Source organism: Vigna umbellata, chromosome 8, assembly GCF_029865625.1.
Source record: "Vigna umbellata cultivar VRB3 chromosome 8, Vumbellata_1.0, whole genome shotgun sequence".
NCBI classification, from domain to species: Eukaryota; Viridiplantae; Streptophyta; class Magnoliopsida; order Fabales; family Fabaceae; genus Vigna; species Vigna umbellata.
This window is the reverse complement of record NC_142172.1, coordinates 36217210-36360004: the sequence shown is the minus strand read 5'-3', so window position 1 is coordinate 36360004 and position 142795 is coordinate 36217210. Positions and strand designations below refer to the sequence as shown.

The following is a 142795-nucleotide window of genomic DNA, read 5'->3' as shown; positions in this document are numbered from 1 at the left end:
TGTCAATGCTCACTTTTTCTAATCTTTGCTTCATTTGGGGATTTGAAGGCAATAACACTGCATTTACCAAAGTATTCTTGTCAAATCCCACTCTCATTTTACATGTATGCACCACTGTTGTGTGTTTCGTTTTGGCTTTGTTTTTTCAGCTACAACCCTGAGTGAGATTCCTAATGATGCATCATTTGAATGTGAAGGTGGTTGGTCGAGCTAGTTAGTGCAGTTTATTATAAAAGTGAGAGATGGAGAACCTGACTGAAATGTTGTGCCTTTACTGGTGGAGATAGTGGTGTGTGATTGACGTTTTGAGGTGAGATAAAAATAAGTTGGTGTGATGTGTGTTTGGGATGCATGGTTGATGGTGAAAATGTGTAGAAAGTGTTTTCATGATGTTGTAAACGTCCATGGTGGTCAAGAGAATGCATTTGCATTTAGAATTGATTCTCTGTGGATGGAACCTATTATAAGTATTAGATTTAATTTATTCTTAGTTTATATATATACACACACTTATGTTCATATATTTATATTATGTTTTTATATTTGTATTTCGTTTTTATATTGTTTTAAACAACTATATATATTAATTGTACATTTTCTTTATTATTAAATAAGATACACGATTTTCATCATTTCTTTTTTCATAACATGGTATCAGAAGAAAATTAATTCTTGATCACATTCTTCCGCAATCAATTTTGTTACTGTCAAGATCTTCATCTTCTATCTTTTATTCTTGGTTTTCCTACAATTTATTCTCTTTCTATGACTACTCCCTCTGTTACTCTCGCATCGTTATGTTTTATGTTTTGACTTTGCTTTTTAGGGTTTTCAATAAGAAACAATTGTGTGCTTTAATCACTTGTAGCCCTTAATTGATTTTTGAGGAATCTGGAAGAATTTTCGGAGATTCGGGTTGTGAAATTTTTGTCCAATTTGAGGTTGTGAAATTCAATAGCATCTGCAGTTGTTCCTTCCTCTAATAATTCTCAGGCGCAGTCACATTCCTCAACTCTAGGACTTTCTCAAGAGCAAATTCATGGTCTATTGACACTTCTTCCTCAATCTAATCCCACAACCACACATTGTACCGATCTAGTGAGTTCTCATAATGTTTCCACTTCTTCTCAGGATCAAGATAATATCTATTCTAAATGGATTCTAGACATAGATACTACTGATCATATATTCAATTATGTGTCTCATTTTATTTCTTATCATAGAATCTCATTAAAGTGAACTAGATTGTGTTGTAAGAATCTGAATAAGAATTTAACTGGATTGAACCAGTTTCTCAAAATCAAGTTTAATATATCATGAAACAAGGCTGCGGGTTCAACACACTCTGAAAAAGAAAAGGCTTTGTAACCATGATAACATAATTTTTGGAGTATGTTTTCTTTTATAAAATATTTAATTCCATTTATACATTTGAAAGAAAAATTTTATAAGATTACTTTTTACGAGTATTATTTAGTTATTATTTAATTTATCTACTATTTATTTGTCATTTTTAATCATATTTGCCAGTTAATAAATTCACATATGCATATAGAAAGACACCAAATTTTTTTTAAAACAATTGTACTGACCAAATATGAATTAATTTATATAAAATAAATAAAAGTAAATATTTAACCAATCAAGAAGATTAAAATTGGGTTTAACCTAAAATAGAAAATAGTTATAACTTATTAATGGTGAGATAGGAGTTATATATTGAAAATTGAGGGACAAATGAGTAAAACAAATTGGTAGATAAAATATATTATGACCCTCTTTTTTCCTCACACATAGTATTATTCCTCTTTCCTCTCGCATTCGTACTCCCAAACTCCCAAATCACAATTCCTCTCTTTTCTTTCTGGTGTCTCACTCATCTATATAATTTCTCTCACTCCGTCGCATGCGGTGGTGATTCCTCAAACCCCACAAGATCTGTGCTCGTTTTTTCACCCAACGCCGATCCCTGGTTTCCTTCTTCCACAACCCTAACCCACTCTTTTTCGCCTAATTTTTTAAATTATTATTGTTATTAATTTTTTTTGTTACCGTTGTTATTGCTGTTTTTAATTGCATGTTGGAACGCCTTAGTTGTGGGTCCGGTCTGTGCTTCCTTCACTAACGACAAAACTTAAGATTTCGCAAATTTGCCCTTCCAAATCAAAAGTAGTGTCCTCTACGCTTCGTACAATACGATAATGAGTCAGCATCCGCGGAGAAATTTTCCAGGTGGCAACTCAAGAAAGGGGAAGCTTGCTGAAGTTGATAAATCGGCTGCGCCAAAAGCCGCCGAGCCACCACCATCAAATGGGCTTCTAGCCGGGTATCTAGCCCACGAGTTCTTGACCAAAGGAACTCTTTTGGGTCGGAGGGTTGAACTAGACTCAGCCCGACCCGACTTATCTGGTTGTACCTCAGTAGAACAGAAGAGAAGCCGGTTGAATTCGCAGACTGGGGAGGTGAAATCCAGTGCGGTGAAGGAGCATGGTAGTTACGAGGAGGTAGCAAACCTTTTGAAGATAAAGGGAACCTGCATAAAGGGAATTGTGAACCCCACTCAACTTTCCAACTGGATTAACAAGTGACAATGTATTTTTTCTTTTCTTTTCTTTTGGCTATTCCTACAGTCATGTTTCTGCCTGCAAATAACACCATTCCTATTTTGCAAACTTCCACAGGTTAGTTTTAATTTCATTCAACCAAAATGCAACTTTTCTGTTTCAGAATGTGCAGATCATCATCAGCCATGTCTTTCTCTGTTGCTTCTTGCATCTTCCATATGTTGATTATGAAAATAATTTATTTCTTCTATAGACCCAAATTATCCAAAAAAATAAACATAAATTAACTAAAATAGTAGGTTACTTATTAGAACGGTCTCTGTTAATATTTCATTTATTTGATAAATATCGATTTATTAATATCGCTCTTTTATATTAATACATGTCTTTTAACGACTATATATATTTATTCATTTCGATTGAAAATTGACTTATTGAATATCATCAGCGTGCATTATTATATCATTCACATGGATTTATAACATCGGCACTAGTAGTTTCATTTTTTAAATAAAAATTGTATAAACAACTGACTATGAATAATCTTTTTTGATAGCGTATGTGTTTTTTTATAGATAAAATTGCAGTTGCTGAAGTATTATTATGGATTGATGATTCGATGTGTTTTTATTTTTTAAAAGTAAACCTTAAGCTTTGAAATGGTAGAATTGCTTTTGGATACACCTTTTTTTATATGTTCAGCAATACAAATTTAATGTTCACATTGAGTTGTTTATTATGTATCACGTATCGTCTCAAATTATTTTATATTTCATACTTTTGTGTATCCTTTGTATTTGATATATTCAAGCTAGATGTCTGACATTATATGCTTAGAGTATACTTAACGTTTTTTTCCATAAATATTTATATCAAAGAAAACTTAAAATTAAAAATTCATAAATTTAAAATAGATATACATTAATTAATATTTAGGAGCTTTTTTGTTTGTTTTTAATCTGTGCATCTATTATTTTTGCTTATACAATTTTTCATTTTTTTTTCTTTCCTAAAAAGTACTTCTGCAGAAGTTTCTTCACATAGATTGTCACTTTAGAATTAATCACTACTAATCATTTATATGTTATTAAGGGATAAAAATCAAGGTAGTTTGTTTATAGTTGGATAATTATACAAACAAATATATACTGATTATGAGAATTGTAAGTCATCTCTCATAATAAATAATATAATACTTTTATAAATTGGATAAAATTTATTGTCACAGGTGTAATTTGAATCGACATAATTTGAATTGACATAACAAACACACCTATTACGATAGCTAAAATGTTAATCAACATATAGAGTAAGTATTTACTATATTGATTCAACTGAAATTGTCACGGTAAAAGTTAGTGCAACAATACTTTTTTTCTCATTCTAATTTACATGAAACTCACTTGATCCTTGATTCATTAATCATCTTCGTATATTTATTTAATAATTATAATATATTAAAGATAAGAAAGAAAGAAACATCCTTCGTTTTGTTCTTTCTCAAAAGCTTTGAAGATCATTTATTAATTTTAAATAAGTTTATTTAGATTACTGTTATTATTGACATGAGTATCTGATTCACGGTAAACAGAATTAAAACTTATTATGTTAGTAATCTTAAATAAAATTTTAAATTTTTTATGTAGGTTGGATTTATATGAATTGCAAAATTGAGCTAGTAAATCTAAAATAACTATAAAAATTGTTCTTTAAGAATATCCGGTGTACAAATTATGCTCATATCAATATCTAGTATATATTTGTTTATCAAATAAAATATAATTTGTAATGTAGTTTCAAAATTTTAGTCTTAGGAACACAGATGTGGTATCATAAGTTAAATTTTGTTTAAATCTACAATCGAAAGGATGTTTTTTTTCTCAAATTTTCACCGTAAAATTTTGGATAGTACGAATTACTTTTCATCATAACATAGGCCTTTTCCTATCTAGATCAAGTACAACTTAGATATTTCATGGGATATCTATTGGATTTGTGCTCTTTTCGTCTCTCAAATGAAATAAAGTTAAATTTAGTTTTTTAAAATGCATTTTAAATCAACATAATAAAATTTCGTTATCTTTATTTCAGGTATCATATTTAGATGTTGAAGGCTCCCCACCTAAAGTAATTAATCCAAATCACCTCTTTCTCTCTTAAATGCTAAATTAGACATCATTCTTAGAAAAATAAAGATGATAAATATTCTTAGTCATAAAATCAGTTTTACTTTTTAAAATCAGTTCAAGTCACCATAAAATTAATTTTATAAACGCAAAAACCAAACAAATATATTTCCGAATTAATGCTATCAAGCAAAAATATATTTAAAAAATGGGCTTGGAGTAGATGGTTTTTTAAAATCATATTATGATTATAATTGATGTCGATAAGAAGTAACACCACATTCATCAATAGTGCGACTGAAAGCTCAACTCAACTGTGATGACAGCCAGCGGAAATTAAAAAGAATAGTCTAATGTGGCAAACAAACTTCCGTGAATGCTCCCATGGTAGATTTTTCATCCCACTTTACATTGGAAGCAGGCAGAAAATTACCCAAAAGTCTGAAATTTGTCCTACGCATTCTTAATTGCAACAGACCTTGCTTTCAGATTCAGAAAGATTCCCCTGATGTAAGAAAGTCAACCAGAGGCCCATTAATTGCCAATAAATTCATGGAAGCTATGACAATAATTGATTTATCAAACTTAGAGCATGGAAGAAACTATTATGCACTTCAACCTTGTGCTAAAATCTAAAATCTTAGTGACTTGGTAACATACTGACATAACTTAGTCCGTTTCAAGGCATCTGAAAGAAAATAGTTTAATCAACACACACAAAGAATCAAACTGCAACAATATATTATACTTGGTTTCATTTACTAGGTATTCGAATTTGTTGAATTACATCGTTAGAGTCAATCACCTCTTATCCAAAATATTGTCCGTTTTAGAATATGTGATGTTAGTCAATGTCTAAAGAGAATGATTGTTCTCGTTATCAGTCCACAGTGAAAGTTAATGTTCTGATCCAAAGTTTGTGGACTGACATTGTTAGGATCAATTACCCTCATATAAGTTATTGTCCGTTTTTGCTATATATATTATTAATATATGAATATTTGTACCAACAAATATATCTCGAATATCTTCTATGTTAGGTTAGTGAAGTATTATGAACCTTGTTGGGCCATTTTATTCAGCATATCTATTAGGTCGTGTATGTACATTAGACATAAGACTTTAGCTAAGATGGTAGGTTTTGCAAATTACGAAGTCACAGTATGATGGTTGATGGCAGAATTCACACAATAGGTATTTTGTCCGCTTGAAATATACCCTCTCCTATGACCTTAAAAAGTCAAAACTGGACCTGCTTCTAAGAGTAAAATATAATTTCATTGATTTCACATCACTTTACAGGAAACTTCTGTAGTTTACAATGCCACGCATACCTTTCATAGTATAATCAACTCATGATGCTGATTCATTAATTTTTAGAACAAATGAGAGATGCCATGTAAATAATAAGTTAAAAGATGTAGCTCACCAGCAAGCAGCAACAAAGCTGTGAAATACAACACGGAGCTGCAGAGGCATATACTGGTAATTCACCCAACCAACTACAGGCCAAAACTGCAAGTAAAACCATATAACTTCAAAAAACTAACTCTTCAAACCCATGAGCTGAATAGAAGACTGTTTTCATTGCCATACCTTCCATGCAGTCAATTGAACAGAAGGATAATCCTTTTTAACTTTGTTTGTGACTGTACTCCAAGGTCTTCCTGAAAACCAGTTAATTACAATGCAATGCAGATAAATCTGTCAGGATACTTTATTCACAGGTTGTCATTCTTAAGTCAGGTCTTCAAAATGTATTAGAACACTTAACAATAACTGAAAAGCTGCCTACATTTTAGGTTTAGTACATGAAGAAAATCAAAGAAATATGAGGTGTATTTCAGAAAAGCTTAAATGTTATCTATCACTCAATGTATAAAATCTCTTAAATCTTGAAATTTTGTTTGTGTTTTCTTCTTCATTGCAACTTTCCAGACTCTCCACCCTCTTGGTTTGATCAAGTCTTTTCTGTGGGAGTTCTATGTGATTCACATAGTTGAGAACAAGTACTTGTTGTAGATCGAAACTCAGACACATGCAAGTAGCCCTATATTGAACTCCTCCAAGTTATCCAACACAAAAATTCGTATAGGCGGGATAGTTTAGGAAAATAAAAACTTCGTTGTTAGACTCCTTTGTATGCTCCAAAGGTAGGAACATCAAAAACACTGTTAGACCTTATTTTATTTATTTACTTATTTTTCTAATTATAGTTCACCGATTTCATATTAGTCAAGGGATGTTTGATAAAACTGAAAAGTTTTGCACTGAATTTGTTTCCTTTGAAATGCTAAAACTGCATCAAAAGAAATTACTAACATTCTTGTCAAGAAAAACACCCGACATCATTTATCATGTAAAGAATTAAATGACTAAACAACTGTTGCAGAACACATTTAGCATTTTCCATGTGTTGAAATTCAGTGAGGAGACTCATTTTAAAGTACCACATTCCAGTGCAATACACCATATTGACATACAAATACTAACTTCGGCACTACATCAGTGACAGGATCAAAGTTAAGAATTAAGCAACGACAAGCGACCAATTTCTTGCACTGGCATAATAATCATGATAAACACAAGAAAGCAGGTATTTACGGAAGAGCGAAACAATTGAATGGTTTCTGTTTTGAGTGGGGAGGTGAGATGCAGAGCAGACAAGACATTAACAGCAAAAGTTGGCATTAAGGATTAATGTAAATGTTTCAAAAAATTAATTTGTGTAAACTGAGGTATAACAAAAAAATGAGAACGTATTTTATCAATGAGCATACCTTCTATAACCAAGCCATAGTACATCATGAAAAAGAAGTTGTTCCATGGGGAACTGGTTATCTGTTCAAGGATCACCTATTCATAAAGGAATTTCATTCACTAGAGAATTAGTTAAAGCCTTGTAGCAGGACTATAAACATTATAGAACCTAACACAATACAAAATAATGTCCCTACAAGTGAAAGGATCAGAGAAGAGACCAAGGGATAACAACACAGGGCTCACAATACCTTCTTAGCAACGGTGTCATTGCCTTTCTGCCCCTTAAAAATTTTATCCATCAATTTGTGGAGAAAATGTCCAAAGGGTCCCGAGTAGGCAAAACCATAGAGCTGCAAAAAAAAATTGATTTCAGATATGCTCAGTCCTTAAAAATTTCTCTACAAACTTTAATTTCTGCCTCATCTTCGGTGACACAGGGTGTTTTATTTTTTTATATGATCACTGAATGAAAGTTCTGAAAAGGTTGATGGTAAAGACGATATTCTAGTTAGCTCCATGGAAAATACGAACGATTTTCAGAAAAACTGATACAGACACAGATACTGTACAAATTGAAAATGAAATTGAAACAGTGATTTAGGAGAAACATGGTTAAGGAAAATGGACATACCATGAAAAGAAGCAGCCTTCTCAACTGAAGTTTCTTGGCCCCAGATATCTTCTGTGCAACTGCATCACTAAAACCAGCCAAAACTGCTGCGGTAATTGCCTAACAACCGACAAGGTTTTTTTTAGCAACCCCATTAGTCTCTTAAAACCCATAAGGAAAAATAAATGAGAAAACAATTTTTTTGAATCAAACCCAATTGTTTATTCTCTTTTAAATGAAAATGAGAAAAACGAGAAGAGTGTGAAAAGAGAGATTTGAAACCTTGGTTCTGAGGGGATGGTGCTGAAGCTGGTGAAGATATTTCTTGAAAACATGGTTGACTTTGTCAGACATGGTGGTTGATCAAGCCCGGATCTTGTGTATTTTTACTTTGTGATAGTTACTCGTATCCTTTGAAAGATGGAAGAAGATGAAGAGTGACCAGAAACATAGAAAATATAGAAAGGGTAATGAAAGTATCAGAGGTTAGGTGGCAAAAGCAAATGGAGGTACTACACATGAATCACACGATTCACACGAAGCATGGCATTGCAGAAGGGTGTTAACGTATTCATGACAAAACTAGACCAAAATCGAATTTGATCCCTTCCCAGAAATTCTTAGATATTAATTAGCCATTAATTAATTAATTAATACCTACCCTAAACATTTCGAAGTAGTAGCAGAAAAGAACGAAAGATTAAGGAATCTCTTGGTTCCATTGGAGAGGCATTTAGCCATGTTTATGGTAATTTTGCCCGCGTGGAAGCCTGTCTTGATTGGATCCAATTGATCCCGTAGATTTAATAACCCAAATCATACTAATTCGATTTGTATTCATATGATTAATTACTTTTTCAAAAAAAAAGAAGGGATACTGTGAAATATGACTCGGTGAGTAATCCGATTGAGTTGAGGAATTAATGATTAGAAATTGGATAGTTTGACGAACTCAAAATTTTAAATAAAATTCCAAAATATATAATTGTATAGTAAAAATATATAAATGTAATTCATAACAAATTTACCAGTAGTAAATATTGATAATGTTTTAAAAACCATCTATATATATAGTATAATTAAAAATAAAATATTTTTATATTTTTTTTTACTCACTTCAGTACATTTTCAAAAAAGCTATGTTTACATTTTTCTATTTAGATCCTTAGTCTTCTCATAAAAAGATTCTATATATGGAATAATGAATAATTTTTATCCGAAATAATTAGTTGATTTTCTATTTGAAACTATACTTGTATGTCTTGTTTGAATGTTTATCATACTACTTGTAGGACAACGATTACTAATTTATCTCATTTATATTTAAGTTGTATTTTTTATATATATAAACAGAATATTTGGATTGTTCATTAGGTTTATTTCACTTTCAAAAAATAATTTAATTCATATAAAAAAAATGTCTAATTCGAATCAAGTGATTGCTTCACTTGCTTGTATTAAACTGAGTCTGGTCACTCGAGTTAATGTGATTCGTGTAAATGATTGATTTTCTTTTAATTTAACCTAATATAATCAGAAACTTCAACAACAATTGTCTAAACCTAACCCAAATTTAGTGAAAAATATATAATTATAAAACTCTGGGAGTTAAATTTTCCAAGTGCAACACATGTCTAAGTTATAGATTATTTATTTCTTACACAAGTTTGAAAAAACTTTCACAATAATTTTTAAAATAGAAAAATAAGAAGATAACCCAGTTTCTTTAAAACTCACTGATATATAAATTAAAAGCAATACTTTAGAAAAGTTATATAAGACAACTTTTGACGAATTAATTTATAAGATTTTTTTTTTCTAAAAATATTTTATACGGAAAAGTCTCATACATAGCATTATAGTAATGATAAATCTTTATAATAATTATAACATTTTTATCCCATTTATTAGTGGAGTTGATCTTTATATTTAGAAATAAATCTTTCACAACGACAAGAAAATGCCTAAGGACTTTAGAAATAAGGCGTATTGTAATGAGTTATTTCAAAAAGTGCAAAAGATGCTTTAGTGACCTTTTTTTTCTCCCGTTTAACTTCTAAAAGTTAATTTTTTGAAATGTTTTAAAGTTTAACACTTTTGTAAAACACTTTGTAAAATATTGTGAAATTTTAATTCATTTTGAAAGTTAGTATATGAAAAAAAAAAATCTTTAAGAAACATTTGTATATAAAGAGTAATTTTCAAATAATCCACTACTAGTAATTACATATATTGTACTATTGTGTTTAATTTATTTTCATTATATTTTTCAGCGTATCATTTATATAATATTTCTAAATGATTTAATTTGATCACGTCTTTAAGTAGAAAAATTAATCATACGTCTAAAATTGTAATTTAGACAAATTTATATATTTTTAAATTAAATAATCTTTAAAATATAAAATAATGTTAGGATTCAATTGTTTTTCATTCCTATAATTATAAAAAAATATGTTATGTTCCTACTAAATTATATTAAGTAAAATAAATATAAAACATTATTTTCAATCCAAATTTGTATATAATAAACAATATTTCATTTAAATATGTTTTTATTCCTTATATTTCAGTAAAAATTAAAATTAATTTCTTTTTCGAAATTCTAGTTTAATTTAGTCTATGAACTTTAGAAATGTCTAAATTTAATTATTTTAACCAAATTTTTTTAAAATTTATTTTATGATTTTACTTAATTAACATTAAAATAATAAACTTAATAAAATTTATTGAAATGACTAAATTTACGCAACTCTAAAAATAAAAGACTAAATTAGTTCAAAATTTTAAACATATATTAATTTCAAGTATTTAACCTTAAACTAAATATAATTTACACATGTTATTTATTGAAAATAATGTTTTATGCTGATTTTCATAAAATGACTTAACTAAATATTTTAAAATTTGATTCAATAATTATTTATATATTTAGAATTCATTCTGATTGAGTGGTTTGGTTTGTCAATATTAAGGATAACAAAAATATTTGCAATGGTAGATATATGTAGATAAAATTTGTGACAGATTATTGATATCCGCAAATATTTATTACCCGCTCGGATAACAGATATTTTAATACTCACTTATAAACAATTGGGAGTGAATATTATACTACTCAATTCGCAGGTATCCGTTACTTGCAAAAAATAAAAATAAAAATAATAATTTAATTTATATTTTATTTAATTAAATTTAATTTAAAATAAAGTTAATTTATATTTTTTAGATTAAACTTAATTAAAATTAAATTTTAATTTATATTTTTTTCATTTATATTAAATTTTATATAATTTTTACAACTTTATTTAAATTATTTTTAAAATGTATAATTTTTAACATTTACGTATATCTACCGTAAATTTTTAAATTATTTTCATTTACGTATATTACATAGAATTTTAAGTTACTTTGGACACTTTAAAAAAATTAAATGTTTTTTATTGTTCATTGGTACCTACATTTTAATCACATTACGTATATTTTATGAAATTTGGTAAATTACACTGTTGTGTGATTTTTAGAAATATATTTGATTATAAAATATTGTCAAAATTTTGTAAAAAGTAATATTTATTAAAATTTACATAGTAATAAAATATAAAAGAGATTTTGATTTATTTAAGTAAATGTTAATGTTCAAATCTAGTTTTTGTACCAATTAGCTAAAACCAATATTTTTTGTACTATAGTATAATTGGTTAAATTTATTTGTTATTACAAGTTGGAATACAAACTGGTCTTTTAAAAAGAAGGTACAAGACGTTACATTGATTATGATCAAAATGTATAAAATATGTGCCCTTACAAGCATATTAAAACTTTATTGAAAGACATATTACGTCAATTCTTGGAAATAGTCATGGTAATACGTGATACAGTTACATCGATTACCCCAAAAAATTGATCCAATATATCCTTGAATAAGACTTTAATTATTTTTCAAAAACACAAATTATATTAAGTTTAATCATAATCATCTTAATATTATTTTTATTTTAGATTGATTTAATAACCAATATAAAAACCATCAAACTTGTTACATCGATTTTTATATTAAATTTAAAAGTGATATAACCTTGATGATAAGTATGGTTTAAAATAGACGAAAACGCTTAATAATACAAGATTATTCAACTTGCATGTGATAATATTGATGAAAATATTCTTGCTCCTTCACGTTTTGTTTTTAATGTTCATGTATTTAACCATTTGCATAAGATTGGGGTCTATTATTACTTCAATGCACATCAGTGTTGATGATAAGAAATTTGATGAACAGAGATTGGGTAGATGGATCATCTAGACATGGACGGTGGCATTTGAGGAGGTGCATTTGGTGGCCCAATCCAACCTGCTTATAATTTGCTTAATAAACCCTCAATTTTCAAAGTCTTCTAATTATAGGAATAACTTAATGAAAGATAATAAAAGAAATACATAACAAATACCTTTGGAAGGGTCAAAACCTCTTGCTTTTAGCTCAGCATGTTCTTGGCATAAGGCACATGGATCGCAGCAGCAAGTAACACAGCAATCGCAACAAGGTTCTGCTGGCAACCCAAACTTTGCTCTCAGTTTCTCTCTGTAAAGGCACGAGTACACCCAGTTGCATGCTACCACCATAAGTAACCCATACGCACACCCTTGTCCAACGCAAGCTATTCATTCTCACGTTCAAAAACACACACTGTATTACATTTTGATATCACAAATAATCAATATACCATTCATATATATGTAGTAAAATAGCAATGATCTTACAACTTCGTCCTTCATCCACAATTTCTGCAATTTGGCCAAAGGTGATGCACGGTAGACAGCAAGTTACAAAACCTGCATAATCAATTACGGAGCAATGTAAGAAATCAGTGTTTGTAAGAAAAAAGAAATTAAGATGATGTTACATGTTAGAGGCTGTTCTCCACAGGCACAGAATTCAGCTGACCATTTGGAAGGGGTAGAATGATGACCTATCATGTTAGAAGTTCAAACAAAAATGTCTGAGGCTGCAGATATTTGTGGGTCAGTTTTTGTTTATATAAATACCCAAGAGTCCAAGGTCGAAAATCTGTTTTGGGAAACGTCGACTTCATCAAATGGTTCATGCAGTTGTCTTTAGGCATAAACATGAAATTAATTATTACATGCCGGACTCCTTCAGACAGACCAATGCCAACTTATTTCCTCTTAATCATTTCTCTTGTCGGTTTTAAAAACTTCATTCTGCCGTCTTATCAGTCACCATTTTGATACAGTCAATTTTGAACATCCTATTTTTCTTTTTTTTTCACATTTCTGTTACTGAATTACACTGTCACCATTTAATCGTAATTTATTTCAATATTTTAAAATGTTCATTTTCTTGTATATTTTTATTTATTTATTTATTGGCAGATTAATATACCTTTTTTTGGGTAAATATTACACAAAAGTTAGGGCCATATAACAGGACTAAGGCAATTTCTTTTTGCACTCATTTTTTTCCCTTAATAAATATTGACATTTTATCTTTATCTGAGTTTAAAGTTCATTTCGGAACGTGGAACAGGAAAATCTTTGTGATGGTGAAATATAAATCCTAAAAAAAGTATACGAATTATGCAATCTGTAATAGTAATTTGAAAGATATAATCTAAAAATAATATTATATTCTTCATTAGATAATTTAATAATTTTTCTTGCAAAAATGAATTTTGGATTTAGAAGTGATTTTCGGATTATATAACTCTGAAGTTACCTTTTACATAAAAAAAAGTTTTCAATTTGTAAAATCCAAAAAAAAAATATCAGATTTTACAATAAAAAGTAACTATTTTTCATAAAAAAACCGTTTAAATTACTGTAGGGAGCAGGGAGCGGGGGCGGCAACGAGGGAATATGGTAGCTTTTGTCTTTTACACACTCAATGCGGAGGAAACATGGAAATGCAACACGAAATAGCCCACAACTAAAGGAACTCAATAGCCCAGCACATATCTTCTTATATTAGGGCAGTTCATGGGTGTTGTTCGTCCACTTTCCCACTATTTTTTTTTATTCTAAAAATATTCTATATTTTCTCACTATTTTCTTTTATTCTAAAAATATCTTACACTTTTCTATTATCCTCAATAATCTTTCTCTCTCTGCAATAATGGAACATTCATATAGCTCAGATTTGAACTTGGGATATATTGCTAAATATAAAATTAAGAGAAACTTCAATATTAGTGCTTCTACCACTTCCACTTTATAAACTTAAAAGTTAGATGCAGATACAAAATAATAAACATAATAATATTAATAGTAAATAATATATTATTATTATTATTATATACTAACTTTATAATAACGAAATAACTAAATAAATTCCAAATCTTTAACAAATGACTTTTTTTTATATTTTAAGTATTTAATAATATTTTTATATTATTTATCTAATAAATTAAATACTTTATTCAAGTTATTTGAGTCATGTAAATAATATTCAAGTTATTTTACATTTTGCAATATATCACAAGTTCAAATCTGAACCATGTAAATGCTCCATTAATGCAGAAAGAGAAAGAGAAAGATTGTTGAGAATATAAATGTTTCATTAATGCAGAAGAGAAAGAGAAAGATTGTTGAGGATAATGGAGAGGTGTAGGGTATTTTTAGAATAAAAGAAAATAATGGGGAGATGTAGAGTATTTTTAGAATAAATAAAAATAGTGAGGAGGTGCAGGAGCACTTGGGGTGGTGGAGGGAGCAACACGCGCAATTTATTCATGCTCTTCCATTATTTTTTTTTCCTTATTTTGTCTAGTTTTAATTGTAGAATTAAAACTTAAAAATATTTTCAAATTATACAATTTGGAAGCTATTTTTTTTAATAAAAAAATTCAAATTACATGATTTACGTCAAAAATAATTTTCAAATTTCACAATTTGGAAGTCAAATACCTTCCCAATTGTTATCCCAGTTTGGAAGTCAAATAACCCATCATCTATTTTTTTTTAAAAAGAAAAAGACTTTTAAACTGTGTAATTAATAAATTATTATTTTTTAATTGTACAGTCTATAAAGGTTTGCATTGGACATTTGTTGTTTGTTAATATATCATTAAGAGTCAAGTACGTAAAGTTTACAAAAAATTTCTTTACTTCAAAGAAAATAATGTGTATAATTTGATAACAACTAATCAATTATATAATGCAAGGTACACTTATAAACGAATTACTAAGAGGTTCCTGAATTACAGTAGCTAATGATGTTGTTAGAACATGATAAATACATCCATTAAAGTATATGTGTAGACATATCTAAAGTGGTGAGTGACCTTTTTGTGATACATTTTGATACAGTAAAAATGTTGAATGCATTTAATATTGATTTCTTAATGGATAACACTTGTAAAACCAACAAGTATAGGTTGTCATTACTTGAGATAGTTCAAAATAGTTAAATTTCTCAATTGGCCTTCTATTCTTATTGAAGGTGGTCCTAAAGTCATTGTTAGATAGAGACATAGTCTTGATGAATGTAATTAACATTGTATTTCCTAAACGTTACATTTTCTCTATCATTTTCACATTAAAAAAATAATGTGCAAGCCAAGTACAAAATGTTAGTGAATTTTGTTGAGGTATAAGATGTTATCATGGAAGTATGAGAAAATGTCATGGCTCATGGACTTTTGCATATGAGTCAAGCTTTAGTAGAGGGGTGTTGCTCCCTCCACCTCCACAGCCTTCTCCCTCCACCTCCCCAATTATCTTTAATTCCAATTATATCCTTAAAGTTAAAATTTTTTATTTTTATTATTTTATTATTTTAATATTTTAATATTTAAATATAAACTAATATAAATATACATTATTAAAATACATTAAAAAGATATTCAAAAATAATAAATCAAAATATTAAAATATCTAATAAAATAATAACAGAAACATAAAATTAAAACAAAGCTTAAACGGATGACATCCTTCAACGGATGTCAACATCCGTTGAAGGATGTCATCCGTTTAGGCTTCGTTTTCATTTTACGTTTTAGGGTTAAAGGATTATTGGAAAGATTATTGGAAGGATTATTGGAAGGGTTTAGGGTTTAGGGTTTAGGATTATTGGAAGGATTATGACTACGTACCTGGAGAGGAACCACGACAAGCACATTACACCACAAACGCACTGCACCACATACTGCACCGAAAGCAAGAGGAAGATTGCTTGATAATTCTTTTCACGATCACTGAGCTTTGCAGAAAAATATTTTACTCATACAAGGAACTACGTAGGTTATCAGTGAAATATGTTATAAATGAGTATAATTAAAAAACAATAATTCTAAAAATAAAATTTTACTGAGGGGCAAAATAGTAAAGGGGAGGTGGAGGGAGAAGGCTGTGGTGGTGGAGGGAGCAACACCCTTAGTAGAGGTGTCATTTGAGCTTCTGGCCCATGGATTGACCCTGACCCCTTCTAAAATCAAGCCCCAATTTTCTAGCTCACTTAATAAGGGGCTTTTTAAAAGCCCCAATCCCCAAAACTCCACATAAAGTGGGTTGGGGTTAGGTTAGGATCGACTAGCTCCCAAACTAAATTAATTCACTTTTAATGTTTTTTTAGTTATTTCTTTTATTTATTTTACAAGTTCAATAGTTCCCAAATTTTTCATGATATTTAATATCTTTTTAATTAAATATATATATATATATATTGATTTTATAAAAAAATATTTAAAATAACTTTTTAATTATAAGTATATTTTAAATATATAATTTTATTATTTTGGAAAATTAAATAAGAAAATTTTTATTATTATTTTTATTTAATAGAAAATGAAAAAAATTTCAAAAAAGAAATTATAAAAGTAACATAGTTCAAAATTCGATTTTTCAATAATCGAATTCTGATATCTATATAAATATTTGAAATATTAATTATGGATAGATTTTAAATTCAAATTTACTATTTGGATGAATTTTTAATATCAGTGTAAAATTTGTATTTTTCATAATTTTTCATATAAAATTCTTTTGTTGAATGTTTTATATATATATATACATTAAAAAATTAAACCACAAAATTTTTAAATATTAAAACTAATTTCACTTAATAAAAGAACTAACTTTTTAGTGAAAATCCTTGTTAGGCAAAACTGTTATAAATATAATATAGGTTAGTATACAAGATTTAGAAGTAATCCTAGCCAATAAAAAATCAGATGTTTTTTTCTAACCTTTTAGATTAAATTAATATTTTAAAATCAGACCTATCTTTATCCAGCAGAGATCGTTTTTATGGAATTATTTATCATAATTGAGCCGTAATGAAAAATAATTAATATTTTTAAATAAATATAAAGTTATAATTTATAACACTAAAATTAAAATTATATTGTATTTAATTATTAACATATAAAATAATTACAAATTATAATAATTATAATAATAAATAAATTACATTAATGTCTCTTAATAAGAAACTAATAAAAAAGACAAATGAATATAATATAAAATGTATGAAAAGACATAAAAAATATATAAATTGATGTAAATGACTAAATTATACGTTTCATAACAAAAATTCTAAAAGAATTATATAACTTTATAAATAAATATTAATTTTATTAAATTTGAAAAATTAAAAAAGTTAAAAGTTATTAAGTCAAAATTTTAACATGTTCACACCAATTTAAAAAAAAATGTAATTTTGATCCCAAATCTTAATTGAATGATATTGATTTAAATTAGTGACAAAATAGATTACCATCTATAAATAAATCCGTTAGTCCATCAAAATTTTACAAATTAAATTAAATTTTTTAACTTTCAAACCTATGTTATGTTGATATCTCTCGACCGTCAAATTTACAAACCAAAATTAAGATGAAAAAATTATCAAAACAGAATTTGGAAATTAAGGAATAATTGTATAAAAACATTATTATTAAACTAATTAATATAGAAATAGTTATGAAGTAGAAAATTAATTTTATTGTCAAAAAATATAATTATACATGAATCAATTATGGTTATAAGTTATTACTAACAAAGATAACATGAAAGCTGGATAAAAAATATGAGAAATATTTCAAAATAAATATGTGACTCACTACATCTTTGTATTTAAAATGAATATTTTTTTTTAAAGAAAAGCCATGGGTTGGCCCTGACCCATGGGGCTTTTATAGATATTTTGGCCCCGTGTGCTTTTTCTATAAAGGACTTTGGGTGTTGCTCCCTCCACCACCACACCTTTCTCCTTCCACCTCCCTATTTTTTTTAATTCCAATTATATCCTCAGATTAAAATTTTTTATTTTTACTGTTTTAATTTATTTCAAACCTAGTTCTCATACTTTACTCCCTGCACTCAATCTTTCCATCTCTCATTTTCGTTTAACAATTTGTCTTCCGTTTTACTCTGCAACTCCATTTGTTTTACTTCTCCTCCGTTTCTTTCTTCTTTATTTTTCTTACATTATTAAAATACATTAAAAATATATTCAAAAATAATAAATCAAAACATTTAAATTAAATTATTAAAATATTTCCAAAATAAAGAATAAACTAATAAAACAAACCCTAAAATAAAAAACGTAACCTTAGAGGTGACATCCTTCAACAGATGTCAACATCCGTTTAAGGAAAAGTATTTTACTCATGTACGGGGGACTATAATAGGTTATTAGTAAAATAGGTTGTGAATGACTAAAATTAAAAAATAATAACCCTAAAAATAAAACTTTACTTAGGGGCAAAATAGTAAATGGAAGGTGGAGGGAGAGAGATGTGGTGGTAGAGGGAGCAACACCCAAGGACTTTTTGGCTCTATTGATTTTTTTTAACCCCAAACCAAGGCCAAACCATATAAGAGGGCCAAAGTGACAACTCTAAGCTTTAGTAACTGTGTTGATCACCTTTATTATATTATGTTTGTAATTCATAACCTTTGTTATTTGAATATGGTGAATCATTTATTGTAAAAAATACTTTGTGAAAGCATGGATACATGAAGTAATATATTTAAGAAATAAAACATTAAACATGTGCTTATTGGAGTTGCAGGAAGAAATTTGTGGATGCAGGAAAAAGCCCCCTTTTCCAAAGACGATGGATAAACACTGAGCCCAACACAACCCAGTATTAAAATTTAAGTAACTATTTATCAAAATTTAATTGTAATTGTAGAATTTTGAAGATGGCATGATGTGTTCGACGTCATGGTAGCATCAGGAACGGTGACTTTTGTAAATCAGAATTATAGATGAATGTACTACATAATATGACACTAGAATTTTATCAATTAAATTACAATAACTCTTGTTCATGTCCTTTTATTGCTCTAAAATGAACGATTAAATATTCATTCTTGATTGGAAAGTAACAATTAATGCCAATTTTAGTGCTCTCACGCTGAATTCCATAATGGCCTTTATGATACTTATTATTGGAAAACCAATATCATTCCAAATCATGGATTCATATCTTTCACCCTTGAAAAATATCTTTACTCTTCTTTTAGACTGTAAATGTTTTTTGTGAAAGATAATCTTCTTAAGTTATATATATAGAACTATACTTCAGATAAACCTTTTTCTGTGTATTTAATGTAATTGATTAATTATTATTTAATTTGAATTCACCGATTAGCTGTAACAATAAAAGCATGACAAAAAGTTTAATATAAATGAGAGGAGATTACATTTTTTTATTAAGAAAAACATCAAATAAAATGAAAGAAGAACAACAGGAGTCAGGAGAAATTTATTTTATTTTGTCAAGTTAATGCCTGGAGGGATGATGAATTGGAAATGTGAGTTAGGTTAAGAAGATTTGATCTGATTTATGATACTGGCACCAAATAAGAATATGCCAAACAACTATGCTGTGCATTTCACTTCGTAGCATTCCTTTTTTTTTCCCTTTCTTTATCAATTGGCATGTTGATCTGACTTAGAGGTAATGTCTCTGTCCCTATTATATATATACATTCTCCACTCAAAAAGATGAGTGGTCTTGCCCTTTTCGTATTAGTCTAAAACATTGAAGAAATTCAATGTTCCAATCCCCACCACAGCCCTTCAACATGTTATGTAATCAACAACTGAATGTGTAATCTTCGTCTATATATAAGGTGTGAAGGCTCTGATTTCCTTTTCCCAACCTAAATCACAATTTTTAGAATTAATCCGTTGTATTTAAGTTTATGTTTTTCTATGAAAAGAAAGCAATAGTTGCAGATCTGCCTGTCCATATAAACTTGATAGAGATTAATTTAAAGCACGAAAGTACTAAAAAATTGGTGGACCAAATGAACTGCTTTAAGGGCGTTGAAAGACATTCCACAGTGACAAGGGCAACAAATTTTAGGAGTTAAATCTTTTAGCAGTCAGTGTTTGAAAAGGAAACAGCAAGGGAAAAGAAAATAGACAGAAAAGCTTATAGATTTGCAAAGAAATAGATTCAATTGACATGGATCTGATTTATTTTTTCATGTGTCCCATGATGATGGGACAGGTTGACCAAAAAGTAGTATAAGTACAATAACTTGCACACTTGAATTGCGGACGGGGAATGTAATGGTGTAATGTTACATGTCTTTTTCATTGGAGAGAAGAAATCCCAATATTGTGTAAATGTAATAATCAATGGTCAGATATGGTTTTTGGTTACAGTTCAACATTCATGCTAAAACTATATTCTTCAAGGACAACCAACCTCTACTCAGACGCTGTTATTTATTACTGATAATGACAAAAGTAACCAATCCTTTTGTTTCATTCTTCCTTTTCCATTTTTTTAGCACTCCTTGGTGGGAGGGTGATGTGTAGAAAATGAATGAATACAGTTGTGAGTGGCCTCTTCACTTTCTTACTGCAAGGTTAATTATTTTAGAAAAATAACAGAAAGTGATGGCCAAAGAGTTGCCACTACGTCACAATTCTATTTTTATTACCATAAAGCATGCATGCCAGGTTATATACTATAATAAATCATAATGGTAGGGTCACTTATAAGTTTCATTGATTGATGGTAGCTTAATTACATATTTTATGTGACTGATGAAATAAGAAGACAAAATGTGTCACTACAAGTGCTTTCTGCAATAAAAGAAAAACACCTATCTATCACATTGTCAAATGGATATATAACTAATTTCATCATGAAAAAAAGATATGATGACATATCTTGCATTTTGATAAACATTTGATTGTGTCAATTGTTAATTACTTACCTTGTGACGAAATCCATATTCATATCACACTAAGAGGGATATAAAAAATGTCTTTCAAAACATGAACTGATACAGAGCAGTCACCCAAATGGATACCTAACAAATCACGATGAGTCATAGATAAAACATAGATTTGGAACTTGAGTGCGGTTACAATGTTGCAAAAATGCACATGATGCAGTTCATACTTGCACCAAAGTCATCAAACCCTCATGAATCACGACTCTATCAAGATTAAAAAAAAGTATTAGCTTATACTAGCACGATAGGAATGTAAAGCAATTGCATGTGTATGGCGAGCAGATTTAGGAAGTTTATGAAGAGGATCCGTACTTAATTGTTGATTTTTAACTAATAAAAGATTGAGGATAAAGAGGGGACATTGATTATGGTACCTCATGTAGAGCATTTTCCTTGACTATTTTAAACACTGTTTCTGCTACGTGCATATGAAGTTATGCTTGCCACGGTATGTTGCAGTATGACTCTATCTAGTCAATGCCCATGCGGATAATGGATTACACACCCCTAATTCTCGCATGCCAAAGAATTACTCAATTTAATACCAAACCATAGATTCTCAAGCAGCAACGTTTAAACTTGCAAGAAAAAGGTGGAAAGGAGAATCAGTGGCCCACTGTAAAATGCACTGTATGGTTTTAATTACATTAAACTGTGCACTTCATTCAAAACCAACCAATTCAAATGACTCGGTAATGCTATACAGATCAACATTGATCTTAAGAGAGTAATTCTGATTTTAAATTTGGATAATTAGGATAGACCATAGCTGTGTCCTGACCCTTGTGAAAGAATAAGATCATTTGGCTGAATTTTTTTCTGTTATGCACTATTACGGTTTATTACTTAAGTTTATAGATATGTGTTTTACTTTATCAATTAATTTAAAGTGACTCTTCAGGTAAATGTTGAAACAAAATTAATAAACTTATCATAGTTAGGTTTAAATTATAAATATCATGCAGAAAATAAGAGTAATATACTAGTTTATACAAAGGAGGACTGTGTGACGTGTGCTTTCTGGGACCATGTATTTTTGAAGCACAGAAGACAGCCCCAAGAGACTAATGTTGTTGTGTGGCCACGAGATATGCAAGGCCCAGGTGTGCCTAAAAATGTAAAAAACTGCACAGTATAGTATAGTGTGTCCCAACCTAAAAGGATGAATTTTCCAGCAGTAACCCACCCACAAAAGTAATTTTCAACCTCCCATAATGGCCAATTTTCTGTCTTTAAATTTGGTATTCACCAAAAGACCCATTAAGAAACTTAAAGAAATGTATTTGGGGAAATACTGTCTTGGTGGGAGCAACATAGTCATACATAGTCATAGTGTAGCATCCTTCCAACGTCATCCACACTCAAAAAGCTTGCCTCTCAAGTTCCTTTGTCTCTTCCACTGCACATAACAACTCCCTAACAGTTGGTTCTATAGACTCTCCAAATTCATTACTTTCACTCTGTCATGGAATCTTTACACGTGCTTCTCCATGCATTCTAAGATGTATGTACTCACCCCTAATGGTTACCAGATTATTTACCTAAAATATTCTCTTTGGTTTCCTTAATCACTTCTACTTCTTTATAATTTTTTTAAGTTTTTCTTAATGGCTCACATAAAAAACAAAATAAATGTGTCTTGCTACTAATAATATTAAAATAAATTGGTGTTGTTGTTACCTGCTGATATAAGAAACAAGCAAGTCTAGATTGTCTGTGGAAACTTTTTAAGAAATATTTTTAATGAGATAAAAAAAGAATTAAATATATTTTTTATAAAATAAAATTAATTTATATATGATCTAAAAAGTAAATTTAGATAAATTAATTTAAAATAGTTTTTATAATTTGATTTTTATATAAATAATTTTAACTTATAAAGAAATTTATTTTATTTTATTTTTGAAACTATTTATACGGATTGTAAAATCGGAAGGAAGACACTAGCTTACCAAAAAGTTCAACTTAATTTGATAAGATAAATTAATCTTAGACATTTCATGATAGATTTATGGCTACATACGACTTTCTTAGGAATATCCCAAATACACGGCATTGGTATTAATTACAATTAGTTCAAGTTAGACCAAATTAATAAATGTAATAATAATAATAATAATAATAATAATAATAATAATAATAATAATAATAATAATAATAACTAAATATTATGTAGATTATTATAAAAAATATAATATCATAATTTAATCAAATTAAAATTAATAATAACACATTTGTATAGGTTTTAACATTCAAAACACACATAAAGAATTAAATCAAATATATACTAATATTTAGTTTAAGTTTGAATAATATATAATAAGATTAATTAACAATAACAAGTTTGAATTTAGAAAAAAAAATCAAGTAGGAGAACAAATAAAATGTACGTTACCTTAAACATTATTACTACTTTAAGTAGGATTTATTACACGTAATAATATAGATGGTAGATTTTACTTTATACAAAAAAAATACATATTATATATATATATATATATATATATATATATAAAGTTTTATTTTAATTCAAATCCATTTAGCAAAGAGTGCAACAAAAACTATCTTAGTTTTTTAATTGAGTTTGTAAATTTTGTTTTAATTGAAACTGTTTCAACCGAGTGAATAAGGAATGTAGCTGAAAAATAAAGAATTGTGGTGTTGTATCTAACAATACAACTGAAAATTTTAGTTATATTAACATTTAATTAGGTATAATTTTTTTTGAATTGAAGTCATTCATCCAAGATGGTGAGCATGTGGTGCAACGAGTAATTTATATAAAAACAACATCCATGTGATTATATGATTTTGTTTGAAAATTTATCTTATCTTACAACTTTACAAATTAAATCTCAATCTTGGTTACAAGGCTTATAGATATATTAGCTTCAAATTAAGAAAAATAAATTACTAGATTATTTATCAAACATGATTAGATGATAATTTTGATTACTATGTATGTGAACTATATTATATAAAATGTATAATTGTAATGATTGAAGTTATTGCAACTAATTATACATAAAGGATTTATCTATTATACTTTTTAATTCAAGTCCCCTTCCTTTTGTTTCTCTCCAATTTCTTTCTTTCTTTCTGTTTTCTTTTCTTCCTCAATTTTTTATTTGTATTTTGATTAATTCGGTAGCATTTTAAAAAAAAGTTGATTTTCAGTTGAAATTTACATCAAAAGTTCAGATTTTTTTTACATTTAAGTCTCACTTTTGGTTAACCTTGGATCAATGTCAAGTTTCTAAGGCTTTGAAACAGTCCAAATCTAACTGAAAACAAGTTTCAAATTGATATTCTAGCAAAGTTCAACTTTAAAAGAGTAAGAAATTACTTTATATCAACATATTTACCTTAAGATTCTCTTAATGAATACATTTCTAACTCTTCTATTAATTTCAAAGTTGTTGAAAAGTTAAAAACATGTTATACCATCAACATTTTGAAGAATTGAGTTAGATATAAAATCAACTTTTTAACTGTCATCAACTTTATCACTTTATGTTTTAGTATTGATGTTTGCCACATTTATATAGATTATCTTTGCATTCATTTTTACATAACCTTACATGAATTTTTGTAACCACCAACGGATTTTAACTTACAAAAACAAATTTATCAGTAAAACCAAATATACAACAGAAATAAATTCTTAAGTAAATTTTATTTTACTAACAAATTTTAGAATTTAAATTACCAATGGGTTTTTGTCAATAATTTATCCATCAATAGATTAGAATTTGTATTACCACCATATATTTTTGTCAATAAATTTTGTCGATAAATTTTTATTACAAGGAGTTCTTTCATCAGTAAATACATGAATAAAATGAGCAACAAATTTCTCATCAATTTTAATGAATTTGTTTTATATACATTAAAGAGATATGTGTGAGAAGAAGAATAAAAAAAAAGAAAGAAGACGAAGAGGTGGAGAAAAAAGAGGAAAAGCAAGAGCAAGAGGAGAAGGCACAACGACAGCGGGGTTGAGTCAATCATGGTAGTACAACGATGACAACGATTCAATGACACTGGGAACCAAAGTTGCAGGAGAAGGAGGAAGAGGAGGTTCGACAATAGTGAAGGCGCTTTGGTGGTTATGGTGTAATGATGATAATGACTCAATAATGGTGGCGGTTAAAGTTGGAGGAGAAGGAGGAAAAAAAGAGACGGAGGAAGAGAGAGAAGAAGAGGAAGAAAGGAAGGAAGAGGAAGAGGAAGAAGAGAAAGAAAGAGAAGCAAAAGAGGAGCTAGAGGCAACGACATCAGTTGCGATGGTAATGACAATAATGTTGAAAGGATTGTGAGGAAGAGGGGAGGAAGAAAAAAAAAAGTGGGAGGAAGAAGAAAATCTGACATTTATTAATAAACTTTATTGATAATCAAAATTTGTAAATAATTACCAATAATTATTTATCAAAAGATATATATCAAAATATTTGCGATCGTTAATAATAACCGATAGATTTCACAATCTTTCAGAAAAATTTATCACTTTATTGATAAATACTTTATAGTTGATAATTTTTCGATAAACTTAAATTATTAAAAAGTTTTTGTTATTGAGAAATATAGTTTGTCAAAAATACAATGTTCTCTCTTAATACAAGTTTTATTATAAAATTAAATAAATTTAAATTTTCTATATCACTTATATTTTACTATAATAATATTATAACACCAAAATGTTCATATCTTTAAAAAGAGATAATGATGAAGATCTAATTTTTTTTTATTAATCTAAAAATGATCTAGAAACATTAATTGAAAAAAGGGTTAAATATGTTTTTAGTCCTTCAACTATCAAGCGATTTTGTTTTTCGTCCCTATTTCAAACTTTGTACGTTTTGATCCCTCTCCTTAAGGAAACCATAATTTTTGGTCCTCTAAAATAAACGACGTTAAAAATCAGATGACATGGCTAACGTTTGGTCACGGCGCTCGAAACTTTGAAACTCTCTCTCTACAACATTTAATATTTTTTAATATGCAAGCCCTCTTCTCCTTCTCTCCTCCTCCACCACCACCTTCCCCTTCAACTTCGTCCTCACGCAAGCCCACCACCACCAACCTCTCGCGCAAGCCGCCGTCGCCAACCATGAGGCAGCGAACGCTGGTCCCGCCGGCACCATGAAATTTGCAACAAAAAACGCTACCGTGTTTGGGTCCTAGGAAATTCATACTCTAGTTCAGTGCACGCCAGATCTATCAAGCGAAGATTGCAGTGAGTGTTTGGGTGATATTATGAAAGATATTTCTTTGTGTTGTCTCGGAAGGATCGGTGGAATGATTCTATATCCTAGCTGCACTTTGATGTTTGGGTCCAGACATTTCTACTGAGATGTTACCGTTGTTTCTAATGCCACACAAGAATCAAAACCTTCAGGTAAAGTCTCATGCCAAATGTTTCCAGAAACCTATTCTTGAAAAAAAAAAGATATTCTTTATAATTTAAAACTAGTTTACGCAAAGTGGAGATCACTCACCTTGTTGACAAAAAGATGGTCATCAATGCTCTTAACTTTGGAGCTAAAGCCTTTATGGTCAGTACATCTACATTCTACACTACTATGCCTCTGACTTAAACCAAAGTTGTTAATCCATATTTAAGTTGAGAGTTTAGACATAACAAAGAATATTATAAAACTTTGTTACACTTCCATCTCAAATCTAAAACTTTTATTTAAAACGTGTCTCTTCCTCAGTACTTCAAAAACCTTTATGTCTTTCTTTACTTTCCCTTAACCCCCTGGCAATAAATTTCCCTTTTTTTCAGATTTTCTCCCTCAGGTATGATAAAGATCACCTTAAAAACCGAGGCAGTAACGAGGATGAGAGGCTTTTCGGAGAGGTGGCGGAGGGCAGCGGAGGTCGCCGAAGGGCGGTGGAGGGCGACGGGGCTGAGGTGAAAGACCGAGGCAGAGGTGGTGGTGCCGGGGGTGGAGGTCGAGAGAGGGAGGAGGGTCGTTAGCCAGCTCAGACTATTTTTACAGATTTTCAATTTTTACCATGACAGAACGTGGCATACCGTTAGCCACGTCAGATTAAATTTAACGGCGTTAGTTTTTGAGGACCAAAAATTATTATTTCCTTAAGGAGAGGGATCAAAAAGTACAAAGTTTGAAATAGGGACGAAAAACAAAATCGCTTGATAGTAGAGGGACTAAAAACATATTTAACATTTGAAAAAACAACTTACCAAAAAAATAAAAACTAAAACATTTTTTTAAGTGATGACAAAGATCAAGAACATAAAAGAAATTAAGAAATACTTTGTGCTTGGGTAGAAAGAAAGAATTTGTTTTTACTTGTGAGTCTAGACTTAAGTTATAAATAAGGATTTGGAGGACAACTTATGCAACAATTTAGAGATTTTTAATTATTTTTGTAGCCTTAAAATACTTTGAATTTCTCCATGAGAGAAAAAATTGAAGAATTTTTTCTACTCTTTTCCGTAGACACCTTGGATATTCAAATTCAATACTTGTAATTTTTTTATGAGTGGGTAAAAGTTGATACATCAAAATAAGTAAACATAAAATACAATTTAAAGATATAGAAATTGACATTTCAGAAGTAGTAATGATATAAAATTAATGAGATTCGACTATTTTAATATAAAAGTTTTTTATGAACGAGTTTTATTATTTTAAAAGACATGGTTCTTCTAGAAATCATTTTTCTAGGAGTTCTCACCCTTTGTTTCTTTGATTGAAAACATAGACCGTAGGAGTAATCCTTATGGCGATCTCTTCAACTTGAACCGATCTGTTTCTCCTTTTAAGTATGCTGAGTTTCAACTTTTTTCTTTGGTCTTTTCTTATATTTGTTGCTTGTGGGCCTTGATCAGCTTGCATGTTTCTTTTGAGTCATCAATTTAAGTATTTGTTTATTAATGGTTCTAACGATGTACCCTGATCGTGTTTATGTTGTTTGTACAAGCAAATAGAGCTTCATGTGTTTGTAGAGCTATTTTAGATTTTCTAGACGATTTGATCTTTTGTTAGATAAGAGAATTTAGCTAATACTTTTTAATTTATTTTTTATGTTTATAATTTGTGTTATATGTTTGAAATGTTGTGAAATTTGGTGGTTTGATGTGGTGAATTTTTGTTATGAATTGTTGACTGAATGTTATTGGTTTTGGATAATTTATGATGGTTATGAATGATTGTTTAATTAATTTGAATTGTTCTAAAATGTTGTTGTGATACACTATAAATACTTGATTGTTGGGTTTAAAATCTCTTGGTTTGGTATGAGTAAGTTATGTGGTGGTGGTTTGCTAATAACTGGTATATAAAAGAGTAAAAGGTTAGGATATTTTGGAGTTAGGAATTTAAGTTGTGTTATTTAAGACTTGGTTAGCTTATTTTCTTGTTGTGTGTAAGTATGTTAAGTTGATAGTTGGATTGTGGTGAGTGGGAGATTGATCTAATGATTGAGTCATTGACCATTTGAGCAAATTGATATCTAAACCAAGGTTTAAACATGTTTTCAAACAATTTCAAGTATTAGGATATCAATTTGATAATTTGAAAATAGCTTGATACACATAGATCAAGAATCATAACTGCTAGTTTATAGTAAAACACTCAGTGACCAGTTTGAGCACTAAGCGACCAGTTTAGGCGTTGAGTGTTCTAAAAATAATTAGTTCTTTGTGTTCTGGGTGCTGAAGGGACACTCTAGACAACTGGGCATTATGCTCTCTGTTTGGTGGGCGTTGAGTGGTAAGGAGTGGAGCGTTACTTCTCTACTGGTTTGAGATTTTATTTTCAATAAGTGTTAGTCTAATATGAGATATCTATTTTAGATTTTTCTTTTAAGTTTTCTCTATTTTCAAAAGTTGATTTGTTTATAATGTTTTATACATATGAATCAAATTTGATGTAAATATTATATACATTGATAATCGATGAATACAATGATTTATACGATGTTATTCAAATTGATAATAATTTTATTAGATTTCTACTATGACTTTTATTATTCAACAAGTGAGAAAAGCTTTAAATGTTTCAAAATGTGTTATTTCAAAATTTTATTTTTTTATGATTTTTATTTAAATAAGTTATACATATAAAAGTATTTTAATTTTTACTTGCTACTGTTTACACAGGGAAATATTTTGTAGCTACCGAAGGGTGACACACAATAAGACATAGTTAGATAAGGAGTAAAGTTCTGTCTTTTTCAACATCTTTTGTTGTAATTATCTCTTTTCTATTTGATTTTATTATTCATGTTAGAAATTTTGAAGATTGAAATTGAAGGAAGAAGCAACACGTCTTTGAGGTGCAGCGAAAAATATTGGTTGCATGGCAAGGCTAGCACATGTCATCAGAAATAGAAGAAGAGAAATAGAAATGAAACAGTGATACTTATAATATGTGCCTGAGTATTGCAACTTGCAATAAGAAATGACAAACTTTGTAGTTTAGCTTATCAAAAAATTGTTCAGAAATCTAAGGGTCTCTGGTGTCCTTGTGCAGAGTGCAATGTTACTCACTGAATCTTTGTCCATTTGTCTCAGACTCACTGATCAGTAATTTGGATACAATAATCACAGACACCCTTAATGTGTTCACCGTGCCTCATATTCTCATGTTTACTCCCTTATGTTCATATTTAACCATTTTATAATTCAATAATAGAATATAATTCAAGTTTTTCCTATCAATTCCTTTTGCAGTGTTTGTGTTGGGATCCTAATTATTCATCAATCAAAAGAAACTAAAACCTGAAATCTTAATAAAGAAAAGTTTTATACTTTAAATCACCATGCATCCTTTTTCCTTTTATCATTTTTCCTTAGACTAAATGGAGCTACTATACCTTTACTTGGAAGTAGAATATTTTCAGAATATTCCAAATTCTCGAAATTTAAGAATGGAAAAAGTTGCTACACTTGAAAAGTAATAAATTGTGCTGAATCTAGGACCCCAAGCTCCAATTATTGTATGGTTCATCCAAGAGAACTCCACCAACAGTCTTTAATTCAAACGAGTAGTAAATTGTGATATGAAATCAGCACCCCAATTATTTCATTTTCCAAGATAGTCGAGTCCCTGCTTTTGTGCTCTTCTTTATATTATCAAGGTTATATTGCTTCTCTCCTGGAGTGTGAACATGTTCAAGCACATGTTCCTTATATATATATATATATATATATATATATTATATGTATTACTTTTTATAATAAATAGTTTAAAAAAAAGTTATATTGCTATTACTTTTAATGAACTGATATTGTTACAAAAATTAGATTGTCAATATAAAGAAAAATTAAAACTCTATATGCTTTTTAGTGAAATCAAATTCTGTTTCAATAGACACTATAAATGTTACTACGATGAGATGAAACTTGGGTTTTTATAATTCATTATTCATGAAGTGATTTTGCAAAAATAAAATTTAATTTTCTTTTATCCATTGTCTTGCAGTACTGTCTATAATTATAACTTTATATTTTTTTTCCCATCATGAAAACAAGAATCATGTACTTTTTTTAATATAACTTTTATTTTTTATATAATTATTTAAATTTTTAATTAAAATCATAAGAAACCTTAAAATTATATTGATACTCCATATCATGTAAATTTTTAATTAATAGGGTTTTTTTATTAACTTTTAAATGTTATTTTATATAAAATTTTAAGAAAGTTATGTAAAACACAATGTACACTTTAGTTAGAATATCAAATAAAAAAATTATATAAAAATTAATGAACACAACCTTTTTTATAATGAATGATTTGAAACACACAAAGTTTAAAATTATAAAGTCTTACATTTCTTAACCTAAACAATTAAGCAACATAACATAATAACATAAAACTCATGTTATCCAATAAAAATAACAAAAAAATCAATTAAAAAAATTAAATTTTAAAATAAAAAACCAAAATTTAATTAAAAATATCTAAATTTATGAAAAAAAATTAATTAAATAAAAATAAAACTATAATCTTATTGATAAAGAACAAAATCATATTGTAGCTAAATTTTACATTTATCTCTGAAATTTACAAGATTAAATATTTCAAATTTCTAACCCACAACAATGATTACAGTATATATTGACTAGCATGTAAACAAACATAGTTTTATTCACAATTAAAACGTTAAACAGCAAACAAAATGTGTTATTTATATATTATATATATATAAAGAAAAATGGTATATACGTGTCACAATAAATCTGTCATGGCCTTTAAAGCAATGTGAAGACCTGAAACTTATCGGTCACGGATACAAATCCTCCTTTACGTGCGGCCAAAATAAATATTTGACTATTTAGTTTGTTTTTATCAAGTATTTTGTTTTTTATATAAACACAGCAGCAGGAATCTCTATGTACCATTTTTTCTTCCTTTTTAGACACTCACGTAATAAATTAGCTAATTAGTTTAATCAATATGTTTTCTTTTGTAATGAAAGGATACAATTTCAATATAGACCTATCTCCATTTAAGAAAATATTTAAAGGGCAAAAAGAATTTGTTTGAGTTATGACCGTCTTTTTTGATAAAATTGTTTTCTTTTGACAATTCCTATTATATACTTAAAATATATAAAACAACCACTTCAATGGAATGGTTCTGTGTTCTAGCTAGTGTAGATACCTAACAACTTTCAACCAAAAGGAATTCAACATCATAACAGGAATCATTTTCAATGTTGACAAATAAAGTTATGAACAGAAAACATATCACAAAATTTTCAACTACTTGCATCAATTCAGTGCTGACCACAGATAATATTTAAATAAAAATAAAATATAAAATACTAACAAATTATATTATTATTTCCTAAAAATCCTAATGTTATAAACATGTGATAGATATTTTTATAAGCAAGTTAATTTGTAAAGCAAATTTATAAAATATGAAGTTCTGGTAATAAATAACATGAAATGAAATATAAATGATAACAAATTTAAGATATTTTGATCCACAAAATTAAAAATGGTACAATTAATAATAAAGTCAACTCACACATGCACTTTTAGTTAATGCAATTAAAAATTGAATCCTTATATTTTACTCTAAAGTTAACTTATATGCATTTATGTATACGTGTAATTATATCTCTGTGGTTTTTATAGTTTTTGAATTAAAATTAATTTTATATATTTTAGAGGAATTAACTTGCATAAATAATTAATATGTGTACGAATATAAAGAATGTTATGTACAATATTTTAATATAGGGATGGACCCTTTTATTCAAAGAATAATTTGTGTCTTTTTTAGGCCGATTTAAATTTAATCAGTTTAGTACATTCCAAGAGAAGTACCAACAACTATGTACAGTCTCTCCTAAGTCATGAGTATACTAATGATCAAAATAATAATATAATTGCTGATACACACTGACAGTCAAATAATAAAAGACACTCAAAATATATTTTATACACCGGATGTATATTACAATATTATTTTAAAATTTAATATTTAATAAATATAAAATTGAAAAAAAATAGTATTAATAAGTACTTTATATATTAAGAAGGCATATCTGTCTATATTGTGCTATTGTTAAAATTGTGCCAATTACCAAATTATTGATAATTAGTTATGTTTTTTCATAAACAGGGGCTAAAAACAAAGTTTTTGATAGAAATACACTGCCTTTTTTTGTATTATAAGTAACTGGTTTCAATATATTAATTATTAAATATTATTATTTTCCAATCAAGCCAGATATATTTTTTTCTAGAACAATATTTTCATAGACAAGTTATTATTCTAAAGAAGCAATATTAATTAGTTACATAAAATGATAAATAAATACCACTCTTATGAACCATAAAATAAAACCTAAATAATTTGTCGTCACAATTTATTGGTGATGCATCCAGTGAAGCTGATACTTTAATTGCAGGTTATGTATATAAAAGCAAAAGTATGTTAATTAATCCATTTTGTTATATTAATTTATAAGCTGATGGACTTTATGAAAATTGATTACATTTTCATTTTCACCAGTCTCATAGATTTAGAAATAGATTCAACCGTAATCAATTTAGGTTCAAGTGGTGTTTCATCCACTTAATAAGACATGCATTATTATACACTTTTTCCTCTACATCATTTACATTATTTGCTTATATGCAACCCATTGATCTTATCTTCACTTTAGCATACCAACTTTGGTTTGTTTGATTGCATAGTTCGATAAAGACACCGTACACTTGTCTCACATTATATGCCAACTGCAGATCGAACATGTGATACCTTTTATATTCTTCTCACAATACATATATTTTCCCTCCAATTCATAGTCTTTCTTTTCCAAAAGTACTATAATATCTTAACTAAAAATCTTCCTTTGCTTATGTTTTAAAAACTTATATTTTCAGAAAATCAAATTTCATCAAAGATGACGACGTTACTTTCTAATGTGTATGAACCTTATATGGATAATTTTAAAATGTTTAAAATAAATCAAATAAATTTGAGGTTCAAACTTTTTTAGATACCTTTTATCTTACTCTTATATTTTTCTCTAGCTATTTAAAATTATTATACTAAAAAAAAGCAAAGGTAATGTAAATTACTTATTGCAACTATTAGAAGAAAATAAATGAGGGTAAAGAAATATAATAACTCTCTTAATGGTTAGATAGCAATAAAGTGTTTAGTTTCTCAAAATTCTGAAAATGTTTGTTTCAAATGTTTGATTTATATTTAAAAAAATAATATTCACATGGAACCATATTTTTTGGAATGTTTTCGGGCTATGCTTCCCGACAAAATCATTCTTATAGAGTTAAAATAATTATAATGGTAAAAGTACAATGTTATTTTAATAAAATAATTTAATAAGTAAGTAATGAATATTGATGTCTCCAAAAAATTATTTTTAAAACTTGAATAGTTTCGGAAAGAAAAATAAAGTGTTTATTATACCATGCCCCCAATATATCACATATATTGTGAAACATGTATGAGTATTGATGTGTAATAATTTAGATATAATTAAATAATAGACATTATAACATAATGATGAAAATAAAAATAGTTGCTTCAGAAATATTTGAAGAGTAAAAATAATAAAATTACATAGAAATATTTTGATTAATAAATTAATTTTAATCGCATAACTCTGATCTACTTGCACACGGCTTCTCTCTCTTTGGTACAAGATCCTCTCTCTTCTACATATATAAAATCTCTTTCAGATTCGATCATGACACCCCACTTCATATAACCTATCTCCACTTTATTTTTTTCTCTCCACAACCTCACTCTCTTCTTCCACCCACAAATGGTGAAGTTCTCAAAGGAACTCGAAGCTCAACTCATTCCAGAATGGAAGGAGGCCTTCGTCAACTACTGGCAGCTCAAGAAGCAGATAAAGAGAATCAAACTATCAAGACTTCCCAAACAATCCCACCACCATGTCAAACCTAACTTTGGCCTCTCCATTTTCGATTCTTTTCGCTTCTTTCTCCACAAAATAGCTAACAGCCTCTCAGATTCCGACCACCATGACCTCAACATCATTCAGGTAAATAAATAGTAACATAACCACAACATTAATATTTTCAGTTCCCTCGTATCTGTTTATTGCTTCCCACGATTTTCGCTAATGTTCTCTGGGGAAAATTCGGCTTGCTTTCGTGATTTCTGGCAATGAAGTATATGATCAGTTTCTGTTTGGCACGTACCCCAAAAACTGTGCTGACAGCAACATGTTACACCTGAAATCTTGGTTATTTTTCTTCTCTCTATGGTTCTCTCTCTTGCCTTCTTGCCTTTCATTGAAGAAGAAAATTACTTATATGAATATATGATAAGTTTATTTTGATTGAAACAAACTTGAAAAGGAAAAAATAGTTTTTTAGAAACACTTTTCTGTTTCTGTTTCTTCTTCTAATCAAATTTGAGAGGGGTGATGATGATTTATTTGTGCACGACTTTACTGCATGAATAGTGAGCAATCTAAATGGGACGTCTTTTTTCTGACAACGAATTGCTTTGGAGAATTTCAACCTCGCTTAATACCTTTTTAACCCACGGATTTTTTTATGGCATGTGGTAATTAATGTCAATGTCCAAAAGCAAAACAAATAAAAATAATTTTAATGTGGTTGCCAAAATTGTGATAACAACCTGTGTATTTGTAGTCGAAGTAATTACCAATTAAAAATCTTATTTTGTCATTTTTATTGTGTGGTACAATGAAATTTCCAAATAAATCATCTATGATGTTTCTCTACTATTTTTAAGTGTCTTACTTAAAAAAAACTATTTATATTTATTCTTATTTTCAAGTCTAAAACAATATGAATTATCATTGTTGTTTTCATTTATACCATTTACATAACATTTAATATATATATGTGTGTGTGTGTGTTTGATTCAATGAAAAAAATAATTACATTTTTTAGTTTTTCAAAAACCATATTTAAAAAGGAATAGAGAGAATATAAAAATAAAAAATGAGTCATTGAAAAATATACTTCTAATTAATTAGTGTGTTGGAGAGTATTTACTATAAATAATAATCTATAGTTTTTATTAGAAATGATGTGATAAAACGCGTTAACAATAATGACAAATTAAAGTATTTTTGCATATATATTTTACTTCTAATGGGTAAATTAAATGTTCTAAGCTTACTTTTTATCGTTAAGATGACAAGTTTGCAACAATAACCTATACTTTTAACGATGTAAATTAACAAACTATATATTAAGAAAGAGAGAGAGGTAACCCAAGATAAATAAAACTCAACAATACATGCCTGAAGTTAAATTCCTGCTTTTTGGTGTTTGTTTAAAGTATTGAAATGTGGTGGATATGGGTTAGACATGAATGAAATTGGTAATTGATTTTCTGAAAGTGAATGGTAATAAGAAAGGAGTAAATACAATGAATGATTATTATTAGAAAGAGAAAACAAAAATTATGAAAAGTTGGGGTTGGCGTAAAGAGATATAAGAAGTAATGTAGCAATGTGAGCATAGTGTGGGGTTAAGTACTAAATAAAGTGGGTTTAGTGGCCCTCCTTTTCTGCTTTCTTTTCGGGAGTTTCTCAATCTCTCACGAAAGCCACCAAATTCTCGCCTTTGCGGATCTATCTGTGCCACTACCGTTGCAACATAAAATATAAAAACAATTAATTTATTTTGAAAAGAAAATAATGTTGACACACACAAAAATGGAAAAGACCAAAAATAATTAAATAAGTATATGTAGGTGAGGAAGAAAACCACAAAGGACAGTGAAGAAGAAATCTATGAGACCGAGCTTGCGCAGTTGTTTTCCGAGGAGGATGAGGTACATTAGTTTATTAAATCGCTTTTAAATGATTTATGTATATACTGTGTTATTGCTGTTGTTTCTGTCACATGAAGACATTTATGTTTTTTTTTTTTTTTTAACTCAGGTACGAGTGTTTTTTGTGAGTCTGGATGAAGAGCTGAACAAGGTGAACCAATTTTACCGGAAACAAGAGAGTGAGTTTCTTGAGAGAGGAGAAACCCTGAACAAGCAGCTTCAGATTTTGCTTGACCTCAAGCAAATTATCAGTGACCGTCGCCGGAAAAATTCTCCGTCGAAGCCATACAGCACCGGAACATCCCCTCAATATTCTCCAACCCGAGATTCTGAATATTCCGGTCAGCTTTCTCTTCATGTACAGGAGTTGATCCTGCTTAAAATATTTCCCAGTGTTAATTTGTGCTTTTGAGTGCTTGCTGACATCATACAACATACTGTTAAGATAAATTCTAATTAAAAGTAATAAAAAGAAAGAAAATTTGTTAAAAATGCCATATAGATGTGATGTATGGCTAAGTTGCATGGTGATAGTAGTTTGTGCAGAAAATTTTGGAGATTCAGATGAAACAACTTCAGAAGTTTCACAAACGGATGAGGTAATCACAACATTGGAGAAAAACGGTGTAAGTTTTGTTAATTCAGCAACGAGGGCGAAGACGAAGAGGGGAAAACCTAAAATGGCAATGAGAATTGATGTTCCAGCCACTAATCCAACTAGGGCCATTACAGCCATCACTAGCATGCTGTGGGAGGATTTGGTGAACAATCCAACTGGGGATTTCGTTCACAAGAGAAAGCTCCAATGTGCTGAGAAAATGATTAGAAGTGCTTTTGTGGAGCTTTATAAAGGCCTTGGCCTACTCAAAACTTACAGGTTCTCATTTTTTTATATATATAAATATTTAGTTTCGTTATATTAATTAATCTTCAATATATTAAAAGCTTTGCTTTGAGACTCGGGTATAAATTTAGCTGGAAATAAGAAAACTAATCTAAAATGTAAAAGTATGTAATTGTCACCTTTTCTATTCATGATATAAGGTTTCAACTATAAAGTTTGCTTAGAAAGATCAAACTTCTTAGCATTTATTCCGAGGTTGGTACTTGTTTTTATGAGTATAATCATCACTGTTCCGTTTGCGGGTGAAAATGAGAAAATCTTAGAGAAAAGGGAATATTGATTTTATTATTATCTTGGTCAAAATTGGAAAGAATACATAGAAATGATGTGGAGGTGAATGAAAGATTGAGTTGCATGGCAGTTCATAACATCACGTAAGGTTTTTCGATGGATAGAATAAATGAAGGTAGGTGTGACTGTCACGTTATGGATTATATATATATCACTCAATATTTATAGTATGGTTTTATTATTTGCTTATAATTAAGTTAATCCTATTTAATATTTAAATAAAGCGACTTAGTTTATAAAATTCTGCATTTATTTTCATTGGTTGCATATTACATGGGAATGGGGGCAAGATGTTTCTATTAGGATCTGTAAAGCTAGCTTTTGCACACACTTCCGAATAGTGGCCAACAAAACCAAATTGAATTTCTTATCATCAAATTTTGCTTTACTTTTTTCATTTCGTTTCCTTTTTGTAAGTAGAAAATTCCTTTTGAATTCCTTATTTGTTTGTTTTCACCCTAAAATTTAATGGGGTAATTTGTAGATTCCCGAATGAGAGAGGGAGGGGAGAGAGACTTAGTTTTATGTGTATATAAATACATGAAAAACCGAAAAAAGAAATCTTATTTTTATCAAATTTTTAAGTAGTTACATTGATGTTTAGAAAATCATACAAAGAAGTTTTATTCTACTAATATATAAAAGCTTTCCCAGAAGTCATATAAAAATATCAATCACTCTATATCAAGATTGAAATATATATATATATATATATATATATATATATATATATATATATATATATATATATATATATGAAAAGTGCTTTTCCATTTGAACAAAACTTCGTTTCATAAGTGATTCAAAAAGAGGTAGAGAGGTTCCCCACCTAAATGCCATAGTATCCAGTAAAAAAATGCTAAATATAGGGCACATCTTATCTAATATGCACAAATGCTTTGAAAATATTTGACAGGAATTTTTAATATAATGGAACTATAATCATTATAGTAAAAAACTTAAAGCAAAACTTATAAAACATTTTTATTTCCCGAAAAAAAAGATAGTATATGGAAAAAAAGTTACATATACCAGAAAATGGAATGTAACGAGACTGTAGGTAAAAAAAAATCATATATATTAGAGTTTAAATTTAATATAATGTGGATATGATGATTCGAATCGATTAGAAATTATCTAAAATAAGATATTTAAAGAAATTACTATAAAGTTTAAAACGATGCAGTGTAATGAGTGTAGAAAAAAATGTTTGCTATATATTTCATATACTTTACTATTTGGCTTTAACCTTCATCAGTAAACACCTTGTCTAACAAAACTTAAATGGTTAAATATAAACTACCAGTATAATATATCATATTCTAATTTGATTGCATTAAAATAAAGTTATATGATCAGAGATAGATACTTTTAACATTTTACTTATCTAATAATAAATGACACTTTTTATACTGTAAACTAGGCCAATGACATGGTATAATTATTTCTCTACTTGAACAGATTAAATATAGGGTGTAATGAAAAAAATGTTATATGCTAATAGAAACTGTTAAGTATATTAAATATATTTCTTTCAATAAAAAATAATATGTCTAAAATAATATTTTAATATAAAATGGTGTATAGACATTAACAATATAAAGCATTACACTAGTAATATGATACAGGGATTAATAGATATAAAGTTTTTAATCTACCATACAATATAATTAATTACACCAATAACTTTTTGTATTAGTATCCTCTTTATTATGGGTATGCATTATGTCTGATATGATTTATAGGATGTATTAAAAAGATGGTTAAAATTTGGAAGAAATAATTAACTGAGTTTCTTAATTTGTAAAGAAAGAGGTTAAAACGAAATATTATATATATATATTAAACAAATCAGTTGAATAAAAAAACTTTAATATCTTGAATGCAGATTATAAAAATAGGACAGTATAATGTGTGTTAGAGAATTTTTTACGGTGAATCTATGCCTGCCTCGTATGAATTAATTACTATATGTGTATGAATATTTATAAATTCAATTATTATATTTCTTTACTGAATATACTAAGAAATATGGATCTCTTTAATGCTAATCATTTCTTATTAGTAAACTTAATTGAAATTTAGAAGTCTTATTTTTGAATCCAATCTAATGTATCTCACGAATGAGCAACTTCTAATATAACATTCTCTCTTTTTTGCAGTTCACTGAATATGGTAGCATTTACAAAAATATTAAAGAAATTTGACAAGGTATGGCTAAAAATATCTTCTCCACTATACTATTTGTACAACACACAGGTAAACACAAAGAAGGGTTGCATGAGTTATTATTTTTCATTATATTTTTGCTATGCACGCATGGAACTGAATTTGAATGGCAAATGTTGAAATAACAAGGACGAAAACTAAGGGAAAGTTTCCTAATTAAAAATTAATAATCTGCGGTGGTGTGGATCATTCTTAACACTTAAAATTATCTTACAAGAAAATCATGAGAAAATCTTAAATTATGTGTATGACGACGGAGAAGAAGAACTTGATTTCCTATCCCCAACTAACTTTGACTTATAGTACATATGACCTAAAGATAGTGATAGTACCACTATATTTGTCTTTTCCATTCTTTTCAGTGGAGTCATATCTTATACATATGTCCAAAACTGCTTCCTACATATATTTAAATTTATCTAATCCTAACATGGCGTAAAGCTGTTTCACACATCAAATGAACTTAACTTTTTTTTTTGTGCAATCTAACAAAAATGTGTTCTAATATAATGTATCCTCTTTTTTGCTGTTACCCTCCTTTTCTTAATGTGTGTGGTAGCTCGTGCTTTTCCTGAAATATAACATAATAATCTGTTTGAAAATGTTCAGGAGCAAAAATACCTGTTTGGACCAATTTGTTTTATATTTTACTTCCTTAACAGTGATAATTTATTCTGCTGTTAATTTTAGTTAAGTTGGCATATCTAATACGAATTCCTAGTATGTATGTTATATGAACAAATGAAAATGATATTGCATTCTGATGGAGCAGGTATCTTGTCAGAAAGCTTCTGCAAATTATTTAAAAGAAGTGAAGAGGTCCCATTTCGTTAGTTCTGACAAGGTACATCTTGGCTTTCACCTTCCAAATGCCTTCATTTCAAAAGTTAGTGAAAGAGAAAAAGAACGATAAAAGAAAAACACACTGCACTACTCAACTTTAAATCTTTTTTATCTTGGCCTTCCATAATCTTGCTGTGGAGAATGGGTTCTAACAAGTGGTTATCATTATTATAATACGTTGGTTTTGTAAGGTTGTTAGATTAATGGACGAAGTGGAATCCATATTCACCAAGCACTTTGCCAACAACGATAGGAAAAAGGCAATGAAATTTCTAAGACCCCAACAACATAAAGATTCTCATATGGTCACCTTCCTTGTCGGTAATGCCTCTCTCTATCCATGTCTCTTCGCTATATTGGCATGGCATGGCACTTAACAATGAACAACACTAGCAAACTATTTTAAGAACAGTGAAGGTAGTGTCACTTCAGAATTCAAATTGCAATGCATTGTCTGAGTAGATCACTGCATGTACCAACAGACATGAAAAATAATATTTTTATGTAATGCTATTAGCCCATGCTTAGTGGCCACCAATTTGAGCACTGGGTGGACCTACCAAGCTGATTGATCAAATTGTACTGTCTCTGCAGGGTTATCTACAGGATGTTTTGTATCCTTGTTTTCTGTATACGCAATTTTGGCCCATTTGTGCGCTATATTTTCCCCTGGTAAAGAGCCAGCTTATATGGAAACAGTCTACCCCGTTTTCAGGTTACTTCACATTCTTCCAACTTTAACATACTTTACACATTTTCTCTTTTGTGTGTTGTTCTGCTCCACGTCTTAACTTAATCACCAAAATACTATTTTCAAATGAGCTCTTACTAATTTGTCTATATCAAGCACCCTTAAAGTGTACATTACATTAACACTTAAAGTGTACATTACATTAACACCAAATCTTTTATAAGGTGAGAAGTGAGTCTAAAACTTTTCCTGAAGTAGGTTATCAAATATAGTCTTTTCTACCTCAACTTTATAACTATAAACCATGAAATTGAATGTAGTTAAACTGAGGACTTTCTGAAAACTCCCCTGAAAATTTAATTTGCGGATTTTTAGACTAAAGTAGATATATGATTGATGCACTGATGGTTAAGTGATTTTGTGCAGTGTGTTTGCGCTGTTAAGCCTGCACTTGTTTTTGTATGGATGTAACCTGTTCATGTGGAAGAATACAAGAATCAATTACAATTTCATATTTGAGTTCTCTCCAAGCACAGCACTAAAGCACAGAGATGCATTTCTGATGAGCACTACCTTAATGACAACTGTGGTTGGGGCAATGGTCTTACATCTGCTTCTAAGGGCTGCTGACTTTTCTCCTACCCAAATTGATGCCATTCCTGGGGTTCTTCTTCTGGTTTGTCTCATAACTATTGATTTTCCTTCTTGTTTATGAGATAAGCTAGTTTAGTTAGCTTCAAATTTTGAAAAGTAGTTTATGCTGACAAAGAAATTCTAATTTCAGTTTTACATAGCACTGCTCATTTGCCCGTTTGACATATTTTATCGTCCCACACGTTACTGCTTTCTCCGGGTTATTCGCAACATAGTATGTTCTCCCTTTTATAAGGTAAACTTCTCTCAGTTGATTTCTTGAAAGATTTCTTGAAACAATTGGATAATTGTAAGGTCACATATGCGGAAAACTGAAATGAGCATTTAATTTTATAATTTGTCATTGCCTTTCCATAGGTTCTGCTTGTAGACTTTTTTATGGCCGATCAACTCACTAGCCAGGTGATCTTAGTCTCTACAATTGATTCTGGTTTTGGTCCTTTTTTTTCATTATTTCCTATTCTTATTATGCATCCTAAGTAACATTAAATTTGGTGTTATTTTTGCAGATTCCATTGCTAAGGCATTTGGAAATTTCTGGTTGTCACATTTTTGCTAGAATTTTCAAAACACACCACTCCGAGGCCTGTCATTCAGGAAGATTGTACACGGAATTAACTTACATCATCTCATTTTTACCTTATTATTGGCGTGCTTTGCAGGTAAGCTTAGGATGAAGAAATTGACTAACTGTAGATTTTCTTTTGGCATTGAACACTAGAAAACTACTTCAAGAATTGGAGTCGTGCTATAGTAATTCTAATAGAACATCTCTTGTAGTGTATATTCATAATTATTTTATAAACTAAAGCATGGTTGTTGAATGTCCTTACCAGTGCGTGAGACGGTATCTAGATGATGGTGATGTGAACCATTTGGCTAACATGGGTAAGTATGTTTCGGCAATGGTGGCAGCTGGGGCTAGAGTTACCTACAGCAGGAAAAATGATCATCTATGGTTTGCTATAGTGTTAATCACTTCTATGGTGGCCACAGTGTATCAACTTTACTGGGATTTTGTCAAGGACTGGGGATTTCTTAAACCCGATTCCATAAATCCATGGCTCAGAGATGAACTAATTTTAAAGAATAAAAGCATATACTATATGTCTATTGTAAGCTTTCTTTCTTTACCTCCTGATCTGAATTTCACTAAGTAAGTTTTTTATATATAACTAAGCGATACTGAATTTCAGGTCTTGAATTTTGTGCTGAGAGTGACATGGGTGGAGACTATATTGCACTTCAAAGTGGGGCATGTGCAATCACGACTGCTAGAATTTTTGTTAGCAGCACTTGAGGTTATTAGAAGAGGGCATTGGAATTTCTACAGGTATATCTTATCATATCTAGAAAGCAGGATGATTTTTTTTATCCCGACCTGAACCTTAAAATACCAATCACATCCAATGTAGCACAACCTAGTAATGTAAGTCCTATTAAAACCCCATTCTGTTAGGTAGAGGCCTAGAAAAAGTCTTTATGTCTCTAATAATAGGAACAATGATGTCACTAGAATGGAGTGACAATGACAGAACTCTAAGTCATAATAAGAAAATGGTTTTGTAATTTCTGATGTTATATTAAAAACGATTCTTTAACAGTTGTTAGAAACTCAGTGACGAAGTTGATCTTGTGTGAACAGGTTGGAGAATGAGCATCTAAATAACGTTGGCCATTACCGGGCAGTGAAGACAGTTCCACTTCCATTCCGAGAGACAGACTCCGACTGATGAGGTGATTTTCTTGTACAAAGAAAGGTGATGTCTTGTAGACATGCTAACAAAAAAGAGGCTTGCAGTGTAAAGAATAAAGAGAGTAGGAGGAGGAAAGAAACCTCTCTAAGTTTGTTTCTTGTTTATTGCCTCTTTTAGGATACTGGGCATGTTCAAAATGGTTCAAAGAAGGAATTGTTATTTTTTATTTCATGATTTTAGCCAGTAAATATTCAAATGTTAATGATGTTTATAATTTCGTTAATAGGACCAAACAACTTAAAATTTAAGTTAACTTCACTTTCCATGATGCAATTCTGAAAATCATGCCCACTTGTCTTCGAAAATCTTATTATTTTCTACCACTGAGTTTTTTGGTATATAATAACGTTAAGTTGTCAATGTTACCTCTTAGTATCCTTAATTTTAAATGATATAATGCTTGGTTTCTGAAGGAAAGATAATATTTTCTACAAAGTGACCAAAAAATATTGATATATATACTATGATCAAATAACAAATGCCATGGTTACTAGTGCAATATTATTATAATAGTCTTGTGAATCAACTTACCACACTCGTCACATGTGTCATGTCAGTTTGAATTAAATTATTACAGATCAAACTACCCACTAACTACCTCGAGAAAATTATTATAACCAAAGTGGATTAAAATAAGGAAATGTTCTTTAGAAACAAATTCTGTAATGGAAAAAAGTTTTATACTAAAAATTATATATTATAATATTTCTATATTTCATTAATTTATTATCTTATTAGGTGCATAACAATCTCCTTTCTTTACTCTCTTTTTTTAATTTTTAGAAATCTATTGAATCCATAAAAGATAATTTATTAACAAAATTTCAATTGAGAAAGCATTCCTTAAATAATAATATTTTATAAAAAAATTAAATAATTGTGCAAACAAATTACCTTCCAATTACACATCTATATTTTCAATTATTTATTTTTAAAAGGCTCTCTCTATAACTAAATAGAAATGCATGTTCAAAATTGTTATCATGTTGTTATCAGTAAACATGAGTTAAGACTTTTGCAATAACTACATAAAAGAAAAAAATTAAATGAGCAGTGCTAAACCTTTTTATTTTGAAATTTATAATTTTGATTTTAGAATTGAACTTGCAACTAATTCTGTTAATTCAGTGAGGATCTAATTTATAAAAAAAAATGAAAGTGTTACATCCTAATAATATAAAATATAGAAAAAATAAAATAATCAATCTAATTAAATATCTTTTTAGTATTTAAATTATTTTTAAAATTGTATTTTATTTCTAACTAAATAAAAATACATATTTTATTTTTATACATGTGAAACATCCTCACACCAAAAGACATATAGAGATTATATTATGTTTACTTTAAAACTTCCTTTACATATAAAAAATACATCTAGTGTCATTTATTTGTGAGAATCTTTTATGTCCCTTTCATAACATATAAGAGCAAAACATATATAATTTTATTTTAAGGATAAAATAGAAAAATTTTAAATAATTTGAAAATAATATATATATATATATATATATATATATATATATATATATATATATATATATATAATCCTTTTAAACTTGAAAGCTAGAGGAAATTTCTTTTAAATTATAGTTTTTTTTTATTCTTGATAAAAAAAGAGAAAGGGTAGGTTTCAATAAATTTTATGAAGATTCTCTTTATATTTTTAAGTTGTATATAAATTATATGATGGAGACATGAAATCTTGCTTTTAGTGTGTTTTTAAATAGTTTGGCCATGCACACACTTGAGTTAGAGAATTAAAAGTTGAGTTGAATTTCAGTCAGATTCTGTAGCACTGAAGCCATTGACCACATGCTATTCTCAAAAACCTGTAAAATTAGTCACTTTGTTCTTGAATAATGCATCCCAACGTATTATCAATTACTTATACCTATCTTTATCCCTTAGCCACTAAAAACAGAAGCTACAAAATCAATTTTTCTACAATGGTATTAGTATCTTGTTTAAGAATAACTTTGTGATCTGTAAAGACTTAAGCAAGAATCTAATTGCCGAAAGTTTCCTCAATTTTATTGACCAAGCTCTGTGACCAAAAAGTTTGCTTAGGCTGTTTCAAATTCCATTTTTTTTTTGGTGTTTTTGAATTTATGAATGTGACTCTCACTAATGTGCTTAAGAATATTCTTTTGTAATAATCTATACTTCTTTTATTTTATTATCTATTCACACATATTATAATTGATATATTACACTAAAAGAAGTATATTTTATTTTTTATTCAATCTATTTAAAAACTAGATCAAAGGCATAAGAATAAATTCATCCTGTTTTTAAACATTAGAGTAGACATTAAAAAACTGCTGTTAATTGGCTTTTCTAGAGTGAGGCTTTCTCCATTGAATTTGACTTTATTGTGTTTTGTGTTGTTACTCTCTTTTTCTCCCCTAGTATTATATAAAAAGCTTAATGTGCTGTTAGTTTTTCTTGTGTGGTATTTTCTTTCAATTTTTTTAATATGATTTTAGATTTTTTTTTTAATCAAATCTCAATTTTTTTGTTAATTTTATTTAATTTGATATCTTTGTTAATGATATTTAGATAGTTAACAGCAATATGTTATATAGTTTTATTATTAATATTTTTTTTATTTTTATTTTTTTATTTAGAAAAAATATATTCATATGTCAAAGTCAACATGTACTTACTAATATTTTATATTCAATTCAATCTCTATATTTATTATTTTAATTTTATTTATTTATTTTTTAAATAAAACAATTTTGTTCCTTTAAATTAAAACCAAATTTAATTTTTATATAAATTTTATATTGATATTTTTATTAAAATTCACATTTCATTAAATATTTTTTAAATTACTTTTAAACAACTCTAACTATATTATTAAAAAATATTATTAAATAAATAAGAAGAAAAACTTTTCATTATTTTTATATTCTAACCTTATTTTTAACCAATATCAAAAACCAAATCCTATATTTTTTAACAAAGTCTAACCTTATTTTAAACCAACTATAACCTTTATTTTTTATAGATAGCAAAACTCGAACATAAATATAATAATTATTTTACAATAATATAGTTAAGGCTTAATTGTTTAATTATTTCCTAAATTTAGGGGTTAGTGTCAAGTTGGTACCCCTTTTGAAAAAGGCTATGTGATATAATTGCACCAATCAAATCTTATACCAAAAGCAAATTTTTTAAGGATTATAGACATGAAAATGTGGTATAATTACAATAGGTTAAGGGTTACACGTTACATGTTACAGGGTACACGTTATAATTTACAATTACATGCTACAACTTACAGGTTACAGGTTACAAGTTAGAGCTTACAGGTTACAAATTACAAGTTACAAGTTGAAAGTTACATAATACATGTTACAGGTGATTGGTTACAAGTTAAGCATTACAAGTTACAAAATACAGGTTACAGGTTATAGGTTATAAGTTAAGTGTTACAGGTTACAAGTTAGGCGTTACAGGTTACAGGTTAAGAGTTACAGGTTACAAGTTACAGGTTAAGAGTTACAGGTTACAAGTTACAGGTTACAGGTTACAACTTACAAGTTACAAGTTACAAGTTACAGGTTACAAGTTACAGGTTCCAATGTTAAAGGTTATACATTTTACAAGTTACACATTACAAGTTACATGATTATAGGTTAAAAGTTAAAAGTTACAAATTACAGGTTACAGGTTCAAGTTACAGTTTACAAGTTACAAGTTACAGGTTACAGGTTACAAGATACAAAATACAAGTTACAAGATACAGGTTACAAGTTACAAGTTAATGGTTACAGGTCACAAGTCATAGGTTACAGGTTACAAGTTACAAGTTACAAGTTATAATTTATAGGTTATCAGTTAAAGATTACAGGTGATAGGTTATAGGTTATAGATTAAAGGTTACAGGTTACACATTATAAATTACGGGTTACATGATACAAGATACAAATTACAGGTTACATGATACAAGATACAAATCGCAAGTTACAGATAAGAAATTACAGGTTGCGTATTACAAGTTATAGGTTACAGGTTAGAGGTTCCACTTTTGAAATTTTCTAGGCTTGATAAAAATGCGCAAACTGCAGAAAGATAAAAAGAAAAGTAGATGTCCTATAGTTATGAGAGAGAAGAAAAAATGCACATTCATTCGTCACGTCAACATGAAGTTAACTCTCTTTATATCAATTTGATGGAAGAGACTTCATTAATACAATTTTTACTACTTTGAAACACAATATATGTATTTTTAAAATCGCATACTAAATTGAAAAAACCTCTAAATATAGAAACTAAGTAAGCAATTAAGCTCAAAAAGCTAAATTGAATAAATTTAACAAAAATGTATGACTTGATTGAAAAAAAAACTATGACTATCGGAAACTAGAAGATTGATTAAAGAGAGTTCAATAATTTCTTCAAAAAACAGTACTCGTGTTCGTGTTCATTTCTTATGCAACCCAGATTCTATTTTCGAATTATTGGTATTTAGTTAGCTAACCATATACATGCTCTGGGACGGAAGGATTCGAACCTCGGTACTAACGAGGGCGGGGAGTGATCGCCGGTGCAAGAGGCACTGACAAGAAGCGGCTCCTGGCAGGTTTCCAGTGGAAGGGTCACATGGATGAATCGAACATACACCGGAATGAGAGGGATCTAGAGACTGTGTAGGTATGAGACTATACTGTTGAAGAATAGCTTAAAGGGATTGATTTGGCTACTCATATCACCAAATGCTTTGCTTTTCGGTAGCCTAATCCATAAGAACTCCATGGTTAAGCGTGCTGGAGTAATTTAGGATGGGTGGCCTTCTGGGAAGTTTTCTCGGAAAATGTGCGAGTGAAGACAAAGCACATTAGAAAGCCTGGTGGTGATGTGTGGGGGCAGTCAATATTCCCTGGAATTTTACACTATGTCTACACACATTAATGTTATTTTTATCTCTTCGAAATCTAGATATGGAAAATGGTTGAAGACCAAATTAATTTTTCAGATAGACTATTGAGGATACGATTGAATCGAAAGTGAAAATAATACGAAAGAAATAAAAAGAAAGAATAAAAGTAAATGTAAATTATAGAGAAAGTGAAAATAATACGAAAGAAATAAAAAGAAAGAATAAAAGTAAATGTAAATTATAGAGATGATGAAAATAATTTTCTTTTTTTAAATAAATATTAATAATGTAAGGGGTATCAAAACAAAAATGTAAGAAGTCAAAGGTAATTTCCATGTATTGGTATAACAAAATTATATTGATAATCAATAAAAACATTTAAATACAAATTTTGAAGTAATAATTTCAAAAATCAACATATTGGTCATACAAAATTGTATGCAATTAAATGACAATATATAACATTCACTGTATTTTAGTTATTTAAAAGATATTCAACCTAAAAGTTAAACTTTCTATTGTTTCATTTTTCTGAACATAAAATATCATTTAGTCTTCAAACATTTTTATATAAGTATTTCTTTAATATTAATATATTATTAGTATTTTTTTTAATAGTTTAAAATTAAACAAAAAAATTATTGACGAAGTGTTTTTAGTCAACCAACGAACATATTCATTTGACTTTCGGTTATTAAGGCTTTGACATAAAAGATCAATAATCATGTTTTTGGATAAACGTGATGATTTCAGACATTTTTATTTGTGAATTTCCATGGGACCCTCAAATAATTTTTAAAGAGATTTATATTTATAAACTTAAAAAACAATATAGTGCTGTAAAATATATATATATATATATATATATATATATATATTTTTTTTTTTTATTTATTTATCATACAAAAGTTAATTGATAAAATGAAAGTAGTAAAAATAATAGAGAATGGTAAAAGTACACCCAGCAATAAACTTCTGAAAAGAGATTTATATTTCAAACTCACAAAACATAACGCGTTTCAAAAAGTATACTGCTTATGGAGGAATTTTTTTACAAAGAGATGGAAATGAGAGGTTCAAATGATTTCTGAATGCCTTTTGTCTTCACCCAATTATCATTTAATAAGAATTTTTATACCCTTTAAATTAAAAACATTGTGTTACATTTTAAATTACTTATAACTTTTAATTCAATCATCACTTTCAATCCACCTTTTTTTATGTATTGTATTCTGTTGACAATCCTCTGTTTTAATTTTTACCAGTTTTTTTATTCCTTAATTATGGGAATCTTCAACATCTTTTTAAGTCCGTCAATGAATAATTGTATTTATTTTTCAACAATAATTATTTTTTATTCATGAATTATAGACGATAATATATAAATTAATTATGAAGGGTGAAGTCATAGTTTATGTAGACCTAAGAAGAGTGATTACAATTCCTAACAATTATCCTAAATATTTTCTAAATCAAGATTATTGTTTCTGGCACTATTTTCTAAATTCTCTTATTTTATATTAGAATCTAGTATAGGCAATACTCTTATAAGACTTTTCCTCAATTTAGTCTTAGTTTTTTTCATTAAAATTTATTTTAACCTAAAATCCCCTGAATTCTTTTTATGGGATTCTTGGACATTGTTTGCTCTTCCATAATTGAAATATGTTTTTCTTCATAGTATTCAATACACTAAAACACCTTCACCCTCAAGTAAATTTTGTTTTCCTTCTTTTTAAAGGACATTGATTTATACTAATGGAATCGAAATGGTAAAAACCTAAATAAAACCATATTTTTAATAAATTTTTCTTAAATTTATGTTCTTGATTTACAATAAGTTTTTTTCTAAAATAATAATTTATTAAATTGCTTTGTATTTCACTAATGCATAATAATATAGACTTTTTTTTAAAATAAGATTATATTTAATTTGAGTCTTACTCTAAGACTCACAAGACAATTAATATATATATATATATATATATATATATATATATATATATATATATATATATATATATATATATATATATATATATTGTGAGACCCAGGAAAGTGCACACCCATAATTACCTGTCACGTCCAGTAATGAATCCCGAAAACCTCTTTACAGTGCATTAAAAACGCACTTTCATTCTCTCTGTCCCCTTGTCAAGTGTCGCGGTGGAAGGTTCTGAAGTCAGTATGGGAAGCCAGGTGTCGGAAGGGGAGAGTGCGTTCGTTTGAATTGGGAAGGAAACTGATTTCTGAAAAACCTTCTCCCCATTCCCGCATGCACCTTTCTTCTTCCTCTGAATCAAACCTTGCATTTTTCTCCTCCTTCTCTCTAAAACTCTTTCATCTTCTCTCTAAGATAACTCACCATCATCTCCTCCGATCCCATTTCAGAAACCGTAGGACCATTCACGGCGTCGTGAGCTTTCACTGGAACCGAACGCTTTAGAGTTCTGTGACCGGTAAGTTCTCAAACTCTAAACACCCTTTTCTGAGTTGCATGCGAACCCTGGTACAGCTGCATGTTAGAGTATAAGCTAAGTTCTTCTACGTTCTTGTGGTTAGATTTAGTGAAACACTTGAGAAGCACGTTGAGGGTAGGAAACTGTATTTGGACAAGTTAAAAAGCATTCGCTTAGGGCGTTCACTGCTAAACCAGGTAATGGAAGCTTTAGTAATTTAATTGATACTTGTATGATGTGTGTGAAAGCATGAAGTGTACTGGATGTATGACATGTATGATGTTTAAGTATGCATGAACGAGCCCTGTTGTACTGATTGTGTATGAGTGATATTGTATGAACTGTATGTTGAGGATGAAACGTATGAATTGGAAAATGGATAATTTCTGTAAGGTATGAGATGATAATATGAATTCTGTAATGTATGAGATTTATGGTGGAGATAAGTTATAAGATGTGAATCGTATGAAAAATGTGAAGTTATTGTAGATGAAAAATCTGGAAAATATAATAGTCCTTACTTTGATAATGCACGCTCGTCATCGAACGGTCTTCTACCGTTCGGTTTTCCCCTGAAAATGACTTAGAATAGGAGTTCTTTCATTTGGAAAGGATTCTGCTTAAGAACGAGCGTCCTCTTGTGAAAGGCTAGGTTTGAGCGTTCGGCTCAGCCTAGTGGTATCCAACGAGCGAAATTAATTGAAGTTATATTAGTAACGCTCTGTTCTATAATTCGGCGTTCGTTATAGGTAGCGCTTAGTCTTATATTAAGCGTTCGTCCAAATGAGCTCTCGATCTTATATCGAGCGTTCGTTCTAATTAGTGCTCGGTCATCTACCTAGCGTTCGTCCTAAGTAGTGTTCGGTTTTATACTGAACGCTCGTCCTTATATTTGATTCCCGAACGAACGTAAATAGCGTTCGTCCAAAATTATTAGTTGACGTTCGGTCATTGACTGGCGGTGGTGTATCCTGAATTAAATCACGCTCGGCTCATTTATCTAAATAATTTGTGATGTATCTATCCATTTGATTCGATCTAGAGTCATTGTACTTAAATTTTTCTAAGTATTATTCAGAGTTTCTAGAGTCAGTTCCTTTGACTGAGTTTAAGTATTCGTAACGTCCGTCAGTGGACAGGAGTTCGTTTCTTTTGTTCAGAAACGAGGATTTCTCCGTACTATAATAACGTTCGTCCTTATTATGAAAAGGATGAATTCTCGTCATTTTATGGAAGTGGAACAAATAACAGAAATGTGAATAAGAGGAAGTATTATAACGTGCGAACAGTGTAATAGATGAAACTATGATTATGGAATTTGAACGAGCGTTCCAAGGAGGAACGTCTCTATGATTTGAATATGAGAAGTTATGTAGTATGACCATGGTAAAACTGCTGATGGCTGTTCATCCTGATATTCCATGAGTGCTCGTCCTCATGTAGAGGGCAGTAGGTCATGTGTGGGAATGGCAGGAGGTCCTAGTCCTACTGAGTACTTTGGACTGATAGGGCTAACCTCGGGTGGCAGCTGTTTGAGTGTTTGCAGTTATCACATCACCTGAGTGCACGAACGCCTGTAGATACATGGATTCATACAGTCCGGACGGTCGGTCTTGTGAGAGTTTGGATGATTTATTATATGCTTTGATATATTGTTATATGTCTTGTATGTTAATTGCATATGTTAAATTTTATATTGGTTGTATGAATTAAATTACCTAAGCTTACCCTTGCGTTTCCTTGTGTTGTCTGCTGTTTATGTACGTCCGTCCTGTCAATGCAATGATCATCCGTGTGGATGTGAGCAGATGGAGATACCCTTTTGGAGGAAGTGGTTGAAGAAGAAAACCTAGTGGACGTTGAAGTGAAGGCCGAGACTTAGATCGTTCAGTAGGTTTAACTTACTTAGAATTTTTGGGACGTTCGGTTATTAGCTTTTGTAAAACCGTTCGTCTTGGACCTTGGTTATTCCTGTATAAACTTTTGAATCTTACAATCTGTTTACTGTTCGGCTTTTATTAGCTGATGTATTTAAGATTGCACTGTTTAATCATGTAAAATGTGATTAGTTCTAATTTATGGTAATTACTATATATTGGGATATATATATATAAACTTTTAAGTATGCATATATCATATTCATGCATATATTATATTTACTCTTGTTTCATTTAGTTCAGTAAATATAGTTTTTAATTCATTTAACATTATTAGAAATCAAATGTGTAATATCTCACCAAAAGGTGTTATCTCTCATGTGATAAATTCTTAATATTATAAATTAGAAACACTTGACTTGCATAATAAAGTTATATTAATAGGAACTCGTTTTACTCATATAACCTTATTACTTACCATTTTTTTAACAGTAGACTAGGTTATAGGAATTTATTTTATTCTTTTCACCTTATATTTTCTTTTTGTGTGAGAAGAGTCTTGACCATATTCTTTAATGTCTTAATTTCAATACATAACTAATATTTCTTTTCTAAAATTAATTATGTTAACAACACATCATATCTCATATCACAATCATACCATCATGGATTTTCATTCCTATACATCCAACTCAATTTAAATGCTCACAAATTACAATTAATTATCCATTATAATACAATAGTATTTAAATATAATATATATTAATCAAATATAAAAATAGTAAAAGACAAACCAAATTTAACATTTAAAAAAATTTAAAAACTTATTTTCTTAGAGTTTAGAAAACTCTATCTCATTAAAGTATTTTGTTCACCCAATAAATTAAGCACATGTTGTAATTTATTTAGTTAAAGTCGTCAGCATGTTCAATGAATTTTGACTCACCTAACGATAAAAAGACTGTCGAATTTTCAATTAAATAAATTTTGTCCGATGAAAGTTTGACTCATCCAACAAACAAATCACATGGAGTTTTATTTAAAAGATCATCCAACAACCAAACCTATCAATTAACTGAATTTATCCAGTGAGAGATGATTCACTGTATAATTCAAAAAATCAATAAAGCATATCAAGTAACCAAATTAATTCAGACTAAGTATTTTTCTTCATTTTTTTTATGCCTACCATTATATTCTTTGGTTCTAAAACAGCATTAATGTGAACCAATATAACTGGATTTATTTATTCTAACTTTTCACTATTCAACTTAACATAAATACTAAACATATACCAATTAAGAAAACACAGAAAACATGCATAAATAAGAAATATAATGACCAATTTAATCTATCATAGGATATTGTTAGAGACTTAACTAACTCCCCTTATTAAGACTTCTTGATTCAAGCTGGAACTCCCAAAAATCAGTAGTCTTATAGAAAAATTACACTTGTACACAAAAGACTATTATGCTAAATTACAATCCTAAATTACTAAAGATTCATATTTGCCTAACAATACCACATGCAAGATCTCCTCTCTCATGCATGCAAAACTCTCTAAAACTAACTCAAAAAAAAAAAAAAAAGGCAGGGAGGAACTTACTAAAAAATAAATTATAATCAAACATACTTGCTTTGTTTTTTTACAAAGATTCCTACAAAGTACTTTGATCTATAAAATGATGAGTGAATTTCTTAGAAATATAAAGAAAAGTAAAAAAAATTAAAGAGAAAGTATTTTCAAAAGGATGGTAGTTTTGATGCAATCATATGAGCAGTTAACTTTTTATGTATAAATTTTATACTTTAATAATAAAATATGTATACTTCATCTTAGGTGTATCTCTTTCTACTTTTAAACAACTAGATCTTTTGACTAATAATTTTTTATTGGTATTACCTTTGATTTCAATGTATCTTAATTCATATCAGTATTAATTTCCACTGCAAGGACTTTAGAATTGAGTATTCAAAATACTATATTGGTTAGTTTTTTATGCCATGACTTAGAATTCTTTTTTTCAAGTCTATAGAATAAATATTTTTAGATAATTATCTTGTTTAAAATAATATACAATATATACTTTTGTTAAGAAGTAAATTTTAAATTTTACTCAATTTTAAAACTAGACATCAATTAGTAGTTCGATAATGATCTAATAGCAAGTGTAATAATAAATATAATAAACAACTAATTTTGCAAAGACAAACTCTAATTCATAACTCTAATATCATAATATCATGTTAAAATATATATATTTTAAGTTTACTTAACCTTATAAAATTCACTTGTAATATATATTTATTTTTAATCTACATGTTTCAAATGAATATAAAGATCTTAATAACTTTTTTTTAATTTGTTTATATTTTTGTTTTATTATAGCATTTTGAGTCAAATATATATACTTTTAACCGGTGGAATTATTGTTACATGATATATTATATGTCCTAAAAAAAACTTAGTTTAGATTGACTTCATGCCTTTAATTACTTTGGTTACGAAGAGTTTTGATTTAAATCCTAATGGAGTCGAGTCCTACACCTTTATGGTACATTAGCTTTAAAAATGCATTACCGAATAACTTCCCCATCTAACTTTATGAATAGTTTTACTGGATAGGACTTTTCAAAGCCATAACTATTCCAAAAATAATAAAAAAGAATTTTACAAACCCAACCTACTAAATTGAAGCTACAACTATGAATGCTTAAATTTTGTTCAGATATGAAAGTAGATAGCTATGCCAAATATGTATTTGAAATATATGAATGTAAAGTAGTCTCCTTCGAAAAATACCCTTTACTTAAGAGTTAATGTGTTTTCGAGAAAATAAATAAAGCAAATTTTTGTTTGATGTAAAAACACTTTAATTAAAAATTTACGTATGAATTTAAATATCATATTAGATAAAAGTGAAGAAGTGAAAAAAAAAACTTACAAATTTATCACTTAAAAAATTTAGACTAAAACTAGGGTCAGTTTAAATTGCTAAAATCAATATAAAAAAAATTAAAAGATTGTCTTTAAAGTTATAATTTGTATTTTTCAAATTATGAGATGAGATGATGATTGTTAAAGGTTATAATTGTCCTTATATCTATGTCAACTTGCTGAGGATATTGAGAAACAATGTAATTGAGGGATATGACACTTGTTGACATGTAAAAAGATGGAATAAACAACAAATTTAGTTATGATAGAATCTAACAATAGTTGTTATAGAAATGAACTTTAAACTTAACTTAACTTTAGAAAATTGACTTGTAAGACAAGATTTATATTCATTTATATACTCTAAATTAACATTATCTCTAATTGATATTAAACTGTCAATAAGAGGAATCGAGAAAAGGATACTCGAAATAAAGATTAAGACCAATTTAAGAAAATGTTATATGCAATACCACTATAGAATGTACAAGCAAATAGGACATCTGACATGATATGGACCGTTACCCTAATTTATATTTTTTCATTTTATTTTATTCGACAAAGTAATTGTCAAATAGGGGAATTAAATGTAAAATAAGAGTGATAAATTGTGAATACAATTTCAAACAAATTGACAACACTGCAAACAAGAATAAATGACAAAATCAATGTTGATTGTAACAATATGGTTACCACTCTCATAAATTTCATTTGCCAATTTCCATTTTATCCTTCATAATTTAGTTTTTTGTAATTTACATTTATGCAAATTCCTTCAACATCATTCTCTTCTTCATTTGTCATTCTTCACTTTGTTTTGATTTTGATTCCTTCATTTTCCATCTTTAGCACAAAAAATACCCAAAATATGATATTTAGAAAGAAATGCACGATTTGGTGATTATAGTCAAAATAACGTGAGGATATAGCAAATTAAAAATTTGTGACTTTTGATTCAAAATATAAATGATTATTTTGTGAATTATCAAACAATATTTAAGCATTGAATCCAATTGTTCTGATCCCAAGTCTGTTCCGTGATATTGTTAAGGTCAATCACCTTTCATCCCATGCATTATTTGCTTTGGAACATGTGCTCTGTCACGATTTATTCTTAAAAGATGCCTCAAAGGATGAAAGAAAGAATGAGTATTTAAACTGCCTTAGGTCTTGACTTTTAAGTGATGTGAAACTATTGAGCGTGATAGGAATATAATCCCCTTAGTCAAGGTCTAAGAGGAATGAATGTTTATCCCAATGAAGGGCTTAAGGGATCGATATTTCGTTTTAAGACCTCACAGTATGTGCCAAACGTTTTTACTGGATCTGAAACATGGACTTTCGGACAAGTGACAAGATCTCAGTGGATTAAAAAGTCTTTATATATACTCCTAAGGATTGGAACACATGAAAATTTAGATCTTTATGAATAAAAGAGAGAATAAGAAAATATGTATTTCTTGATGAAATACCATTTTCATTTATAGAGTTTTATGACTTATGTGATAAAATCAGATAATATCAATGTAATATTAAATAATATCAATACAAATAATAACTTACCGTATATATGAAATAATTATAATAATGTGATATCTTACTTCATTAACCAAATAATATATCAAATAATATATAAATATATAATAATAAAAAATATCATAAAATAATCAAACTATTAAGACTAATCATATATTATGTTAATATATATTTACAGTGATAAGTACATCTTATAATATTATATAATAACTTTACTGTCAATAATATTTATAGACCTTGTTAGATCATATCACTTAACAATTTGCCAGTACATACAACAACTAGTAAAGATTTCAAAGCTAACTTGAATGATCATTTTTACAATTATGACAAAAAAATAATTACTCTTAGAAAAATATAATAGCTTATCAACATCATAAAAGAGTGAAGATTCATGCCTATAAAAAACACAAAATAAAAAAGGTAAAGGTTGAAATTTGGTTGAGAATTTATAAATAATTAAAAATGCACGGTAATGCTTTTTGAATTTGAGATGTAACAATTCTTATAAATTATTATGTTGGTGAAAGCGAAAGGCATCACTTAATAACTTGAGTTTTCCCTGTCAATTTTCTTGGGAATAATTCTCCTATTTGAAGCACGATTGTGTTTTAAAAGTCTTTAAATATAAATTTATTTATGAATTTTCTATCCAGCTCTTCTCTTTTTTTTCGTGTTATTAATTAAATTTTGTGATATTATATATATATATATATGTATGTATATATGTATGTATGTAGACTATCAATTCAATTATTACCATTTTGAAATGACTTACATAAAATAACCACACAAGTCCTTAACTGAAAAGTAATACAGAACCCCTTAATTTTTCTTCTTACAAAATTCATATTATATTTTTTAAAATTATATTTTTTACATATAAAAATAGAAAAACATTGTACATTTTCGCTAATAATTATAAAAAATTAACGAAAATTCATATGAAATTTGTTGTTTTTATGTTTTTTAAGTCTAGTAGAGTTGTAAAAAATATTAATTTAAAAAGACAAAAAAAAATATTAACGTCGTGACAAAATTTGATGTCGTATATTAACAAAATTTGACGTTAATTGTACGCGATTTTTGTACTAGTAAAAAGTTTATTAATGATTTTTCGCTTCATGAAAATTTATTATAAAAAAATACAAAGTATAAATAGGAACACATTGAACTTAAGATAAAAATTACACTTCACAAAACATAGTTAAACCATATCTATTATGTAAAAAATCTAAATAAATACATTGAGGTAAAATATTATATTGTTATGTATGAATCAAAACTAAATTAATTAACTTATCGACATAATGATTTTATTCACGAAAAATATGAGAAACTTTGAACGATATATGATTACAAAAATGCAAGTATTGACATTATTTTTTTCTAAAACTTCAAGAACCACAAAAGATGAATCACTATCCAACTAAAGATTTTGAAAGTCTTCCCTCCAAATATGTTCAAATGCATAGATAATCCCATAAATTCAACGTAAATATAAGTCTATACTCCTGAAAAAGCTTAAAATCTTTCTACATATTTACCTCAATTTCCTTTAAAAATATCAGCACATAAAGTAAAACTAAAACAATCCCTACACCATCAGTATTCAATTATAGATGAAACTTGTCATATTACTTTCATAAATAAAACAACCTTATCTTTCATATAATGAACATTTTCAACACAAAAAAATAAAAAAAATATTATTAATATACTTTTTAAATTTATTTTAATTAAATCTCAAAATTTCAAATCATTCAAATAATTATAATAAAGACAATCGCTTTAATTACTTAAAAAATATAATATCATAAACTCGACAACTAAATTCAAAAAATAAAAATGTAAATCCTGAAAATGTAATGTTCTTTAAACAGTAAGATTTATATTCTATTCCATATGTTTTTTTTTATCTATTTCTTTTCTTTTTATTTTCATTTATCCTGTATATACTTGAGAGAAAAGGTTTAAGAAAAAGAATACATGTTAAAATTAATAAATTGTAGAGAAAAAATAGAAAAAAAAAGAGAATTAAGTTTTCTTCTTTTCTCTTTAACTAAATAAAGTAATACTATCTATATTTCTTTCTGTTTGGGGTTGCGTTTACAAGAATATTAGTAATATTTGTTAACGTATTATTTGTTAGACTATTATTGATTAAAATTATTTAAAAATAAATAAAAATATGTGCATCAGAATTTGTCTGAAAACATATTAGCAGGGTGCATGAAATGAAAATAAAAGTAAAACTTATATGGTATAAACCATTTTACCGTAATTATAATTGATTTTACCGTAATTATGAGTGTGGAACATGTAGATATATATATATACACAATAAAATTTTGCGCATTTTTTTCAAGCATAGAAAATTTCAAAAGTGGGAGCCATCTCCTTCGTTTATACTTTGCTTTCATTTTTAATGCGATATTCCTGCGAATCCTCAGTCTCTACTTTCAAGTATCAATCCCAATTTGACCTCCTTCTAGAAAAGATTCTTCAAGAGCCAAGCAAAACTGAACCAGAAAAAAAAAGAATTTTATTATTATTATTATTATTATTATTTCTGCTGTAAAAGAAAAAGAAAGAATATAGTATCATAATAAAAAAGTATTAAGAATAAAAAAGACTCCGTCACAATAATGATACCCTTCTTGTGTGTGAGCTGTGCTTTGGCAAGAGAGAATTTCTCGTTCTCTTACTTTCGAAAAACGAATAAGGCTTCACCGCTACGGTGTGTGTGCGCGCTTTGCTTCGCGTTTGTTATATTCTATTTTCACCTTCGATAGCTATTATTTCTCAGTCTTCTTTTTTTGTCTTCTTCATTTCACTCTCTCCGTCTTTTCCGTCGTTCAACATCACTACAACTGAAACCAGGTTTCGTGCGTTTTGCCATCTCACTCTCGCTTGCTATACATGTTTCTATGCTTATCTCCAGTTTATTTTTTCATTTTCGTGTGATTTGTTCTGCTCTGAGATATGATTCAACTTCAAGGAACTCTCTATGATGTTGAATCTGAAGCTCTTCTCATGTATCATGTTCGAGATTCGTCGTTTTGCTTTGTTTCCTGCTTTGAAAAATTATAGAGGAAGAGGAAGTTTTAGTTGTGCGCTTTTTTTTTTTTGTGGAGATTCTTTGCGAGTTTTTGACTCTGTAATTAACGGTTTTGTAGACAGCGGAGGAGTTATAAATAGGGTAAGTGAATACATTGAATTTGTTCCAGAGTGTGGAATAGTGATGTAGGGTTACTGCGAGTGCTTGTTTTTAATAGGGAAGGCTGTGCGAGAATGTGTTTTATTGAATAGGTAGTGGACTATGTTGTTAGGGTTCGCTACTTGTTGAAAATGTGGGATTCCTGAAAATTAGGAGTTGTAGGAACACTTGAAGGAAACACTGCGGGGTCGGGTTTGGCGTCGATTTGTGATTTCGTTCTTATAACATGTGATAAATATTACTATCCATGAGGAAGAGTCCCTGGAGAATACCGATTGACTGCTAGTCCACTACTACTGCCACTCTCTTCAACTGTGCCTCTACATTTGTATTTAGTCGTCGCAAGTCGTGAATTAATAGATTGACCGGATGTTGTGCATTCAGTGATTCCAAAAATAGTTGATAGATTTGGGATTCCACATGTATTCCATATTGAAGTTAATATTGGTTGTCTTTTGCGGTCAGAGCTTAAAGTTATGTTTGTGTTTGATTTTTCTCTTTTTCTTCTCGTTATTTTCTGTTTTTGACGAAAGCTTCAGACAAGATTGAATTTTGTTCACTGAGCTTGGGTGAGTGAAACAAAAAAGTGCTGATGGATTTTTCTGTGGTAATGTTACTTGTAAAATAAAAATGTTGCACATATTAGGCATTTATTGCATGTTAAATTATGTTTTATAATTCCAGAAATATTATATCGGATATTTGGTTCATATTACATAAAGCAGATGTCTAAAACCCATTATTTGTACTTTTTTTTTATAAAAAAACTAAAATGTTTTGTCGGAAAGGAAAGAGGGATAAGACTAATAATGGTAAATAATTGATACCCTAGTTGTGAGAAGATCATGTACGTATCCTAATGTTGAAGAAGATGATGATTATTCAAACTGGTGAATGAGACTTATGATACGAGTTAATAGCACAGTCTCAAATGACTGTGGATAATATGGTTATAGTGAACTATAAAGATCTCTATTGTATTGAACTAAAAAAAAAAATGAATCACTGGAAAAGTTCATTTAGCTAAACTTCCCTGCTCAAAATTTAAGTCTACAGTTAATTACCTTCATATTTCATGCTTTTTTATCCTCCTAGTTTGTGCTATATAATGGAAGCTAATATTTTCTAGCTATTTTGCTTGGAAGGTCTACAAATGGAATCGTATCTGATAAGTTATGCTTCATATATATAAAGGAGTATAGTTCATCTCTTTTACTCTGCAGGTGTCTACTTTCTGGCTACATATGTGCTGTTCACATTGTCTTCCAATAAGGTGAAATCTGATTGAAGACCAATGCAGAGGGATACTAGTACCACTGCCCCATCAACCACAAGTGGTCGGATTAGGCACCGAAAACGCTCAAATGAGGTTTGTTAATTAGAGTTTGATTAATCACTTAATCATCTTTTCCTTTTGCTTATTAAAAGGAATTTTGTATTAGTAGATTTCATATAGAAATTGATTCAACCTACTCTGTGTCATCTTGAAAATTGAAGAGAGAATGAAAAAGTGTCAAAATTATCTAATTATGAATAACAAATAATTGGAAGCATGGTTAATTCTACTGTATTATTACTATTTGGTTCCTTCTTAATGTTGCTGTCTCCATAGATGAATTTGATGTGATAAGTTTCAATGAAATGATGTGAACTGAATCCTTGCAGTATCATTCTGGAAACAAAAAAATTCTGTATACTATTTGAATTTAATTTTATGATGTCTTTATCTAAGGTTATCCCGGAAGTTAGCAAAGCAAATGGGACCCAGTTACTTGTTAACGACAAAAGTAAATACAAGTCCATGCTAATTCGAGCATATTCATCCATATGGATGATTGGAGGCTTTGTGTTGATAATATATATGGGTCACCTCTACATCACTGCAATGGTGGTGGTTATTCAAATCTTCATGGCAAAGGAACTTTTCAATCTACTCAGGAGAGCTCATGAAGATAGGCAACTGCCTGGATTTAGGCTATTAAACTGGTATGTTCATAATTGTTACTCACATAACAGTACAATCGTTCTTTTTATGATGAATTAGTATCTAAATGGACAGGATATTTAAAAAAAAAAAAACCATTAAGTACATTTTCATTTTTCGTTCATGTATATTCTTTCAGGCATTTTTTCTTCACTGCAATGTTATTTGTTTATGGACGTATTCTGAGTCCACGCCTGGTTAACACTGTAACTTCAGACATGGTTTTATATCGGCTAGTGAGCAGTCTAATTAAGTATCATATGGTTATCTGCTACGCCTTGTACATTGCAGGTAACTTACTTTTATTAATTTTATCCTTCTAATGTTCATTAGCCAGTGCTTGTGCAATGTGTCTATTAGATTTGTGGCAAACATCAAGCTAGTTTTTTACATTTGGAGCTAATACTTTGCTTATGCACGTTTTTATTGATTGAATGTAGGATTTATGTGGTTCATTCTCACATTGAAGAAGAAGATGTACAAGTACCAATTTGGCCAGTATGCTTGGACACATATGATTCTAATTGTTGTATTTGGCCAGTCCTCCTTCACTGTGGCGAGCATTTTCGAAGGGATTTTCTGGTAATATAACCTATAAACGGAAATGATGATTATGTAATAATAATGCTGAAAAATTTTCACCTCTTTTTTGAGGATTCTCTTTTGCATGAAATCGTATTATTCTTCACGATGCTCTTCCTCAAATATGTGGACACTTTTTATGCATGATTTTTTAAATGTTATTTTTCTGGTAATTGATGCAAAAACAATCACCTTGTGGAATTGTGTAAGCGAATCACATAATTTGTGGACTTGTTGGCTGAATTGCACAGAACGTGTTATCTGGTCTTGCCCAAATGGTGCAATCAAGTCCTTAGGATAGGAATGATGGAGAAAAGATTAGGGAGATGACCAAATAATTATATTCTCATCAAAGAGGACTATAAGAGAGACAATAAAACTGTAAAATAAGATCGATTGCCAACTTTTCAAAATGCAGGGGGCTGATTTTTAAAGTACATTCCCGTATGCTTTTGCTTGGGTTGATTGGAGGGTATTATTTTAATTTTTCCCCAATAAAAAACTGTACTGTTTAGTCATGATAGTCTGACATAATTAAACTGCTATGATTTAAAGTGACTTTATGCGTATGTCTATGTGCTTCCTCAGAACCATCTTGTTCACACATTTTATTTAATGTTTGATCACTGCTATTATAGGAAATAAGTCATATCCTGTCCCCGTTGCTTTTAATTGTATTGACGTTGATGTCTTGCTTGTTTTATTGAACTGCTGTACAGGTTTCTTCTCCCAGCAACACTTATTGTCATTAATGATATTGCTGCTTATATCTTTGGTTTCTTCTTTGGAAAAACCCCTTTGATTAAGTTGTCTCCAAAGAAAACCTGGGAGGGTTTTATTGGGGCATCCGTTACCACCATCATCTCTGCATTTATGGTGAGCACAATTTCAATTTGTTATTGACGGTACAAAAACTATTGGGACTTTTTTGGCAGGGGGTTTGTCACTTGTCACTGAACATGACTCACTTACTAATGCTTTATATTCCTCTAATTATAGCATTATTAAATGGTTGTAACAGCCTGAATAAGCTGTCCAAGAGCTTGCTCAGAATCACCATTTGTAGCAATTAAGTTTTTGCTTGAGTGTTTATACATCAATAAAGTTGTTATGAGCTAGATGATAATATTATCTTTGAAAACTTATTTTGTAGCTTGCTGACATCATGGGTCATTCTCAGTGGCTAACGTGTCCAAGGAAGGTAGCTGTGTAATGCATACCACAACTAACATTGTAAAGCATTATTCAACAATAAACTGATCAATGCTCACATCTCTTTGGTAATAACATGCAGGATTTGTCAACTGGTTGGCTTCACTGTGATCCTGGTCCTCTGTTTAAGCCAGAATCTTACTCCTTACGAGGATGGATCCCTCACTGGGTAAGCACTTGAAATTGAGCTGAATTTTGAATCTTGACTTACATCAATATCCACTTGAAAGTGTATGTGCATGGCCATATCGGTAAAAATATTCAACAAAAGCATAATTTAGATGCCTCAAATAACAAAATGAATCCTCAAATTTTTCTTAGAGAATAAAAAACTTGAAAAGTATTGAATGTGAACATTACTGATAAGGTTGAAAGACAATTAAGTCAATGAGTTGCATAGCCCAGCCAATGGCTCACTCAAATTGGCCCAGTCATTAGGATATTAGCTCGGAAAATTTTTATCATGAGTTTAAAGAAATTCAGATTTGGATATTTCATTTTAACTATCATTGTTTGGATAAAAGGAATATTTGGAAGAGATTGTGTGGTCTTATGACAGAAGTACTTGTGTAAACCGATAAAAAGGGCTCATGACCTGGAATAAAATATTTTCAGTTCATTCCAACAAGTTTTACAGAATAGATTATGAAACACCCTAAATGAGCTTGAGTGCTCTCTTCCTCTTTGATTTCAGTATAGTCCTTAAGGCCTGTTTGGGTATGCTTCTCTAAAAGTACTCTTAGAAGAAGAAAGTAAGAAGAATATGAAATAAAGTATTTCATAGGTAAAAACTAGCTTAACATAAGTTCAAATTCTAATTTTTTGGATAAGTTAAACGAGAATTTTTATAAATTAGTTTATGCATAATCTAGTCTTAATTTATGGAGAACCTGAATTAATTTTTCTTATTTTTTTCTTAAAAGTTCTTTAGGAATATTCCAGCCAAACAGGCCCTTGAGCTTATCATGTAATCAGCACTCATTCAATAGGCGTGCAGTTAAGTTGTTTATCCAAACACACCAGTAGTTGCCACCACAAAACATATCTATTCTTAATAGGATTAGAAAACTAAATTTTCTAACGACCACTCTGTTAGATTTTCTATTTCCACTTTACATTTCAGCATATAAAATGTGACTATTCTGTATAGATTATGGAACACCCTAAATGAGCTTGAGTGCTCTCTTCCTCTTTGATTTCAGTATAGTCCTTAAGGCCTGTTTGGGTATGCTTCTCTAAAAGTACTCTTAGAAGAAGAAAGTAAGAAGAATATGAAATAAAGTATTTCATAGGTAAAAACTAGCTTAACATAAGTTCAAATTCTAATTTTTGGATAAGTTAAACGAGAATTTTTATAAATTAGTTTATGCATAATCTAGTCTTAATTTATGGAGAACCTGAATTAATTTTTCTTATTTTTTTCTTAAAAGTACTTTAGGAATATTCCAGCCAAACAGGCCCTTGAGCTTATCATGTAATCAGCACTCATTCAATAGGCGTGCACTTAAGTTGTTTATCCAAACACACCAGTAGTTGCCACTACAAAACATATCTATTCTTAATAGGATTAGAAAACTAAATTTTCTAACGACCACTCTGTTAGATTTTCTATTTCCACTTTACATTTCAGCATATAAAATGTGACTATTCTGTAATCATGAGTTGCCAATCCAGGTTCTTGGAACATCTGAAAATATAACTTGCGACATGTTGTTCTATACAGTTTCCTTGGAAGGAGGTATCAATCCTACCTGTTCAATGGCATGCTTTATGTCTTGGCTTGTTTGCTTCGATTATTGCACCTTTTGGAGGTTTCTTTGCAAGTGGTTTTAAAAGGGCTTTCAAAATAAAGGTATGCAATTGTTTTTCTAATATGGAACACCGCAAATGTCAGCCATTTTGATCAAAGCATAAACAAACTTGCTGTGTGTTCTCAAATTTGCAGGATTTTGGTGATAGTATTCCTGGACATGGTGGAATTACTGACAGAATGGATTGCCAGGTAGACTATCTTTATGTTTCAATCTAGAAAATTGTATGTTTTTTTGTCTTTGTGCTCAACTTTTGATCTTCATATTACAAAAACTAATGTGTTTTTTTTTTCCACGATGACAAATAAACTCGTACCTTAATATCTCTCTCTCAGGAAATATACCTGGGTTGACAATACCCAACCTTTTGAATCCAGGACTGGGATGAGTATAAGTGTCTATATATATATATATATACACACACACACACACATATATACACACACATATATATATTTATTTATATATTATATTGTTTCCATTTTAAATTATTAAGATATTTTTAGTTTATTTGGTACTATATTTTAAAATTTTATGCAATTATATATTATTTGGTGTTGAAGAAAAGAAAATGTGTTTTTCTATTTTGAATTCTTGATACTATAATGTTCTTTTACTTTAATTTTTACTTTTTGTAAAACATTATTTAATAATTATTTGAGCAGTTAAAAAAATCATTAACAAACTTTGACTAAGATATACATCAACCATGTAGTTAAAAAAATCACAAATATTGATATTTTTGAATTATTATCAATTGTTTAATATTTAAATAATTTTTTACATATGGTGGTAATTGAAATAATAATCTAAAATAAGAAATTTAAAATTTAATAAATTTTAATTGTCTTGTACAATTTGAAACGAATGTATTTAGATGTTTTAAAAATTATGAAATTTCCTCCTCTAACAAAATTAATTCAAGTGTGAAGTTCAATGAACTCAACAAGAAGGAATCTTTAGTGACCAATCAAGACGAGTAATCGGTAGAAGTCTTGGTGGTCCAGTCTAGTATGAATGTCAACTGCATACTGTAGACCCTGGCCTGATTTAATATATCTGTGAAAGTAGTTATAGGTATTTTATGCGAAACTGTTTGTCCATTTATAATTTTGATGCCATTCGAATAATCGTAACAGACCAAAATTTGCCCCTCCCTAACAACTCACTAACTTTTCACTCTCTTTTACATTCTGCTGCCTGACTCTATTTGTATCTTTAGTCCTGTTCATTCCATTGGCTGAGGGGCTAGCATTGGAAGTCAAAAGCTTCCTAGTACCAAGCTATTATGCATATGACGAGCAAAATTTGACTAATTTGTCTTGCTGTAGATGGTTATGGCCGTGTTTGCATATATATATCATCAGTCATTTGTTGTGCAACAAAGTCTCTCGGTTGAAATGATTTTGGACCAGGTATTATCTTTATTTTACAATTTATATTTCATATTTCTATCCAATAACATTTTAAGATGCTTAAGTTGTGGATCTACCGCTGGGCGTTTCAGATATTAATCAACCTATCATTCAATGAACAAGAAGCTCTATATTTGAGGCTTGGAGAAATTTTACAACAGGGGATTCCAAGGAACTCTTAGATTCATGGCGAGGTGTATTTGTTCTCACCTTCTATTGTATTCCTTTACATACATCTGTACAAGCGTTTTCTATCTTTTGAGTGAAACTAATCAAAGGTCCGGAAGCTGTCAAGATGTGCATAGTGTATGTTTACCGTTAGTTCCATTCTGTTTTTCTGGCTATAGTTGAATAGTTAATTGATGGCTTTGCATGAACACCTACCGTTCACTCATGATCTTCAATATAAATAATTCACATGTTGGCTGAAAATGAACGCCTGTGCTGTATTTAATTCCTGGTGAGGTGTGTTAATATTTTTCTAATACCTTAAATGTAGTTTGAATCACGTTTGATAATATATTTTAGTGCGATCGACAAATATTTTTGTTCAACTATCAAATGCTGCACCAATTATATGATGATATATATGATATATTTGTTTGTTTTTTTCCATTTCTATGGTACACTTTCGTTTTTATTTTGTTGACAGTTACTGTGGTTTTGGCATGCCTCAGATTCCTTAACAAGTGCAAATTTTGGTTGATTTTCTGGTATGTTTGAAGTTCAATTTGTAACTCAACTGTCGATACTGTTGCAATTGGAACAAAAGCCTCCTTTAGTTTATGAATAGATAATGATTCAATCATAAGAAATTGAAGGACTCTTATATTCCAGCAAGCCCAAAAGAATGCAATATTTCTCTATATGTAAAACTATCATTTTTCTCCAAATGAAAAACATGTTTTATATACATCAAGATCCAGAATACAACTTGTGCTTCGCAGAATAATATAGGTTACTACAAATTGCAGACATTTGTTTACACTTGCAACAGAAAGCAGACCATAGCGAACATGTTTTTCATGGTCTTATTATAATTTAATACATTATTGGAAATCAAATGCCCTAGTTATTTTAATCGAGTGCAAAAAATGATTTATCTAGTCATGCATTTAGAATGCTACTCCTTAGCTATAAAAATGAATATGAACTTCGATGCACTTTTTCAGGGGATGAACATCAAGCTTTGGAAAGAATCTTAACGAAGTGGCTCTAGACAAAAGTTAACGTTAAAATGCCTAAACCTACTTTATTAAAGAAATTTATACCTTTAAACGCAATGCAATGGTGTCAACCTCGGTGTTGAGATTCAGGTAAAATTGGTCTAAACCAACTTAATATAAAATTATTTAACAGTTCATTATTTTAAAATTTCTTAAGAAACGTGAAATATTTGTTTTTTTATTCTCCATATAAACTTATCGTTATTGATATCTATTTCTGAAACTTTAATTGAAGTATTATAACATGTTTTGTTTTTATTTTTATATTTATTTTAAATGTTAAAAACCTATAAGTTTATGTTTTAATTTAGTTTTCAACATCACAGAATTATGACATTATACTTTTAATATCATTCAATTATTACTATAATTTTATTAATACAAATAATTTAGTTTTGAGTAAATCACAGTTGAACTATTGAACGATGAATAAAATAGCCTGTCCAGTTGAAAAACCAGGCTAGTTTTAAAAACATTAGTTTAGTTGCAACTATATTTAGACTCAAGACTTTTTAGCAACTATTCAAACCTTTATCAGTAGACGGATTCTATTGAGTTTTAGAGCAGCATCAAACTGAGTTTGACGTTTAATGCTCCACAAAAATAACATACTAAATCACCCAGAAAGGGTTAAAGAAAATTTTACATAAATATGTAGGATGATTCAACTGAATCCAATAACAACCAATATTACAAAAATTTTGGTTGTCATTAATGGAGTTTTGTCGGGCTTAAACAAACATCCAGTGTTGTGCATAAATATGGTACATGTCCTAGGTGTAAAACACAATATCGAAAAACAAATAAATCATTATGTAAACCACTCTAAACCAAGAAAAAGGCCAAGAACATTGATACCTAACTACTCTTTACCCAAATGTATGATGACTGAAACCTTTTCATCTTGTATTGTTTTCTTTTACTGGTGTTTTGGCTTCTCAATCTTGACATAGGGCAAGACACCCATTACATGGACAACTTTTGGAGACCAGGCAAGTTGTTGAGCACGACAAAACATCAAGAATGTGTTTGCAAAGTAGGAATTGAAACCCATGAAGAGATGCCACAAAGCATGACCTTGTGGATTAATTGGCCAACTAGAAATTTGCTTGCAGAAAACATGATCGCATATCCAACACAAACCTCCCAATAGAAGAGTAACTACATAAAGCTTTCCCAGGCGCTTTGCAGACACATAATCAGTATAAATGTAATACTTGTACATTCTTGGACTGCAGAGGAGGCAGAGAATGATATAATGGACTTTGAAGCCAATTCCAAAACGGACCACTGAATGAACAATGGCAAAGATAACACAATACAAAAATAGGAAGATGGGCATTGTACGAGGATAGTGCCAATCCGGGGAATACAGGACGTACATGTATAGCAGAATCTCCCACATCATAGGAGTTTCATCGCTCTGTTGTTGCCTAAATCAAAGTGCAATAACTGGACAATAAATAAATACTCGCTCAAAACAAAACAAACCTATGTCACCACTAAATTAACAATACGTCATAGTGGCCTTCTATATTAAGCATGTATAGTACAAATCCCAAACCAAACAACACAACTTCACTTACAACCTGCTTCAAATTTCTAAAACTTTTTTCACCAAAACTATGTCCAGAAGCTAATTAGCATGCTACTGTCTCAGAAAATTTTCCAACTCTCAATGATGAGAAAGAAACAGTTCAACAATAAACACTCATGGTATAACATCATATTGATCTCTCCTAATCCACTTGAAAAGAAAATACTTTCTCCCAAAGGGAAAAATAAGATCAAATAATGCCATTTAACATATGGAAACACAGAAATTCAAGGAAAAACATGGATGTAATGACATAAAAACTAGCCAGCGAAGTTAAATGCATTTGTGACTTGCTTGCATCATGGTATACCCTAGCTGCATTAGATTGGATATTATTCATTAAAGGGTAGAAAATGCATAAATTTTTTTCTTTCTGAGCCAGGAAAAGCAGTGCCAATTGTTGAAAAATAAGTCAATATTTTTTTGATCTATACCAAAATCAATATTTTGACCTGATATGAGGCTAATGTATGAATATGATGTGGCCATTGCAATCACCTTAAATAAGAATTCTTCAAATATTCAACAAACATATTATACAAAATGCCAAACTCATTTTGCATGACGCAGAATAACTCAGACAACATGAAAAAGTAAAAATCACCAACCAAAACCTTATATAAATTGCTGCAGGAATTGATAGAGTTCAATACTTACATACGCTGTAGCGTGGCATGGTACAACATGCTTCCAATGGCAAGTGCCATAATTGTTACATAAAGAACACAAAATCTTTTCTCAAACCGTTCTCTATAAGCATTTATAAGACCGACAAGAGCCAAAAGAATGGTCGGAATGGTGGATATTGTGTTATAAAATTCTGCAATATAAGATGAATATTCATAATTCTTTTCACAGCAATCTGTAGTTGATGTAACCGGACCCCAGAAGCTAGACATTTTCATCTCCATCTGGTTTATTTGTTTACCTAATTATCCGTATTCAAAGCTGCAGAGCTCACAAATCCCTGAAAAATCATGAGGCAACGTCAACATACCAAAATACAATCAACCCCACAACACAGAAACCTCAAAATCCTTGCAACAGAAACTGTAAATAGCTATTAGTGATTAAAATACATATTAAAGCAATAAAATAAGAGATTAAAAAATATTCATACTTGGAAAGATTATGTAAGAACCACGTAGATCTCATTCTCTCTTCTCTTCCTGTGTCTAACAATAATAAAATTCGGTGATATAGGGAGCTTCCCAAAATCAATTTTTCTTCTCTGTTATTTTTCAAACCCTATGTTAAAGAAACAAACTTTATTTGAAGTAGAATATGTTTGATGTTGTAACACAAAAAGAATGTGATGTATCCGATAGAGGCACAAACGGATGGTCAGTAGAAGGTGTTTTCGAGAGAAGCAGACAATGAAAGAAGGTTTCATTGTAGAGAAGAAGATGCAACCGTTATTACCGTTACGAATTGTGATTCATTGGTGTTAGAAAAAGGAAATAGAAGAGGCTGATACGTGTCGGACCACATACATGCACATGTGGGTCGGCCAGTTTCTTGCATTTTGGATATGGTGAAGGTGAACCAGTGTCTTATAAACTCTAATTATGGAATTAAAAATAGATTTTTTTGTTATCGAAACAGGTAAAAGATACATATTGTTTTATGATTTTTTAATGTTTTTATATTATTTTCAACAGAAAAACATCTTTAATTTCTTAACCAGTATCCTAAATATAGAGGGTAGGAGTATCTCTGTTATTAAGCATATCCAATTCTTTGTATCCATGTGAAAAGTTCCTTGTTTCAAATTGCACATTGAAATTGACAAGCTGAAACAAATGAGTGACATTATGAGAAGTGATTCAAGAACGTAAACTCAAAAAAAATTGGAAAATGGTTATAGTGTAACTAATGACATGTTTGTTCAAACTTCCAAACAAGCTACGGAACTATTGTAGTTTGCTGTGGCACCATAATTTACTCATTGGCAGGGGCATGGTAGGTTGTATAGAAAAGAAGAAAGAAACAAACTTTATCCTGTTCCCAGAAAGGCTGCAATTTTCTTGGCAACACAATATGCAGTAGATTGTATGGTTATCATGGGATTCACACCAATTGCAGTTGGCAGCAAACTTGCATCACACACAAACAGACCTTCTGCTTCCCAACTCATCCCATTTACATCCACTGCACCTTCTTTTTCACTGATCCCCATCCTGCAACTCCCCATCTGGTGTGCTGAACTATATATACTCCATTTTTCTTCTTGTGACATTGACCCTCCTGTTGCATATATGGATTCCACAAACCTCTCCAATTCCTTTTCATTATTCCCATTACATTCAATTCTCTGTCCGTCACTTCTATGAGTACCTACCTCAACAGCTCCAGCTGCTATAAGAATTCTCAGTGCCTGCTTCACTCCATCCTTCATATTCTCTTTGTCCGATTCATCTAACTCATAGTGCACCCTACCCTCACTCCTAACTACTCCACAGCCCTTGTCCCTAATAATTGTGATCAGATGAACAGTCCTTGAATATTTCAGCATTCTTTCTTTGAAGTCAGGTCCAGACACCCAAGGAACCAGTGTAGATAACGCTGCTGGCCCCAGTGCTGGAGTTTCAACTATGGCTTTCACTTTAGACTCCTCGGATACCACCTTATGAACTGAAGTTATTATTCCCCCCTCATAGCATTTACCCTTGAGATCAGAATTTGAGTCTGGAAAATACCCCCACGACATTAGCACTGGATGCATGCGAAGATTCTTTCCAATGTGCTTGTTTTTCAATCCACTGGAGATCATTAAAGGTGGCGTCAGAAGAGCCCCACAGGCTGAAACTGTGACTTTGGCCTCAATTTTCAGTATCCGAGTTACGTTATTTGTTAAAACATTGGCCATCACTCCTAAGCATTTCTTTCTTCTCGCTCTCCCTCCCTTGTTGTTTTCCAATATAAATCTTTCAGCTTTCGTTCCTGTTAGTATCACTGCATCATGATCCACAGCATCGACGAGCCATGTAACCTCTGTTCCTTGTTTTTCTCCTTTTGTACAACCGTAGTTGCAAGACCCACAGTAATGTCGTTCTGATGAGTTTCTTGGCACGTAATCAACTTGAAGACCAAGATTCTTACAACCTTTTCTGAGAACTTGATTCTGGAGCCCTTCCTCCACACACTTGTCGGTTACACCAATCCTTTTGCACACCATGTCCATGGCAGAAAGGTATTCATGGCTCGAAAAGATTGATAATCTGTGGTCTTTTTCCCATTCCTTAAGCACACTTTCTGGTGTTCTAATAGATGCCGCCCAATTAACAGCAGATCCACCACCCACTGTTGACCCTGCCAGAATCGCCATTTTTCCATCCCAGGATGCAAAAGTTCCTCCTAATTCATAAAGCTCATTCAAAGAAGGCCCTTCTAGAGAAGAATAATCACCGGAGGCATAGTAGTTACCCTTCTCAAGAACAAGCACCTTGAAGCCTGAACTTGCTAGAATAGCAGCTGCAACTCCTCCCCCACAACCAGACCCAACAATTACCACATCACACTTTATTCCAAGGACATTGTTTTCAGCATCCATAGAAACTTCAAGACCTTTCTCAGCAAGAGACTTAGGCAGGCTCCAATCACTCTCATTCGCAGCTTCCACTATTCCCTTTTCAAGAGGCCTCTCTTTCTGAACCTTGCTTGTGATCCCATCAGTGTCAACCTTATATCCTATAGCTTCCCATGCTGGGTTTTCACCCTTCTCATCACACTGCACACAGGGGAATATTCCATTGCTCACACAATTAGTAACAGAGAGGAAAGAGATATGATGATGAATGAGAAGTTGTAGATGAAGAAAGTGGCATGACCTGAGAGAAGAAAACAAAGAGGCACAGAACTTTGACGTAAAGGAATGCAAGTCTAACAGGTGTGAGGAAGCGATGCTTAAACCATTTCTGCAGAACCTTTTCTCTGTTGGCCAAAGAAATATTTGAGAAGTTGTGGATGTAAGGCCATTTCTTACTGAGACAGAGAGTCCCACACAGCAACAAAGTGCCCAATCTTGTTGACAGCATCCATAGGATCAATCTCACAAATATCAATGCTTCTTTCAGAGCTCTTTTTATCAGTATATCTGCACACTATGCACATTTCACATTTTAGATTCTATTGAGTAAAACTAATGTTCCTCTTGTTTATATATATCTAAAAGTTCCTTAAAATTGAAGAATTTCTTTTATATGTATGACCTTTTTGTTTTTACGAGAGCCGTGTTAGAATAATATTTTAATTAATAAAAAATTTCCGGAAGAAATTCTTTTGCAATGCTCTTAGGTGTTTTGATATGATGCAAACTTCAGATGGAAAAGAATGCACCCTACACAACCAAACAAAGTCTTTCTCAATTTTGAGTAGTGATAAAATGGGTAAAAGTAATAATAACTATTCCATCATGATCATTAAAAAAATCATCATCTTTTCTTGACAAAATTCCAAAGAAGAAAATCAAGTGTATTATAGTGAAACTAAATCAATGATTTGCGCATGGTTATTATAACATTAGAACACAGTGAATGGAATAAAAAGAAAAAGAAAAATATGAGTCCTAACAAGTTGATGAGCCGATAGAAACTCATTAACTAATGAACCAAAAGTGGGTAGACTTATAAAAAGTTATGATAAAAATAATCATAATCACCAATATCATTCATTTCCATTTATAACATATGGAGGAGATGCCTTCTGTCTCCTTCAAATAAAAATATAATATAACAATACAAAAAAGTTTTATTTTTATGGAAAAAATAATTAAAAACTCTAAACATTTAATACAGTCATATATATACAATATAAATAAACACAAAATCTGAATGGAAGAAGTGTACTGTTAATTGGTTAGGTGGAAGTTCAGTTCAATTTATTTTTTTTAAATATTTTAACAATTAAATTTCATTGGATTCTTGAGCTGGCTTTATTAATTAATAATCTAACTCAATTCAATTCCATTATATTAGGTTTGGTGGAGTTAAAAGAAAAAAAATAATAGTTATTCATTAAGAAAAAATGCACCAATATAAAATTTTTTTAATCATTATAAGATAGTGAAAATATTATAATATATATAAATCATATTTATTTATATAATAAATATAATATAGTTAATTTAAAATTCATGATTTCATTATAACTCAATTTAATTGAAGGTGTTAAATAAAATTCAACTCAAATCACAAAAATATAACCGAGTTTATGGATTCGTTGTAACTTCTTAATACATTGCTTGGTTAATTAAATAGTCACTGAAGGTAGAAAAAGTTATATAAATCGTGAACTAAAATATCATTATATTTTAGTTATTTTCTTTTTGGTTGATATATTTTTAAAATTAGTTTTAATATTTTGATTTTTATATGGTTTTAATGAAATGAAATTTAAAAAAATACATAAATGATTACTAAATTTAAATAATTAAAATTAATTTTCTAAATTGGCATAAAAATTAACTGACTTTGAGTATATTCAAAGAACTTAATCACGCTAACATCAAATTTTGTGAATGAAGAAAAAAAAATGAAATTTAAAGAAAATGAAAGTGGTAGGCGATTGTGGTCTTCAATCTTGAATGGTAACCCAACACGCACCTGCTAAGGATACCATTAGAAGACGTGACAACGTTAAAAAAATACAACTTTCAAAGTTACCAATTTTGGTAATGCCACCGACAAACAAAATAAAATAACAATACAACAACCACAAGTTTTTGAAAATCTTTCTCTCTGTCTTCTCCTACACAATTTTGAGCCTTGATTTTCTAACCCTCGTTCTCCCCATCAAATCAATTATCATTTCGCCCAATTCAAAACAAATTCCACACAGTCTATTTGATTATGGCTCCATGAACAAGACAAATATTCAATTTGCTGGTATCATTATATAAAACATGCAACAAATAAATAAGCAAAGAAACATGAGAAAGTTGTGATGATTGAGTGATACCTCTTGAGGGATGGAGAATTCAGAAGCAGAAGCTTTCCAGAAATGTTGCACAGCTTTGCTTTTTGTGTTGTGTTTTCTTGTGTCCAAATGTTCCAACTGCAGAGGAGGAAACAGAGCCTCACACATGCTGCTAAGTGATTCCATCTCAGCTGAAGAAAGAGAATCTCTACTGTGTCTGCTTCCTCTTCTTCCTCCTCTCAGCAAAGGATGACACTCTCTCTTCATCTCTCTCCTTCCTCTGCAGTTACCACCACTCTCTGCTATGCAATTCACTAATCAATATGTGTTGCATTTATATATACACATACATGGAACTATCTAAACCCCCAACAACTCAACTCCTTGTCGCATTCCATTTATAACCCTTTCTTCCAATATCAGCTAACTTGTTTAGATTATTTATTGTCAATGTAAATATATATATATAGTATGAATAAATTACTCTTTTTTGTATAAATTGTAATTAATTTACGTATTCTTTTAAATTTCATCTAATTTTATATAAATACTTATGAGTTTACAAGACTTGTTTAGGAAAAGCTCTCACAAATTAAAATTTTGTTTAAACTGTATGTGTACGATGGTTTCGTTCGTTCAATTTTTTGGGAAATAAACTGTAAGAAAAAAATAAAATTGAGCTTCTGTATTAACTCGATTTAACTTATGTGTTTCATTTAAAAGTAAATAAATATTTTCTTATAAAAGTTTATAACTTTGATAAACTCTGCTTTTTGTTATAAATGAAAGCTATCTAGATAAGCCATAAAGTCCTTCGTTATGAAGATGCTGTGTAGTTTTCAACCGTGAATTGCTTGTTATTTTATATTTTATTTCTGAAACCTCCTTCAAGAAAATGTCCATTCTAAAGTAACATAATTAACCCTATCTCAAGTTAAAGGCAGAATACTGAAATGAATCTTGGCCTAAATTTTGAAATAAATCTTAACCTCTAAGTCAATCAGATATAACCTAAACTATTGTGTTGTGATGAAGAAGCTGTATTGATTGTTACTCGGTACATGCCAGAATTTGTTAAAATGTTTCGGAAAATGACACTTGAACAACCATTTTTGACAACATTTAGACACGCGCACACGTGTCAAAATCTGAGTGGTCCATTTTCATTTAATTTTTCCAACTGGACCACTCAGATTTTGACACGTGTGCGCGTGTCTAAATGTTGTCAAAAATGATTGTTCAAGTATCATTTTCCAAATGTTTCTTTCTCTTCCCGTTCAAAGTTAAAAGACAGGTATCAAGTTGAGAAATTCAAATATAAATTTAAGTATTACATTAAGTAAAAATAAAAAATTCATGAATTTAATATTTTAAAATTTTGATTAGTGAATTATTTATATGAATCTTCTAGAATGTCATTATTTTTATTTTTTTTGGCCTTACCTCTATATGTCATTCTTTAACTATATCTAACAACTTTTTTGCAATGAAGGGCACTCAACAATTTGTGGCAGTGCAGTGATGAAAGGTTAAGAAGGCATTCATGATTGTAGAGGGTCCTGTCGGAGAGGACATGAATAGTACAGTGTCTTTAGATTCGTCAGCGTACGTAAAATAGCCCCTAATGCCATGTTTTTAAATAAATCAATGTCCTAATATATAAAGTTATAAATTTCACGTCCTAATCATAAGTTAGATTTAAAATTGATTTTAAGATAATATAAAATCATTCCAAGTTTACTTTACATCATTTATTATTTATTGTATTTACCGTATCCAAATATTATTAAATTATTTGTTAATATTTAATATCATACAGAAAATATATATGTCTCTATAAATTTAAATTTACAGTATATAAACTTCGTCTGTTAAACTTTAAATCTACGAATGAATTGTTTTATTATATTATACATGATATATACATTTTCCTCGTTAAGAGTTAGAAGACTTGAGAGTTTTATTAGATTTATGATCTAGTCGAATCAACGTACTATCAAAGAATGGTTTTTTATGGTATGGGCCAATTAGATTTTGAAATTACAGAAATTACAGATATGCAGATCCATGAAAAATAATTATAATAATAAATTTTAGCATTTTATTATAATAATAATTTTAATGGATAGAAAAATATAAATTTTGGATATAAAATTATAGTAATTCTAGAAAGAGAGGTTCAAACTTTTTGATAACTTATTCAGGATTTTTTAAAAATTAAATAGTAAAAAGTGAATAGTAAAAGTGAATAGTAAAAATGAATAGTAACAAAGGGATAAGCCATCCACGTTGGTGTAGAGTAAGATCAGATATGTTTAAGATTAAAATAATATTTTAATAAAATAATGAATAGTAAAAATATATAGTAAAAAAATGAATAGTAAAATTTTTTGGCTATAAATAGCAAGGGAGGGAAGGCTAAAACTTACACCAAAATTCTAGAAAAATTTGTGAGAGAAGAGAATTGGAGGATATTCTAGTTGTAGAGGGAAAATTCTGGAAGTTTTCGGAGAACGGTTTCAGAGGAGGAAATTAAGTCTGGAATAGAGGTAAGGGGAGTTACATTTTTTTTTGTATTATCTTGAGTATTGCATATGTTGCTTTTGTTTGATCTTAAATCTTAAATATGAAGTATTTTGTTTCTGTATGATTTTGAATTTTGAATGAGAACATGCTTCTGTGTTTAGATCCAAGTGTGATAGTTGTAAAATGTGATGTTGATTATGTTATGTCATTTGTATGTAATTAGTTGTTTATTTTTGTATTTTTGGATGGATTAGAAGTTGTCTAACCGGCTCTGCCAGATTCAACTTCTTGTTTCCTCAAACTTTTTATTTCTTTCCTTAATTATTTTTATCACATTTTTGGAAGGATTAGAAGTTGTCTAACCGGCTCTGCCAGATTCAACTTCTTATTTCCCCAAACCTGTTATTATTCTTATTATTTAATTACATTGTATTCCTGGAAGGATGAGAAGTTGTCTAACCGGCTCTGCCAGATTCAACTTCTTATTTCCCCAGACCTGTTATTATTCTTATTATTTAATTACATTCTATTCCTGGAAGGATGAGAAGTTGTCTAACCGGCTCTGCCAGATTCAACTTCTTGTTTCCCCAGAACTTTTATTGTTCTATTTAATTTTTATTGCATCTTCCTAAAAGGATGAGAAGTTGTCTAACCGGCTCTGCCAGATTCAACTTCTTGTTTCCCCTGAATTTTTTTTTATTAATATTATTTTGATGGTAATGAGAACTAACTATTTTGTATGAATTTATTTTATAAAAATATATGCATATGAATGTTGAACTGGTGTGCTCTTGTGAAACTATTTTATGACTTTTATTATATTGGGTGTTATAACTGAAACTGTGAAATTGTACATGTTGTGATGTGATGAAGTTAATCTGTTTGGAATGAGTTTGTTGGCTGGAATTGACCTTGTTGGAAGGTCTGGAGTAAGGGTTCTGTAATAGCTTGTATATGGGTATTAAATAGATGTACATATATTGTTTGAGGTTAATGTGAGAGGAAGTGAAAATATTAAAAATTTGGCATTTCAGATTTAGAGCATAAAAGAACAGGGTAGATAATTTAAATAAATCAATTGTTAATTATTGAGGGCCTTTCTTTATTGGTAGGATAGAGGAACCTTAAAAACCTGAGTTGGCACATCCCTGATCATAGACCAGCCTTGCCCTGGTCCAGTCAGTTGTGACTAGTCATATGTGCTGGCGTCGAAGGTGAGTTTGATGCGTTCAGACATCTGGGTCCTCTCCGGTGACCAATTGGGGTAAAGAAAGATCTCTACTAGGATGAAAATAAAATAAAACAAGTTGATTGTAGATGCTTAATGTTATCATGGTAAAAACTTCATATATATTTCATTTATCGTTACATTGAGCCCAGACTTAATATGTAGTTCCTAAGATATGTTATTTATTTTGGCTAATCTATGATCTTTGATTGGTGAAAATATGTTGAGTTATACTCGTTATGGGCAAAATGAGTTTATAATATGAAGTATGATATCTGACAATATGTTTAATTTATTGACACCAAAACGGATTATTGTAAATCTATGATTAAAGAATGAACATGATTGAGTTAGGTGGATAAGAGGGTATGAATTGTTGATTTTATGAAATGTTGGAGTGGATATGAGAAATCATTACTTATGAAATGATGTTTACTACTGGAGTAGTATGTTCGAGTTATACCATGAGAGCTTGATATGAGCAAAGTAACACTCGAGGTTTATGAAAGCAGGCAGAAAGTGGTCTGACCATAAGGCTTTGACATAAATATATGGTTCATAAATTTTATAGAAGCAGGCAGAGAGAGGTCTGACCATAAGGCTTCAGAAAGTAAGACATAGTATACAGGTGAGGCTTAAGGAAGCGGGCAGAGAGCGGTCTGACCATAAGGCTTCGTGAGTAAGCATGGTACACTTGTAAGGTTTATGAAAATGAGAAAGATGATTTTGATAATGATGAATTAATGACATCGGGATAATGATATTTTATCAATTGCAGAAATACATGATTGAAATATTTTTTTTTATAACTCATGTTATATGTGAATAGATAATGTTGCAGATGCGGTTGAAAGCTTAGAGATGAGAGAGATGCGGGGAAAAACTTTGAGGGATTTTTGTAAAAGATTTCAAATTTATGTTAAAGTGGTGAAAACTATATTGTTTAAAGTTTGTAAGTTTGGTATTGTACTTTGGAGGAATTGAAATAAAGTTTGATTGTTTATAGGAGATATCAAATTAATTTAGTCTCTACTATCAGTAATACCCTTTCATTATATGTGGGTGTTACAGCAGTAGCATGATCAATAATTTTGAAGAACCAAAATAATATACTTAAAATCTATATATTTAATTATTATTATTAATACAATAAAAGTTAATGTATATTATTAATATAATAAAAATTAATATATAATTTAATATATATTTTTTTAAAAAAGTTTCAGATTAAAAAATATTTTATCATAATCAAATAAAAAATTACTAGTATAAAAAACCTTTTTATACAAATTAAAAACAACTTTATACACCAATTTCAAAATCAATATAGATAAAAACAGTTTAGAATGTTTATGTTTTCTATATCAATTTTAGAATAAGTATAAAAATTTCACTTTTTAATATCAGTTAATTAAAGTCACACCCGGTATAATAACTTAGAGCTATTTTTTTCTTCTCTTTAATATGAATACAACATTTTTTAGGCACATTGACCATAAATCTAGAACAAAACTAAAAAATCAAAAACAGTTATTCACTTATTGAAATACTTATTTAATAAAGTCACAATTAAAAATTGATCATTAAAAAATACATACGTTACTTTTTGTTTCGGTTTTCCGTAAAAGTTGAATATACAAAAGACTGATGAGATAAAAAATTAATGCTAACTATTAAATAAGTATTTCAATATTAAGTGAGAAGAGAGAATTACCTTTTTCTTGGATAGCGGTAGAGAACAAATGAGAAATGAAAACAAAAATAATAAATTTTATTTAGCTTCTTTTTTCTTAAAAGATAAAAGAAAACAATAAAATTTGTGGGAAACTTAAAAGACAATGAAAAAGAAAATAAAAAGTATCTTAATCATTTCTTTTATTTTTTATCATATTTAATTTTATGTTTTACGTTGTGATTTATATTAGTTTTTATTAATTTTTAATATATATATATATATATATATATATATATATAATATAAAAATTTAAAAATAAAAATTGAGAGAGGAGGAACAAAAAAGAACTTAGACTAATAATCCAAAAACACATTTATAGAATTACGACAGAATAAGAAAAACAATCAAACTTCCTAATGTCACTAATAAAGTCGAGATAATCTAACTTATACACTTATCATCAATAGATCTTACAATGACATGGTAGAATTCTCTCGTTAAGAATAAGTATCTTTATCATTTCAATCATATACAACTTTATTTTAAATCATATACAACTTTATTTTAAATCATCATACCAAGACAATTAGTAAAATTACATGAAAAAACAAAACAAAAAGGAAAACTACAGTAAGAAATGATGCCTTGTGGTACAAGAAGGACACCTAACACTCGCAACTTAGGGACTCATTATCAAGTGAGCGTCCAATGGTGTCATATAATGTCCAATGTTAAAGACCGTTGGAGCTCACTAGAAGATGAACCCTCAATGATGACTAGGTGGTGTCCAACAATATGAACCCCTAGAGTTTATTGTGAATTGAGCGCTATTGATGAAACCGTAGCGTCCGATGCCTATAACTCTGTATGTTTGATTTTAAAGCTCGTCGCACCCAATGCCTTGCCCACCTCGTCTAACGCCATCTCAAAAAATATCAAGGACTGTGAACATCTCAATTTGCTCAATTAGTACTCTTTCCACTTCAAAAGTTTAATTCTTGATATCAAATCAACTTTCAAGTGTACCAAGAATTCTCAATTGTTCAAACCCTAATTCTCATCTTCAATTTTTCCTAGTTTCATACAACAATCATTCATGCACACCGATATCTAACTTATAATTCATTCAAAAATATTTTATCCACATAAATTTTACATATCATATCAATTCAACAACTAAACAAAACATCATATAATTAAATAATTCAAAGTTATAATTCTCAACCATTATCACAAGACAAAAATGAATTTATTTATTTGAGAAATTAATTGATTAGGAATTTTACTCTTGACACTAGAAATGTAATAGTATATTTGAATCTTAAAAAGTTGGAGTTAGAATTATAGGAAAAGGACACAAAGATTCTAGAGAAAGTTATGAAGATAAAGATAGTTTATAAAATGAATTTGTTTATATTAGAATTCTATTTATACCTAACGTCATTTAACAGTAAAATGTTAAAAAAATTATTTTATAAATTCTATTACTATTCTTAATCATTTTCTAGATTCCCATATAAAATATTTCAGAGTTTTATGTTTAAAGACATATTAGTATACACCTTCAAATATTACTTATTATAATAATAATTTTACACACACACACACATATATATATATATATATATATATATATATATATATATATATATATATTATTACAAGTATTTATTACAGAATTTGTTTTTATTACAAATGTTTATCGAATGATCAACAATATTCAAGTTTTTTTAATTTAGTTTATTCTCTGTTTTAATTTCTTATTTTTCCGTTATTTTTTTAAGTATGCATTGCATAACTAGTGGCTTAATTTTTAATAAACATTTAAAATAAAGAAATAGAAAAAAGCATACGTAAAGCATTACGTGGCGCTGAAAGGCGACCATAGAAAAATTCACACCTCTTCCTGTCGCCGTGTTCCATTGAGAGTCCGTTCTTCTGTCTTTCTCACTCAAATCTCAGTCACACACTCACCTCCTGCAAAAATCTCTTCCAAATTCCACACTTTCCCATTCCCAAACCCACCCTTTCTTCATGGCTTCCCTCAACCTTCTTCCCCACCCTCCACCCTCTTCTTTTTCCTCTTCTTCCTTTCACAGGCTCCGATGCAACACCCTTCTTCTCGCGCCAAAACCTTCTCAGCGCAGACCTTCTTTTCTAGTCAAATCTGCTGTAGGTGTGGCTGAACCTGCTGCATATTCTTCTGGCTACGCCGGGGACACTTCTGATTCCATCTCCTCTCTGAAGCTCAATCTGCTGGTGAGTGCTGCCCTTTTACAGCATCTTATGATTCTGATTTTCGTTATGGTTATGTTTCTTATGCTTGAGTTGAGCATTAAATAAGTGCAGAGCGCTGTTTCTGGGCTGAATAGAGGTCTTGCTGCTAGTGAAGATGATCTGCGAAAGGCTGATGGTGCGGCTAAGGAACTTGAGGCTGCTGGGGGACTTGTGGATCTTTCCGTTGGTCTTGATAAATTGCAAGGAAGATGGAAACTCATATATAGCAGTGCATTCTCATCTCGAACTCTAGGTGGTAGTCGCCCTGGACCTCCCATTGGAAGACTCCTTCCCATAACTCTTGGACAGGTTTGTTCAGTTCCCAACCACATATGCTACTATTGTGGTTTCATTGCTTCTCGTATAGAACAGGGAACCTTTCAAGTTAAAAATGACACACAATTATTCTGATAAAACCCTTTGTCCCTCAAATTCTTAGTGTCAATTGTCAGTGTAATGATATAATTTTTGTGCTGACTGCGCTCTCTTGTTTTTTTTTCCTTGAAGAAATGTATCAATTTTGACTCAAACCCAAATTCTAGTCTAAGAGGTGGGGGTTGCTCCTGTTTATATCCATTATTTTTGCCTAATCTCTATGTCAATGTGAGGCCTAACACTGTACTTCCTCTTACCCGAGGATGTCTTGAATGGACTTTACAGTTTGAATACCAATCACTAGGATAGACATTTCTGAATTTACTTATGGCTCAATTCAACCCCAAAATTTATGCCAGTATAGGGTTACCCCCATTTATATACATTATTTTTGGTTAATCTCTTGTGGGGATCTCTAACAAAGATTGAGCAAGATGTTAGATTATTTCAAATTATGATATATTTTTCTTATTTGTTTTCTTGTTTGAGCTATGCATCTGCTTTTGTTTACAATCTCCGCAAGTTTTTTCTAATTACTAGTTATGTTATGCATAATATTTACAGCATTCATTTTTTTTGTGTTGATAGGTTTTTCAACGAATTGACATCTTAAGCAAAGATTTTGATAACATAGTGGAGCTTCAGTTGGGTGCTCCATGGCCACTACCACCCCTTGAAGTAACAGCCACATTGGCTCACAAATTTGAACTTATAGGTTGGTTTTATTTTTCATGCTTTCGTTTATTATCTCTGTATATTTGTTGCAAGTTTTTCATGATTGCTTTCTACCAGTTGCCATATATGAGAATTGTTGTGTTGTTGTATTGTACAGTCTTAAGAGCTTTTCATGTTTTGTGGTTTTGCAAATGTGCCAGGATCTTCAAAGGTAAAGATAGTATTTGAGAAAACCACTGTGAAGACAACTGGGAATTTACAACAGGTGCCACAATTAGAGGTACCTCGAATTCCGGATGCATTGAGGCCTTCTTCCAATACAGGAAGTGGTGAATTTGAAGTTACATATCTTGACTCAGATACCCGCATCACAAGAGGGGACCGAGGCGAGCTAAGGGTCTTTGTGATTTCTTGAGTTTCTTCTGAATTCAACCTGAGTTTTTCATCTTGTCCTTTTTTCTTTATTCTTGATAGTATTTATTAATAGTTTCCCAACATTGTAAACAAGAATATATGGACGGAAGTAAACCCCACTGTAACATGTATTTACGGATGGAACTAAACCCTTCTACGTAGTTCCAAGGAAACACGGTACTTTATGTTTAAATGTAATATATTTCTTTCTTAAATTAAAAAATCCAGCTTAGATGTTAAGAATCATGGAGTATGCATTTAATTATTTATATTAATATTGGTTGTTATGTGATTCCTTGAATTCATTACAATTTGCATATCATTTTTTTTTTTTGTATAAGAACGAGATTTTGGATGATGTTAAGAATATTAAAGTGAAGGTTGATGATGAAGATAAGATTTTGCTTCTTCTTAATGCATTGTCTAAAATGTCTAAGCACTTGTGTTTGGGAAGGAACAAGTTATTACTATGAATGAGGTTCAAATCTAAAGAAGTTATAATTGGATGAATTCCAAAAAGTTTAAATCATAAGCAGATAAAATATAGTTGGTGTTATAATTAACACAAGAGATATTACTAATATGAAAAATTGTACAAAGAAGAAAGAAATAAGAGAGGAAGAAGATATGCATTTTTTCTTCTGATAATTTGTAGACATTATGGTTTTGTCTGATAATAACGAGTATGAAAGGATGTTGATGACATCGATTTCAAATACACAGAGGAGTTGAATCATGGACTTAGATTGCGCTTATCACAAGTTTCTTATAAAAGAGTTATTTTAAACCTTAAAATTAAAGGAAGAGGGTGCACTTCTTCTAGGAAACAATAAAACCTGTAAATTAAGTTAAATATGTTTAACGACTAGGAGAAGTTGTAAGATGTAAGGCATGTTTCATAATTCATTTGTCAGTTAACATGTTTGATCTTTTGCAAAGATGGACTCAATTGTTAAAGAAGTAAAAAGAAATGGTCTTAACATTTTTTATGACTCAGTTGGGATTATTCCTGCTTCCATGACTAGTCAGATCATAGGAGATAGTTAAATTCATTTTAAAATCATTATAATTTTTTTAATTAATAGACTTGTAGTGATTATTAATACAATTATTTTTCTTAATCAAAATGGTTTCATTGATAAAAAGAGTGTTAAAAATTGTATCTATACACATTTTTTTAATATATTTTTTATATAATGACAAATGACTGATAGATTTTGCTATATTAACATAAATAAGATAACGAGTTTATTCAAAAATAATATTTTGCTCACTATATTCCAAACTGTGTTTATTAATTAATTTAAACTTTTAGTTGAACAGCTAATTTTATATATTAGTATTTTTTTTATCAAAAATAATATATAATAGAATATTTTATACACATATTTTATATTTTATTTTATCTTTAATAATATTTTAAAATTTTGATGTTCCAGACCTTAAAATTATTATTATTATTATTATTATTATTATTATTATTATGTAACTTATATAACAATGAAGAAAAAATATTGAAGGTAAACTACTTCACTGTTAATCTATAATAGAATAATTTTTTTTCATGCAAATCTACGTTATCACTTTACAATAAAATTATTTATTTTAATTTATATTAAACATTACATATGAGATATAAAAAATAATATTACTTATATTTTTATTTAAATAAGTATATAAAACTAAAACTGATATAAATATTAAATTTAACTTACAAAATAAGATAGTATGGTAAAAAATTCAGACTAACAGTAGCGCGTATGCTTTCCTAATTACCCATAAAATTATTAAATATTTTCAAAAACTGTTTTCTTAATTTTACACGAATTATTTGGTCATTGTTTATAACTTCGCCCGAGCTACAACAATACATGTTACTTTATTTAAAGTGGTTGCAGTTTAAAATGTAACATTGAGCAAAAAAAATTCAAATCCATATTCATCATCCCTATTTGAAATCATTATCAATACAATTAAGAAAGAATTGTAATCACAAAAATAATCTGCCATAAAATAGTAAATGCAAAATAAGGGTTTATTTTATGTCATTTCCATTTTGTCCCGTGAAAAGATAAATTGAAAGACATATAGACGTTGTAAACTGTAACGGCTACATTTTGTTTGAAATTTCAAAACCCTCAGTTGTTTCTTCTTTCTCTACCGAATATTTTCATTTTCTTCGTCTCCTTATTCTACCTCTTCTTGCGGTATTCTTTCTTGTTTGGGTTACAAAATTGGATCGCAGATTCAACCCGAGAAGTCAATTCAATCTTTCTTCTCAATTCTTTCTTCTCAGTCCAATCTTTATTTCTCACAGTCAAATTTTCCACTATGGCTCCAACCCCTTCTTCCAAACAAAATTACCCCACCCAGATGAAGACTCCACAGTCCAAGCACCGTCTCAATTTCCATGGCCCCAAATCAGCACTGCAAATGCACCCTTCTCCCAACCCGAATTGTGCTGCAAACAAGGAACCCCCTCCTGAACACCCAATTGAAGTAGTTGCCAGAATCCGTGACTACCCAGATCGAAAGGATAAGCCTTTATCTGTTCTTCAAACCAGTTCCAACTCGAGTTCTATCCGGGTTCGAGCTGATTTTGGGTACCGGGATTTCACCCTTGATGGGGTTTCTGTGTCTGAGGAAGAGGACCTGGATGTGTTCTATAAAAAGTTTGTGGAGTCGAGGATCAATGGAGTTAAGCTTGGGGACAAGTGCACCATCATGATGTATGGACCAACCGGTTCTGGGAAGAGTCACACAATGTTTGGGTGCTCGAAGCAGGCAGGGATTGTGTATAGGTCTCTTAGGGACATTCTTGGGGATGGGGATAATGCAGATGGAGATTCTAGGGGTGATTCAAGAGAAGAGCATCTCGGGTTGGGGACTTTTGTTCAAGTCACTGTTTTGGAGATTTACAATGAGGAGATTTATGATCTGTTGTCCACCAATGGAGGAGGTGGAGGAGGAGGATTTGGATTTGGCTGGCCTAAGGGGGGTAGTGCTTCAAAGGTAATATAATCCATGTTACTTCGTCACTTTCTTTGGCTCTTGTGTCTGCAGGTTTTTGTGATCCTGATTTTATCTGAGAACTGTGACTTGTCTTTAGGATTTCTACTTGGGTTGCTTTCATTGTGTACTCATGAAATTTTCATGTTGTTACTTTTGAAAAATGTGGCTCATTTGTTGTACGAAATTGGCTGGCTAAATATTTCATTTTTCGCTTATATGTTGTCAATTTTTGGTGGGCTGTGTCTGTGTTTGCTACTCTCTAAAGAACGGCTTTTGAAACTTTTCTTACCACAGAAAAAAGTTTCGGTTGTTGGTATTCTTTTTCCAAAAAAAAAAAAATCATTCTTGACCGGAAAAACATGGTGTCTAACATTTGTAACACTTTTTTTATGTTCCCTTTCAAAGCATAAGGAACTGATTGCCTAATGGAATTTAATTTCGTATTGTAACTCATTAAAACAGTGGTATTATCCGCATAATGAAACGTCTATCAGTTTTTGTTTTCCATAGTAAAATTGTCAGTCATTGACAGATGTTAGTCTTGGAAGTATTAGCTGAACATTTGCTCTTTGATTTTATTGTCTGTGACTAACATATGGACGGCGTACTTTCTTTCTTTTCCTTTTGTACTTGTAGGTGAAACTTGAAGTGATGGGGAAAAAGGCCAAGAATGCTACCTATATATCTGGAAATGAAGCAGGGAAGATCTCAAAAGAAATTCAGAAAGTGGAGAAGCGGAGGATTGTTAAAAGCACACTTTGTAATGATAGAAGCTCCAGAAGTCACTGCATGGTATGCTTGCTTTTAGGGAAGGTTTTGATAAAAGTTTTTCAGCCTTTTTTTGGCAATTGATGACGTATCTTCTATTTTGATCAGGTAATCCTTGATGTCCCAACTGTGGGAGGGCGACTAATGCTCGTAGACATGGCAGGATCAGAAAATATTGAACAAGCTGGTCAAATTGGATTTGAGGCCAAAATGCAGGTAACCTTTTTGCCGTTTTGATTTTCTTTTCTGAATCATTAGTTCTCTGCTGATTATTCTACTGTCAATGAAAGTTTAGACTGCAAAAATCAATCAAGGAAATATAGCGCTGAAGAGAGTGGTGGAGTCCATTGCAAATGGTGATTCGCATGTACCATTTAGGGACAGCAAACTTACCATGCTTCTGCAGGTAAATATTATCGTCTTTCTTTTCTAATTCAGTGAAATGTTGATTCATGTTCTGTTATTCGAAGTTATATTGATGCCTTGCGAGTTTTTCTTCTACTTTTCCTTTTTAAGGATTCCTTTGAAGATGATAAGTCAAAAATTCTAATGATACTGTGTGCAAGTCCCGATCCTAAGGAGATACACAAGACAATCTCTACACTTGAATATGGGGCAAAAGCAAAATGCATAGTCCGTGGTCCTCATACTCCAGTGAAGGATGAGGAATCCTCTTCTGCTGTCATTTTGGGATCAAGAATTGCTGCAATGGATGAATTTATCTTGAAGCTACAAATGGAAAACAAACAAAGAGAGAAAGAGCGTAACGAAGCGCACAAAAAGCTTTTGAAGAAAGAAGAAGAAATTGCTGCATTAAGAAATAAATTGAACCAGGCAGAAGGAAAAGGAACTCCGCCAAGTGAGGAGGAAATTAACTTGAAGGTAAATGAACGCACTCGGCTTCTAAGACAAGAGTTGGAAAAGAAGTTGGCCGAGTGCCAAAGAATGACCAACGAGTTTGTTGAATTGGAGAGGAAGAGAATGGAGGAGAGGATACTGCAGCAGCAAGAGGAAGTTGAAACTCTGAGAAGGAGATTAGAAGAAATTGAGTTGCAGCTATCTTGTTCAAAGCAAGGGGGGAATTGTGAGGAAAACGAGTCAAAAGATATGGAATCAAGTGGGTTTATGAGAAGGCTATTGCGTGTTTACAAAAGTGAGGAGGATCCTGGAATGGTAAAGTCAATGGATTTGGACATGGATGACCAAGAACCCCTTGGCAGTGAAGTGAACATCGTTGGAGGAGTTATGTGTAGGACTGATTACAATGTTAAGCAAGACTTTTCAAACCTACCTTGTCCAAATACTTTGAATGGTGGAAAAGATGATGCTCATATCTTTGCACCCAACTTTGGCCAGAGGGTATGCCTTAGTACAGTATATGAGGAAGAGGGAGAAGGAGATGAAGACAAAGGGGGTGATGAGGAAGTAGAGAAAGAAGTGATAGAAGAAACCAAGGTATGTAGTGTTGAAAAGCCAAGTGCTGAAGGCTCCTTGGCAATATTAAATCTGTCGAACACAAGTCCAAAGAAAGACGATTGTTGTATCAATGTGGATGACAAGGATCTTGGACCCTCTAGACTACTGAGAATTCAAAACATATTCACTCTTTGTGGCAACCAAAGAGAGCTGTCCCAGCACATTGGAACTCCACTTCCCACAAAAAAGAGAACCGGTGAAAATTTCGAGTTTTCTCCTGCCAAGACAACTGACAAGGATTCCGTTTTCAAGATCTCTAACAAGGAGAACTTCGAGCCACAAAATGTTCTGGGAAATTAGCTTCCGATTGTGTTTGTACAACATATGATGTTTCCTCCTGGAAACGTGACTACATTATCTAACCTTAGTATTACTTCTGTCTTTTTGCGGTTTTCATCGGTCTGTAGCTGTGTACAACTTTGTTCTATAAGTAGTATATATATGTCTCCCATTCTTTGTGTTATTTATTATTTGATTTGTAAAGTCAGTTTATAAGCATTTATATGATCTTCCAATGTTTTTTAGGTTCAAAATCAATCGAATTTGATCGCATTCTAAATCAATTCCTATTATTCCTACCCCGATCCATGCAGATGCACAGAGAAGCTAATTCTGCACAAAATACTTTAGTAGATAAGGTTCACTTTATACCAATTTAAAAAATTGTTACATGTTTTGGTAACAATTGAATCCAGAGGATCCAAATAGCCAGTGACACTATTACAAAAAAAAGGAGGAACTGAACAAAATGAAGATAAAAAGTTGACATTGGTCAGAACACCAAGCAGGATTGGTTATATACTTATGTATGCGTATGTGGTACTTGATATCGGATGATGATTAATTTCTGGCCCCTGAAATCTCTCTCTAAACTGAATCTGCTGCTGGTCCACCGTTTCACTCTGTCTTTCTATTGAGGTCCAGATTCTGAGAAGGAGAATTCAGTTAAGGAACCCCCCTTCGAATGTCTTCGTCCTCGTGGCGCCCTCCTTGACGAACCTTCTTTGTCCTCCGACGACCTCCGAACGGACCCACCATCCTTGTCCTCCGACGACGTCTTCGACTTCCTGCGGGGTTTCGACGCTGTCGGGGGCTTCTCATCTTCCGATGATTGACGGTTCGCCTTTTTAGACGATTCCTGGTTTCGGCGGCTCGGCTTGGATCCCTCCGTCGAGCTCTCTCGGCTGGGAGAACTCATCGTGGATTGGTTCTCAGAAGAGCGAGGCCTTGACTTTCGGCCTCGCTTCCCTTCACCTTTGCTAGTAGCATCACTGTTATTAGCTTTGCTAGTAGCATCACTATTATTACCTTTGCTTGTAGCATCACTATTATTATTACCTTTGCTAGTAGCATCACTATTACTACCTGCATTATCCACCATTACCATCGTATCATCAGTTACTGATCAATAATATATCTCAATTTACTACTTGGCCATTCCAATACTACATAATATGAAATTATTAACGATCCAACCTTCAGGTGTGGCCTTGACGGGGTTCACCACTGTTCCAGACGAACCTTCTGATGATTCTTTGAACTCAGTTAGCTGCACAATTTCACGTTAGTTAATCCAATTTTTCATAGGAGATTGATTATTTTGCGGAATTGAAGCAGAGAAAGGAGAATGTACCCAGCTTGGTTGGCTTGCTTTAGCGTTTTCCGCTCCAATGTGTGCCAGATGCTTTACGTCTGTTGGAAACCCAATCTCTATCTGCTGCTTTTCATCCTCTTCATCTGCAATCAATTTTATTCTTCGTGTGTTTAACAATGATAAGGAAAATCGAATCTAGGACCTTATATTATCTTTTGAACAGAACAATTTGGGGAAGTTATCGATAAACTTAAGCATTCATATTTGATAGGAGAGAAGAATGTGGTTACCAAATATTTGGGATATGTATCTGAGTCCTTTGAGGAGGCCTTTCACCTGGCCTTTCACCTGGCCTTTCACCGCGCCCGACGACATTATTGGAGCCTTTAGATCTATCTTTGCACCTCAAAAGTTTAACCTCAAAATGTATTATAGTTCTCCCGCTTCTCAATGGAACCAGCTACAAATCTCTGAAACCAAAGACCAAACCATAAATCTTCGTTTTTTACCATCGATCTATTTCGTTAGAAAAAGGTACCTGATCACCTCCCGGTAAAATGTTTGCTAGAATCAATCGTTCGTATGATGCCTTCTCTGAGTTTGGCAATGAAGAACGAATGAATGTTCAAGACATAGAAAAAAATGTTTTGGAAGGTTTTCCTGTTCTTGATTGGATGTTATCGAGCATCCAACCGAAGAAGAGAAAGACTTCAGGTTGGAAAACTCAACTGTAGAATGGTGGCACTTGATTTTGATCTACCGCCCCCCCTGATGGTGGTTAGGCAAATCAAAACCAGTAGCTCAACATATTTTTTGGTGCAAGGCCAGACATGTTACGTTGTAATTTTCATCTCCATGTCCTAAATTTGGCATAAATCTATAATACCTGTTTTTAGTTCAACTGCGACAATGACGGATTCAAAACCATAATCGTATGGCGTTTGTCACTTTGGTGAACCTTAATAAAAATAAATACAAAACTATTAACTAAGATTCAGAGAACATTGGGGGTTGTTTTTCATTTCTGTTCTCTTTGGCTTTCTTTTCTTTCCCCCTGCTAAAAAAACGAACAAAGCAGAATCGTTGGGAGTTTCCGACAGCCATTTTTTTCCAATTATAGTAAATATGATCCTTTTGGTTTCATTTATCATTAATTTGTGTTTTATTTCAGATCTCCCAACTTTTTTTAAAACATGGTGGAATGGATGGGTGCGCATTTGATTACATAACTCATCTAATAGAATTTATTTCATGCAGCAAAGTTGATTATGATTTTAATAATAAGAATACGTTTAGAGGAGTTTGTTTTGATAAGCTACTAAGGGTATAGCCTGTCTAGGTTGAGATTCTTTTCATTTAATAATAAAAAAAACATTTTATTTCCATGAAGCAAACTCGAAATCATTAAAAATATTTATGAGCTTTAATCCTATTTTTTCTTTTCATTTTTATTTAAATTCCTAAAAATTAACAACTCTCTACTTCAAAAAGTTAAAACATGCTTGTCTGTAAACTTAAAAATCAAAATTTCAATATTAAAGTATTTTTTAGGCTTTACTAAAAGGGGTAGAAATGCTTGTTAAAATAAACTGAAAAAGTTATAATTGATTCTTTTAAACCTAAATAATTTTTTATGAACTATTTCACATCCCATTCAAGATTTTACGTCATTAACGGGACGACATCAAAGAGACGGTGGATAGTGGTATTTATCATGTTCCCTATGAACTTTTATATAATAAGATATAATTTTTTATTGAAATAAAAATATGTAGTTTTAAAAAGTTAAAATTATATTTAAGTCTTTTTAATTTAAATATTTTTAATCGATTTTATGTTATTTAACTTTATTTCATTAATTGAATAAAATTTACGTTTTTTTTTACTACTTTGTCCTTCATCCATAGATATAATAGGTATTGATTTTAATGAAATTCATTTTTAAATCCGTGAATATAATAAAATGTCTGTTTAAATTAATTTTGACTATCAATTTCATCTACACTTGGGGTCAAGACAATTCCAGTCATGTAGACCGATACCATCCAAAATTAACTAACATCAAATATTAATTAGATGATTAAAAATGTTGGACTAACTAATATAGGTTTAGGTAAAAATCCACTAAAAATAATATAAATAGGTATTATTCATGAGCTAAAAAGGTGTCCATATGAAACAAGTTCAAAAGCGAAAGAGTGAGAGGTTCCCAAAACCTGAATAGCAAGGCGTGGAGTCTATTTCGGATTTACGAGTTAATTATCAATTACAGTCAAATGAACCCTTGAACTCTATAGAAGAACTTATCAAATGAGATAAAATTGTAGACACAAGCATAACACTCATCGGCATTTTTTACTTGTTTTGGTCTATGTGACAATACAATTGGGAAAGAAGAAAAAACGATAAACACAACTATCAAAGCTTCTCCTTGTTTGATAGCATAATGAAATAGGACAACAGAACGTAAACACATTTTTTTCTTTTTCTTTTTGCATATTTCCCATTACAAATTTGTATTATTTTTTCTTTCATGACTTTATAATCAACTAAAAAAATGGAAAGAAAGCTCAATACTTATTTATTTTTTCCTCTTAATCCAAACAATAAAATAAGTCCATAATTTTTTTACCACTTTCTTCTCCACTGCCAAACAATAATTTACTTTGGACTATATATGGTTTACAAAGAAATTGAAATACAAAAAATAAAATAAAAATCAGAGGTCAGAATTTTAATTAAATTTCAATAAAAAAAGATTGAAATATTTTTTATTTTATTTTGGAAGATACATAATGTTGTATTTACTAAGTGATACTTTTAACCCATTTTAACGAATTTAAATTATGAACATTTTGAACAATAAAAAGATAAATTTAAACATGTTAAGTGAAAAATGACAAAACAAACCGAATTTGCTTAATTTGAAAAGGACAAAATACAACCAGTGGTTTAAAAAACTAAAACAACGTAAACCTCACAATATTCCAACTAAACATAAAAATGAAGTATAAATAAACCTATATAACTAATAATGTGTTTTAATAATTATAAATTAATCAGATGCGAAACTATAGTTCAACAAGTTATTTTTAATCCAGCCATATTGTGCTTACTCAAATATTCAATCCCAGCAAACAAAAACAATGAAACTGAGTCCATGATTAAAGTCATGTTGTATGGCATAAATATTAGGGAGTGAGAATGCAAGAGTCATTCATCAAGAGACTTCTTCGGATCATGAGTCCATCACTTCATGACGCCTTCATATCATCCAAACCACAACGACTCTGCGTCAAAAGAGTAAAGCTTTTAGTTCCTACATACTTTGTAATATTTTTTTAAATAAATATCATCAACTTAATCCAGAACAGCATATTCAAGCATGCTAGTAAAAATGATGATCCATAAAATAGCTAAAAAAATCCGAGAGACATTTACCAGGAACTTGTGATTCTCTTCAAGGAGAGGAGAAAAGTCGGCACAAAATTTCTGTATATCAGCACTGATATCACCACCAGTGCCTTGTATCACATCCATGAATTTCTTTCTATCAGGAGCAAGTTTCATTGCTACCTGCAAATGAAACATTTACTGTGTATTAAAAGCATGTTCAAGACAAATTACTTCCCCACCGAAAATAGAAAACCAAAAAAAGGACTAAAGACAATTACAATGTTAGTTGAACTAGTAAGTATTTTATGCATTGTAAGGGTATTTTTTTTAATTTAAAAATAAATATATCAATGAGTAAAACAACTCAAATTATAAAGGAAATATGTAATTAGTTTATCTATATCCCTCTCTCTCCATCCCTCCCTCCCTCTCTCTCTCTATATATATATAGAGAGAGATATATATAGAGAGAGAAAGATTTAAAATCAATACAACAAGGGATTATCTTACTTTCAAGATCGTGGACTGTAATAGTCTAATTTATTACGAAGGGTGGATACACATGACTGAATAGACTTTAAATTGCTTTAGTTTAGCTAAAATAAAACTTACTATGCAGTACTACAATATAGGGATTCTAGTATATTTATTATCAAAAAATTCGATTGCTTCCAGGCGATCATTTCATCCAACCTGTACCTTAATGTGATACATTTCTAAATTACTGAAATTTGATAATTAAAGTAACTAACTCGAATGGATGCATGGATTTCTCACTGCATTAGAGTATGAAATATTCATGGGATTAGGAGGAAAGATTTTACCAAATGGATTAAACAACGGCCCAAATAGAAAACTTATTGCACTTCCTATGACAACTATTTTATGATCTAGAATATGACATTTTACAAACTTGGATCAATATGAAGCAAGATTTTTCAATAAAATGGTTTGGTTTCAGTGAAGAAAATTCAAGATTATAAGGGAGAAATAAAACAGCAGCAAAAGAACATTACAGAGAAGCTTGAACTAGCAAGCCAGCCATGCCACTTCTTTAGAGTTTTGTTATATGAATCTGTGCAGGCTTGTGCCATTGACCAATCTGCATGCTCAACTAAGTTTTGGAACAAGGCCACCAAGAAATCCATTGCTCTGAAAATTTTGCAGGTCAGAGAAATAAATGAATGAAAACTAAAACATGACAATTCAATGTAACTAATAACCATTTCTTGTGGTCTGTGGCTACAAAATAAAAATTAGTAAACTAATATAAGTGTTGGGAAAAATCCTCCTATTAAGGTTTATATTAGAAGAGCTAACGGGATGACAAAATGGGCAGGGGGAGGGAGTTAAGCAGAACTGACTGACACCCATGTAATTGTCTGTAACATAACGGTAGAGAGGTGAGAACGAAAATGGCATTCTCTTATTGGATGGGGGTAGATGTAATGTTAAGAACATTGAGGTCAGCCAAGAATTAAGTGGTAAGGTGTTGAAGGAAAGAAGTCCCTGGAAGAACCTTTGTGCTTTCTTTCTTAGTAAGCTCAGCAAATTAAATAAAAGGCTCTATAATTGAAGCCAGTGAAAAGAACCAACATTGAGCTAAAAGATTATAAAAGCAATGTGAATCTTCCAAATTCCACATCACCTTGAGAAAGTGACTCAACCAAAACAGACAAAGTAAATTCAAGCTTTTTATTTTAGAAAAATAGGCCAGGGTCAAATTGTTGATCCACAATTAGACTCATTGGAGGATATCATGGAAAATTTGTGTTGATAAACATCCCAGTACAATAGTCGTTCGTTCACAAATGGACACATTGGTGCTCTTCATAGTATCTCTATTAATTATTCATGTTGCATTTTGATCTCAAAATTTGAGAAGTACATGTTCTAACACTGACTCTATTTTAAGAAATGTATTCCTAAAATCATGATTTATGAATTCAAAATTTCATCCATATCTCCATACCTTTTTAATCCTAATCACTTTTGTATTGGTTAGTTGTTTACTCATGGACAGAAGGCTTTGTGTTTGAAAGTTGAAACATTACAAATTAAAGAAATACTTATGTAAAATAAAAGATTTGAGAATTCCATACTAGTATGAATTACAAGTTAAATGGTAGGTGCTTGGTGTTCTTTACCTTGTGAGCCACAGAAGTCCATTGGTACAACTGGATGATGACTTAGTCGTATTAGTTTCAATCTCAACTTGTACCAAAGTGTACAGGTAATTGAATCGGGTCGGATTTGAGGCATACTTAGTTTCCAATCTCTGCTTTGAAATGAAACATGGTATAGAGTGAGAACATATTGCATTTATGGTTTTGAACAATATTAAAGGTTTGGGTAGGTAATACATAACAAAAGCCAAAAAGAGTTGTATAAAAGTAAAGCATAAGCATGTATATGAAAGCCAGTAGCAGCACATGAAGAAGAAAAATGAATCAACACCCACGTTATACTTAAGGCAAAACCATGTAATTGTAAGACAACAAAATATTAGTATTACATATAAATGCATGCGATAATTCATGTATACAAAAAAAAGTTATATAAGATAGAAACAGGTGTCAGAAACCAACCGATATGTTGCCACCAATGTCAGATTTAACAAGGGCCATAGAAGCTCCAAACTTATCTGCCATAAGAAAAAAATCAGTAGATATAATCCCAATACAAGTTAACAATTTGAGGCTCAACAAAGCAGCAAACGAGAACAAAACGTTAACAATGTATTTTGCTATAAAATTTATGTTTTTAGAATTAGATTGTAACACCCTAATTCTACATATTAACATATGTAAGTTTCTTACCCTTAAGGGTTCATGATTCTCTTGTTTTTTACTCTTTCCTTTTAATGAAAGCCTTCCATATAAATAACAAGGATACATAATTACAGACACTTGAATAACCAAGAAAGCATGTCAAAAGCATACAGTGATAAGAGTTTGATCTAATACAGATACCAAATTTGATACGAAATACGAGATCAACTATCTTTTTTCTCCCAATTTTTAAATAAAAACATAGGTTTGGATAAGTTGTAAGTGAAATGGAGAAAAGCCAGAGGCTAGGAGAACTGAATCCATTACGGAAAAATCACTTACATGCATCTTGCCTTTTACAAACGGAAAACAATCCATCAATATCTGTCAAATGCAATGTTCTCTTCACGTTGTTTAACATATTGTAGAATATTCAATAGGAGTAAAGGACCACCTTTGTTCCTCTCTTTCAACAAAGTACAGTATACAAAAGGAAAACACACTAGGAAAATGTCCACTTAACATATTTATCTTCTTTACCTTTGTCTTGCGACGATAACATTTCAAGGGAAATAAGAGCACGTACCAATAACAGGAAGTATATGCTTGCAAGCATCCAAAAAAGGTTGAGTCAGAATTTCTCCTTGCTCCGATTTTACAAGCTTAATTCCTTCCAATGCAGGAGTGAAAACAGACCCCTCCATCTCGTTGTTTACTACATATAAAATAGCCAAGAGCCAATAAATAGAGAAGTATAATTTAACAGAGATCAAATAGGCATTTTTGCCAACACTGGTAAAGTACATAAATATGCTCCCTTTCTTTTTTTTTCTCTCTATCTGATAAAGTTTAGAATGTGAAATGAAGGGAAGAAAAAATAGAACTTTCATCAGTACCAGGCAAGCAAGCTACAGTAAAGTCTGGATTCAATTAAGGAGAATAATGTCAAAAGTATCAAAAATCACAATTCACACTGATGAAGGGATGCAAAATAAACTAATTTAATGGGAACTGCACTTTTAATGAATCAAAAACTTATAAGTTAAGAAAATAACTTGAGGAAATAGTTCCTATCTTTCATAATGTTTACAGCTAAGCACATATAACTTGAATATGATTATCAGATTTGTTTCCTTTAACAAGATTGAACAACATTTTTGCTAATCACCAAATGCATGTGGAAGACGATATGATGGATAGATGAGGAAAGCTCTGAGGCGAGATCAAATAATTAAACTTTTACTGAACCAATGTATGATGAAATAAGAACGTCACATCTCGAATCAACAGAAAATTGAAAAACAGGAACAACCCATCAATTGAATTGAGTGCAGAAGCAGCCCCCAAGATCTAATTTATCGAAAATCTGAAAACTTCAATGTCAAATTTCTCAGGAAGACACAGAGACCGATCGATAAAAAAGAAATAACAAATACAATCGAGATAGACATACGTTGAACGAGGAAGACCTTGTTGATCGCAGACTGAGAACAACAACTGCAAGCGTATCACGGAAACTTGTAGTTAAGTTTTTATTATTATTTTTATTTGGTTTTGATGGATTTGGGAAGAGGGCAATTGTAAGAAAAAACTTTAGGATTTCAGCTGTGAGGTGGATTTTCTATCCTTAAATTAAAATAAGAAAACTGGTAAAAAAAATTTAATACCACAAAATTTTTAAACAGTTTTAATATCTAACTTAAATATCAATAAACTTAAATAAAATATCTAACTCAATGGAAGTTTAATTAATAATTTTTAAAAAGGAATAATAATTTGAATCAATTTTTCAGTTTTTGTTTTTGTCGGTTATGTTTGAGGATGTTGAGTTTAGATGTGTTTCTTTCTGGAAGAAGTGCTGAAATATTTCACATCCAATTTATTTTAAATAAATTTTTGTATAATGTTTTTTATAAGAAAAAAACACAAATAAAAGGAAAATTATTTTTTATAAAGTATAACCAGTTTGTATATTAAGTAAACGTAAAAAAAAATTAAAAAAAATATATGAGAAAGTATTTATATATTAGCTTTTTACATATAATTTTTTATTTATTTATGGAGAAGTTTAAGAAAAATGTACCTGTAAGTACGTACATAAATCTGACTGACGAATCTTCCTATGTTTCACCGGACGACACTGTTGTATGTATATGGACGAAACAAAAACTAATCAAGAGTCTATTTCCTGTAAAATATTAGTTAGGTGTTTGGATAGATTAAATGAATTAATACCATATTTCTTAAACAACATATTCAAACATAATATATAACATATAGTTATATAATAAATTACATTTAAAATAATATATGATCATATACAACAGTATATGATCTACAAAGTATCTTTATTATTTTTGGACTAAGTTACAATTAATGATATGCTGTCTAATAAATAATATCATGTACGAAGTGAATCACTCACTCATACTCAATTCATTTCAATTCACATACAAGTTATGTTAGGGAAAATTTAAAATTTTAGAGTATAGAATTTGAACTTTTCTATTTTAAATATTAATACTCACAATATACATTTTATATTTAAATCACATTTATCAAATTATATTAAATATATAATATATTTTTTATTTTCTCAGTAAGTCGTCTTAACGTCGGACCAATAAGCATATTCCCTCCCTCCATCCATTAAACCTATTGGTTTGGGTTGTTAATAAATAATCAATCAAGTAATAAAAACTTTTTGTGAGCTTTACATTTTTAATCTCCAATTTCTGCACATGTGTGCTGAGAATTAAATATTAAAATTAAAAATGATAAAATGAGGTTTGGGCCTGAGATATGCACTGAGGCCCACTTTTACGAGGTAAGGAATAGGCTGAGAGGCCCATTTTAACGTGGATCCGAGGTTCTTTTATTAAACTACACGAAGTTGCAAACCTAAAACCCTAGATAGTGTTCCACCACCCACCTATCCACCGTCTCTGCCTCTCTGCAATTGAAGCCGAAAATGGTGATTCCTCTTCCTCTCTTCTGCACTGCATTTACCTTTTTTTCTTTATAGTTTTCTGTTTCTAACCATAGCAAATTGCGTTTTCTGCGTTTCATGTTCAGCCTTTCAAGAGGTACGTTGAGATCGGGAGGGTTGCTCTCGTCAACTACGGCAAGGAATATGGGAGGCTCGTCGTCATCGTCGACGTCATTGACCAGAACAGAGTAAGTCACCACCCAAGTTTTTACCTTTTCTCGCTTTTTATTGCTTTCTTAGAATCAGTTTTTTTTTTTCATAATAGGCACTTGTCGATGCCCCTGATATGGTGAGAACTCAAGTCAATTTCAAGAGGCTTTCCCTAACCGATATTAAGATTGACATTAAGAGGGTCCCCAAGAAGAAAGATCTTGTTAAAGCCATGGAGGCTGCTGGTTCGTCCTACATGTTCACATATTTATTTATTTTCTTTGTTTATTATTATCAGTTTTTAATTGAAAGTATTTGTTATGTATTTTTGATAATGAGCAGATGTTAAGAACAAATGGGAAAACAGCTCATGGGGCAGGAAACTCATTGTCAAAAAGAGAAGGGCAGCCCTCACTGACTTCGACAGGTTCAAGCTAATGTTGGCCAAGATCAAGGTATAGTTTTATTATCTTTCGTTAGAATTTTGTTGTTGTCTATAGTGGCAGTTAAATACGAGTCTTGTTTTTTGGTTTTGGTCAATGTGTTTCTTGTTTATTTTCATGGTAATATTTGGATTATAAATTTTTGCAGAGGGCAGCTGTTGTAAGGCAAGAAATCTCTAAGCTGAAAAAGAGCGCGTAGGCATTACTTCACGATATAATGTTCAAATTTTGTTATGAATTTTAGATTTGGTATGAGATTTTATGTAATCACTGAGACACTCGGTGAAAAGTTTTATCTTCAGATATTTATGTTAGGATTTATGATATAACTTGAAATCTTGTTGGTTTTATAATATTTATGATTGACAATTGTTTTACCCCCTAGGTAATTTGCGTACTGATTAATTTAGGCTTTGTTATTAGATACGTTCTGCCCTCTGCTAAATACAGTTGGAGTGATTCTTCAGTAACTGCTATGCAGTTAGATTAGCCCAGTTAAATTTCTTCATCCATTATATTAGAATGTCTTGAACACACGACATGTAATTTATTTTCATATATTCTTCATTAAAGCGCCCCTCAAACCCAAAAGTATCATGAATGATGTTATGAATGACAATGGTTCTTTGTGGTTGTGTCTGCTGGGAGACCATATATGAAGTTAAAAAGGGCTGTTCAGTTAAACGTCGGATTTTTGAATTGTTTTGAAAAAAATTGTTTAGTTAAACTCTTGTTTTTCTATCGGTTTACGAAGAGCCAAATCGTTGAGGTGTTATTTTTATTATGCTGTCAGAATAAAGGCTGAAATTGTTCTTCATTCTTTGTTTTATTTCGGTTCTTGAATTTGTACGCAATGCTTTTATCTCCCTTCATTCCTGTTAATTATCTCAATTTTTTTTCACTTCATTTTCATTCAACCGAATTACCCTAATTAGCATTTTATTTATTTTCCACCTGAAATCATCGAAGCACTATTCTTTTGAAGTTGGAACGACGGGAGCCCTTTCATTTTGTCTGAAGTTTTAAAATTAAAGAAGCTGAATTAGTTTTTAGAAGTAATTTTTCTTTTGTATGTAATTAAAGTATACTGGTATAACGTTGAAAATTTGTACTCGCACTATTTTAATTGAACTGTAACATCTCAAAATTGTTTCAGTGATATTTTACACTAGAAATAATGTTAGTCTACAATTATTTTGATACCTATAACATGCTTTATGCAATTTGACCTATATACATAATGGCTGTTTAGGTTTTATGAAGGACGAATAATTGAATTATTACGGGTTTGAATTGTTAGATGAATAATCAAATTAAATGTTTTGGTCTGAATTCTTAAATTGTGTATCTAAATTATTCGTATGTTTCTAAATAAATATGTTAAACCTAGAAGGGAAATTAGATTTAAGTCATCAAATAAATAAGTGATAGTAATTCAACTTTTTTTATTGCAGATATCATGAATAAGATTCACATGGATAAAAATAAATCACTTGTTAGTTTTGATAGCATTAAATTGATTTTTATCAAATGTCCATTCCTTGAAAGTGCTACAGATTGTATTATGAGAGATTAAACATTGTTATTTGTGGGGAAAATATTTTAGCTTAAAGAAAGTTTTTAATGATTTTCATATCTCTTATTAGTGGTGTATAATTTACAGCATATACGTGATGAAATCACCTATATAAGTGTCGAATGAGGCTGCTTCCATGATATCTTGGCATGATCTCTAGAGCACTCATGAATACGATACACGCATGGTCTAGTAAGCACAACACTGCGATAAGAATAATGATTGTGGGAGTGTATTGTGATTGATAAACCTCTAACACACGTCAAGTGTCTTTGGTTTATATAGTTTACTATTGTTTTATGTATAATCATTTTCCAAGTTTACAAAAAGAGGACATGTTTGGAAAAAGAATTACTTGCAAAATGAAAATTACTTTTAAGACAGTAATGTTGGGTCAAAGACATTTTTCTCTTTTTCTTATTGTTTTGCACTTTTGTCATATGTGGAAGATTGTAATAAAAAGTTGTAATATCTTGCACAATACATCATTGATAGATCTTTAAGGACAGTGAAACTAAATGCTTCAGAAAATACTATTCCTGTTTTCATCAGTATTTATACTACATTTTTTACCTTCTGTTTCTGTAGGGATGTGGAGAACGAGATACGAACCTAACAAACTTGCTCTGCGCTGTTTCTCTGTGCTGCTTTCACTGTGTTACCTTTTTTCTGTCTCCTTTGAACAAGGTGGGCTGGGTACCTGCAAAAGTACTCCGACGCTCAAGTCAACAAGGGTGTTGTCTGAAAAATGAGAATATCTATCTGAAAATAAGAATATCTCTCTTCTTAGGGGAAAAACGTACCTTTTTTCCTAGATGCTCTGTGTATTTAAAACAGTAATAATAAACCGTTACCTGGTAATCCGGTCAGTTATCGAAGCTGACTGCCTAGGAGTTGTAACTGCCAGATTGTGTATTGATACCGAGTCAACTACCTCCGTGATTCATGGTGTTGGTTAGCTAATTATGTGTAACATGTGTAACTGCTTATTTGTAGCTGCCCTCTATGACATTGCGTCCTGTATGTCGGACATACTGTGTGTCGACATGGCTAGGCGACATGTCGTGTGTCGTGTGATTGTTAATTGTCGCGATGTTGGTTGTCGAGGACCAAGCGGTCGACCTTGCTCTGTGATCGACTGTCGTCGGGCTATTGGTCGACCTTTGGGGGATTAGGTGTCCCATAGTACAGTGATCGACTGTTGTCGGGCTATTGGTGATCGACTGTTGTCGGGCTATTGGTGATCGACTGTTGTCGGGCTGTTGATTGACCTGTGGGGAATTAAGTATCCTACAGTACATGCCCCCCAAGTCCGAGTAAATGGGGGACCGAGTTACGAAGGGCTTTTGAGTATTGTCGGAAGAATCTAGGTGACGTGGAGGAAACGAGGAGACGTGGAAGAAACGAGGAGATGTGGATGACAGCTGTGCGCGGCGTTACGAAATTTAGGGTTTTCCCGCTCCTTTAGGGAAAGGAGGGGACGCCAACTAGGAGCCGTTAGATTAAAAATAATCCTACGGCATCTGATAATTAAACGGTTTGGCTTCTTCAACACGACTCAAAAGAGGTTTATTCACTTTGGCAGAAGAGCAAATACTGAGAGTGTATACTGCGAACGAGATTGTTTCTTCGTCAATTTCGTTGCCTTCGCTACTACGAGAAACAACCAGGTAACCCTAGAATCTCTTTCGTCTTAGTGTACTTACTATTGATCATGGAAGGGAGGGGGCGGGATACTGGGGGTGAAACGCCGGGGCCGTCATCTACGGTGGAATGTGCCGCAATTACTACAGTACCGTATGGGGAGAGAGCCTTCGTATATGGAAACGTATGTGGTGAGGGTCCAGGGGGACGCCTGATATCTCTGATTAGCGGAGATGAATACGCCTGGGCGGCGCGTGAGGTAAAGGAACTGAGGAGTCAATTTGGGAGTAGGGCCATCCTTATGGATTGGATTGAGGATAGTTGTGTGTTGAGGACCCTAGGATATCAGACTTGTGTGAAATTGGTAGCGTGTCGGGAGGATGAGAGGGTTTGTCATGGGAGGGAGAATGCTGCTGATGAATTTTTTTACTGTTATGCTGCGTTATTCTACGATTTGTATGTAAGATTGCCGTTCACCACTTTCCAAATAGATGTTTTGCGAACCTTGAATGTTGCACCTAGCCAACTGCATCCCAATAGTTGGGGATATGTACAGGCCTTCGGAGTGTTGTGTGGGGTGTTAGGAATTAGGCCTACTGTAGGCTTGTTTTTGTACTTCTTTAGATGTCGCCCGCTTGCGACGAAGGGGTGGGTATCACTGATTTCAGAACCAGGTAACGCAATTTTAGAGCTTTACCTGCAATCGTATAGGGGTTTTAAGGAAAAATTTTTTAAGGTGTCGATCACCGATGCTGGTCGACGGTTCTTTTTTGATGGTGAGGGGAATCCCAGATTTCCCTTATATTGGACACAGGAGCCTCTGAAATTTACCTCGTGGCCGGAGGATAAGATGACGATTGAAGAGTTGGAGGCTTTGAGTGTGTTGACCTCGTTGCCCCGCCCCTTCTCTTCACGTCAGATTATAGATTGCCTCGAGTTCGATGACGCGGGGGCGAGGGTGTTTGGTATGTGTCTTTACCCACTACTTTTGTAAATTATTATGTTGTTGCTGACCAGTGTGGGTGGATGTTTGTGTTTGCAGAGATAATGGGAAGGAAAGGTAGGGGTATCAGTTGGTTTCAGAGCATTGATAGCGAGAGGGATGAAGGTAATCGGCCAGGGTCGTCTGTTGAGCAACAACGCTCCCAGGTACCACCATCTGGTCCACCTCCAGTCGCAGTGGCGTCGGTTGGGGAGACAACACAAGCTGAGGTGCCCCTTGTGCGCAAAAGGAAAGCCAAGACAGTCGACCCTAATCGCGAGGCGTCAAAGAAAAGTAAGGAGGTGGTTGAAGATACTGAACGTCCCCTTCCGCTGGGTATATGGGATCGCGCCTTCATGCCGGGTCATAGAGTGGACCTCAACCTGGACGCTTCAGAGAAGAAGGTGATCGAGAACATGAGCGAGCAACAAATTGCTGACAGCTTGCTGGAGATGAATACACGAGCCCAAGCGCTGGCTTGGCATCTGGCGTATGCTTCGGATAGGGGTCAGATGCGGTCTGAGTTAGAAAAGGTGCGTGCCCAACTGAAGGAGCTAGGCGAGGTCCATGCTGGCTGTGAGGCCAGGCAGAAGCGTATGGAAGAACGTTTGAAGGAGGGCGAGGTACGTTTGAAGGAAGCTGATGTGGCCTTCCAACAAGAACGCGAGCAGATGGCGCGGGACCTGGATCAAGCAAAGAATTCCATGCTGATAGTGGCCCGAGAGAGGAACGCGCTGAAGGTAGAAGTCTTTGATCATAAGGAGTTGATTGAGGAGCTGAAAGATGCGGTTATGGATGAACATAAGAAGGGCTTCAGGAAAGCCTTGAGGCAAGTCGGGCACTTGCTTCAAGTATCCACCAAAGGAGTTGAATTTGACGTCCGTAAGGACGTGCATGAAGGCCACCTGAAGCCTTTGAAAGAAATACCAGAGGATGCTGTCCTGGAGGGGGAAGAGGATGAAGAGGTGGCCGTCAACAACGAGCCCGAAGGAGCGATGGAAGTAGACGAGCCCGCCAAGGAGAATGCTGATGCTGCTGAAGGCGACTCGTCTAAGATTGTAATAGATTAGGATGTAGGAAAGGTCTGTAGATACATACTTGAATATTTGGTTGACGACTATGAATGCTAAACTTTGATAATTTTATGAATGCTCTACTTGTATGTTTGGTGACTTTGCGGTTTGCTTTTTAACTTAGCTGATTCTGCAATGTATTTGCTGTAGTGATGGCTAAGTGTGAGTGTCGAGTGTGTTGATAGCATGTCGTGTGACAGTTGAGAACGATGGTTGAGTGAAGAAAATACTGGGTGTTCGAGGGTGAACCTCTACCAGATATTGGATGTTCAAGGATGAACATCGACTAATGGGAGTGTATTCCACGTGTGTGGGATGTTCAAGGGCGAACATCGATTAATGGGAGTGTATTCCACATGTGTTGGATGTTCAAGGGCGAACATCGATTAATGGGAGTGTGTTCCACATGTGTGGGATGTTCAAGGGCGAACATCGATTAATGGGAGTGTGTTCCACATGTGTGGGATGTTCAAGGGCGAACATCGATTAATGGGAGTGTATTCCACATGTGTTGGATGTTCAAGGGCGAACATCGAGTAATGGGTCTGCTCTTAAATCCTTTGTAGGTGGAAGTGTCCTGTACGACAGCCTTGGGACTCGACATCATAACATTGATAAATGAATTGAGACAATAAGCATGATGGAATGTAATCTTTATTTGATAACTGAACTTGATAGAGTTGTGAAAAGAAATGAACAATAAACGGATATTAGCTAAAATAATATTTAAGATGAGTGGCGTTCCAGGTATTGGGAACTGGGTGTCCATCAAGCTGTTGGAGGCGATATGCACCGTTCGACATGTCTTCTGTGACCCGAAAGGGTCCTTCCCAGTTAGCTGCAAGCTTGCCATGGGCTCGATTTTTCCGAGCCTCTCCCCGCTTTCGCCATACTAGATCGCCGCTTTTGAAGGCTCTGGGCTTGACTTTTGTGTTGTATCGTCGAGATAGTATGCGTTTCTGGGCCTCTGCGCGGATGGTGGCAACCTCTCGACGTTCAGGAAGTACGTCGAGGTTTGTCCGTAATTGCTCTTCATTAAGTGACATATCAGTGATTTGTCGTCTTAATGAGGGTTCGCCTATCTCGACCGGGAGCATGGCATCAGTGCCGTATGTTAAGTTGAATGGCGTGTCACCTGTAGATCCGTGGGGTGTGCATCTGTATGCCCACAGGACCTCTGGCAGCTCCTCTACCCATAAACTCTTGGCTTCGCCGAGTCGCTTCTTTAATTCTGTCAGGATGGCTTTATTCGCGGCCTCGGCTTGGCCGTTTGTTTGAGGGTGTTCGACTGATGACGTGACATGCTTAATGCCCAAACTGCTGAGAAAATCCTCTAACTTGCGTTCAATAAATTGGCGACCGTTGTCGGTAATGATCTTTTTAGGGAGACCGAACCGACAGATCAGGCGCCAAATGAATTTCTGCACTCGTTGTGCACTGATGATGGATAATGGCTCCGCCTCGATCCATTTTGTGAAGTAGTCGACCGCCACGAGGAGAAATTTGTTTTGTGCTTTGGCGACTGGCAGTGGTCCCACTATGTCGAGGCCCCACTGGGCGAATGGCCAAGGAGAGACAATATTGTGCAAGTCTTCGGGAGGTGCACGGATATCGTGGCCATGTGCTTGACAGGAGATGCATTTCTTGACGAATGTCTCACAGTCGTGGTCGAGAGTGGGCCAGTAATATCCAGCACGGAGAACACGGCCTCTCAAGGTCCGCTTGCCAGAGTGAAATCCACATATCCCGGTGTGTAGTTCACGTATCACATAGTCTGCCTCTTCCGCGGATATACACTTCAATAGAGGATAGCTAAAACCACGACGGTATAGGTCGTCGCCTATACATACAAAACGCACGATTCTCTTGGAGTCGGCTGCCGTAATGCTACCTCCTTTGTCCTGCTGCTCCATAAGATCTTTGACTTTCTGTCGCCAGTCGGTTACGGGCGCCGACACATCGGTGGCTAAAGTTTCCACCCCAGGATGGTCGAGGGTCATTCTAATAACAGATGATAGCTGTGCTAGCTCCTTAGAATGAGTTAACTTAGACAATAGATCAGCCCTTGCGTTTTGTTCCCTGGGTACATGGATGATATTAACTGTGACGAAGCCCTGTAGTAAGGTTTGAACCTTGTGGAAGTATCGCAGCAGTTGGTTATCCTTGACTTGATAGGTGCCGTTGACGTGGCTGACTACTAACTTTGAGTCCATCCGACACTCTAAATGATCGACTGAGAATTCTCGGGCTAAAGATAAGCCTGCAACCAAGGCTTCGTATTCGGCTTGGTTGTTGCTGGCAGGGAATTTAAATATGATGGCTTGCTCTACGACCACACCGTCAGGGCCTTCTAGAACGATCCCGGCTCCACCTCCCCTCTTGTCGGAGGAACCATCGACACTGAGTAGCCATGTGGTAGGGGAGTCGGCCGGTGTAGATGTGAGGTCAGCTGCGAAATCTGCCAGATGCTGACCCTTGATGGATCCGCGTGGCTCGTAACGGAGTCCGAATTCGGATAGTTCCACGGACCAGGCAACCATTCTCCCTGCCAAATCTGGCTTGCGGAGGATCTTGGCTATGGGATGATCCGTACGGACTACCACCTGATGGCTCTGGAGGTACGGGCGAAGTCGTCGAGAGGCGTTGAGAAGGGCCAAGGCGAGCTTCTCGATTCGAGAATATCGTTCCTCCGCCCCCTGCAGTGTACGGCTGATGAAGTAGATCAATTTGAAGGAGGGTGCTTCTTGTATCAGGGCAGCACTGACAGCATGCTGGGAAGCTGAGATATATAGCTGTAAGTCGAATCCCTCGTCTGGTCGAGCCATAATTGGAGGACTAGTGAGGATGCGCTTGACAGTGTTGAATGCAGTCTCACAATCCTCGTCCCAATGTTGAGTGGAACCCTTCTTCAAATTCTTCAGGATGGGTTTGATGTGTTCGGCCAGCTTTGGAATAAACCGTGACAGGGCGGTTAGGCGACCCACAAGACGCTGTACCTCTCTTAGGGTCTTCGGAGCCGTCATGTCGAGTACCGCCCTGCATTTGTCGGGGTTGGCTTCAATGCCTCGACGTGTGAGCAAGAATCCTAAGAATTTTCCGGCTGGGACGCCGAAAGTACATTTGGAAGGGTTGAGGCGCATGCTGTATCGTCTGAGTTGCCCGAAGACCTCCTTCAAATCTTGCAGGTGCTGGTCTATAGAATTGCTGCGAATTACCATGTCGTCCACATACACATCCATGCAACGCCCTATCTGATGATGGAAGACCTTATCCATGAGGCGTTGATAAGTGGCTCCGGCATTTTTTAATCCAAACGGCATTACTTCATAGCAGTAATTGGCGCGTTCAGTGATAAAGGCTGTCTTGCTTTGATCGGGGTGGTACATTGGGATCTGGTTGTACCCCGAGTAAGCGTCCAGAAAACTGAAAATGACATGACCAGAAGCTCCATCTACAAGGCGGTCGATGCTGGGCAAGGGGTATGAGTCTTTGGGGCATGCCTTGTTGAGATCAGTGAAATCGACACACATCCGCCACTGACCGTTTGACTTCTTGACCATAACCACATTCGACAGCCATGTGGTATATGTTAACTCTCTGATGAATCGGGCATTTATCAGCTTGTCGATCTCAACTTGAATGGCTTGACGCTTTTCTTCTCCGAACCTACGCTTCTTCTGGGCGACTGGTCGCGCCTCCCTGAAGATGGACAATTTGTGGGACATAACTCCTGGGTGAATTCCTGGCATGTCGGCGGCTGTCCATGCAAATAAGTCTGCATTGTTTCGCAGTATCTGACTTAGGGCCTGCTCCTCGTTTGAGGTGAGATCCTTGCCGATGCTGGTGGTTTTAGACGTGTCACTCGTCAGGGATAGGAGCTTGACTTCGCCTTGCGGATGAAGGCGCTCGTCCACATTGGTTCGGGGGTCTAGGTCGACTACTGCTGCGTCGACTACTTTTGTTCTCTTTGTTGGAATAAAAGGGGTGACCTTTAACCCCGCCACATAACACTGTCGGGCCGTTCGCTGGTCGGCCCTCACCGTACAAATAGTACCATGATTTGTTGGGAACTTCATGGCGAGGTGGGGAGTAGACACAATTGCTCCAAATGCGTTCAGACAGGGACGCCCTAGCAAGGCGTTGTATGATGCGTTCGCCTCGACCAGCAAGAATCGAACTCGAAGTTCAGGTGCCTCCCGACTGGTTCCGAGTCGAGTTCGCAAATCAAGGTATCCCCTGGTGTCTACTCGCTCTCCTGAGAATCCGACAATCTGCTCATTAAATGGGGCGATGAGATCCTCGGATAGGTCCATTTTCTGAAAAGTGGACCAATATAAAATGTTGACCGAGCTTCCTTGATCAACGAGGACCTTGCTGACATCATACCGAGCTATGTTAGCCGTGATGACCATAGGATCATCATGATCAGGGTCTGGAGCGTGGAAGTCAGCATTCGTGAACGTGATGTCCGGGATCGACCGAGCCTGTCGTTCGACCATATGGACCGATTTCAGCTGTCTCAAATGTCGTTTCCTCGCTGAAGACGACACGCCTCCTCCAGCGAAACCACCAGATATAGTGTCGATGCGGCCCCGGACTGAGCGTTCCCTCTCTATGCGTCGAGGCGGACTGCGTGATCGCCTGCGGTGTCGATCATCTCTAGGGGGAGATCGCCGGGGACTTCGCCTGGGAGGGTCCCTTCGACGAGGAGTTGTTGCTCTTGCGGTAACTCTCTCCTTGATGTAACTCTGGAGATAACCCGCACGGACGAGCCGTTCTAACTCGTCTTTTACCGTATTGCACTCTTCCGTGTCGTGACCCTGGTTCATGTGGAACCGACAAGATTTGCTCCTATCGGCGTTCTTTGGGGTGGTCTTTCGCCGCGCTGTGAGAAGTTCGGTGTGTAAGGCCTCTTCCAGTACCCTCGCCCTGGGGGCGTTGAGGGTCGTGTAGTGATCATATTTAGATATCCACCCCGACTCCTTCCGAGGTGCTCGGTCCGGTCTGTAGTCGTTGGGGGGTCGCTTCGTTTTTTTAGTTTCCTGGTTGGGGATATCTTGGTGGTGCTTCTTTCTGGCATTGGCATTACGGTGGTCTTCAATGCGAATGAATTTGGCCACAGTGGATTGCAATTCTTCCATGGATGATGGGGGATCAGCATATAACTGTTCCGAGAACTCCCCCGGCCTTAAGCAGGATGACAGATTGCTGATGATGAAAGTGGGAGTAATATCCGGCACTCGCCTGGCCGTTTCTATATATCGCTGCATAAAAGCTTTCAAAGTCTCATCCTTCTCCTGCCTGGTATGGACGAGCTCCGTAGCAGTCATTGCCGGCTTTTGATTGGCTGCGTACTGTTTTCGGAATAAGGATTCTATGGTTGCGAAGCAATCTACGGAATTGCGGGGAAGTTTATGGAACCATTCCAAAGCTTCACCCTTAAGGGATAAAGAGAAAGCTCTGCATATAACCGGATCGCTGTCTGTGTAGAATGCCATGGTATCGATAAAATTGCGTAGATGGTCATCAGGATCTTCAGATCCATTATAGCGTTCCAGAGTTGGGGGAGGCTTGTCCGGCATATTCGCTTGCATGATGGCTTCCGTGAATGGAAGCAGGTTGGTGAGGCGCGCAGGAGTAGGCCCCCTCCTTCCTCCAACAACACGTTCGGAGGGTCCCCCATGATGGCTCGCTTCGTTATCCTCCTGCCTGTTTGAAGCAGATAACTCTGGTGTTGGGATCTGCGCCCTCAATGCCGCCATTTCCTCTGCATGCTTGCGCTGAATCTCCTGCATGGTTTGTGCCTGTGCCTCAACTTGCGCTTGCAGTTGCCTGATCAAATCGTGCGTATCTGAATTTTCCATAGCTCCGGTGGTCGTTGTTGGGATAGTAATCTCGGCCCCACGGTGGGCGCCAAAATGTTTCTGTAGGGATGTGGAGAACGAGATACGAACCTAACAAACTTGCTCTGCGCTGTTTCTCTGTGCTGCTTTCACTGTGTTACCTTTTTTCTGTCTCCTTTGAACAAGGTGGGCTGGGTACCTGCAAAAGTACTCCGACGCTCAAGTCAACAAGGGTGTTGTCTGAAAAATGAGAATATCTATCTGAAAATAAGAATATCTCTCTTCTTAGGGGAAAAACGTACCTTTTTTCCTAGATGCTCTGTGTATTTAAAACAGTAATAATAAACCGTTACCTGGTAATCCGGTCAGTTATCGAAGCTGACTGCCTAGGAGTTGTAACTGCCAGATTGTGTATTGATACCGAGTCAACTACCTCCGTGATTCATGGTGTTGGTTAGCTAATTATGTGTAACATGTGTAACTGCTTATTTGTAGCTGCCCTCTATGACATTGCGTCCTGTATGTCGGACATACTGTGTGTCGACATGGCTAGGCGACATGTCGTGTGTCGTGTGATTGTTAATTGTCACGATGTTGGTTGTCGAGGACCAAGCGGTCGACCTTGCTCTGTGATCGACTGTCGTCGGGCTATTGGTCGACCTTTGGGGGATTAGGTGTCCCATAGTACAGTGATCGACTGTTGTCGGGCTATTGGTGATCGACTGTTGTCGGGCTGTTGATTGACCTGTGGGGAATTAAGTATCCTACAGTACACCTTCACTTCAGCTTTGTAAAATCTTTTTAAAAGAGAATACTCTTACAATACAAAATAAACTCATAAAAAATACGTGAGTTGCATCGTTTGTTAAAAAAAAAACACCGTATTTTGCATTATCTGTTATATAAAACTCGTGTCTAAAAAATAAAACATATCCATACTTTAAACTTTATTATTTAATATAACTCAATTAAAATAAATAGAGTTTGATGAGTTTTTCTCTAATAATCTCTCATTTTTATAGTGCTTAAAAGAATAAAGTTTAAAGATCAGTTTTCCATAAAAAGAGTTAACATGGTCAAAAGCATTTTTGGAAAAACACAATACAATCTTAGATATAAAATTGAAGTATAGGTTTGATGGGATTTCAAAATTTTCAAAACAGTACATTTAATTAAATTATATCATATTAAAGAAATATAATTACATGTTTGGACACAAATATAGTCATCGAAATAAAAACAGGGAATAACAAAAATAAGAATTTATAGATCAATCTATTATAATAATTGCTCACAGAAAAGAAAAAAATTCTTCATCTTCTTTGCCTACTCGCCCTTAACATAAGCTTTTCTTTAGCTTGAAATTTATGTTATTTATATACGCGCTACCTCATATAATCTCTCTCCCTTTTTAAGCAACAACAACAAAGGGGTAATGGCCTTAATCAACTTCTTCCATCTCTTATTATCGGAGGATAACATCAAAGGAGCAGATGAAGATGTTGGAAAAAACAAATTAGACAAAAAACATGTCACTTCTTAGCTTTGCACTTATCCTTTAATGTTGTAAACATCACATGTTCTTTAAGTCATCAAGATCAAACTTTTATATAAATACATTAAAAAAAAATAAAGAAAAAAAAAACTATTTTTTTCATAAGCTACAATTATATTCTGTCGTTAAAATTACTTTACATTTGAATAAGTTATAAAGCATGATAGATATGATTATTAGACAGCCTATGTTGTTCTAACTAAGGACAAGACTCGTGCATCTTTCATTTTCTCTTCTAAAACTCCTGCGGCACGATTTGGAAATTCTCATGCTACAAATTGGAATGGTGACATAACTGGGACGAAAATTAATGAGCTCTTGAGAATATTCTTTTGCTTATTCTCACAGTCAACATTGTTCCTGTTATATATTTTTTAATATGCTTTTGGTGTTTGATTGTGTGAATTAGACGCTTACAATTTATAAACTCGTATATTGGCTTTCCACCTACAAAGCCATAAACTCTATCATTAATACATTATTTATTCTTTATTATTGTCTAAAAACCACTACATTAATCTACCGACTTTTGCACTCTAAAAGTGAAAACATTCTTGAACAAATAAACAACCCAGTTAAATCTATTACATTTAAATTTATCCTAACAGTTCCAACCCTCTGATTCATCGTTGTTCAGATTCGTCCTTTGACGGAGATTGAAGTTGCATGCTCCAACGGCCTTTTTAACAGTTAAATACAGCCATCTCTCTCCTAAATTATTTTGGAACTTGGATTTGTTCAGTTTCTTCATCACCTCGCTTCCCGGATTCACCAAAACAAGCTGAATGCATAGGAATGAAACATTAGAAAAAAAATATAATTTCTTGGTTTAATACATTTGGTCCCTAGGGTTTGGTTCAAAGTGATTATATCTTTTGAAAAACTAAGACTCCATATTTCGTTAAAAAATATTCAATCCGATCCTTTTCACTCACACGGTTAAAAACATAACGGTCTAAATGTCACTGTGGCCTAACCTAATTTAAAATGACGTAAGTTATGTGCAAATCCCAGCAACATCATCGCCACCACTGTCGGACCGAGACCGATGGAAAACCGCACCGACGTATCCCGGTGGGTATTGGAGGGAGTCCGGCGAGACCCGGGGGAGCCACTAGCTGGGTATCCTCAACGACGATAGCAACGGGGAGGAAGAACGCGCGGCCTCCGACGGCTTGTGTGCGAAATAAAAAGCAACCCTAAGCTACATTTCATAACAACTCGAGAGAGTGCACAAGAGAGAAACCACCACTTTTTGTCCTCCACCTTGAGCGTAGTGAGTAATAGGGAGAAGACTGTGAGTACCAAGAAGTTGTACAGGGGCCCTTGTTGCAGTCACAGGATTTTCTAGGAACCAAGGGGCCTTTAAAGAATTCACTGAAAAACCCAAGTGAGGGGAGTTAACTTTTTGATGTATTGATTTAGCATGATGTGTTTCCTTTGAAACTTGTTAATTTTGAGAAATGGTGTGTATAGATAATATACCAGATTGGAAGGTTATGGGTTGCTAAGGAAAAAAATGGTTTGGGATGTTATTCCCAGAATATGAATGCACGGGTTGAAGGATTAGAGTGCATGTGGTGTTCTAGTAAGGGATAAGTGCATATCGTGAATCTTTTGAGGATAGCCATGGATTGGCTAGGTTAAGAATGTAAATAAGAGTACGTAGGAAGTGTTAACGTGCTCTATGAGTGAAATATGATAATAGAGTGCTTTGGTGATGGGTTGTGTTCTCAATAGAGATACCAACATGGGTTTATGGGTATAATAAATTATTATTTTGTAATTGCATGGACGGTTTGATGGGTATTAAATGTATGGAAGTAGTATAAATGTTGAGTAATGTAGTGTCATCACATAATGATACGAGTGCATGTTTTCTTTTTGCATGTGGGGGCCACGTTAAGATGAAGAGAAATATTATATTTTCTTCCTGTATAGTGTAGACGTTGGAATCCAGAGAGCTAGAAGGGGTTCTTGATATTGGCATTTAATGGTTTTCGTGATAATATTATGGTTAATACCAAGTGCATGAAATTGTTGTTGTGCATGTGCTGCTACGTCCCTTGTTGATAGGTAAAGTACGCAAATGATATTCTGGGATTACATGGGTGGATTATAAGAATGGTGAATGGTTACAAGCTAAAGTTTTCGTTGTGCAGATTTTAAATTTTGTGTCTATAAAATAGGTCTAGGAAAGCTAAAGGAGTTTTCTTTGAAGATATAAAGAAATATTTTTTAACGAAATATGGAGTATTAGTAAACTTTATTAAAAGGTAGAATCACTTTGAATCAAACCCCTAAAAGTAAGGACCATGTTAAACCTAATTTCTTTAATGATAAAAATAATAATAGATGATAACACGAAAGAGAGAATTACTTGAAGTTCTCTTCTCTGAGTAATCTTCTGGACCTCTTCAAGCATACTTGTTCCACTTGTATCAATTTTTCCAACACCTGCCAATAAAATTACACTGCAACTCAGACTGAAATTTCTAAAACAAAAAGTGTCAACACATTCTTTTGTCAGTCCAATAATTAAATTCACAACATTACAAATGTGACTCATTTAATAGAAAGCAGAGACCTTCAGATTTTGTAATTTCTAAAAAGTTTTAGCAATCAAAACATCTGTTAGAGATTATCTGTGACCAACGTTTTTTGTTTTACCAATAAGTAATCAAATGTGAGCTACCACATTTTTAGGTTCATCACTCACCACTCATATCCATTATAACATACTGCAAACTTGTCTTTCCAGTAGCTTTGATTCTGCTTTCTTCTTCATCAACCCATCTTGTGATCCTATGCAAAACAACAAAGTTTTGTGGTAAGTATTTACTATACTTCTTTTTGGAATTTGAGAAAAACACTCCAAATTTGCAGGTTGATTACCTTTCTCTTAAATAGCTTGCATTGGCAAAGTAAACCGGTGCATCAATGTCTAGGATGAGGATTCCAGGAACATGTTTTGCATTTGGATATTGCTCAACATTTCTGTAAATCCTAAAATTTGGAATGTTTCCCAAAACCAATGTCCTTGGCCTTGCAATGAAAAGCCCCGAAGTACAGAAATTGCAACCTGAAATTATATATACATCCACATGAAATGAAACCACATATTAAGTTCATAAATCTTCATCTTAAAATCTTATAATGAGCAATACAAAATTCACCACAGTAAAGGGAGTTCACTGAAACTTACAGATATGACTAAGCCAATTTCAACACCGACAAAGACCACACCAATGTATGCACTCATGCACACAACAAATCAAATTTATCAATCTTCCAGAGATGGATGACTGCTTCATAATCTGAGGCCAAGCATTGCAGATACAATAATGGCTGACAGCACCACCAGAGGAGTGTAATGGAACAAGGGTGTTAGGAATAGCAATGTCAACATCACTGCTATTGTCAACTATAATGCTGACATTACTATTCCTAACACCCTTGTTTCATTAGACTCCCCTGGTGGTGCTGTCAGCCATTATTGTATTTGCAATGCTTGGCCTCATAGATTATGAAGCAGCCATCCATCTCTGGAAGATTGATAAATTTGACTTTGTTATGTGCATGAGTGCATACATTGGCGTGATCTTTGCCAGTGTTGAAATTGGCTTAGTCATAACTGTAAGTTTCAGTTCACTGTGATGAATTTTGTATTGCTCGTTATAAGATTTTAATACGAAGATTTATGAACTTAATATGTTGTTTCATTTCATGTGGATGTATATAATTTCAGGTTGCAATTTCTGTATTTCGAGTACTGCTGTCTTGCATCCAGCATTATAGTTGACGGCTGAGCGTGAAAATGGCCCTGAAACAAATTCATTTTTTTAACACATAAGTTGATGTAGAAAAGAAATAATTCATTGATTGCTCTTAATTGACACTTAACAGTTAAAATATTTACCTGTTGTGATGTAGCAAGAGGTGAAAGAACCAACTATGTTCATATGTACCCATAGCTATCATGTCTTTGTTGGCATCAATATTGTAATTTTTATACATTGCAAAGCTTCTTCCCACTGCTATTCCTTCCTGAACAATATATATCATAAACTCAACATCAAGATCTTGTTGAAATGACATGGATGCCAGTTGTAGGATTTTGTGTTGGATTATGAGATCCATTTCCTTTCAATGGGAAAATAGGTAAAGTACGAATTGAGATATATATATATATATATATATATATATATATATATATATATATATATATATATATATGTTTTTCATATTGACTTGTAGCAAGAAAAAATAAAAATGACTTTTATATATTAAAATTAACTAATATACAAAGAAAAATAAAAAATTTGGAAAAGTTATGAGAAATTTTTATGTGTTAGTTTATTCGTAAGTTAGAAAAAAATTAAACTAAAGCTTTTTTTTATAAATGAATTTATACCTAGACTAAATTTAACTTAATTAATTTTTTTATTTTAAAATCAAAGTGCCGTTTTATATAAAAAACGTAAATAAATAAAAAAATATTTTAAAATAAAAGTGCCGTTTATAAGAAGTTGCACTTGCACCACTTTTCCAGCTTGAAATGCATTTGAAATACATGGAAGCAACTGAAATAAGTAAACAATTATAATCATACCAAACTAATACTAGATATGTAAACCAACTCACATTCAAGATATTCATCTGCCATTTGTCATTCTCCCACAATTTTCTGCAATTCTGTTTACTCTTTGATTCACATAATCAGAAAATGTGAACTTCACTTTGTTGCATATTCTAAACATTTATTTAATCATGGTCAACCTTTATTGTTTCTGACACCGACTTTATAAATAAATTAGAATCTACAATTGAGTTTTCAATTATCTGACTTTTTTAATGTTTCCTCTCTTATATATGTTTTTATTTTACACATTATTTTTTCTGTTTTTTTAGCCATAAAATATTTTTAAATCATTTTATTTCTATTTATTTTTTTATTGAATTCTTTATATATTTTTCTTTTTTCTTAACTATGCCTCGCTTCCATTAGTTATTTTATGATATTGTTTTATAAAATTAGATACTATAGCTAATTGAAAAGTTTAAGAGTTCGTTTATTAAATAATGACCAAAAAGTTGATGAATTGCTACCATTATTTGGGTGGGATTAATTGTTATCTTGAAAAGGCTCCAGACACTAATTACACAAAAAATATGATTTATTTTAAGTTTTCAGTGGGAAAAGATTTAAAATTGGAAATTAAATATTTTTTTTATTAAATTAAGAGTCTGGAGGTAGAACCAGAGAGAATAAAGGAAATAAGCAATAAAAAATCGACGGTGAAAAAAAAAGCAACTAACCAACCTTTATTTTAAGAAAGAAAAATGAGTGAAAAATATTTGGTGAAATGTTATAAATTAAGCCGGATAATTAATCTTAAAAGAATTTATAAATATTTTATTTAATTGAAATGTTAATTATTTGTTTATTATGAATCTTAATTAAGCCGGATAAAATATTTATTTAAAAGTTAAATATGCTTTTGTTTTTTAATTTAATCATTGGAATTAGTATTTTTTTTTTAATTTTGATCCAATTTAGTTTTCAAGTTTATACACATGAATGTGTTCTTTTAATAAAATTTTATTAAATTTATATAACTTTTTAAATACATCTCATAATAATAATGTTTTATATATATTTTTTAATATTAATGAAAAAATACATTTAAAATCTCAAATAAATTTAATAAAAAATAATTAAAAAAATTAAATTCACCAGTTGAAAAAAATAAAAACTAAATTAATCCAAAATTTGAAAAGAAAATTAATTCTAACTTTTAAGGAAAAAAACATATTTAATAATGATATAAGTTCAAAATCTGTTTTGTTTATTAAAATATTTATTTACGAGTATTAATGATTGTACATTTTATTTAATTGAAATGTTATTTATGTATTATGAATTTTAGTTACGCGGGATAAAACATTTATTTCATAATGAGACGTTAAAAAGTCAACCGACTTCTCTATAGTTAATGCTTCCTACTGTTACACATTTCCAACGCGGAAAACTGAACAACAAATCTCAGAAAATTCTTAGTGGTCACTGAACGGAATATTCGACATGTTACCCAATTAATTAGCATACTTAAATTTCAATTTTCTTAATTAAAAAATAAAGCTTCACGCCCTTGACTTAAGTCTTTTTCAAACTTTCCTCCTAAATTACAATTAAAGCTAATTAATTTTCTCATTTAAGCAGCTCTACGGTTCTTGACTCAAGACCTTTCGTTTCACTAAACGGTACGGGTATCTTTGAGTTCAAGTTTTTTTTTTTTTTTCTTTACCTTTTCTTTTTTCTTGGCAATCTTCTTCTAGATTCTGGCTCAAAGTTTGAACCAAGAAAGTGGTCAAAGAGAAAATTGGAAATTTCTTAGTTTTAATTGCTAGGCTTAATGCATGATTGAATTCCAATTGAGTGGACTTTACTGTTGTGTACGAATTATCAACCCATTAGAAGCATTTTGTGATCAGTGCTAGGGAGGGAAGAAATTGTCAACCCCATTTTTTACTTCTCCAATATATTAACGTTACGCTTCATTTTATCTTCTATCTAGAAATTTTCATTTGCTAACTTTTCTGATCACCATTTGCATGTGCTCAGATTTTTGTAAAAGTCTGATGAAGCAATAGAGAAAAACATGGGATTCTATCTTAATCTCAAATTCAAGGTAAGCCAATCCTTTTCCTGTTAAATTATGTTTCTATAGAATCCATGAGAAGCATATTAATGCGAATTATCTTAGGGTACTGTCCCTTTTTTGTGTTTTTTCTTTTTCCTTGATTTTGATAAATGCTGAATCATTGCAAGAATTGGTCATTTACAGCAAGAGCTAATTTATCTATTGATTTGAGCAGGCGTTTCGGTTGAAACGGTTTCTGCTTGGACATGGACGCAGAAAAAGAAAGCACAAGGTGGCAAAGAAGCCCTCGTGGATGATGCCAATGACATATGGTTATCATGTGGTGGAACATAATATGAGCAGAGATGATTCTGATAACTCGGACTTTGATTCAGTTGTGGCACAGAGAGAGGAAATGAATCAAACAGAGTTGTGGTATTTTGGAATATTTGATGCACTGATTGGAGACAGGGTTAGCAAGTACATGCAGTCTCATTTCTTTGACAAGAAGCTTCAAGAGGTTATCTATCACTTGATTTCTTATACATTTTACTTTGCTGCACTAAGCTTGTGCATTTTCAGTGAAAGTACTTTTAATTAGTTAACAAAATAATGCCTTTAAAAGGCTTCTGCTATAGCACTTGATCTAAATATTGGTTACTTTGTCTCGGAAAATTCTCCCATTATCCGTTTCTGTACAATTTTGAAAAGGAAAAGTAACATGGGAAAGAAGAAAAGCATGCTATACATAGCAATATAAGTAGGTTCAATAATGGATTATGAAAAGTTTTCCTTTAATTCTTCACATAATCATGACATATGTAAAAGATAGGTAAAGATTGAGCGGCTTTATTCATAAATTCCTACTTTTTCTCCTACTTGTGGTTTCTTCTGTACTTAATGTTTTGTATTTACATGTCAGACTCGTTTAAGCAGTAAAAGTAAGGAAACTCTGAAGAGAGCTTACCATGGCGTAAGAGCAAAGATTAGAGAGGAACACAAATTAGAGGAGACATGCAGAATGGGTTCAGCATCTGTTATACTGATCAATGGAGAAAAACTTGTAGTGGCCAACATGGGGGATTACAGAACTGTTGTGTGCAGAGATGGAATAGCTCATCAGACAACTGGCACATACCGACGAATAGAAAAAATGCACTGGTCTCGCCGACTCTTTGCAGGTATATTATATAATACAAAAGATGTATATGTCATTATCAGAATGTCTTCCCACTTTGGAAAAGGTAAAAACCAATGCTAAAAGGAGGCAACTACATACTCATTTGCTGTTTCAATGATTTTAAAAGTTCATATAACTTCTGTCACACATGCTACCTTGAGAACCCAAAATTCCTATTCACAGTTTGTTTTTGTTTATCCACATCTTTTTGATTCACACATCTCATAATGTATACTTTATATGTGTTTTCACAAAGGATTCATGCTAGGATGTCAATCAGGAAATGCAAAACATTATAGAGGCTCCGATTTTGCGGTTAGAAGTGAAGTGCTTGATTCTGGTACTGAATTTTTGATATTAGCAAGCAATGGCATATGGGAGGTAAGCTTTTATATAGACCATCATTACATATTATAGTACTCAATACTTAACTGCAATAATTTGTTGGGAATAAGCAAAAGAAAGTAATTGGAAGTGAATCTGCATCTATGTGTAGGTGATGAAAAACCAAGAGGCTGTGAATCTGATCAGTCACATAGAGGATCCACAAGAAGCAGCTGAATGCTTGGCAAAGGAAGCTTTAATTAGGATGACCAAAAGCAACATCTCATGCTTAATCATTCGTTTTGACTGACACCTTATCAGCAGTCCTAATGGCAGATAAAGATTTTTCCTTAAAGCATGCGGCAAAAGTATTGGTCCAGCTTCATCATTACACATCTCATTTTACTTCTCTTTTATAACAAAAAATACTTCTCATTGATACAAGATCAAAACCTTTCCTCGCCCACTCCATTGCTTAGCTTTATATAAGAGTTTGTATACAATTAAATTAAGATTAACCGATAAAAATTCCTTTTCCAAGTAAAAACACTTGTTTCTTGTGTATTTCTAAACAACCTTTTGAATGTCTAGATCTAGAATAGAACCAAAGATACCTATGGTAAGCATTCAATGATTGTGTGAATACATTTGTTGAAGAAGCAGAAAAGTTCATGACTCCATCACCATGAATATTGACAAGGAACTATGAATTACATTATATCTTCCTCTTTGAGACCACTATATGTGAACACACACACACACACTTCATTTAGAACTTTGCAAAGAGTTAAATGCATGCAGCCAGCAAGTAACAAGTCTTGTACAACAATGGGGTCTTCGGTGTCCATTTCTCTGTTGTAAACAAATTCATAGGAGTGTTTTATTTACAGATACATACATAATTTACGCTTCAATTATACAAACTTATTACCTCTCTTTTTTTACTTTTTTTCTTTCTCGCAATAATCCTGACATGATTAAAGCCGAAAAAGTGTTTTGCTTTCAATATATTTAAAATACTACATTTGACCCCTCCATAATTATTAACAATTGGTCTGTTGATTATTATAATTACCCTTTACTATATTGATTTTTGGTGAAAATATGTTTCTATGGGAATTTGAATTAGTCTTTAAAAAATTGTGTTGGTCATGTTTCAAATTTCAAAATGTTATTTAGATAAAACAGAAGGATAAGATTTTTTGTTTTTGGAGGAAAAAAATATGATCTTATTTTCTAGTTTTAGGAAGTTATCTGTTTAATTTTAAGATTAAGATATTGCTAGAATAAAGTCATGAATAAATTTGATCTCCTAAAATATATCGTTTGGTATGATCCATTCCAACATAATTTTTTTTTATTAACAGCTATTTGTACTAATATTAAAAAAAAATAAACAAAATAATAATTAATTGCTGATGTCTTTTAACTCAAGTTTAAGTTGGATTAATCACTGAACTTTAGCATTATGGATGTGTATTATTCAATTTGGATATAGATAAGTTAATATTTAGAGAAAATCAATTAAGTTGGTTAAAAATATGCGGTTAGGCTACTTATAACAATAAAAATTATATCATAGGAGACCAAGATAATGTCATCTATACCATACAAATTTAAGCATAATCATTGTAATAGGATAAGTTAAGATATACTGATGAATAGAATTTCGTTTATAAGATACACATTGTTAATTACTATTATTGCAAACACACTATTATTGCAAACACGCTCCCCGCATCTATAAGGAGGACAAAGATTATAGTATGAAGTTCAACGTCTTGAACACAAGGCACATTGACAAAAACAAGAGATCACAACCCTTATAAAATAAACAATTATTAGAAATTTCCAAAAATCTCAAGAGCTTAATTTTTTTTTGTCAAAATAGAATGAAATCTCAATTCTTAGCAATATAAATTTATGCTACTTATAGCAATGAAAATTGTCCATAAGATGCCAAGATGATGTCATACAAGGCTGATATGATATCATCCATAATAGATGACATCAGGCCTTTTAAGCATACTGTCCCATGTCTCAACATAAAAAGGGCAAAGGAACTCAACATCTTGAACACTAGACAGATCTGAAAAAAAGAAATCTTTTAAGATTATCTCTCAACCCTTATAAAATATTAAAAATTTTCAAAAGTCTCAAGCTTAATTCATACGAAAATCATTTCCAGAATTTTTTGTGGACTAGAATCTCAAGCTTAATTTTTGTTAAATCAGAATGAAACCACAACTCTTAACTTTTGCACTTAATAATTTTATTATAAGAAAATTATAATAAAACATTAATGATTGGTGAGATTTTAAAATTGAACACTTTAGTTTTCTTGTGAACTCAAAAGATGCTAGTTAAAATATTTTTTTTAAAAGAAAAAATTTGCAATACAAGCAATTCAAGATAAGAAACTTTAAATCATATTAGTGTGGATTCCAACCAAGTAGAAAAACTGGTGACAGTAAATATATTTTTTGAGCACCCTCTCACACTGTTAGTTCAGATTTATACAAAATCACAATCTTGTAAGATATATATTTTTGTCAGATAAATAATTCAGTAGAGAAAACACCCTCGTTAATCCAGAAATATGTATAATGTGAAATGAAATCAGGTTGGAATAAAATATACAAATTACTTGGGCATATGCACAGCAAAACACAAATATACAACAACCAATTTCATAGCAATATTGCCCAGTCTTCTTTTCTAGGTAGACTTTGGAAAAATATAAAAAGAATCAAGTAAAGGCTTGTCACTGCATCAATCTTTCTAACAGAACCCACTCTATCAAGCCATCATTATCCTTTTTTCGTTGCTCTTGCTTCTAAATGGGGATAGCAAAGAAAAAGAACGTGAAGCTGCACAACAATATGTTTGCCAAGTCAACAATCAGAAAAAGGATGTAGATGAATTAGGAAGAAAAGAGGGCACACTGATAACTGAAATAGTCTATTCAAATCCACTAAAGAAAATTTAGGATGAAGTGAGCCTTACACTTTTGTTGACTTGTGCTGGCAGTGGGTGTTTCATCCTGAGAGATCAAGTTCTTTAAAGTATGAACTGAAAAATAGCACGTAACATGGTGATCAGTTTAGGTACATATATGTCAAATAAAGTTGAATTTGGTGAACTTCTTCAGACACTAGTTACATAAAGGCAATTATGAAAATGAACATAATTGTACATGAGAAGGTCAATAAGATCAAGTTGTTTGGTTAGGTAGTATAGTGAAAATACACTTTTTCCAAATCAGTCTCAGTTATCTAAATTTACAACTAAATCACTGAATGGTGTAGGCTACTGACATTTTTTAATCAGTTATACATGTTTATTTTACTCTATGAACTCTAATGTACACTTTGAATTTGAAGTTCTAGTGAAAACAATGTCATTCCTGAACATTAGGATCCAGGTTATTTAAGTGAACAGTAGTAAGCATACCTTAAAGTTCCAGATAAATCAATATAATTTTTTTTTTGTTACAGGTAACTGAAGTCGGACAGAAAATCATTATGCAGTAGTATCCGAGGAAACTTTAACTGAATAATTAATTAATTAGTCAAAGAATACACTGAAATGACATAATCTTGCTTGACCCTTCTAAACCATAGTTTAGTTCTGTTCACACAAAGCTCACAAACACCTTTCCTTTTTATATATATCCTTTAAATGGCTTATTTATATATATCCTTTAAATGGCTTATAAAGAACAAGGGAGTATATGGCTAGCAAATTACCTTCATTAGAGGAACCATTGTTTCCAATCTCATCAGCCTCAGAACCATCTATGCTGACATTATCTGATTCCGAGCTGCGTTCAGCAACTGACCTATGACTCTTTTTTCCAAACTTTAGCAGTCGTCTAAACCCTTTGGAAGATGACTCCTTTACCTGAGGCTTCTCAATTGCTTCAGGAATCTTTTCAAGTGTCGAGTTCCCAATGTTAGACACGTGTGCTTTAGCAGTATCCACACCAATAGCTGCGGTCTCTAAACTTGTGGGTGCTGCTTTACCATACTCACTATTTCTAGTACTAGGATCCTCCATGGAAGAAACTCGAGCATATGGGGCTTGATATGTTTCCCCAGAAATACCAAGACTGGATGATTTTGAAGGTTCTCTCTCTGTATGGTCCATTTTGACCTGATTTTGGATGATATTAAATTCGAAATTAGCTTATGAACCAGTAAAAAGGTATCTCATCCATTAAGAATTTTAAAAAACATATATATCTGGAGACGACTATAATAAAATTAAAAGTTCTTGCTCATATACAGTTAAGGTTTAAAATAACACGTAATTGTTGAAATTTAAAATCAACTATCAGCAAATTTCTAATTATCATAGAATTAAACATACTTATTTTCCAGACATAATTTAATATTTTAATTGTATAATAAATTAAATGTGAGGGAAAATGAAAAATTTTGAACACTAGAAGTACATGGTAGGACCAGATGACAGATCTTCTGAAAAATGGAGGATGCTAATTTGTGATTGGACCAATGGGTTGCATCAGTGAAAATATTAGCAACTGTTCTACAGTTGAGATAGCAAGGGTTAGAGATCACACATCATCTAAAAATATGACTAAATTATAATATATAAGTGAGTAGAAACCTCGTCTTATAATCAGGTTTGTAAGGTTGAGTCAAAGTTCCTAAGAGACAAGTTACACAACAACCATTCCTTGAATCAACAATGGTGGGAGTTTCAAACCCTACACCACACCACCCAAAACTGAACTAAATCTTTTGGTATTATAAGGCTATTTCCACAGTTTGCAACAAAACATAGAATTGTAAGTACATCCTTGGCAGAGGTAAAAATAGCTTGTAGGAAACATAACATACTAGGTGCAGTTTTCAAGTCTCATAATAAGTAATGCGGGAGGAATATAGATGGCATTAAGAGATTATTGTAATCATCATACTTACTGTAATTTATTTGAAGAGGGTGTGCTGTCAGCAGCAGAACAGTTCTCATCCTAAAAGTTTTATGCCCTCTACAAGTGTATGAACTAACCAAGGCAGTTAAACCGTCTCCAGAGCTACCATAAGTTACGAATACGTACCTCAGTATATATGGATTGAAGGTGTGATTGGCTCTCTGAGGTTTCTTTATCAATTATATCCATGCTTAATGGTGAGACAGGAGCACGAATAGCAGCATAATTAGATGCTATCTCTGTTTTTTCAGTTACTTCATCGTTATCATATTGTTTATCTGGTATCTCAAAATTTTCTTCTGCATTATGAATAGGAGGGGCATATGGTCTCTCACACTCGAGCATCACAACAGTCTTTTCAACTACAGGATTGTCATCTGTATCACCATTGGATGAAGTACCAATATCTTTTTTCTTTGACATGGTACCTTGTGAAGCCATGGAAGACCTGCTATCGTTCAACTTATGTCCCTTGTCTTTGACTGATGTTCTGTTCTGAGGAATGTCACTAGCTTTGGCTGTTCTAATTTTCAGTTCTGGAAGGGCTGCTGTCTTGCTTTTATCATGACTCACAATTGCAGAAATCTTTTTGCTCTCGGGACCATCAGCTGCTTTAGCCTTTGATATTGTTCCTGTGCCAAGTGGTTTAACTGAGGAAGTCTGACGAATGGCACTGACTTTTGGTTCTGACAATCTTCTAATCCTTCTCATTGATGCTTTAGTATCAGTTGCACTATCATCCTTCTCTAGCTTAGATTCAGGTAAAGAAGACACCGATCGGCTTAATTTGTTATTATCCAAGTAGCTTCTAGAAATCAATCTGCTGGTTTTTGACAATTTCAAAGAATCACTAGATTCAACAGATGCAGTTCTGATGGGGAATCTTTGAAGGGGTGACGATGCTCCTGGCACTGAATCACTAAATTTAGACCCCTTATGAGAGCTTGGTGAAAGTTTCGTAGAAAGTTGTTTCTTGGTAAGCTGTGATGGTGTAGTGGTTGAGCTGCTCTTGGCAGCAATCCTCTTTTGCCTCTCCGTCTTTAAGGCTTCTAGGCGTTTCATCTCTTCCTCTTCCTAATAATTATAAATGAAAGAAATAATCAATGTTGAATAATAGATGAACAGAAGGCATATTAAAACAGAACTCAATCATACGTTTAAAAAGGATGGATAAGAGTTTAATTAAACAATGTTAACCATTCAGTTTGCTTGTGTAAAGTAATATTTACCCTTATCACCTCTCATGCTCTTAGTCTCACCACATATGTCCCTCAGAGTAATGCATATATAACATTGCCTCTAGATTAAATGTTTCACATCCATTTTAAGCTAATTGTATGAAATAGAAACACAAAGGTGGGGGGAGGCTGGGAGCTATAAGATAGAAGCGAGTACCTTCTCTTTCTTCATTTTCTGGAGATCAGCTTTGTAGTTCCGTAAGCTCTCAGCACGTGCTCGTGCTTCATCCAGAGGACTAAGTTTAGAAGTTTTCCCTCTCCTTATTGGTCCACCACTCTTTCTTCTATCAGCATTGTTTGGGGTAACTTTTGATTTGGGCTCCTTATCCAACTTCTTAGATCCCGGTTTGGTGTCAGTAACTACCTCTTTATTCTTATTTTGTAAAGTACTACCAACCTGAGCCTGCATTTCATAGTCGAAAGCAGGGTCATAACTCGTTGATCCCCTTTCAGCTCCTCGTTCAGGCAGCATACTTAATTCATCCAACTCATTACTAATATGGTTTATCATAGCAGAAGACTTCTCTTCATTTTTCCGCACATTTGGGATCTCGGAATCCATGTCAATAGCATTTCTCTCAACAATTCCTGCATCATTGACTTCTATTGATCTATGTTCCAATATGTAGGAATCATAATTCATATCATGAAACAACTTCCTTTCTAGTTTATTGCTTGAATAACCTAGTGAAGTTTCCATGTATGAGGAAGGGTAAGCATTGCTGAGTTCACTTTCTTGTTTGGAAGTGATAAAATCATCACCAGCAGCCTTTCTGTAACCACTCCTTTTCCCATATACTTCAAAAGATTGTACATCATCTCCAGACCGCCCATCACCAGATTGTCCTGTTCTTGCAGATAACAATAAATCATTATTGGATCTCTTAGGCATGTGAGTCAATCCTTTGCTAATGCTATGCATATCTAAAGAAGAACTTCCCTGACCTTCATGCATTTCCCTTTCAGTAAAAACTAAAGGATCATTGACATCCATGTGTTTTTTTCTTCTCATGTTATTCAACTTTTCCAAATCAAATTGGTCAGGGTCAATGGTATGCCTATCATCGTCAGCATCTCTTAGTAAACAGTTTTCAAATGCTTGCCAGTGGCCTCCATCTCCATCCTTCCCCTGGTCTGTTTTTTCCCTATCAGGCGAATCCAATTTCCCCAAAGCTTCTTTTCTGGAGTCCCTTCTCTTTGAGGTCTTCACAGATTCCTTATTATCTTCATTGGTTTCTGAGGCAGAATCTGAATGTGATCCACTGTCAGAGGAATTTTCTGCCTTTGTAATGTAATTGATGTTCCGAATCACCACCATGCCAGATTTCTTCCCTGATCGCCTATCCTTCTTCCGTCGACCTCCAGTATGTGCACCATCCCTCTCTATATCCACGTCGTCCGTCAATTCTGATTCAGTGTTGCTGTGTCTGCTATCCATTGAATGCCTTCTGCGTCCATTACTTTGACCAGCAAGTCTGGGGTCCTCCATGGGAGAATAATTTGGCTGCATAAATGGACTGTTTCCTGGATATGCTTGATAGTAGGGTATGCCTTGCACTGGACATGGCTGAAAGACTGGTACAGCACCTGGAGGAGAATGAATAGGCCAAGGAGAGAACATGTGCGGAAATTGACCTTGAATATTATCTTGGTTTCCTATAGATGGTTGGCGGTCCATCAGTGGCACGTCTGGAAATGTGTAAATAAAAATGTTTAGGTATGTTTCTAATTAAGAAAAAGGCAAGACATGGATGATTTATCAACATTTAAAAATTCTCAGCAGCGGAATCAAATCTTACAAGAAATGAGAATTATAAGTGAGATATATTGTCTTAACAATTTGAACAAGTAGACTTGACTTGTAACTGGACAGGCAGCAGATCAATCTATGCTTAATGTGCAACAAATCTCGTAAGTTTGGTTTAGATTTGATTTTGAGACTGATTCTAATAGTCCAAGGCATTACTTGTCCACAATCCATAACTAGGGCTATTATGATTTTATTTTGGCTGTAACTCAAGGGTTATTAGTTAGTAGGCATGGAAACAGACCAAGCAAAGCTGTGCCATGTTATATGGGACAAGCACTTACTTTTCCACATCAGAAAACATGATAAGAAAACAGACAGGGAAAGCAAAAATAGATAGAAGGATTATCAAAATTAGCCATTCAGGTAGATCAATTTCAGCGTACAGGCATCTATATTCTTTGAAGTGCAAGTTTAATGTATTAAAAAATAAGAAGGAAAAGGAAACTGTTAAGAGCAGGTTTGGTCCAAACGTGTATGTCTGTGTGTATGGGCATTTAAAAAAGTGTAACGAGTTTTACAAATGTAAATACATCAAGCCATGAACAATTCATAAGTTCATGCAGGAAATTGTACCTGAACTTGCTTTCCCATCATTACTCCCGGAGTCCAATTCAGTATGGGACGCAGAGACCATATTGGGAAGTATAATGCCAGAAGCATTCAATGCAGAGAAGTCTGAGCGATTGGACATCGTTTCAGCAGCTTCAATTTCAAGCCATTGTCCAGTTTCATGTTTTCTTCTCCAAAGATCCCTGAATTTTGTGCATGCATCCCTGACATGTATCAAAAGTCAGCATAAGCAACATCATACAGCCCATATGTATGTTATGGGTCAATGAATGAAGAACCCAACAAATATGTAAGGTCATTGGTCTAGGAAAAAAAACGAAAAGTTGTCTTACTTCATGCGAGATGCTCCAAAACATTCAGCAAATGACATCAAAGGTGGTATATGGTCCTCATCAAAACCAGCAGCAACAGCACGAGCAAATGCCATGCCTTGCTCTTTCTGCAATGCTGACTTACGGGTCTCTAGGACTTTCAGAAGATGAGCTCTAATACATGAGAAGTGAACAAGTTAAGAATATTTTTCATATAGTGCAAAGAACCTATATTAATAAACTTATGAATCATATTTATATCCACACAGCTCAAACCAACAGAGCTTTGGCTAAAAACTTGTAACAATGCAGAAATAGTTGTTCCAAAAGCTTAAGCAATAATAGAGGCAATAAACAACACCTCCTTTTTGTATACCTGCTCAATAATCATAAACAAAAATATAAATGCATAGCTATCAACATGCTACTTTCAGTACTCGCAGATAGTCAATAGTACTCAACAGATAATTATCAACTAAAAACTTATGGTCAAGCTTATATATGAATCACCAATAAAAATGTTTCTGTCTGACTCATAACAGGGATGCTCAAACTAAAAGTAGCTTTATCAGATTTTAATTGATTTTTCGAAGTAATTCCAGTGGCAGCCTTCCATGTTGTTATATATTTTCTATACTCGCTTCATGTGTATTCCAGGAAAAGCATTAACTGATAGACTTTCAAACATGATTAATCATAAACAACTTAAACACTATATTTTTCTACTGAGACATGGTCATAGGAATTTACTTCGAGTTTCCTTCAGATGTGGTGGTCCCGTTAGCTTGAGGAGGCTGTGCATCAGGCTGGCACATAATCATGCTGACTGATAAGAAAATAATAAAATGTATTAAAGAATAGGTATTAATTATTAAATATTCACTAACCTTGTAAAGTACAATTGCTCTCTCCTCATTATTGTCCTGCTGAGTCCTCCTGCCTGTGCAAAGCAGCTAGTTTTATTAGCTGTAATCAATCATAAAAACATAGCAGCGCTTCAAATACACCTATATTTGTTCGATACAAGTTAGTTGTATTTGTTCTTTCGGTAGTACCTTCAATGTTTTCAACATGATTCGTTTGATTTTCTTCCACCTGCACAAATACTCAACTACTGAAACGGACTTTTGAGTGCTAGGGAATGAATCAAATAGAGTATGCTAGATATTTACATACAGTGCTAATTCCCAGGGAATTATTTCCCTGAATAGCAATTGCCTCTTCAATTTGTAAGATTTCTGATTCTACAGTATACACACGTTCCAATATCTCGGGAGTGCTCACAAAACGAACAAACCTACAGAGGGAGAGAAAATTAGTCCAGTAGGATAACTTTAAGTCTCTAACCTTACAGTAAAAGGTCATAATATATATGTTAATTTCAAAACATGGTTTCACTACGATTTCGTCTGCACTTTCCTTTGATTTGGAAAGAGTAAAACAAAAAGGGATATACAATGTCAATAATTTCTGGCTTCTTTCCTTCTTTAATTATTTTCTCTTTCAATACATAATACATCTTCAATGCAGTTCTTTCTAACAGTTTAATTATAATTCCTAATCTGTACAAGCTAAAAACGAAAAATATAATAATACAAAATCATCAGGCAGAATTTGTTCGTGAAATAAAAGGAAACAACAATAATAATAACGGATCCCACATTCGAACCATGACAAGCATACATTAATTTTAGTCCAATATCACAGCGACTAGAAGTGTGAATTGACTTTCAAACTGGTGGAATGGAACCATTTTGAGCACTGGATATAATACATTAATGTCAATGATAATCTCTAAGAAACGTGTTTAAAAGGTATCAGCTTTCAATCTCTACTCAACCCAACGATAAACCAAAGAACTAAAAAGTCAAACCTTTCAACAGTTCCCTTGGTAAACCACGACGTATCACTGTTACCATCAGGTGGCTCAAGAACTATTGAATAACCACCCTTGTCCATCTGATTCTGAGCAGCCTTCAAGTGGGAAAGAAATGGACTGAGCAAGCCTGAGGCAATCTTCTCCTTCTTTCCATTAACAATTATAACCAAGTCAAACCTGATTTACAGAAGAATCAAACAAACCCACAACACAAGTCAGGCTATAAACAAAATGTCAATGTTCTCAATGAGGTTTTATATAGATTACTTAAAGACATAAAATGATTATCCATTACCTTGTTCTAGTGGGTGTGAGCTGAAACACCGCTGAATCCAACCTTGTTGAAGCTTTCATTGTTTCGGACAAAGTAGCAACCGGAGAAACTGAGACCAACAACCCAGAAACTGGGTTTTCACTAAGATCAGAGATTGCAAATCACAAAGGGTGTAAAAGAATCAATCACAGACCCAAAATGGGCTCAGCGAAAAAAAGAGAAACTTTTCTGAATTAAAAAGAGTGTTTAGTCTCAGGACTCAGAAGGAATAAAATAGAAAGGGAGGTTATGAGGTAGAGACGGTGAGAGAGAGAAAGCATCCAAAGATTGTTCTGTGTTGTTCTTCCACTTTGGATACCTCCTCCAGGGTGACCAACCAATATCGATTTTTCTAATAGGATGGAAATAACGGGAAAGTTGAGGGCAAAACGGGAATTGAAAAAAATGACAGAAACTATTGGAGGCGCCGAAGGGTGACAGTGACAACCTCAGATGTACAGAACTCAATTTGTAGCAATCGAGCGGTGTGAGAAAGTACCATTCTACCCTCTGCCATTTTTAATTATCCACTCTGCCCTGTTTGGTGACTGCCAAGTTGGCTACCAGTTTCAACCGTGCCTTCATTATTAACTAATCACTTTCACTTAAAGCGCTTTCCTTCTTGACTTTATAATGCGAAATTAAAGAAACAGACAAGATTCATCAGAAGAAGTTCTGGTCTTTATTTCTTTTTCCTTTTTTTTCTTCTTCTTTTCATTATTATACAGATAATTTGCATAATTATACAGATGTACTTTCAATATTTAAACAACGCTTATAAAAATAAAGAGTTTTAAATGTTCTAATTTTGACAACTATTTTCTATAAAAAGTTTTCATTTATACATAAATTGATTTTAATCTATAAAAAAATACTTTAATGTTATTATGAAAAAAATTGTAGCCATAAATTTGAAAAAAAAATATAATGATTTACATATAGAGTAATTTTGTTTATAAAAAACCTCATTTGTTAATTTATGGTGTCTAGTATTTATTTAAAGATATTTTATAGTTATTAGCATAGTCTTTAGCTTGGTTTTTTAAGATGTCATTAAATTTTAAATTTTTTGTAAATATAAATATTTTTAATTCAATTTTTTTGTTATATTAAGTATTAAAAAATATTTTTTTAATTGAATATTTATTGTTTAATTATTTTAACTAGTAAGATAATTATTATTTTATTCTATTATTTTATTTATTTGATTTTATGTCTTAATAAATGTGAATTTTTTTTAATATAAAATGTTATTGATGTTAACAGAAAATGATAAATATTTTTTATTGGTTTTGTTGAAAAATATTAAATAAAAATATTATCATCTCCCTTGATAACTTCTACATTATGTTTACAATAATTAGGAACGGTCCACACACTTAATTATAATAGTCATTTATTATCTTTTTTAATATAAATAATAAAATTCATTATTTCTTTTATTGACTATAATATTATTTTATGTTAATCATAAAACTTTACATTGTTAATATTTGGAGATAATTAAAAACCATAACAGATAAAATAATAATAACATTATCCAATTAGTGAAAAAAAATTAAAAATGTTCAATTTTAAGTATTCAATATATCAAAAATAAATACCCAATTTAAAATTAAAAACGCCTAAATTAATATGAGATGTAAGATTTTAAAATAGTTAATTTAATCAACAGGTTCAGTTGTTAATTCATAAATTATATTAATGAGATTTAGATTTTACTGATTAAAAATTGTGTAACTGTGTCTCATAATTGAAGTGTAACTGTGTCTCATATCATTAAATTTTTTAAAGTAATAAAAAACATTAATAAGGTGTTTTAAAATAATTAATGATTTGAGATGCAACTCACATCTTAAAGTTACTTTTTAGTGCATGAGATGGATGCCAATATAGATAACAAGACCTTACTGGAAAAGTGAGTCTTCTGAATCTCTTTCATTTATTCTGTTTATGTCAAGATAATTTTAAGAATAATGACTTAATTTGAAAAAAGTTTACAGATTAAAAGTACAATTAAGTAATTTTAAAAATAAACATACGTTGTTAAATTATTTATGGAGGAGTGAAAACAGGGTAGACATCGTTGGTTAAGGACATTACAAAGAGAGATAGAAATTAATCAATTGAGAATTATAAACACATTTTTTCTGCATAGTTTTTTTAGCAGAGACTATCTCAGGAAGAATCTATATTTTTATTTATGATTAAGAAACTAAGCATGGTTACCACTCACCACCTCAATAATTCAAAACAAAAAGAAAAACTATAAATAAAATATTTATTTTTCTCACTCAATCAAATTAATTATAAATAAACATTACATTGATATTAATATTTTTAAGGTTTTTTAATACCACTTGTCGATCCCATCTCCTCCTCCTCTATATATATATATATATATATATATATATATATATATATATATATATATATATATATATATATATATATATATATATATATATATATATATATATATATATATATATATATATATATATAATCATATTTATTTTTTCTATTTTAAACCTAGTTATTTTTCACTCTTCTTCTAGATTATGCGTTTAATCCAAAATAAAACTAAAAACATAGAATAGATCATGAGTGGGGGAGGGATGTAAACTTTTGGTATTGTAAAATTATGTAGTTTAGTTGAGCGAATGTATTCTAGCTGAGTGAGCATAACACTTATTGTTGAGCGAGTATAGTTATATATTGAGCAAGTAAAACCCATTGTTTTTGTTTTTGCACAGTGAGTCATGGTGGTTGAGCGAGAGTTAACAAACACTTCTAGCTGAGCGAGCTGACTGAGCGAAAATATTAGATTTTCAAGTAAGTTTTTATATATTTATGAATTGAAAACAATATAGTGTGTGTGAGAGAGATAGAGAGAGAGATTATGAGAGGGATATGTGGTTGATTATGTGAATGGTATTGATGGACGTAATTCTATGACTCATTGAGAAGTTACATGGTGATGCCCTGTAGTGATGTTTGTATGAATGGCCGAAGTCAATCCGGAGGTTTATCCTGACGCTCTTAATAACCCTAATCTTAAGTAGAGATTGATCGTTATGTCGTGGAGAGTAGTAAGAGGTCTTAGTTTATGGTCACTGGTTAGGGCCATAGGTGTTGACAGACTAAGCTTATGGATGACATGAGTTGGTATTTGGCTTTGAATAAGTATTGTTGGAGGCCATCACAAGTACTTGAACCACCGTAGCTTGACATCCATATTATATCCGGATGGTCAAGTCTAAGTCTGTGACATATTTAGGATGAATGTTTATTGTATGTGTCAAATGTGATGTATAATGAAATTTTATTGTTTTATGATAAAATGTTTTATCATTAGTTTACCCTTGCTTTTATATTGTCTGTTTTTGGGTATGTTTTTTTTTTTTTGCAATGATCACTTAAATAGTGTTAGCTCATGGAAGATATATTTTAGGGAATTTAATTTTTGGTTGAAAAAAAAAACAACATAATATACAATCTTTAATCTGTGATTGATAGAATCTTTTATTCTAGTAGTCTCAAGTTACTTGTAAGTTCTTATCTATGTATATTTTATTTTAGTAGTTTTATACTACTTAGTTGATGTTACACATTATATTAATATTTATATTTATAAGGTTTTCTTAGACAATTCATCCATATGATCTCCTCCTGTATATATATAATCACATTTATCTTTTCTTATAAAATTGTATGTTCAGTCTAGTTGTTTCCCACTCTTTTCTAGTTCTTTTTTCTCACTTTCCATTAGACTTTATGTATAAAAAATATTCATGATAAAAGAAGAAGTTATAAATCAAGCAATTTTTTTCGTTTTTGAAAAAGGATTAATTACAAAAGAAAAAATACGTTTTGAAATATTTATTCGTTAATAGGATAAAGTTTGAAAATCAATTAAAATAAAATTAAAGTGTGTAATCTCTATATGCAAAAGGAGGAAAATTTAGGGAGGTTGAATACTCTCTTCTTTTTCGTTTTAAAATGTAACGAAAATTAGTCTTTTTATTTTCTGTTACGTGTAACTCTCAAATTCTAGTAAATTATCAATTAATTCTTCTTCTAGAGAATGCGTTTCATCCAAAATAAAACTAAAAGCATCAACTTTTATCATCTTCCAACTCTAGTGCCTCGTTGAATAAAATCTTGAAAATGTATATATTCTTTAATAAAGTTTTTACTTCTACACTTTTGGAATTACTTCACATCTCAAATTCATTACAAACCACAAATATTTAGATCGAAAATGGGAATTTTAGGGGAAATAAAACTGGAAAAAAAATCTTAATTTAGAGAATAAAAGGATTTAAAGGTGGAAAAAATTATACCAAAAAACAAGTCCTACAATTTCTTAGAAAAGTAAATATATTCCTTATCACTCAAGTCAAAGCTTCTTAATATTAAATAAACGCTAAACCTATAAATTATAAAAAAATCATTGTCAAATCTCAAATCTTATCTTTTGTTCATATTTGAAATAGTGGCACAAGGAAGTGTGTGTGATCCAAAGAGAAAAAAAACACTAATTTCTCGTCATAAGCAAAGGGAGATCATCAAAGCTTGAAATCATTAATTTCTGTTCAATGCACTGAAGTGACTCACCTCAATTAGTTTATCTATGTCAAACTTAACATCTATTTAAAAATTAAAAAGATAGGATATTTTTTAAGAAAACTTCATAGGAGGTGAGCATAGTTTTATCACAATACTATCAAGTTAACTAAATATTTTATATTAGTCAAAGTATCATTAACTAATCAATGTTAGAATCAAACTTAACTAAAAAATAATTATCTATAGTATGTGTTAGAATCTTGATTTAGTATTGGGATCGATAGTTTGTGTTTTTTTTTTCACTTTTTATCTTTAAATTCAATTTTTGTTTGTTAAAATTAGTTTGGTTCCGAAAGAAAAAATGATAAATGTGAGGAATTCTAACTGTTTTGCTGATTAAAAGATTGACCGTCCTACTATCAATTAGTAAAAAAGAATATACTGTAATAATATTAATTAAAAAAACTAAAAGAAAAACACACAATTTGACTTTTTATATCAATACATATTTTTTTTAGAGAATCCTATATTTCTTATTGATAATGGAAAATCAGAATAGAAAAAAAAAACTTAGCGTGATATAAGGACGTAATCTATTTGTTGAAATATAATTGTGCTTTATGTTTTTATTTATTTACCCATTACAAAATAGAATTTGAGACAACAATATTAATAGGTGTCATTGATATCTTTAATATATAATTACTCATAAAAATGTTAGATTATGGACCCAACAACAAATACTTGTGTTAAAATACGAACAAGCAGACCATGTTTTGTAACTGAATTTCAAGTTTTATGTGATGCAGTGTATTTAATAAAATAAAAAGGAAGGAGGAACTCAAAAATTGATTGGAAAATAGCATGGATTATACCTAGAGTAGTGTAGAAAAGTTTTACCCTAGAAATATGTGCATAATTAAGTGTAGAAAAGTATTAAATATGGTTTATTTCAGAAAAGCTGTACATGGCGAAGCATGATTGATGATGTAAGGAACATTACACATTTGCCCCTCCACCACCCATCAAAGTGCTTTTTTCGTGAAGAGTCAAAAATTGTATTGTGAATCTTTAGAATTGTACCAAAACCATTTCATATTTCTTGGATTTTTCTCAAGCTTCTACTTTCAAACATATCATTCATCACTCCAAAATTGTTCATCTAATAATGCATCCTCCTATGAGTCACGGACCCAGTATCATATTTTCTTATCACTTTTTATTCATATTCTTTAACAATAAGTACAATTCAACATCAAACGTCCATATCTTTTTGTTCAATTGTTGTTCACAGGTATTATTAGTAGTCCTCGAGATCTCACACACGTGTATTCTCAAGCTAGGGAACTGCCCAGGCAAAAGACAAGACACGTGAATTCTGCAGAGTTATTTTCGATTTTCGATAAAAAAAAAACACAAACATCCTTAAAAAACATTCTTTTTATCGCTTAGAAGTTATAAAATTATTAATCTAATTTACTAAATAGGAAATCAAAGTCGCATAATTTTCTTCCTTTTAAAAAAGAGTTATTGAAGCAATATATTCATATTTTAATATCCTATTTTAATAAATTAAAGTTTAATATTTATATTAATTTAAGTTGATAGATTTAATGGTGATGCTTTATAAAAAGTTCTAAAAATCTAAGTATGAGATTATTTTTATTAGGAGTAGGAGGGAACTGATAAAGTATGACAATTTTGAGATTAAAAACTGAATCTCATATAAAAGAGGAATTTGAATATGATATAACGAGTGAGTGAGTGTGACTAATGTGGCTTGGTTTTTGTGCCTTCAAAACCAAAATGAGTATTGACGATCAAATTTCTGTTGGGTGACCTTTTTGCCAACATCAGATAGGCATCTAAATTCAACCTTTCCACGTTTTTCTCCTTTGACGGGACTAACAGCAGAGATCTTTTCGAAAATTTCACCCACAAACCCTTTTGGTTTTTCCACATATTCATCTTCCGTAGAATCAATCAAAATATTCTTCTCTTCACCTGCAAAACCTTTCCAAAGGTGATTTTGGGTCACATGCTTCAAGTTCCTTGGTGGTAGCATTATATTAATATTGCTGTTATTTCCTATGGACCCTGATTTCTGTTTATTTAACTCATCATTAGAGTGAAACATGTTATCAGGGGTGCTTGTGGTGAAAAATGAATAAAACGATGAAGACCCTGCGGAGGACGACGATGTTGGAGATGGACACTTCACTGAACTTCCAAACCCTTGTATTCCGTTTGTTATTTTCAGAGCCTTCAAACGTGCTTCTGTCAGAGCTTCTGCATTCTGTAAAAGCTTCACTATTTCGTCTGATAGTTTTTGCATTCTGGATCCCCAATTGAACCTGTTGATTGCCATAGGTATACTTAAAAAATGGAAATCTATTAGCCCCCATGTTTTCGGTTTATGATTTCATACCTTTGCTCCTTCGGTGTGGTTAAATTTATTTTGAACTATTATTACACTGTCATATCATACTTAAATGTTAAAATATTTTCAGACCCTCTTTTTTGTTTTATTTACTTCAAACTTGTTCACAATTTTCTACCTAGCATTCTGACACTTTTGCAACTTTTGTCTTTAGTTTCCACCCTTGTATGCATTTTCCTCGTCCTTTCAGTTTTTAACTTGTATTATATATATACTTCAAAAACAAAAAAACTTGTGTGGTAAATTAGACAACAAACTATGATCCATATTTAACTGTTATTTACCACAGATAAACGGATTCAGATTTAAGGTTTACCCTTTTTCATCAATATGAGTAAATCCTCCTAGATCTTCAATAATTTCCACATCACATTGAAATTCAGGAGCAAACTCTTGAGGGCCATGGGTGAGCAAGAATTCCAGAAGAACCATTGTTTTGTATGCTTGCCTCCACTGCTCCCAATCCACGTTATACAACCTGCACTTTAAACGATATAGTAAAGAAGCAGTGGGATATAAACTCCAGAGAAATGTATAATAATGTCAGCTTAAAGATATACAAAAAAGGGTGTCAATGAAGAAGCATACCTATGATGAAGAATATCAACAATTCTCCAATACTCATCTATGTCAAATGATGCCTCGGCAATTCTGGTCATAGTTTTGGCATCAGGACTGCAATCATCCTTATTTGTTGCTTCCTCTGCCAGCCTGATGATATTGTATTATAGGTATGTTAATGCCTCTCTAATCTCAAAGCTGCAACTCTTCTGGAAACTATGAATATGAATTAACAGTAAAGGAGCTACATTTATTTACTGGTCATATAAACTGTCATCAATAAATCATGCATTATTCTGTTTATTCACAAACACACACATGCACTTACAATTCAGTTTCAGTAACATCAGTAAATGTCATCCTAGCAGATTTGTACTTTTCTTGTAGGAAATTTGTTGTCTGTTTTTTTATTTGCTCCAGGAATAGGCTACCCATTACTACTAAAATCAAACTTTTAAGTAGTTTTTAATGAATGTAGTTCTATTATTTCATGAACTGTAGCCTTTCGCTTAAAAGAATATGACACTCAATGGCAAATGGATCATGGATAAACCATGACAGTGAATTCACTGCAGGCTATAAGAACTTGTTAATATATGGATGGCCAAAATTATAGCTCAGACAATGCAGGAAAAGTGCTCATTGACAAAAGAATAAGAGAGGAAACGAGAAAAGAGAGAATGAACCAATAATAGAAAGTTGACCCAATTTACACAACATTGCTTGCACTGAAAACTAGGACCTTCACACAATATAGGATTCATACTTATATTAATCCTATTTCACCCTGTGATGTGTCCTTTTCTTCCCTGGGATTCTCAATTCCGTCCCATGTTGAAGTCATTGAAAACTCATTTTTCATGAAGTCATTTTTTCCTTCTCTGGGTTATAAAAGATCGATATAGTTGAATGTT

General features: G+C 31.8%; 16 protein-coding genes and 1 pseudogene across 21 annotated transcripts; 8 read left to right on the top strand and 9 right to left on the bottom strand.

Moving 5' to 3' along the window:
* Positions 1 to 1783: 1783 nt before the first annotated feature.
* Positions 1784 to 2723, top strand: EDA6 (embryo sac development arrest 6). Of its 2 annotated transcripts, none has more exons than XM_088097670.1 (2): positions 1784 to 2592; positions 2682 to 2723. In XM_088097670.1, the coding sequence occupies exon 1, from the start codon at positions 2202 to 2204 to the stop codon at positions 2586 to 2588; it is 387 nt and encodes a 128-aa protein (XP_087953796.1). In that variant the 5' UTR covers positions 1784 to 2201; the 3' UTR covers positions 2589 to 2592; positions 2682 to 2723. The 2 variants fall into 2 exon arrangements, with proteins under 2 accessions (XP_087953796.1, XP_047180102.1); XM_047324146.2 differs by having other exon boundaries at positions 1785 to 1972; positions 2095 to 2723.
* A 2191-nt stretch (positions 2724 to 4914) lies between these two features.
* On the bottom strand, positions 4915 to 8787 carry LOC124846811 (Peroxisomal membrane 22 kDa (Mpv17/PMP22) family protein). Its single transcript, XM_047324167.2, has 7 exons — positions 8346 to 8787; positions 8085 to 8183; positions 7702 to 7803; positions 7471 to 7546; positions 6287 to 6357; positions 6120 to 6205; positions 4915 to 5195 (listed from the first exon to the last, which is right to left on the bottom strand). The coding sequence occupies exons 1-7, from the start codon at positions 8415 to 8417 to the stop codon at positions 5144 to 5146; spliced, it is 558 nt and encodes a 185-aa protein (XP_047180123.1). The 5' UTR covers positions 8418 to 8787; the 3' UTR covers positions 4915 to 5143.
* A 3574-nt stretch (positions 8788 to 12361) lies between these two features.
* On the bottom strand, positions 12362 to 13043 carry LOC148194583 (cell number regulator 7-like). Its single transcript, XM_088096384.1, has 4 exons — positions 12971 to 13043; positions 12828 to 12899; positions 12515 to 12724; positions 12362 to 12417 (listed from the first exon to the last, which is right to left on the bottom strand). The coding sequence occupies exons 1-4, from the start codon at positions 13041 to 13043 to the stop codon at positions 12362 to 12364; spliced, it is 411 nt and encodes a 136-aa protein (XP_087952510.1).
* A 21486-nt stretch (positions 13044 to 34529) lies between these two features.
* PHO1 (phosphate 1) lies at positions 34530 to 44133 on the top strand. The gene is made up of 15 exons (XM_088097911.1): positions 34530 to 34823; positions 36518 to 36598; positions 36708 to 36939; positions 37136 to 37475; positions 39956 to 40004; positions 40795 to 40866; positions 41057 to 41186; positions 41460 to 41580; positions 41983 to 42232; positions 42341 to 42445; positions 42568 to 42612; positions 42720 to 42872; positions 43047 to 43325; positions 43407 to 43543; positions 43856 to 44133. The coding sequence occupies exons 1-15, from the start codon at positions 34581 to 34583 to the stop codon at positions 43941 to 43943; spliced, it is 2325 nt and encodes a 774-aa protein (XP_087954037.1). The 5' UTR covers positions 34530 to 34580; the 3' UTR covers positions 43944 to 44133.
* A 16156-nt stretch (positions 44134 to 60289) lies between these two features.
* LOC124845137 (phosphatidate cytidylyltransferase 1-like) lies at positions 60290 to 68452 on the top strand. 3 transcript variants are annotated; one of them, XM_047322194.2, is made up of 12 exons: positions 60290 to 60414; positions 62118 to 62263; positions 62627 to 62880; positions 63018 to 63169; positions 63319 to 63460; positions 64180 to 64336; positions 64614 to 64661; positions 64755 to 64841; positions 66396 to 66524; positions 66618 to 66674; positions 67815 to 67898; positions 67991 to 68452. In XM_047322194.2, the coding sequence occupies exons 2-12, from the start codon at positions 62189 to 62191 to the stop codon at positions 68078 to 68080; spliced, it is 1275 nt and encodes a 424-aa protein (XP_047178150.1). In that variant the 5' UTR covers positions 60290 to 60414; positions 62118 to 62188; the 3' UTR covers positions 68081 to 68452. The 3 variants fall into 3 exon arrangements, with proteins under 3 accessions (XP_047178150.1, XP_047178146.1, XP_047178147.1); XM_047322190.2 differs by having other exon boundaries at positions 60322 to 60557; XM_047322191.2 differs by having other exon boundaries at positions 60322 to 60562.
* Positions 68453 to 69743: 1291 nt separating this feature from the next.
* Positions 69744 to 72262, bottom strand: LOC124845139 (alkaline ceramidase-like). The gene is made up of 2 exons (XM_047322196.2): positions 71379 to 72262; positions 69744 to 70557 (listed from the first exon to the last, which is right to left on the bottom strand). The coding sequence occupies exons 1-2, from the start codon at positions 71630 to 71632 to the stop codon at positions 70044 to 70046; spliced, it is 768 nt and encodes a 255-aa protein (XP_047178152.2). The 5' UTR covers positions 71633 to 72262; the 3' UTR covers positions 69744 to 70043.
* A 244-nt stretch (positions 72263 to 72506) lies between these two features.
* On the bottom strand, positions 72507 to 77031 carry FAO3 (fatty alcohol oxidase 3). Of its 2 annotated transcripts, none has more exons than XM_047322199.2 (3): positions 76680 to 77031; positions 74552 to 74824; positions 72507 to 74451 (listed from the first exon to the last, which is right to left on the bottom strand). In XM_047322199.2, the coding sequence occupies exons 1-3, from the start codon at positions 76902 to 76904 to the stop codon at positions 72718 to 72720; spliced, it is 2232 nt and encodes a 743-aa protein (XP_047178155.2). In that variant the 5' UTR covers positions 76905 to 77031; the 3' UTR covers positions 72507 to 72717. The 2 variants fall into 2 exon arrangements, with proteins under 2 accessions (XP_047178155.2, XP_087953093.1); XM_088096967.1 differs by having other exon boundaries at positions 74552 to 74817; positions 76680 to 76819.
* A 6959-nt stretch (positions 77032 to 83990) lies between these two features.
* Positions 83991 to 86053, top strand: FIB4 (Plastid-lipid associated protein PAP / fibrillin family protein). Its single transcript, XM_047322203.2, has 4 exons — positions 83991 to 84325; positions 84416 to 84652; positions 85307 to 85433; positions 85594 to 86053. Exons 1-4 carry the CDS (start codon positions 84101 to 84103, stop codon positions 85806 to 85808), a joined length of 804 nt encoding a protein of 267 aa, XP_047178159.1. The 5' UTR covers positions 83991 to 84100; the 3' UTR covers positions 85809 to 86053.
* A 1903-nt stretch (positions 86054 to 87956) lies between these two features.
* On the top strand, positions 87957 to 91613 carry LOC124845142 (P-loop containing nucleoside triphosphate hydrolases superfamily protein). The gene is made up of 5 exons (XM_047322201.2): positions 87957 to 88819; positions 89456 to 89611; positions 89696 to 89803; positions 89883 to 89993; positions 90104 to 91613. Exons 1-5 carry the CDS (start codon positions 88139 to 88141, stop codon positions 91361 to 91363), a joined length of 2316 nt encoding a protein of 771 aa, XP_047178157.1. The 5' UTR covers positions 87957 to 88138; the 3' UTR covers positions 91364 to 91613.
* Positions 91614 to 91699: 86 nt separating this feature from the next.
* Positions 91700 to 93757, bottom strand: LOC124845138 (uncharacterized). Its single transcript, XM_047322195.2, has 5 exons — positions 93196 to 93757; positions 92948 to 93127; positions 92697 to 92800; positions 92540 to 92612; positions 91700 to 92428 (listed from the first exon to the last, which is right to left on the bottom strand). Exons 2-5 carry the CDS (start codon positions 93030 to 93032, stop codon positions 91974 to 91976), a joined length of 717 nt encoding a protein of 238 aa, XP_047178151.1. The 5' UTR covers positions 93033 to 93127; positions 93196 to 93757; the 3' UTR covers positions 91700 to 91973.
* Positions 93758 to 95682: 1925 nt separating this feature from the next.
* LOC124845140 (glycolipid transfer protein 1-like) lies at positions 95683 to 100437 on the bottom strand. Its single transcript, XM_047322197.2, has 7 exons — positions 100278 to 100437; positions 99411 to 99539; positions 98642 to 98697; positions 98201 to 98331; positions 97070 to 97205; positions 96099 to 96233; positions 95683 to 95947 (listed from the first exon to the last, which is right to left on the bottom strand). The coding sequence occupies exons 2-7, from the start codon at positions 99526 to 99528 to the stop codon at positions 95912 to 95914; spliced, it is 612 nt and encodes a 203-aa protein (XP_047178153.1). The 5' UTR covers positions 99529 to 99539; positions 100278 to 100437; the 3' UTR covers positions 95683 to 95911.
* Positions 100438 to 101658: 1221 nt separating this feature from the next.
* LOC124845143 (large ribosomal subunit protein eL14) lies at positions 101659 to 102790 on the top strand. Its single transcript, XM_047322202.2, has 5 exons — positions 101659 to 101798; positions 101900 to 102001; positions 102079 to 102208; positions 102306 to 102418; positions 102555 to 102790. Exons 1-5 carry the CDS (start codon positions 101796 to 101798, stop codon positions 102603 to 102605), a joined length of 399 nt encoding a protein of 132 aa, XP_047178158.1. The 5' UTR covers positions 101659 to 101795; the 3' UTR covers positions 102606 to 102790.
* Positions 102791 to 105696: 2906 nt separating this feature from the next.
* On the top strand, positions 105697 to 107678 carry LOC148194582 (uncharacterized). Its single transcript, XM_088096410.1, has 2 exons — positions 105697 to 106591; positions 106669 to 107678. Exons 1-2 carry the CDS (start codon positions 105697 to 105699, stop codon positions 107676 to 107678), a joined length of 1905 nt encoding a protein of 634 aa, XP_087952536.1.
* An 8002-nt stretch (positions 107679 to 115680) lies between these two features.
* Positions 115681 to 119177, bottom strand: LOC124819692 (sulfate transporter 3.1-like; annotated as a pseudogene).
* A 1883-nt stretch (positions 119178 to 121060) lies between these two features.
* LOC124819693 (Protein phosphatase 2C family protein) lies at positions 121061 to 124162 on the top strand. Of its 2 annotated transcripts, XM_088097505.1 has the most exons (6): positions 121061 to 121343; positions 121705 to 121771; positions 121959 to 122243; positions 122646 to 122904; positions 123160 to 123284; positions 123400 to 124162. In XM_088097505.1, the coding sequence occupies exons 2-6, from the start codon at positions 121742 to 121744 to the stop codon at positions 123535 to 123537; spliced, it is 837 nt and encodes a 278-aa protein (XP_087953631.1). In that variant the 5' UTR covers positions 121061 to 121343; positions 121705 to 121741; the 3' UTR covers positions 123538 to 124162. The 2 variants fall into 2 exon arrangements, with proteins under 2 accessions (XP_087953631.1, XP_047147207.1); XM_047291251.2 differs by lacking the exon at positions 121061 to 121343 and having other exon boundaries at positions 121380 to 121771; positions 123400 to 124161.
* A 1629-nt stretch (positions 124163 to 125791) lies between these two features.
* On the bottom strand, positions 125792 to 134795 carry LOC124819685 (COP1-interacting protein-like protein). The gene is made up of 13 exons (XM_047291241.2): positions 134291 to 134795; positions 133990 to 134172; positions 133293 to 133413; positions 133172 to 133211; positions 133004 to 133056; positions 132867 to 132922; positions 132138 to 132290; positions 131809 to 132008; positions 129583 to 131114; positions 128314 to 129261; positions 126977 to 127382; positions 126234 to 126299; positions 125792 to 126097 (listed from the first exon to the last, which is right to left on the bottom strand). Exons 1-13 carry the CDS (start codon positions 134347 to 134349, stop codon positions 126027 to 126029), a joined length of 3888 nt encoding a protein of 1295 aa, XP_047147197.1. The 5' UTR covers positions 134350 to 134795; the 3' UTR covers positions 125792 to 126026.
* Positions 134796 to 140580: 5785 nt separating this feature from the next.
* LOC124819686 (ENTH/VHS family protein) lies at positions 140581 to 142316 on the bottom strand. Its single transcript, XM_088097841.1, has 4 exons — positions 142210 to 142316; positions 141909 to 142031; positions 141637 to 141798; positions 140581 to 141234 (listed from the first exon to the last, which is right to left on the bottom strand). The coding sequence occupies exons 1-4, from the start codon at positions 142314 to 142316 to the stop codon at positions 140676 to 140678; spliced, it is 951 nt and encodes a 316-aa protein (XP_087953967.1). The 3' UTR covers positions 140581 to 140675.
* Positions 142317 to 142795: the final 479 nt, after the last annotated feature.

Coding starts and splice junctions, on each gene's coding strand:
- EDA6 (XM_088097670.1), top strand. CDS start 2,202: ATGAGTCAGCATCCGCGGAGAAATTTTCCAGGTGGCAACTCAAGAAAG.
- LOC124846811 (XM_047324167.2), bottom strand. CDS start 8,417: ATGTCTGACAAAGTCAACCATGTTTTCAAGAAATATCTTCACCAGCTT. Junction 7,804..8,084: donor GAAGGCTGCTTCTTTTCATG/GTATGTCCATTT, acceptor TTTTTTTTGCAG/CTCTATGGTTTTGCCTACTC. Junction 6,358..7,470: donor CTATGGCTTGGTTATAGAAG/GTATGCTCATTG, acceptor ACTGGTTTTCAG/GAAGACCTTGGAGTACAGTC.
- LOC148194583 (XM_088096384.1), bottom strand. CDS start 13,043: ATGATAGGTCATCATTCTACCCCTTCCAAATGGTCAGCTGAATTCTGT. Junction 12,900..12,970: donor TGGAGAACAGCCTCTAACAT/GTAACATCATCT, acceptor TTGATTATGCAG/GTTTTGTAACTTGCTGTCTA. Junction 12,725..12,827: donor TGTGGATGAAGGACGAAGTT/GTAAGATCATTG, acceptor GAGAATGAATAG/CTTGCGTTGGACAAGGGTGT.
- PHO1 (XM_088097911.1), top strand. CDS start 34,581: ATGGTGAAGTTCTCAAAGGAACTCGAAGCTCAACTCATTCCAGAATGG. Junction 41,581..41,982: donor ACAGTCTACCCCGTTTTCAG/GTTACTTCACAT, acceptor GATTTTGTGCAG/TGTGTTTGCGCTGTTAAGCC. Junction 42,446..42,567: donor TATGTTCTCCCTTTTATAAG/GTAAACTTCTCT, acceptor GCCTTTCCATAG/GTTCTGCTTGTAGACTTTTT.
- LOC124845137 (XM_047322194.2), top strand. CDS start 62,189: ATGCAGAGGGATACTAGTACCACTGCCCCATCAACCACAAGTGGTCGG. Junction 62,881..63,017: donor GGATTTAGGCTATTAAACTG/GTATGTTCATAA, acceptor ATATTCTTTCAG/GCATTTTTTCTTCACTGCAA. Junction 63,170..63,318: donor CTACGCCTTGTACATTGCAG/GTAACTTACTTT, acceptor GATTGAATGTAG/GATTTATGTGGTTCATTCTC.
- LOC124845139 (XM_047322196.2), bottom strand. CDS start 71,632: ATGGAGATGAAAATGTCTAGCTTCTGGGGTCCGGTTACATCAACTACA. Junction 70,558..71,378: donor CATGCCACGCTACAGCGTAT/GTAAGTATTGAA, acceptor ACTTTGATTTAG/GCAACAACAGAGCGATGAAA.
- FAO3 (XM_047322199.2), bottom strand. CDS start 76,904: ATGAAGAGAGAGTGTCATCCTTTGCTGAGAGGAGGAAGAAGAGGAAGC. Junction 74,825..76,679: donor AATTCTCCATCCCTCAAGAG/GTATCACTCAAT, acceptor AAATGTGCATAG/TGTGCAGATATACTGATAAA. Junction 74,452..74,551: donor TCTTTGTTTTCTTCTCTCAG/GTCATGCCACTT, acceptor CCCTGTGTGCAG/TGTGATGAGAAGGGTGAAAA.
- FIB4 (XM_047322203.2), top strand. CDS start 84,101: ATGGCTTCCCTCAACCTTCTTCCCCACCCTCCACCCTCTTCTTTTTCC. Junction 84,653..85,306: donor TTCCCATAACTCTTGGACAG/GTTTGTTCAGTT, acceptor TTGTGTTGATAG/GTTTTTCAACGAATTGACAT. Junction 85,434..85,593: donor TCACAAATTTGAACTTATAG/GTTGGTTTTATT, acceptor CAAATGTGCCAG/GATCTTCAAAGGTAAAGATA.
- LOC124845142 (XM_047322201.2), top strand. CDS start 88,139: ATGGCTCCAACCCCTTCTTCCAAACAAAATTACCCCACCCAGATGAAG. Junction 88,820..89,455: donor AGGGGGGTAGTGCTTCAAAG/GTAATATAATCC, acceptor TTGTACTTGTAG/GTGAAACTTGAAGTGATGGG. Junction 89,994..90,103: donor AACTTACCATGCTTCTGCAG/GTAAATATTATC, acceptor TTCCTTTTTAAG/GATTCCTTTGAAGATGATAA.
- LOC124845138 (XM_047322195.2), bottom strand. CDS start 93,032: ATGTCGTCGGGCGCGGTGAAAGGCCAGGTGAAAGGCCAGGTGAAAGGC. Junction 92,801..92,947: donor ATACATATCCCAAATATTTG/GTAACCACATTC, acceptor AATTGATTGCAG/ATGAAGAGGATGAAAAGCAG. Junction 92,613..92,696: donor AAGCAAGCCAACCAAGCTGG/GTACATTCTCCT, acceptor GAAATTGTGCAG/CTAACTGAGTTCAAAGAATC.
- LOC124845140 (XM_047322197.2), bottom strand. CDS start 99,528: ATGGAGGGGTCTGTTTTCACTCCTGCATTGGAAGGAATTAAGCTTGTA. Junction 98,698..99,410: donor GCATATACTTCCTGTTATTG/GTACGTGCTCTT, acceptor TTCTTATGGCAG/ATAAGTTTGGAGCTTCTATG. Junction 96,234..97,069: donor TTGCTAGTTCAAGCTTCTCT/GTAATGTTCTTT, acceptor TTTCATTTGCAG/GTAGCAATGAAACTTGCTCC.
- LOC124845143 (XM_047322202.2), top strand. Junction 102,002..102,078: donor ACGTCATTGACCAGAACAGA/GTAAGTCACCAC, acceptor TTTTCATAATAG/GCACTTGTCGATGCCCCTGA. Junction 102,419..102,554: donor TAATGTTGGCCAAGATCAAG/GTATAGTTTTAT, acceptor AAATTTTTGCAG/AGGGCAGCTGTTGTAAGGCA.
- LOC148194582 (XM_088096410.1), top strand. CDS start 105,697: ATGGAAGGGAGGGGGCGGGATACTGGGGGTGAAACGCCGGGGCCGTCA. Junction 106,592..106,668: donor CGCGGGGGCGAGGGTGTTTG/GTATGTGTCTTT, acceptor TTGTGTTTGCAG/AGATAATGGGAAGGAAAGGT.
- LOC124819693 (XM_088097505.1), top strand. CDS start 121,742: ATGGGATTCTATCTTAATCTCAAATTCAAG. Junction 121,772..121,958: donor ATCTTAATCTCAAATTCAAG/GTAAGCCAATCC, acceptor TGATTTGAGCAG/GCGTTTCGGTTGAAACGGTT. Junction 123,285..123,399: donor CAAGCAATGGCATATGGGAG/GTAAGCTTTTAT, acceptor ATCTATGTGTAG/GTGATGAAAAACCAAGAGGC.
- LOC124819685 (XM_047291241.2), bottom strand. CDS start 134,349: ATGAAAGCTTCAACAAGGTTGGATTCAGCGGTGTTTCAGCTCACACCC. Junction 132,009..132,137: donor TTTGGAGCATCTCGCATGAA/GTAAGACAACTT, acceptor GATACATGTCAG/GGATGCATGCACAAAATTCA. Junction 126,300..126,976: donor CAATGGTTCCTCTAATGAAG/GTAATTTGCTAG, acceptor GCTATTTTTCAG/TTCATACTTTAAAGAACTTG.
- LOC124819686 (XM_088097841.1), bottom strand. CDS start 142,316: ATGGGTAGCCTATTCCTGGAGCAAATAAAAAAACAGACAACAAATTTC. Junction 141,799..141,908: donor GTTGATATTCTTCATCATAG/GTATGCTTCTTC, acceptor TTTAAAGTGCAG/GTTGTATAACGTGGATTGGG. Junction 141,235..141,636: donor ACTCATATTGATGAAAAAGG/GTAAACCTTAAA, acceptor GGCAATCAACAG/GTTCAATTGGGGATCCAGAA.